The sequence below is a fragment of the Platalea leucorodia genome (genome assembly GCF_965183815.1).
Source record: "Platalea leucorodia genome assembly, chromosome: 1".
Lineage (NCBI taxonomy): Eukaryota > Metazoa > Chordata > Aves > Pelecaniformes > Threskiornithidae > Platalea > Platalea leucorodia.
Genome location: NC_138823.1, coordinates 50,528,528 through 50,642,974, shown reverse-complemented (window position 1 = coordinate 50,642,974; position 114,447 = coordinate 50,528,528). Strand labels below are relative to the sequence as shown.

Below are 114,447 nucleotides of genomic sequence, written 5' to 3'. Positions count from 1 at the left end.
CAGCGAGGCCGCGCCGGCTTCGGGCCGGTCCGTGACGGGGGTTGGCAGGCGTGGGCCCGGCGCTAACTGCCGGTGGTGGTGCCGCTGCCGCTGTGGCAGTTTTGCCGTTTGCGGTGCCGCTCCTTCGGCAGCACTGCCCCTGCTGCCGACGCTGACAGGTGGGGGGAAAAACAAACCACGAAGAAAAAGTTGGATGGGAGCAGCTGTGCGACCCCAGCTCGTTGGCGTGGGGCGGCTTTCCCTGCCGACGTCGGCGGCCGCAGCTTCCTTGTCGTGAGAACGAAACGGAGCAAGGAGAAGCAGTTACCGCTGCAATTTTAAATAGATTATAGACGCTGAAAGTGCTAAAATCAGCCTGGATTTTTTCCAGTGTGGCCACTGGAGGGAATCTCGGTTTCGCCACAGATCCTCATGTACAAGTTTGCAAAGTCTAAGATAGTTCTTTACAAGGGTGAGAGTTTCAAAGGGTAATGGTACAGTAAACCCCCAATTAAAGCATTTTAAATCTGCTTTTTCCGGGGGAACATCCCGTGCTCAGCCTATGTGCTTTTCTGCTTTTCAGTGCTGCACTGCAGGCTGTGAGTACTGCCTCCTTCCCAAGCTGTGGCCTTTTCCGAACTCATTTCTGCTCTTGCGGTGGACAGAGGCATGTGCTGCTGTGGCTGACGGGACGCTACTCGGTGAGATGACACCACACCACAAAACGTGACTCTCGTTCCTTACTTAGTGCATATGACTTGCTCTGTTTCTCAGCTGTTGCTGGCTGAAGTCCCTGGCTCTTCCCTCAAGCCCTAACCCTTTTGGTTACAGCACACATTTGTCAGTGGCATCCGTGGCCACCCCGTGGCTGTACAGCTGCTTCCCAACTGGCACAGTCTCTCCTCAGACTGTTTCTAGGCTGGCTTCTTTCCCCAGCCCCGTGGAGATTGCTCTTCCTGGCTCTGCTGTCCTAGGATTGACTGTGACTGCCCATCACTCCCTGCTTTTTTTCCCTTGACAACTAGTCCCCAGGCTGCTGGCTCCAAGCTGTTCTTGCATTCCTACAGCATCCCTTTCTCCAAGGGCCTGCCACCTGGGCCTGATGCTCTCTGTTACCAGAATGGCACTGCTTCTGCCCTGTCTCTTCAGATTATACAGGACCCTGAGTTGACGTGATGCTAATCTGGCTTGTTCTCCTCTCCAGAAAATGCCTCCAGCCCAGTCCTTGCATTGTAGGTCATGCTAAAAAGGAGGAGTAATGCCAGCATATCCATTAGGCTGTTAGTGTTTCTAACCATTTCAAACATCACCATGGTTATCTGGGTCCATTTTTTGTACTAGTAGGGGTTTTTTTTTGTCTCCCACACACTTTATCATCATCATCACTATCATACTTGTAGGAAACTGAAAGCAAAAAAAGGAAGGGTTGAAGAAACCTATTTTTTCTAAAGCTGATACACTTCATGGTGATTCATGGTTATTATTGTATGTTCTTGGAGTGAACTCATAGGATAACTGTTGTAATAGCTCTCTGCTCAAATTGATACTATTTCTAGTTATTACAAACGACAACAAAGAATCCTAGGAATGAAGAATGCAAGACAGCCATGGCCAAATCAGCATGTAATCGGAAGGTACCATCTCCTAGCCAGCTGCAAATAGAATCACAAGGACTTCTTTAGCAGAAGTACATACTTGGCTCTGGAGAACTGGTGAAGTGTCTGAAAGTGTCCCAAGGCTGCAGGCATCTTCAGCAAGTGGAGGGCAAACATGTTCTCATGAAATACTCTGAACACTGGGAATTCTGCAAAATGTTTTTCTCTCCCACAAGTATAACTTAACCTTGCTCTCATCCTCCAGTTACCCAACCACTGTTTACAAAATATTTTGCATTGGGGTGTCTTGGTGATCACAGCGTTTGAGACATTGTGGGTTAGATGTCAGCCACATAAATACGGCTTTTAAGATCAGAATGTTCCATCATATTCTCCCACATTTTCAGATTGGTTTTGAGTAGAGGAGAAAAACAGGCTTGTGGGATGCCACAGGTGAGGAGCCTTAAAATGAAAGGAGTAATTGCCCACTGTATTTCCCAAAAGTGGTCCAAATTAAATATGTGACACTTTTTAGTACATTCCTATTTCCATGTGAAATATGGGAGAAAAATGTTTGGAATTCAGCTGTTTTTAGAGGAAGATACACATATAAGATCATTCATTCCTAATAACTAAAACCATCTCTTTTGCCTAATTTTGTCTGATGATTAAATCCATTTATTCCCCTTTTGATGATTTTTCATTCATATGTTTCAAATTTTAGACTTCCATATGCATAAATAGCAACAGATCTAAAGAAACAATGAAAAACAGAGTCCGCAGCTCCATTTTTTTACCATGGAAAGGGAAATTCACACTCAAAATCAACATTTAAATAATGGCACAGATGCATACAAGCAGGGAAATAGAAAGCTACAATGGAAATGTGCCACATGTCTCAGAACACATAACCACAACAGGGCGTCTCTTTTATGACTTTCTTAATGCACTGCAATATGCCTAGATATCAAAGGACATATGGTATATTTTCTCTTTAATTGCACATTTCTTTGCTCTTGTGAGTTACTCACAACCTTAACATTATTTAATTGTAATTTAGATGCATAAATCTAGATCATCACCAAGAGTTTCGAATGCAAATATGTTTCAGTCAGTTCTTCTTCCACCTCTGTTCCAGCTTTTGCCAGTGTAGTGTCTTTTTTGTTGATGTGCATTTCAGTATGTCATATTTTTTGGAGAGAAAAGAATGCAGATAGAGAAGAATGGGCCCTTTTCTGAAAGGTTTTTTCTCCATGTTTCCAACTCATATTTCTCAGCAACTAGTAGGTAAATATATAGCGCCTGAGACTGGGGTCTGGAAAGCATTAACATTTAGTTCCTAGAGAAAGCTATCTGTTTGAAATGAAGTGCTAACAGTAGAGCGATTTTAGTCTTCTCAGGATTGTGTCAAAATTCCTCACTGCACAGGAATTCATTTAGTTTTGGAGAAACCAGTAATATCTGCAGTGATCCAATCTTCCGGGAATTCTGAGAAAAATCTCAGAATCTGAAAAAAATCTCAGCGATCTTCAGTTTCCGTCTGCATTTTCTGCCATTTTTATTATCTTAGTTTCCATAAATTCTCTGGAATAAGAGAGATAAGTAAGAGAAGGAACCTGCAGACATTCCCATTCGCAAGCAGGAAAATAGAGAATGCTGATTGATCATCAATTTCAAATTTACATTTAAAATTAAAATTTCAAACTTGGCATTTACGAAGCTATATATACAAGAAAGAGGAGAGCAAAGAATTTTATGGTAGCACCATCTGCTTAAACCTGCTTGACTAAAGGTCTCGGTATCGAAATTGAGAACAATTCCTGAGAGTTAGACTGTTAGACTGTCTGTTTCTCAGACAAAGCCTTTAACATGTTGGTGACAGTGCCTCATTTTGTGCATTCACTTCAAATTGACAAAAAAAACCCACTTTACTTTCTTTACTACAGCAAGTATGATAGCTCAGGATCTGCTGCTAATAGGATGACAGGGTGAATTTGAGCCTCTTTTTCAGGGTAGACTAATTTTTCATCTTGCAATTTAAAAAAAAGAAAGGGGTGTTTATGCATGTGTTTTGTAACATCAGCAATACAATCAGGTAACAGTTAGAGCAGATCCCAAGGAAGGAGTGTCTTTTGGTAGATGAAAAAGGAGGATAACAAAAGGATTAAATGCTGCTTTTGGTTTAGTATTTCCTCACCAACTGAACTTGGTATGATCTCGTAACGTTGGTGGGATTTCCTACATGCCACGTCTCCATGTTAATTCATGTTGTTGCAAAATGGAGCTTGCACCTGAAGGTCTGCCTATGTAAATGGCTTGAGTCTTGAAAATGGTTCAGATTCTGTTTATTTAAAAAACAGTAATTTGTTATCGAAATAACAATATCAGACTGTTGGTAGGGTAAGTGGTGCTTTTTGCTTCCTAGAAGAGATCACACTAATAGGATAAATTCGTCTTAAATTTATTCTGTCAGCTTCTTGTCTGTTTTTTTTCATTTTTGCCATTTATATTCTGCACTGGCTATTGTAGAGAATATTACTAAGTAGCAGCACCTGAAATTCAAGCCTGTATGTTCTGATATAAAGTGAAATACCCAAACAGCACTGCACGCTACAAGGGTATTGGTGGCTCTGCCATGTTCCAGGGGAGCAATAACAAACCCAGAAAAAAATCATTGGGATGCTAAATTTTTATTCTAGTATCTGTCATTTTAGTCTGCAAATATAAATATTTAGACTAAAGAAACTCACAGCAGGTTCAGCAGTTTGCACTAATGGGAGTAAGTGCAACAGCTGCGGTGAGAAAATCTTTCTGTGTCCTGATTTTATTCTTCAAAAGGGAATCTCCAGCTACTAGGAACATATGCTATAAATAAAGAATAGCAGAACATCTAATCTAAGCCTCCTTCGAGATGAAAATTCTTCAAGAATTCTTAGAGGTTAATATTTTATTTTAGGACACAAAAGCAAAGCACTGTAGTTCACTAACTTCCTCATTTTTTGAATGTCAAAAGCAAAGCAGAAAAGATAAACATGAGGAGGCACTGCCAAGCAGTGCTGAAGAAAAGGTAGCCATGATCTTGGTGATATGAATATTCATATCTGTTAAAGGCAAGACATTTGCAATGGAGAGGTATACTATTCTTCCAGAGATGCTTCTGGGGACTCTCACTTCTGCGTCATCTGCATCATCCTCAGCTTCTGCCTTCTGAAGGCTCATGATCATGAAGGACAGAGGAGATGACTGAACGGCTACAGGACAGTACTTCTACCTTATTGTCACAACCCTAATCAACAACTTGCTGAGGGAATATAGAAAGATAATTATACCAAGTGTAATTTTCTTTCAGCAAGCCTGATCCTGTGACCTAAAGAAGACCTCCCTCAGTGTTCTAGCAGTGCTGCTCCCAATGCTGCGCAGGACGCTGTTGGCCTTTGCTGCAAGGGCACATCGCTGGCTCATGTTCAACCTGGTGTCCACCAGGATCCCCAGGGCCTTTGCTGCCAAGCTGCTTTCCAGCTGGTCAGCCCCCAGCATGTACTGGTGCCTGGGGTTGTTGCTCCCCAGGTACAGGACTTTGCACTTCCTCTTGTTGGACTTCATGAGGTTCCTATCTGCCCATTTCTTTAACCTGTTGTGGTCCCTCTGAATGGCAGCACAACCATCTGGTATACCAACAACTCCTCCCAGTCTTGTAACATCTGCAAACTTGCTGAGGGTGTACTGTCTCCTGTCATCCAGGTCATTAATGAAGAAGTTAAACAGTACTGGCCCCAGTATAGACCCAGTATTGACCCCTGAGATCTATCACTACTGACTGGCCCCCAGCTGGACTCCATGCCACTGACCACAACCCTATGAGCTTAGCAGTTCAGCTAGTTTTCAGTATGCCTCACTGTACACTTAATCTGTACTTCAGTTTGCCTATGAGAATGTGATGGGAAATAACTGTCTAAAACCTTGCTAAGGTTGAGATAAAAAAAATCTGCTGCTCTCCCCTGTCTGCATGCTCAGACAGCGTCTCTGTATTACTCCAGGCCACCTGTCCCTGCTTCCACCTCTGGTATGCTTCCTTTTTATGTTTGGGTTTTGTCAGGAGCTCCTTGTTCATCCCTGCAGGCCTCCTTGCTCCATTTCCTGCAGGTCAGGGTGGACCATTTTTGAGTTTGGAGCAGCTGATTGTTGAAAACTGCCCATCTCTCTTGCATCCCTCTTCTCTCCAGGGCCACATCCTGTGGGACTCTTTCAAGCAGGTCCCTGAATGGGCCAAATTCTGGTCTGAAATCTAGGGCCGTGATCCTGCTTTTTGCTTTGTTCCTTCCTCTTGGGATCCTGAACTCCATCTTCTCATGGTCACTGCAGCCAAGGCTGCCCCAGACCTTCACACCCCCAACCAGTCCTTCCATGTTTGTAAGTGTGAGGTCCAGCAGAGCACCCCTCCTTGTTGGCTCCTCAGTCACCTTTGTTAGGGATTTGTCAATCAGTGCACTCCCCAAACCTTTTGCATTGCTTGTGCCCTGCTCTGCTGCCCCTCCAGCAGGTATCAGGATGGTTACAGTCCCTCATGAGGATCACAACCTGCAAACAGTTTCTTCCAACTGTCTGAAGAAGGCCTCTTCCACTTCTTCTGGATCAGGGAGTCTGTTGCAGACACCCAGAACAATTTTGCCCATGTTGTTGTTGGCTCCTCATCCATCCCAAGGCAGAGCTTCATGCTCCATTCCTGCTGCTGTCTCACATAAATGACATTCAGTTTTGTTCTCTTCTGCCTGCTTTCTTTGTTGATATACTCTATATATTGCTTTTTAAATTATAGAAGAACAATAAATAGCCATTTAACATTGTGTTCTTTAACTTTCTGTACATAGTGTATCTCAAAGTCACTGTATATTTTATCAGAAGGTCTTCTTAAAATCTTAAAAGATTCATTCTGTTGATGAATAAAAATAATAAATTATACAATGAAATACAAAGCAGGGAATACAGTTATATTTGACCAAAAAGAGATTATAGAGATAGTCTTGTCACTGTTAATAACCAGTGGTGCCATTTCTCTTACACAGCACCTCAGTGACAACAAAGCACAGCAAAAGAAACAGTATGCTCACATTACTGTAAATATGCTTTGTGAGTATTACTATGCTTGAAACCAAGCTGGGAAAATATCCTCTAACTACAGTCTTGTTGTATTGAATGTACATTTATTGTTTTCCACTTTTAATATCTGTGGGATTCTTGCTTCTTGCTTGCTTTCTTCCACTTTTCAAGTATTTACAAGGATAAAATTATGATGACTGGACATCCAGTTGCAGAATGAGGCTCTATAACATTTCGTATATAGCTGATGCATACATTTTACTCTTAGCTTGGAATGACAGACACAGCATATTCATATTTTGTAATGTTTCAAAAGGAACCAAAATAAGCTTCTGGTGAACACATATCACATCATTGTTTGTACCATGGTATTCATCCTTCCAGACGTGGCCTCATTTCTTTGTCCCCATTTCTGTATTTGGTAAGTGTGCAGTAATTTAGTCATCGGGACTGCCCAAAAGGCCCATGATTCACTGAAGGCCAAAACTCCTTTCCTGTGAAAGTTTACTCGTTTATACCTTTCTGTCCTGAGTAGTGCCATCATCAGTGGAAATACAGTAACTGAGTACGTACATATATTCAAGAGCCAAGAAAACCACTACAAAAAGTAACTATGACATTTTGAAATGCTTTCTTTATCTAGTCCAAATTTCTAGCATAGACTGTACAGGTACAATGAATGGTTGCTTGGAATGGTACTGTCTCTAACTTGCATTACTGTAAACATGTATATATAAAATACATATATGTATGATATGTATCTGTGCATGTGTGTTTCTTTTCAAGCAGGAGCAAAAGGGAGGAGAAGGAAGATGCTTCATGTGAGTGCAGTCTGTGAGAACAGGGTCGCAGGGTCCAGGAGGTCTGCTGTACAAAACAGGAGATTGCATCCACGGGGAGAAGTTGGTATTTGCAAGGTAGGAACTATAGGCCTTGGTCTTCCCTTGTTTTGGAATGAGAGCAACAAGGGATGTGTACTAGAAATAGGTAAACAGCCTGTGAACTACCCTACAAAGAGGAATTGACTATAATTTTCTCTAAGCAACATATGAAACCAGAAAAAAATAGTAACTAACTGTTGATTTCTAGTATTTATTTTGCTTTAAGGGCATAGCAATGCTTTTTACCACTCCACATCTTTTCTTTTATTCAGCATGACATTTTAAAGCATGACTCTAGTCTACAAAGATACACTAGAAAAGTATCACAGTGTTATTCCATAATTGCTATATATTCTTTTGCAAGTAAAATAGCAATGCATCTTACTACTAAATCCATCTGAAAATCAAGTTGAGTTTGCTTTGGAAATCAGTAAGAAAAATTTTAAATTGAAAGACTAATTAGAAGCCTTGCTGATGGGAACGTGGGCCATTATAATACCTATGCCTCTCTTGTATTGATTCTATAGAAATAAAAAAGGAGTCTTTTGTTCAATAACATAATCTACACTTTATTATTAAATACTATTGGTCTTCGATAATGATAAAATGTGATTTCGCATAACTTTCTAAATATGTTCATATATTAGTGTGTATATATTTTTGCAGGAATAAGGTACTGTTGCTCAAATAAATTCATTATGCGGTTTTCTAAATGCTACATTCTTTCCTACTCATTCCAAGTGGGCCTTTGATTCTGCCATATGTGATGCATCATTTTACCCTGCTGATTTAGCTATCAGGAATAATTCAGTTTGGAATAATACGGTTTTGTAGGATTCAGGGGTTATGTGTTTATTGAAAGTATTAAGTATAGATTTTATTTTTCACTGATGTTTGTCTTTCCCAGGCTTCCTCATAGTGTTTGGTCAGCATCAACTTGAAAAGTTGATTAGACACTGGCATAGACAAGAAATCACAACCCATGAATCAAGAATAGAGGTAATTTTGCTTTCTGGGGATAGGAAACAAAAAACTCAAATTCATCAGGAATTATGACGAGGAGAGCCAAGTGGAAGAGATAGTGGTCAAATCTGGTGAAGAGAAGCAGATGAAACCTGCTATGTTTATTGATGTTTATTGGTTCAGATCTAATTTTTTAAGCAAAATAATAAATTGTAGGGCTAGAACAGAGGACAAAACTCGTAATGGATTGAAAATGTAACCAACTCAGAAAGAAACAAAGTTCTTATCTGCTCTTGAGATGTTGACCCTAACATCCTTTCCATTAGTCTTTCTTGGAAGTTTTTTAAGCAGCTGTCTTCATCTTTCTTTCTACCTGTGGATATGAAAGGAGCTTCTCGTAAATGTCTGTGGTACGTCATTGTCTACCTTCAAAACTCTTCGCCACCAAAATACCTATGAAACCAGTGACAGCATTTAAGTTGCCATCTGGCATTGTCTTATAGCTAAGTAAACCTCACAGCTAGCTGTTATCAAAAGCCATGTTTTTCCTTCGGCCCCCTCTACACTCATGGCCAAGCGCTCCCACTCTGTCTCTTGTGCCATCACTTTTACTCATCTGATCTTGTAATGAGATGTTTAAGGAAGCTAAATTAGTAGAAAAACAATTGCTTTTCTATAAAAGCAGTTTTCTGCCTGTTGAGTTTCACAGATTGGGAGCTGATGAGTTTCGATGTCAAAGCGAGGGAAGACAATTACTGGGGCACAAGAGTGGAGCAGCATTACACTTCTTTGTCAGCAGTTAGCTTTTAGATCAACTTAGCCATGACTGCACCTATAAACAGCGAGTATACTGAGAATACTGCTTATCACATTAATCTGTGTTGTCTTGCTATCTCCCGGGGCTCTTGTGTCTGTAACCACCTTACTTCCTTTGTTTTCTACTTTGGTTGTAAGCCTTTTGTTCAGGGGCTGCCTCTCTGTACTGTATTTGTAAACCACAGCTTTTGCAACTTTGAAACTTTTTGCTGTGATGTTTACCGCACTTTATCATTTTCCCTTCCTAACAGATGTCAAACATTATTATTTATTGTTCAGGGAGGATGACACAACCTCCACACAGCTGTTTGCCGATGTCCTTGTGAAAAGACTTAGTATTATAACATCTCCTCTGCATGACATAAATAAAGTTAATATTGGAAATAAGAACAATTTCTTTATTCTCATCTAACAGGTTGGAATTTGAGGGCTAGATACAGCTCTGTTGGATACACAGAAAAAAAAATCTGTCACTAAGCTTCAAGAGGAAAGAACTGTGAGGAAAATGTGTGCACTTGATGATCATGTCTGTTTGGCTTTTGTGTGGGTATTGTTCCCAGTGTTACTGCTCCACAATTCATTCCGTTGCAGGTATGGAGTATGCAAAAGTCCTTTAAAGACTGGATTTATGAGAAACATTGTGAAGGCGGACATGATGGTTTGGGAGATTGGTACTAAGATATGAAGGCTTGGGTTCCTACATAACTGATTTGAATATAGCTGGAGGATGAGGCCAGTCGGAATTATTTTGATTTTTAAAACTTACTGGTCCCTCTTTTTTTTTTTTAAATCATCTTACACGGGTCTGTTTGCATCTTATCATCAGGGACAAGCCGCTTGGATAGCAGAAGCTGCTCTGTGCTGGTTGCAGTGGCAATAGGCAGACTGAAAGGGACAAGAAAGGCAAACCTAGAGATCAAATTCAGCAAAACAAACCAGGATGATATTGGAAATATTCCTGGAGAGCTGGAAGACAACTTTGGGCTTGAATCTGTGCTGCCATCCTCCTCCTCTGCCCTAGAAACTACCTCTTGACATGCCCATCTCATTTATGAGACCCCTGTTCATATATGAACCAACAGTTATGAACATTTGCCTCTGCAAGGAATATATTCCTTCAGATGAGGATTGAATGAAGGCAAAACTGCATGGAAACTCAGCTAATTGGTTAGCAAATCTGCCTAGAGCATACGTCTCGTCTCAATGTAGAGTTCCATGTGACCACTAAACCAACTGGTCGTGGCTAGTTGCGACTACAAGTCAAAGGTCTGACTACGGGCTGTGCTCTTCCATTGTCACTTCTGTGCTGGCTTTGCTGCCCGGCTGAGGCATGGTGAGCCAGGCTGGAAGCCCGCCTGGCAGAGAGATAAGCCAGGAAGAAGAAGTTTCTTGCAGTGTCTGACCAAGGTCAGGTGAGAGCCAGCAGAAGCTCAGGGGAAAGGGGAGCAATTCACAGAGGAGAGCCACAGTAGCACTGACTTAGATCAGTCTAAAGTCTCATCCGAGTGTGTGCTCCTGGGTGGTGCCACTTCTTCCTTCTGTCTCTGCTGTACCCTAGGCACTTTCAACTCCTCCCTGGTGCCTTCTCTGATGCTTCTTTGACCCCTTGTGAGTTGACTCAACTCGCTAACCTCGCAGAAGGACACTTGTCATTTGCTTGTTGAATTGATTCAACGTGCAACTGTATGAACCCCGTAACTGTGAGGGAAGCAGGGAATGAAGGAAGTTGGTGGAGGAGATGGAACTGTCCTTTTCTGGTGAGCAAACCATTATTAACACCCACTGAGGGTACAATTTGATGTTACACCTAACCTACTGTGCATGCAAGCTGCTACTGAAGAAAATAGTCCTACACACACTGATCTGATGCAAAGTGAATTCTTTTTTTTGGTGAGTTGCCACGAAGTTGTGTGATTGATAAATCCAGTTCAGGGGAAGCTGCAGGAATGTCTATGTGGAAGTGGTTGGGGAGAACAGAATTGCTGCTTTTTGTGGCAATCTCCTTTTAGGTCATGCTATCAGGATGTGAAACTGTCCTCTTTGCATGCTTTCAGAAGGGATGAAAACAAAACTCAGCTTGTCAAAAAAAATTTAGTTTTGAGTTGGCCCAACACTCTGATCTGACTTAACAGCTGCAGAACAGCTCATCCTAACACAGGGAGAGAATAAGAAGATGCAGTTAGGGACAAGAGATGGGAGAATCTCCTCTTTTGAGAGCAGTGTGCTCTTATATTGGCTGATGCTGAACATGGAGCTGCTCCCCAAGAAGGGGATTCCAAATGACAGAAGAAATTTTCAGCTTTTTGTAGTAAATGGGTCATCAAAATTATCCAACTTTAAAAAGTTTAAAAATTATCTTTTACTTTTGGAAGCTGAGCGTTTTCACTGGCCTCACAAGCAGGTGAATTTGTGGGAGAATGGGAGGATGAAGAACTATGCCAGTGATGTGGTTAATAATTGACTAGGAAATTGGGAAATCGGGAACCTACTCAACTGGCTTTGCTGTCAGGGAAGTTGTAATGTGAAACGTGCCTTGGATTTTCTACAGTAGCTTGTAATGAAGAAGAGTAAGGACGTACCTCAGCAACCCTCTCTTCTAACATGCTATTACGGTGCTGTAACCCCAGTTTCCTGGTACTGTGGGGTGGAGGGAGTTGTACAATACCAAAACCATGATGTGTGGTACAGTAGGGAGCAGGGTACTTTTCATAGGTGTTTTTGGAGGGGCTAAATCCATATTTAATTCTGTAAGTTAACTTTCTGTAAAATTAAAACCTGTTATGGCCTGAAATTTACTTAAAATTGCCATTTCTCACTTAGAATAAAGTTACTGCTGTGTGCTGTTTTGAATTTGCTTCTATCTTCACCTACATTGCTTTTTCAGCAGTTTCTGACTTAAAAAAAAAGTTGCAATGGTTTGCTCCTTCTTGAATAATAATTTGTTGCTAGTTAATGAAAGAGTCTTTGTGATGACTTTATCATTATGATTATGCAGACCTGGCTGCTGGTGCCAGAACAGTGATTAACAGCACCATAAACTGACTCTTGAGGGTCCAGTCACAGTAGAATATACCACACACTGCTTTGCAACTGCAGCAGTTAAGCAGTTTGACATTTTTAGGTTTCCACCTAAGAGCATCAGATGATCCTGACTATTGAAAACAAACCAATTGTTTCTATTATGATCTGTAAAAAAAGGAAGTCAGGTTAAGTTTCCTTTGCCAGGACTTCTTAAAAAAAAAAAAGTGAATATCACTTGAGAAAAAGAACTGGTTTTCACAAGAAAATAATCACCATTATAAGCTTTTTTACTTTAAGGAGCACCAGCAAACATAACTCATATGTATAGATCTGTGAAGAACTTTATTGTATAATTTGGAAATAATAATGCAGAGAGACCAAACAATATTACTGTATAAAAGAGTTGAGATAAAAATATAAACTTAAAAAGAAAACAACAAAATCCCTTACAGAAGAGAGCAATGTGAAAGGCCAAATTGAATGTAAAACTCACAGATACAGATTCTTATTCTCAAATACTAAAGGCTAGCAGAACACCTGTGAGCAGGCTGATTGATTGCAACCATCTGAGATGTTCCGTCAAATCTGTTCACAACTGTGCCTGAGATCATGTTAAAGGATAATCTGATTAAGCCTTAATTCCTGTAGTCTGTGTGGTTTTAACAGGGAGTAGTTTCTCTACAGTGAAGCCTGTTTTGCCTCAGTTACTTGTGTATGGCTTGAATGGAGTTGTGCAACTAGAACACTGACCACAAACTAACTTCTGTAGATAAGAAATAAGCTGTCGATGTATTTGAAATGAAGAGTTTTATGGTGAATACCTGTATCCAGCCTTTTCAGTCTTGTGCTTTGCTTGTGTATTGGGCCAGTAAGTTTCTTAATTTTCTGGGATGCCAAACCTGGTGAGCGTAGTGCTGCGCACAAAGCAATGGCTGTAGACCTTTTGGTATGTCTGCCTTGGCTGTGGACTTCGATAGCAGTGGGAGTCCTGAAGTGCACCAGACAGACCCATCTGGTACCTGCCAGTCTTGGGAGGTAAGAGTCAACTTAATATAGGTATATTGTCTGTATGTATGTAAGTACTTACATGTAAGTACTGTGTATATGGACTGTATAAAGAGTCAGTTTTGGGTATGAAAAGTTTTTGCATAGTCAGTGCATGTTGCTGACGTTGGATGTTGAATTCTGAACCAAACATCAACAGGATCAGAAGGAAGGTTCAAGCTGACTAAGTCACTGAAGCATACTTGGTTTTGGAAATAAAGTTATAATAAGCTATAGCAAAAATACATACATAGATGTAAAAGCTTTACGAAGGCTTGATACTTGCTGCAAGAAATAATAGCAAAAATTCATTTTTTTCATACAGGAAAAAAAATCCATCTGAAATGTGTCTTGTGTTTCTTTGTGATTCTTTTGTTCACTTGTTGCTTTTTATAGAAACTTTTCTGTATAGATACTGAAAACTGGCATATCAGGGGTATTTGAAAGAACACAAACAGCAACTAGACCATTATTGGAGGTTTTGTTTTGAGTCATACTTTGCTGTTGATCAAGGGGATTTGTACTTGACTCAAGAAGGACTGGGACAAATAGGGTGAACCCTTCTGTGTATGGTCTCTTCACACTAGAAGCTCTTCCTATCAGTGTTGCAGCTGTGCCACTGGAAGCCGTAGCAAGAGAGCAATATCTGGATGATTATATTTAGGCTTCCATTCCAATTGCAGGGAAACTGTTGAATATGTTTGTTGGTCATGGAGGCAATGACCAAGAGTACTATTATTATTATTATTAAATGAAGACAGGTAGAGGCAGGGTTGAGGAAGTCCGCTGGCTAAAGTAACAGCCACACTTGATTGCAGCTGGTGTAGTCCATGCTTTGTACTCAATCAGACATTCACCACTTTAAAATACTGGTGTAATTTCATTGCTGAGTTTATGCCTAGTGGTTGCTGAAAGCCCTTACAGTGCGTGAGCTCATGGGAGAGAGCTCACTCTTCGTTAGTGAACAAAACTGCCAAAGCCCACTTCTTGTCCCCAAGACCATGTTCATACCAGACTCTCCTTGCATCCGAAATGGACTAGCTGTGTCCTGGCTGCCTGCTCCCGATGTGTGCCAGAGACCATTGTAGCAACAGAGATAATCAAGGTCCAGTGTCCGGACCCATGCGCTGACAACTTTTCTGTTCTGGCATGGGTGTAGCTACGGTAGCTGAAAGCTGCTGCAGTGGATTGGTCTCCCCAGTGCAGACAGGAGCGGTGTCCACCTTTTACTGCTCAGAAGGCTTTAGAGTAATTCTGTTTGAAAATAAGTATCTTCCAAACTTAGCAGGAGAAGAGGAGGGAGAAATATAGTACGCCAGCGTGTTGTAATAGCTTCCGTCCTTTGGTTATGTGTAAATTGGAACAATTTTTCTGTAGAATGGATTAAAACTCCCCCAAATGTGTAAGCATATGTGCCTCGGTGAAGGCAAAATCAAAGATCACATTTGCTTTGAGGTAAAGGACTGAGGCATAAGGATCCTTTTAAGTCTTACACTACTTTTATGTATGTTCTGCATATTTTATGAATTTCTCTCTGTCTTTGGCCACCAATGAAATAAAAGGTCCAAAGAGAAAGTTGAATAGTGAATTTCACTTCTGTATTGACCTGTCTTTGTTTCCAAGTGGGTAGTTTTATTATATAAGTATTTCTCATTACTGTCTTGATACTGTAAATGCTAGTTTTATCAATTTGGTATTTTTGCCATTTTCCCTACACCTCTTAATGCTATTGATGGCTTTAACATAGCTGCTAGAACTGGCAAGTAAGTAAACGCTTTGCATGGTCTCTATTTAAGAAACTTTGTGGGGAAAATTGCCTTTTAGATAATTTAATATGTCAGGTAATAGCCATTCTTGCTGTTAGGATTATCTCCCTCCCAGCTCCCTTTTGCTCTGAGATTTGGGTTCTTAACTTACAGGTTATTGACAAAAGGTAAGGAGAAGCCCTAATTCCTTCTTTCTTCCTTTCTTAATTATTGCATGTTTGTTTGGTTTTATTTTTCCCAAGGTGAGCATAGAGTCGCAGGCTTGCCTACCAATGCAAGTGGTAGTGTTTTTGCTTTGCAGTCTTCTATTGTCCTATACCATGATGTGCCCATCACACCGCCGCCTTCGTTCCCTGTCCTGCTGGGACCTGCCAGTAGTTGCTTCTTATTCCCTAGGTTTTGCCTCAAGGGTGTAGTTAATTGGATTATGGCTCATGTTCTCTGCATGATTCCCAAGAGCCAGAAAGCAGGGAAGTCCTAGCCACCATCTGCTTTTCCCCTGTCCTGTGGATTTCTTTCATCTCTAATGAACCCGGACCAAAACACAGACCACTGTGCTCATGAGCTATCATAATACTTCAAAGGCCTTTTTGAGATAGCTGGGAAAAGAGTCCTGGGACGTGTGGATAGACATTGGGTAGATCAAGCAACGAGCCTGTGAAAAGCTGAGGATTTACAGAATCTGACAACTGGTTTATTAATGACGGTACTGTAAACATGAAAAGAAAAACAACTTTCTGAATGTACTTTTTTTGCTGTAAACAGTGCAAGACACCATTCTTGCCATTCTCATTTTAATTTGAGAAAGTGCTGATGGAGCCTTGTCTGCAGGATTGGCAGAGGTGTGTTGGCAGTTGGGCCACCAGGGATACGGTTAGTTGACAAAGTCATGGCATGGGTGGAGATGGTCATAATCAGCTCCTCGGTAAACCGAGATGAATCTTCTGCCCACCTTCTACTTTCCTTTTAAATGAACAAATGTTAGTGATTTTTTTATTATTATTATTATTACATTAGAATAATTTTTTATTGTTATTAAACTTCAGAGAGGGGAAGATAATCCTTGAATCACTACAAATATTTATTCACTAGATATTGCAAGAAAAGACAACAGCCACAGCACTGGAAGCCAGTCCTGCACACCAGGCCGTGTGGACACTCCTCGGTTCATCAGGAAGCTCTGACAGCAATTTAGATGCCAGTGAAACTGAAAAAAGTTTTGGATTCCATTCGAGAGAAAACCTGTAAATACCTTTTTTCCTATCTGATGTAAAGAAATAAGTACCAAGCTTTGGCAGTTCTTCCAAACAGAACTTCTTGGTTTTTAACTGAAAAACAGCCCCACAAAACAACACGGCATTTGTGAAACGCTGAATATAGATCTACATTGGTTAGTGAGGTATTCTACATCCTGGCTTATTCAGAATGCTTCTCCCGTGGACAGAATTTAAGTTGAGTTTCTTCAGCTGTTGCTCACAGGGCTGTGTTAAAGGGTTTTGAAATTTCTGTCCTTCCCCTAGCTCTACATCAGAAGAGGTTTTAGCAAACACAGACTTGCTAGTGTAGTTTACATAAAGAAAAAGACATGCGTGGCATGAAATGTTGAGAACTGCTGTTCTCGTATATTTATGTTCCCAGATACCCAAAGACCAAGTATTGAAACATTAGCAGAGGCTAAGGTGCAAGGGGAAATCATTGACCTGGCAGACAGGCAAGTTGTGAACTGCGTATTGCATAGTGATAGTGAGGGAGTCCCAGGATGAAATGTACACAGGCCTTTGAGATTGATTACAGCAGGTAAATTAATTTACATTGTGGTGAGATTCATAACTTCCTTTCTGTTCTCCACAGGCCAATGCAATTGGTGGCAATGCTAAAACTGTGTAAGAGTTTTTGGAAGAGGATTACCCAGAGGAAACTACAGGAGCTCGAAAGGACACCATCGAATTAGCAATCAGCTTTGCTAAGAAGTAATCCAGTACAAAGCACGTGATAAATGCTTGAAGAAAAGCTTGGGCTTCTTTCCTTCAAGAAAATGTGAAATGCTTGGTAAATATACTTGTTTTAATGATTTCATTGCATGCTACACTGTGAAATCTGGTGGAAAAAACATTGAGCTTGCTGTAATAATAAGAAACAAGCCACCACAGGTATGTGTTAATGACTTTATAGGAAACAAGTATATAACTAGTATACAAAATCTTCTCACAAAAATTATTCCAGATGACACCTGTGCATTCAGCTTGATGTATGAAATCTCCCCTAACATCTGGTGGTACAATGTTAGGTGACTTTTGTAGTGTCTCTGTAGATTGATAGTGCTGGGAGCTATAGTGATTGCTGCTAATTTATAATAGTGTAAAACACTGTTGGGAACATTTCATGCAGGAAGCAGTGTAGGAAGGTGTATGGCAACATGCTACTTGTGTGGGTTGTATAAGACATTATCATTGTCTTTGAAAATGATGAAAATGATAGCAATGTTTTATCCTGTAGTGGTCCTTATCACAGTATTTCTGACATGCCATGGTCCCTTCATAGCTTAACAGCTTCTGTTTCTGTCACAAGTGGAAAATACAGGCTTTAGAGTATATACAAGAATTTACATTAAAAATATTATCAGAATAGAGTATTTTCATTTTTTGGAACAGTTACTTTAATACTTACTACATACTACAAAGTATTGCCAGCAGGTCAAGGGAGGTGATCCTTCTCCTCTACTCAGCACTGGTGAGGCCACAGCTGGGAGTGCTGTGTCCAGTTCTGGGCTGCCCAGTATGAGAGAGGCATGGACGTACTGGAGAGAGTCCAGCAAAGGGTCCCAAAGATGCTGAAGGGACTGGAGCATCTCTCCTATGTGGAAAGGCTGAGAGAGCTGGGACTGCTCAGCCTGGAGAAGGGAAGGCTCAGGGGGACCTTGTCAATGTACATAAATACCTGAAGGCAGGGTGCAAAGAGGACAGAGCCAGGCTCTTGTCAGTGGTGCCCAGTGGCAGGACCTGAGGTAACGGGCACAAACTGAAGCACAGGAGGTTCCCTCTGAACATCAGGAAGTTTTTTTGTTTGGGTTTTTTTGTTTGTTTGTTTTTTTGTTTGTTTGTTTTGGGGGTGGTTGGTTTTTTTTTTGTTTGTTTTTTGGGGGGGGGTTTGTTTTTTGGGTTTTTTGGGGGTTTGTTTTGTTTTGTTTTTTCTTTTGGTGGTTTGTTTTGGTGGTTTGTTTTGGTGGTTTGTTTTTTTGTTTTTTACTGTGAGGGTGACTGAGCACTGGCACAGGTTGCCCAGAGAGGTTGTGGAGTCTCCCCCCTTAGAGATATTCACAAGCTGTCTGGATGTGGTCCTGGGCAACTGGTTCTAGGTGGCCCTGCATGGGCAGGAGGGATTGGACCAGAGGAGCTCTAGAGGTCCCTTCCAGCCTCAGCCATACTGTGATTCTGTGACAGTTGGTGGAAAAAACAAAAACATCAAAACTGTATTCGTTGTTCTCGCTCATCATGTTTTGGTGGGGGTTTTTTTGTTTGTTTTTTGTTTTTCCCCTCCAGTAACTCTTGGGTGTGGATGGAGAGAAGGGGTGAACGCAAATTTACCTGGCCTAATTGCAGGTACCTAGGGTTTCCTATTGACTGCCTCTAGGCCTTCAGCTTGAATAACCAATTTTGACAATGTGTCTGTGCTTTGAAATTCAGTGCACACTTCATCTCTCCCAATACAATTGTACAGTAAGAGACTGTGACTTGGATGTTTAGGAAAATAGCACAGAGAAAGTGGGGTAGGGAACAATATGTAAACACATTTTCCCAAATACTTAAAGAAGTTGAGCAATTCATTTGCTTTGCATTAATGCTTTTGACATTAATTAGACTAATTTTTTAGTTTTAACATTTGTTCAAAGTTTAAAATACCTTTCTGCCCCTTCAAATATGAGAACAGTGGGTGGGAGGGAAGAGGAAGAGAAAAAAATCTCCATCTTTTTATTATTTACCAGAAGAAGTAAAAAGATAAATCCAGGTGTTCTTTGCAGGCACTTTTTATTTTTGATCAAGTAAACCAGTTTGTTTGAAACATCCGTGGAACTAAAAGAAGGAAGCAAGATTGCAGTTCCAGGTTCAGAAATCATATATTTCCACGCTTTTATGCTTTGTGTGTGTTAAGGGTGAATCAAATTATGAATTCCCAGTGGAAGGCCAGCAGTTCAGCTAAAAAACATGCACCTGCTTAATCCAAGATGATATGCAAGCACAGGGAGGTGGAAATTAAACACACCACTCCAGCAATAGTTTCCTACAACGTGATACTTATGAGGATAAAGAAGAACAAGGACACAACCTTGTCATTTGAAGGAGAATTCATGATTTGCCCTGATGAAACTGATTTGCGATGTCCTTTTTCCAGTCGGTAGTGGGTTGTTTGTTTTTGGTTTTGTTGGGGTTTTTTTGTGGTTTTTTTTTTTTCCCCAGAGAAAAAATAACTGTGTTGTAGGCTTATTTTCCCAAGAAAGTTGGAATAATCACCAGAGTGTTAATTCTTGAGTGTTCTGTTTTCTTTTAGAAATAAAAATTTCTAATAGCTGGCATAACTACCTATGTTTGTAAAATGCTGATAAACACAATTAAATATAGCGCATATTTTTCTATTTTGGAAAGGACCTAGTGAGTATAGTTCTGACTGACATCTGAGCTTGTTTAATACTAGGGCACAGCATAAAAGAAGAGGAGGACATCCTATATGCTACAACAGAATTCCAGTCTCTGTTTAAGGAGGTAGGTGAACACCAACACCAGTTTTAATCTGTCTGCAGTTAGAGTTCAGACTTTACTGGTGTAGTTTGTGTTACAGCTTTTGCTCAGCCTTATTGTGGCTGGTGTTAAGTGGCGGGAAGGGGATGCAGCTCCTTTTAGCCCCTCCGGTAACTTAATTCACCATCATCTGATTCGTAAGTCTGATTCTGATTGTTTGCATCGCTTTGAAACACTTTACAAATATTTAGCAGCACAGTTTTTGCTATGGAATGTAACTAAATAGATTAGAGCATCACAATTGGAAATCAGTGGTATTAATCATTTTGTCTTACTCAGATTTTTAGTGCAAGAGATATTGAAATGCAAGTTGCAGAAACAGAGAAGGGAAAAGGAATCTGAAAAGAAAAAGAGAAAAAGACCTAAGTCACAGAACAATTATGATAGCTGTTATAATGTTTTTGAAGTTCTAAGAGGCAGTAATTGTCTACAGTGCACAGAGCTGCTGAATGAACTTGTTTCTTGAATGAACTAAGCTGGGTTCTGTAGTTTTCCTGAAACTTGATGGAGCTACAGTTATGCTGTATGCCCAGTATGTTCATTCATCCTGCGCTTTGCAGAGAGGCATATATTCACATATTTTTCTTTTTTTCTTGCGCGTGGATTTGCCACAAAAAGTTACTAACGTGTTTTCCGGAAGCTGATGATTGCCCCCGGTTACTGTTGGTACAAGTTATGTAAAATCTGTCAGAACCCCTATTTTTTTTTTTCTCCTTTTCTACAGTAACTTTTTGCACATGGGATAATTACTGCTTAGTGGCATTACGAGTCCAGTAAATTTCTGATTTGCGTTCTCTTTCATTTACTAAGTGGTGCGACGCTGTACATTATTCATGAAAAATAGATTATCAACGTCACTTTACATAATGCTGTATTATTATAGGCCACAGCAGTTTTGTCACTGAAAATGCATTCTTTTAGTGAATTTTACCAAATAGCAAGGGGTATCCAGTACGACTTCTTAATACAGTTATGTAATTCTTAACATTTTAAGTCTTAGACCAATGGTTTTTTTTACTCTCTGTGTTCCACTGACAATGTATCTGTGCCCAATGGCTAAGCCTTTAACGCTGTGAATCTTTTTTGCTGAGGCATTTTAACTGTACCTATTTCCTCTTACTGTATATTTTCAGCTACCCATTTCTATTGCTCGTGCCCGTTCCTCCCTTCTTTCCCCCTCTGTTCGCTTACTCTCCTGATCTTTCTTCCTCACTGAAAGCCTAGCTTGTGAGCTGTGTCTGCTTCCCTGACCTTCCCACCTCATCAGATCACTTCTGTGGCTTCACGATGTAGCTTTGAGTTCCCCGCACCGGCAGGAGCACATCCAGACAGGCTTTCCTCTACTGGGACTTAGCATGCCTCACCCTATGGCTGAGCTCCATGTTCAGTTAGCTCTCTTGTTATTAGTAGCTCAGTATAGTTGACCAAGCTTTATAGCTTAGAACAATAGAAAGGTATATGCCTAGTTCTTTTGTTGTACCTACCTGTTGTACTTTTAAATGTTTTATAAGGTTTTGAAGCTGCAGTGTATTGTACCTCATGGAACAAAGAGTTTGATTTATTTATAGTGTAATGTTTTGTTTGGCATCTGTCACCTGAATGTCCAAAAATAAAAAAGGAACCTCCATAAAAGATCATCGGTCAAGACAGAAGAAACGGGGCAGACTGTAACACTGACTATAAATTTAGAAAAAAATCTACTCAAATTGCAAACTTAAGGTAGAGGTGTGGTTACTGAGGATATTAAATAGCCAGTTGTGATTTCACTTGATAGTTTTCATTACTAAATAAATTAATATTTGCAACTATATTCCCATTACTTAATCTTTTTGGTCATATCTTTTATTTCTGCATTTCCAACTAGCTCATTCTCACTTCTTTTTTGCATGTGAAATTTTCTATTCCCTGATTTTTTTACTGCTCTTATCTACAGTATCTCATTTCTTTCAGCATCTTTTCCTGAAGAGCGAGTGTTCTTTGTTACTATTTAACAAGTTTCACAGTAAGCTTTTCATTTTTCCTATTAAAATTAACTATTTTAACTAATGAGATTAAATCTTCACACATATTTCTTCCCTTCATGTTGCAGTTACATGCTTAAGTTAATTCCGTAGTGTTGCTAAGTCTCTGTCATTTAAGAAGAGCTTAAGGCAAATATTACAAGTTTCTCATTCCAGCTAATTTGCTGGTTGTATTTAATTGATGATTTATCAATCTGAGAGAAAATCAAACTTCTGTAAAACGGATCACTGACAGATTAAAAACCCTGAAGCATTTTAGATGGATTTTATAGGGTTGTAGGACACTAAAACTTAAGTGTTGGATGTGAAACTGACTTAAGACCTGAGGACTTTAAAAAGGTCTATCTTCGGAAGAGTTAAGGCCTGCTCTCTGGACAGGAATTTTGGAGGGTGGGTAGGTGGTTTGTGTTTTAAATACCTTATTTGAAACCCTTGAGAAAGCTTAGTACAGCAGAGACTGATTCAGTGTGGACTGTGTCTCAGATGTTGGGAAGAGGTTATGCAGACCAAACTACAGGCAGTATATCACCTAATAGCTCCTGGGAAGGAAATCTGAACTGTTGTTTCCAGTAATGCTTTCCTATGCCCGGAAGGTAAAGAAGATACTTCTACACAAATGTCAGAGGAGTCCATCCGTGGGTTATTTGAAGTAGCAAAGCAGGTCAGTTCTCCAAGGCTGGCAATTCATGGAATGAACAGCTAGATATATCTTCAACTGACTCTGAAAAGCAGTTACCATGTTTATCCATATGTCCCGGACAAGGTCTTGGGGAAAAAAGCTGTAGACAAGAATGATGACTTAATTCAAAGTTTTTCAATGCATGGGTTTATTTGGTTATAGCAGTGACCCAAGAAAAAAAAGATTAAAAAAAATCCCAAAACTCCAGGTAGTGACAAAAGTAACTTTCCTTACGTGTGCTGTAACCTGTTCAGTTATGAAAATAGCTTTAAAATTCCAGATTCTTTGTTCCTTGTTATTCTGACTAACTTTTTACAGTTCTTTTACTCTGAGTAATGAAGACTGCATACTGGAGATATCCAGTCCTCTATTATAACACATTTTTCCAGTGTGGAAAAAAGGACCCTTCCTTTTATTTCCTTTGCAGTTTCATAGAATGACAGGTGCATCTGCTTTGTTTGGAGAGGACGCTTATGGCACTTTAACGTAGCCCAGTATATATATTTTTTTTTTTTCAAAATATGCATATTTCTAAATCTTCTGGGCTTTGTTCAGTGGGTTTGTTTCTCTTTATTATTGTGCTATACCTTTTCCTGTGCTGTCTTTTATAAATCACTTCCTTTGCTCCTTTTGCAGCCTCCGTATGTTGTTCTCTCACTATGCTGTATTTTCTACTTCCTTTTTTCACGCTCTGCTGTGGCTCGCAGCTTCAGCACATACACTTCTGTCTTCTTCAGCTGTTTCTTTTTAACTCTTTCAGATATGATTTCACTCCTGAGCATTTTCATGGGGGTCTCGAAGATTCCTGCAGAAGTTGAATGGCCCCAAGAAAATAAAAACTTGGTCTTAAGTAATAAGCCAACTCTGTTCTTCCTGAAGTCCGAGGACAGTGGACAGCATACCTTCCTTTGCGTCCTCCTCCTCCTCCTTCCATCAGTCACTGTTGGTCTTTGCTGGACCTCAGGTTTCCCTGTCTCCTGGTCTCGGAGCATCCTTTGGCATGCGGGAGGTAACTCACTGTACCCTGGTTGTTACTTTGTGCGTGTAAAACAGCTTCATATGAGTAAGTAGAGATGTAATTTGCTCAGACTTGGCAGAGCTCCAAGGGGTACAGAGACTGCCTCCCTTCTGTGTTATCCCATCACCTCCTCTTCCACCGTGTTCATACCCTGCTTTCATACTTGGAAACTGTAGCTGTTGCCCCTGCTGCCTCTTTAGGATTTTGGATTGTTTGTTCTGGAATGACGGGCATGGTGAGAGCTGAGGCAAGGCGAGGGCTGCAGCGATGGTGGGGGGGGGGATGCTGTGTCAGAGAGCAAATGCTGTGCTTGGATCCTAAATAGTTTTGTAGGGTTTTTTTGTGTTGACTATAGGCTTCTGTGGCACTGTGTTTCTTACCTGGTATGGTGCAAATGGAGGTGTGATAGCTGCGTTTTCCGCAATCTGTTAAAGCTACCGGTGTTAACGCTAGAAGTAAAAGCATGGTAGAATGAACTTGCATGTACAAGATGAAGGCACTTATCCAGCTAGTCCATGTGACTTATCTTCATGCCTGTTGTTACCCCCGCTAGTGGAGTTTGGGAGGGTACAGCTGCCTGTGTTGTGACCACACTGGAAATTAAGCTGTGGCCATATGCCTTCTGTTCTCATCTCAAGTGATTTCTGTTCTGTAGCCATTTCAGCTGCTGCTAACAGCATTTTAAAGCAGTAATACTGTGAAATCGAGCAAGGTTGTGAATGGAAATGGTCAAAAAGAGGAGTGTTTCCTTTGCTCCTCCAGTCTGACAAACCTGTAAGCAGCAGTGCATGGAACTATCTATCAGGGCATGGAAAGAGAGTTGTAGCATTTTTTGCATTCTGTTCACATTTTATGTGATTTTCAGTGTATCCTCAAATATTAGAATTTCTTGTCTACGTATCTACGTGAAAAACATAGTGGCAAAAAGGATGTTTAATACAAGAGTAATTAAAATGAAAATTACTTTTTTTCTTTCTTAACATTTTGTTCCACTTTGCTTTTTGTACCACTATAATGAACCATACACCAGGCCTTGGTTTTTGTAATCACTTATGCTGTGCCAAGTTGGGAAAGATGAACAACTCCCCTACAGTTTTACGGGTAAAGAGAAGCATGTGGGTAAGCATGCCTCAAAACCTACTGAAATATAGCCCAAACTTAGCTATGATACACAAAAACCTCAGAACAGAATTACTGAAGGTCATGCTGTCACCCCTATCCAATGAGCAACAACTTTCGGTTATACTGTGAAAATTGTTTTTAAAAGCTATGTCGCATGTATCCCATAACGATTACGCTCGCTTTCCAAGGGGGGCGAGTTGCACACCCTTCCTCAGCCTTTCTTCAAAGCGAGCCCTCGGTGTGAAGGTCAAACGGGACAACTTCGTCCCCTTCATCCGTGCAGGTACGCGCTGCTTTCGCCTTTTCGGCCTGTCAGCAAGTTCAGCTCCGGTCCTGAGCTGGTCGCGACATGGGGAACTTCGCACGCTCGCCGGAGCGCCTTTGTTTTTACCGGCAGCCCCCGGGACCCGGGCAGCCCGCAGGCAGAGCCGGAGGGCTGGCGCTGGCGCGGGCAGGCGGGCCGCAGGACGCCGCGGCGGGAGGAACAGCGCTCGGCCCGCTCGCTTTCAGCTTCGCGGCTGGGCTGTGGCCACCCGCGCCTCACCTACTCAAGCCGACCGCAATGAGGGCTCCGAGGGCAGGCGGGCAGCCGGCGCTTCGCGGCGGCGCCTGGGACGGGAGCGGAGTCCCGCCGCCGAGCCTCTCCGCCCGCCGCCAACTTTCTCCTGAGGGGCGGCCCCGCCGGGGGCGGGGGGGAGCTGGGCCTCGGCGCCTGCGCGGGGGTCCGCATGGCTCTATAAACACGGCGGGCGGGGGCGCGCCGCGGCCGGGCGGGCTCCGAGGGGCGGCGGGGCCGGGCCGGGCTGGGCGCCGCCGCAGTAGGGCGCGCCGGCGGCGTGGGCCCGCCCTCCGCCCGTCCTCCCTCCCCGCCCGCCCGCCCGCCCTTCTCCCGCCCGCCGCCGGCAGGGGAGGCCGGGCCGGCCGGGCCCACGTGCGCGGCGGCCGGGAGCCGGCAGAGCGGGGCCACCATGTGTTTCGGCGGGCGAGCCGGCGGCCGGGGCAGCGCCTGAGCGTCCCCCGCCCGCGATGCTGCGGGGCGCCGCGGGGCTCTACGCGACGCGGCCGCCCCCCCCCGTCCCCTCGCCGCCCCCCGTCCCCTCGCCGCCTCCTCCTCCATGAGCGCCTCGGCGGCGGCCCCAGTCAGGCTGATGCCCGGCGGGCACCCGGAGCAGGCGGCCGCCGCGCCGCCCGCGGGGCTCCTCTGCGCCCCCGCCGCGGGCCCGGCGACCGAGCGGGGCAGCCCCGGCGCCAAGGTGCCCGGCGGCCCGGCGCCCTCCGCCGCCCCGCTGCCGCCGCCGCGCCTGGCGGCCGCCCCCGCGGGGGCCCTGGCGGCGCGGGTGGCCGCCCCCGGGGGCCCGCGGCCGGTGGCGCCGAAGGGGCCGCCCGCGGCCACCCTCCAGTTACCGGCCAACTTCCAGCTGCCCCCAGGTGAGTGGGCGGCCGCGCTGCCCCAGCTTCGGGCCGGGCCCCGTGTCGCGACTTAGCCTGCGTGTCGCGCTGCCCGCTGCCTGGAGCGGGTCGGGGGGACGGGGTGGCGGGCGGGCGTCGCCGGGAGCCCCCGGCCCTGCCCTTGCAGCGAGGAGCGGGGGGAGCGGCAGCCGGCGCTGCGGGAGGGGGTGCGTCGCGGGTGTGCCCGGAGTTTGGGGCGAGTTGCTTTTCTGCCCCAAACCTGTGGGACCTGGGGCGTTTGTCTGTCCGGCAGGGCGCGGGAAACGGGAATGGGTTAAGTCACGTAGCGCTTGGGGTGCTTAGAGCATCTGAGGCGCGCCTGGCGTATCTGGAGGATGGATCTGGAAGTCTCTGGATGAAGGCAACTTTTTACTTTGCCGGATAGCACGAGGAGCAGGAGGGCTAACCAAAAACCCAGCGGCCAAGTTCCCTTCATGTGCGACTTGAAAAAGACGGATTGAGGCTTTCGTGGAACTTGGTTGAAGGAGTAACACGGGGCAGCGTGAACGTGGGTTAGCGGCTGCGAAGTTAACTCCCACGTACGGTGCGAGTCACCCTGCTGCGGCTCCCCCTCCGAGCAAGCTGTTCTGGGGGAGTTGTTTTCGCTGTTACAACCAGGCCGATGTGAACCGTTATCGAAACAAAATATTACCCTGCCGACGGAGCGTAACGTTGAAATTTCATTATGTGTTGCCCTTTGAAACGCTCTTTTTTCTGTAAAGCATACGTGGGAAACGAAGAGTTTGGAGAGGTACCACACTTAGGGATGCGCTTCCTAGAGCGGCAAAGAAAATATTAATGTAGGAAATGCGTAGTGCTAATAAAGATAGCTTAATACTTTGGGTAGCAGCAGGGGGTTGGCCGGGGCTCCTACCTGCACCTTCTCATGAGAGGAAGAAGGTGCTGTTGGTTCTAAACTTCCCGCTCTTCCCCGTCAGGCCGTATGTAAATGCTTTTTAAAAAAGAAAGTGACTTTGATTCCACTGGTCTTGGTCGCGCTATATCGAGACCCCAAGATATGTAATCACGTTATTGCTCTTGTTGCTATAATTATTTCCTGCCAGGACAGTTCCTTTGTTGGAGCATCTGTTGCAATTACTTTCAGGTAGGATGTTGACTAAAAGGATGACTGGTTTTGCATTAATTCCTGTGCTGCTAGTACAGATTTGCATTTTTTTCCTTTTTTCTTTCTTTCTTTCCTCTTTTTTTCCCCCCATGTCTTTATCAAAGACGTGCACCTCTCAAGGAAATATATAATGCTAATGTAATTTAAAAAAATATTGTCTTTAATCACTAAGTTTCACTGTAGATTTCCCAGCACTCACATGATGCTATAATGTTTGGCTAATCAGCAGTCAAGGATGAGTCTAAATCCTTGCCAACTTTCCTCTGAAATGAACCGTGATGGATATATATCAGGGTTTTTTGTAGTGGCCCCTACCTCCAGATCTTCAGGTTTTCTGTCAATATTTTGGCTTTCTGGAATGTATTGGCATTCAGTTAAACATCTTCCTGTGAAGGTGAATGCTCATGCGAGTTGCTTGTAGTTTGGGAACTACGAGTTGGCAAAACTTTTGGTTTTCCTAGTAGCTTGGGTTTGATTACATCGAGGTATATTGCTGAATGCCATCTGATTTGTATCATGGCAGTAGGCAGGTGTAACAAAAGTAGCGTTACCCTTGGGTTGCATCAGCATGTTTTCCTTGCTCCTGGGACAAGAAGCAAAGCAAGCAGACTTTGTATTGGAAGTTCAGAGGGTGCTGGTACTGTGCAGCATTGTACTTTAAAAGAAACTACATGGAGTCTAGTGCTCCAGGAGGAGCATAGAAGCTGTCATATTTCAAATGGATCAATGTTTCAGGGAAACTTGCCTAAATAATTGTCCTAAGGACTATTTAAAAGTGCATTCTGGCTTGAGTAAGTGTTAGTATTCTACTTCTGTCTTTTATGTGGATTCAATTTTTAATGAATAATAAAATCATTCAGAAATTTGAATGTAAGATGGATAGCATTAAATCTACAAGTGTTAGTGTCCTTAAAAAAGGAAGTGGAATAAACCACCAAATTCTTAGGCTTGAAAATTTTGTATTTCAAATAAATTGCAAAATCTAGCCGTGCAGTATAAAATACAGAACCGAGAATGCATTTGGCTTTAAAATCACAGCATTCAACCTGTGGCACCTGCTAGGAAAAATGCATACAGAAAGCATCTTCTCCCTGAGTTTCAGAGGGAGATATTTGACCTGGCTTGTTCTGAGGAAGGCTGGACAGCACTGCCCTTACTGGTTGTCCTGAAGTACTGGTGAACTGCTTGTGACCGGGAGCAGGCATTGCTCCTGTGCTTCTGCAGGGCAGCAGTCTGGGGAAGGAAGGGCACCAAGGGGGCTGCGTTTGCCCCTGTGGTTTGGAGGGCAGCGAAGGTTCATGGAAGTCACAGATTTAGGCCATTCTTTCTCTTCCATCTCTACCTTCCTCTCCCTCTTGCTCAGAATAAAACCAGGAGATGGGAAAGGCAGATGACCAGGTATGACTCCTCACCTCTCTGAGCATGAATTGTCCCTCTGCCAAGTGTCACTTTACCCGGTTACCCAGGAAAGTCACTGAGATTCACAAATTCTCCGGGTCTTGCAGGACCCAGATTTGCTCATGAGTAACAAGAGTTTTTCATCACCTTCCTATGTTTTTCTCTACAAAGTGCCGGTTTTCAGCTGAGTAGCCAGCTGTTAAGACCAGTGCTGGTACTTAAGGCCTTCCTCCTTCACCCTCAGGTTATCTGTCTCCTGTACTAGCAGTCAGGAGGTGCAAGTCCACCCCTGGCTAATGGCTGGCCACCACCAGAGGTTTTAGCACGCAGTAGGACTCTAGCTGGGGACCGTGTCCTTTATACACCTTCAGCTGGACAGATTCTGCCTTGAAAGTTTGGTTGTGGCGTTTTGACCTTACATACCATCAGCTCTTAGACTGAATGGTTGGGCTGTCTTCCTAAATGGAGGGAACTTGTATGATCTACCAAAGGGACCCTTCCTCAATTGCCCTCTTTGTTGACAAGAACATGTCAGCAGCGTTTCAGAAGGCTTTGCATGCAGCAGTCTGCAGGACTGGCAGAGAGCAGACCAGCACGGCGAGTGCAGTACTGCCTCAGTCCTGAGCTCTGCAGGTTGTGTGGTCTGTGCTGATGCTTACAAAACTGCAAATGTCTTATGTCATGGCCCATCTGTTTAACAAGAAATTGTGTCCTTGGTTAACTTGAGCTTAATGTTGGGGGGGAAAAATGGTTGGGCTGTGCTATTAACAGGAGGAAATAGTTAAAGGCTTGGGAAGGGAAAGGAATGACAAGGTTTCCATGGGCCATGACAAATGTCTATAGCTCACCCTAGTGACTTTGGGCCCCACACTGCTTTGGAGAAATGGAGGGTAGAAAAAGAGCATAAAAATACCAAGGAGGATGTTGTTCCTCATTTTTTTTTTTTTTTCTTCTTCACTTTTCCTGAACTTAGTTTTTTGTCACTTCTGTTTCTTTTCTTGTGGCTTTCATTCTGTCTCTGGCCCTGGAATGCTCATTAGAGCCAAGCGTTGAAAAGACAATTAGCAAATGTATCTGCTTCTCTTGTGGAGGGACAAAAAAAGTACAGAACTTGACTGGATGCTAGGGATCCTCTGTTGTTACCTTAGGATCTGCTTACAGCAGGAAGCTCTTCAAAAAGCTCACCTGATGCCCCTGCTGCTGGTTACAGGGCTCTGACAGCAGCTGCCGGCGCTCTTCGCTGTAGCACCAGCTGCCTCTGGTGTGTGTATTTCTGTTTTACGTGTTCCGTTATTGCTAACACCAGTGGGCCTGAACAAGTATGGTGTCAGCAAAGAGAAGTTGCCCCGAGTCTGCCTTAATTTACTGGTGCAAGGCATGGCCGCTGTATAAAGTTTCCTTTGCACCTGACTTGGAGGGGAACGGCAGCAGGTACAGGTTCGTGGTTTCTCTTTGCAGCTCGGTTGTCTTCGCTTGGATGTTTTGGCTTGTCCCTGGCAGGTTTGCCGCTGTCTACGGCTTATCTCGGCTGATGGTGGGTAGCTGTTCAGAAAGCCCAGCCGCTGTTCGTGGCAGGTGGCCAGGGCTGCGTGGCCAGAGGCAGGCAGTCGGCATGCAGGCACTGGTGGGTGGGAGGGAGAGAGCTGATGCGGGTATCCCAGAACTGCTCTGGGGTGGTACGGAGCCTGATTTCATCGTGTTTCTCTTAATTGTATATATAAACTAAGGTAACCTGAAGAGGTAAGGGCTGGTAAATGCCTGGATGCTGCTGCCTTCTGCTTTTGAAGTTGGCCTAATACCTCTAAAGTGCGGTACTCTGTATCTCCCTCTTCATGTTCTAGTTGTTGTTTCTCAGTTGTAAAACTGCATGAGGAATTTGATATTTTCATATTTGCATCTGGTCCTTCACTTTGGAATAGGAGGAAGCACTGATTTTAAAATACTTTTTAGTTTATATTATGTTTGGGTAGGAGGAGGCTATCTAAAGATTTCTTGTTTCAATAGCAAAAAAAAACCCCTAGAAACTCCTTCAAAGTCAGCACTTTCTGGATGTTGATAATGTCATGAAGTCTGAGCATAATACTTGTGCTGTTCGATGACCAGTAGGGGCCAAATAATACATGGTTGCAACCTTTTGTATCCCAATAGTGTCCTCTGTTTAGCACATTTATCAGGATGGATTGTTTGCAAACTTCTCTCTTCACATTAGATGACACCAGTCAAGTTTGTTTTCTGAGGAGTGATCAGCAAAGCTTTGGCAGGCTTGAGGAACTAAGTCAAACTTAAAAAATAGTGAGTAAATGTCTTCCGCTGTAACCAGTAGAAATTTCAGCTGCTCTGTAGAACTTGATTTTGCTTTCAGGACTGAATGTGTCTAGCAAAACAATGCCTTCATATCATTAAATGCACAGTGCTGTGGGAATTAAGATTTAAATCTTGGCAGAAGATGTAAAGCTAACTTCTAGATTTACGGTTTTCACAAAAAACACAGATGCATTCTGAATACTGAAGCACTGAAATACGATGCTCAGTAAAATTAATGTTAAATGCTGTTCAGATTTTACAATCAATTGGAGTGTATTGCAAAGAATTACAGCTACAGATTGGTGAATAGTAAACTTTTTTTAATCCTTAGAAGTGAGAGAACGTAAGCCTGACTTCTGTTGCTTTTGCAGTATTTAAAGGACCCTTCAGCTTGTAGCAGTAAAAATAGCATCATCCACACACAAGTGACAGCTGGAAGAAATACTAATTATATTTCAGTATTCTTTTCCCAAAGATGCTGATAAAGTAGGTAAGCTCGAGTTGTTATTTTGAGTAGTTTGCAATACCAGATTTTTTTTTTTGAGTTATCTTAGAGAACCAAGTATTTGTCATGCCATGTGGTAGAAATCTGTGCTGTGCTTAGTGGGTAGGATTGCATTTTACAGTTCTATATGCAAGTTTTGCTTTAAGTTGCAAAGCTTCTGATACCTATCAGAGATGAATAATTTGTACTGCCCTAACAACTTAGACAAAAATCCAAAGGCAAATACTTTTTTTTGGAATTCTTTTTGCGTGAAGCTACTTCTCTGAAAACTATGATGATTTCAGAAGGAACATGTATATGATTTGCAGAGTGGAAGAGATCACAATAGATATTTCTAAGTGGCTTGCTATTCAAATTGTCAGGATTAAGGTCTGTTCTGCCATCTGGGTCACATTTAGAACAAAGTCCACTAACGGATCTTTTCCACCAGCGTCTTGAGGAAATAGTCTCTGATCACAACTGAAGCAGGGTAAAAATGGCAGCAGATGGAAGATCCTTGTTGCTAATGAGCAAGTCTAGGGTCCGTTAAGGCTGGAGAACTCGTGAAGCTCAGTGATCTTACTGGGGTAATTTGGTGAACTAAGAACAGTCAGATATTATGATGGCACTTGGTTTTCATAGCTCGTGTTTGCAGACTTCTTCTAGCGCACGCTTCCAGTTTGGTGGAGGCAGAGGCTTTGTTAGTACTGGCTGCTCCTAGGAGTTGCTTGGGAAGTTAAAGTTCCTTGTGTGGATATCCAGGCTAGATTAACAAGTGAGTGAAACAGCATGCCCTGATTGGCACAACACCTGAAGACTCACTTGCAGCTTGCCAAGTGGCAGTTGCCATCTAGTTCAAGTGGAGCCCTCGAAGTTGGATCCAGCTGACTGCTTGGTGCTGTATTCCCAGGCAGTCTGCTTGGGACAGCCGATGGTGTGTGTTGAAGGGGGTAAATGTATTCAGAACACCTTTATATATGGCTTGCATACTAGCCACTTGACAAATGTCACACAGTTTTGGTGACAGTTTCCACAATATCCATGTGGACAGAAGTTAATACTTCCATGAAGGTTTTGCTGTCTTCTGCAAGACTTTTTGTTTGCTTCATCCCACTTAGAGCAAGGTGGTAATCAGTGTTAAAATTTAGTGTTAGACCCTTGCTTGCCCTTTTGAAATAAGTGAAAATCCATCCAACAGAGGGATGAATATGTACTTTTAGAGGAAATTAAGTGGAATTCAAGCTTCTACTGGCCCCCATGTGAACACCAAGGAAACAAGTGTCCCATTGTGAAATTAATCTGTATTAACTGAGTTGATTCTCCTCTTATGTAAAGGAGACAGAGATTTAAAGGGGGCTGATCTTGTCCTTTATTAGCACTCTACCAAGACACCAGCTATTATTTTAGCATCTCTTGGTTTAAAATTAAGATTTATAGTTCAACACTCCATAAGTTTCAGATTTCTCTGTAACAGCTTAATAGCTCACAGTGTTCTAGAAATGGTAAGTACAGGGTATTGGCATACCTTCTGGTCCTTATAAAGCTGTGTGCTGTATATATATGGCTGCAATGTGCCAAGCACCTAACTTGCTATTTAAAGAATTTGACTCTAGTGAATACTAGGAGTACACAGCAAACTAGAAGAGGGTGTGGTGTATAATTTCAGTGCTTTTTTCAATGCAGTAGGAGTTGTCTTGAAAGTAAGGAAGTGACACTTGGGCTTCCTGGAGGTACTATTTCACTGCCATTAGCTGGGTCCTCTGCAAATACTTGAAGCTCCTTCATGAAGTAGCTTGGGTCCTGGAGAACTCTTAAGTCAGATCATCTTATCCATAGACAATCCTGGAACTGTCTGATGACTCAGATAGGAAAGCAACCAAGCCTCAAGTAGCAAAGTTGCAAACCACAAAGATGAGATGGGGAAATGCTGATGGGAAATGATCCCAGTTGCTGAAAGATGTGGCCCAAGGACAAGAGCTGGATGTTCTCATGATATCAAATAAGACTCTGCCTTGTGAAACACAGCATTGACTAGGAATCCCGTATGCCTGCCCACAATAAAAACAAAAACTCCGGGGATTCGAGTGTAATAAATACACTTTGAATTCAAATAGAAACAGTAGTGCCACCTTGGAACTATGCCCGGAAGACATCTATGACCTGCCAGTTGTTTACAGCCCCTCCAAGAATTGATGTGATGTCCAGATTTTCTTTAGATGGTTGGTATGGACATCTGTTGTTTGCTATAAATAAAAGGTATACTACCTTGCAACTGGGACAGTTATATTTTTGCACGAGAGTTCTACTGTAACTGTAAAATTGCATGGGTATAAATGTATTCTCAGGCAATGAAGCTCAACTGTGCGTGCAGTCGAGGAGAACTCTTAGCTCTAAAACATGGGCCTGTATTCTGTGAAAAGGCATCAGCGCTGTGGGAGCCCACTTGCTAGTCTGCTAAATAGAGCTATCCATCTGGGCACCAAAATGCATTGATGAGCAGCTAGCCTCCAACAGCTTGGATAAGACTTACTGATTAAGCAATGTGTGAAACTTGGCTGAAGGGTTTTTTTTGTTTTCAGCACTTTGTGTCTAGTTCCTGGAGGGAGGGAAGGAGAGGGGATGTTGTTTAGACTCTTCAGAAAGATGCATGGTGTCGATTTGAAACAATAGGTTATCAGACTCTGCTCCATCCTGCCTAGAAGAGATGTCTTCTTCCCTTTCCTGGCTCCCTACGCTTGAAAAGGCTGTGCCTGTACTGGGCGTCTCAGGTGCTGGTGCCCACTGTTAGCACAGAACCTTGCTAGAGAAAGGTTGGAGTTACTGGAGGCAGCAGCCTTTGCTGGGGCTGTATGCTCCTCGAGCTGTTAGTGTGACAGAGTTGTGGGTGCACGGTGGTTTAAAAAGCTGCTCACAGCAACCCAGGCAATCTGGGAAATAGTAATGCTAGTGAAACAGTGCTATCAACTGGACAGTGATGCCTGTGAGTAAGGCTAGTCCCTGGCTTTGAAAAGGTGAGATGTGGCCAGACATCTGAGGCTGATGCAACCTTAAAAGTTGTAGGCCAGAGTCTACAAGAATCTGCAGTGCTGTGTTTGTGCAGTTGACAAAGATGCAGTCAACTTCTTTAAGGAACTTGCGGGTATAACATTGTATTGTATTTTATTTAGCCTGTGTTCCCTGGTAGCATGAAAGCATGTTGGGATTATGCCCTTTGAACTTTTCTCCTGACCTGGAAATTAACAAATTCCATATCTGTGGGCAAAACAAAAGGTGTCTTTCATTGGAACTCAAAATCAGGCATCTCATTGTGACACTGCAGTATCTACATGCTAGTCACTGGTCCTGAGCTGTTGCTACGAAGACCCATTAGTATAGAAACTTCCCTGGAATGAAGGGAAAGGGTGCAGGGGGTGATTTCTGAGATGTGTAATTATTTGGTTAGTGAAATGACATGTGAATGGAATGACTTGGTTGAGGGCCTGGGTATGTGGTGAGCGATTCTGGTTGCTGCCACAAGAGTGTTGATTATGGGTTGATCATTGCTGAATTCTTGCATCAACTAAAATTGACTTCCAAAGGTTGGAATGATTTGTTGTACAGAGTAAAATACTTTGTGGATGTCGTCTACAAGCTGAACAACTCAACTTGACCCATGCGGTGTAGATGAGCCCTCTACCGTGCTGGGAAATCTAAGAGCAATCAGAGATGTTTTCCCAAGAAAAGCCGCAAACGGGCAATCTTTGTGGCTTCCCAGAAGATCAGTTGTCCAAAGTCAATTGTATTTGATTTAAGAATAGAAGTTAGAGCTCATCATTGGGAGCTTGTGAGGTAACCTCGGGGGGCCACCAGATCTTCATTGTAGCTTCATTCCTAAGACAGTGAGAAGCAGAGCTAGATGTTGCCTCCAGATTAGGCTGTCACCTTTTTTCCTTCATCTTCAGTACAGAAATCTGCTGTAGACATTTATGAAAACTTAAGTACCAAGTGAGGGTCATGGGGAATAGGTAGTTCTCCTGCATGCAGTAGAGTCCATACTTGATCTGAAAACATACAGCCCCAGCATACTAGAAGGGTTATTTAAGTTGTGTAAAAGTTAAGTCACTTCAGTATCAGACTTGCCTATTATGTCTTTCGCAGTGTTCCATTAAGACTTTCTGCCTCTTCAGTAGTCTTTTACAGCCAGTCTACAACGTAATGCACCTTGACATATTCACTGTCTAAACAGTCAATGTCTCTAATAATGTCCGTTCTGGGTCTGTCTTCTTCAGTCCTGTAATGTGTTTTCGTAACTTTTAAGTGACCTGTGGGGCTCAATAAATAGGGTTGAAGAAGAAAAAAATGCATTTTTTTTTTTAAAGGATGCCTTTAGAGAGAAAAACTATTTTCAAAGCTGTTGCATGCATTAGTAGTATTTGGTTCCTCGTTTTCTGAATTTAGAGTCATCCTAAATAGTCAGGCTAAGAAACTTAAAACCAATATTCCTTTCTAGTTACCATTTAGTTTCCTACTAAAACATCCCCTTTAAAGCTTGCTCTTACCTTGTAACTGCCTTAAAAGCTATCCCTTTGTTTTGAGTAGTTCAGTGAAAGAATGAGATTTGTTTAGGAACAGAGAGCACTGAAACATTACTGTTGTTTTAAAACATTTTTGTTGTTAAACTGCTCACTTACTGATTTGGGACCTGAAAGTCTCATTTAGCCCTGTATTTGTAATTGGTATGCAGGCATCCCTTGTTTTGAGATAAGCTAAACTTACCCTTCTTTGAAAGTGGCTTTTGTAACTTGTGTTCTTTTAAATGAATTGGATCTAATGCAGCTGGTTCTTGCTTGCATTTTATTTTAGGAGCAAGAGACTTATTTGCATTTCCTCATATTGCTCCCCAGCCAGCAGTTCCGAAGAGCTGTTGTGTTGACCACTTGTGTTGGAAACTGTGTAATCAAAGTGGTCGCTTAACTTGACAACTTCAGCTTCACGTGTAACAGTATATGGTGTCTCTCTGCCAGTGCACACCTGGTTCATCTGATGGAGCCGATTCATCTCAGGAAGTTCCTTCCGGATGTTCCGCTTAAGAAATGGCCTTGGGATTGTCTTATGTGGTAGAAATTTAGTGGTGGAAGTTGCTATTATGGTGGGATGCTTTTAGCACACGTTGGTGTTCAGTGTGGCTGGATGAAACCCTGAGCTTCAGTTGGCAGCACAGCTTTACATTAACAACAGTGCGGTTTCCTTAACACTATTCCTTGAAATACAGTGAAGCCCGTGCAGGTGGCCTGACGTACAGTGGCATAAACAGATCTCTGCCGTGATCCCACAGCATCTTGTTCATGTCTCTGGTGAGTTTTTGGTACTGTCTCTGTAGTTGAAGATGTATCGGAAGCTGCTCCTGCTGCTAACCTGTGTTTCTTCATTCCTGGGTTGGATGCTAAACACAGCTACAGCTTAGAAACTTTGAAGTGCATTATAACCAAGTTTGGAAAAAGCTGAATTTCCTTGGCTGGTGGTGCTGGGACAGCAAAAATTTACAGCAGAGGTATCTCAGGTTTAAGCAGCAAATGGAAATTTAATAGGCGGCCTCTGATTTTCCGTGGCATGCACTACTGGTGTGCCTAGGTAGAGGCTGTTCTGGGTGGTGGCTGCCTGAGCTTTGCAGGAACCATGCCGAGCACTCACTCTTTCTGGAGCCCCTGTTCCGGGAGAAGGCAGGTCACTGGAGAGAAAGGGTGTAGGTCTCAATGAGACCTCTTCAAGGTAAGAAGCTATAGTGTGGCTCCTTCTGTGTAGCTTTGGAGGGAGCCGAGCTGGGTTTCAGTTGTCGGTTCCTTCCCCTCCAGCCTTCCTGCAGGTTTGCAGCTGAAGGAAGGTGTGCAGGGAACAAAGGGCTGAAATAGCTGATTTTATTTTAATTGCCTTCTCTAGCAGCCAAGAAAAATAAATAACTTTCCAAAGGATATTTTTGGTAGGACAGGCAGAATATCTAGAGCCAGAAGTCTCAATTCATTGCCCAAAGGGCTGTTTGTTAATCTGCGAGAGACACCGGAGTCCTCCAGTGAAGCGTATAAGAACTAATCCCTGCTGCTAACTGGTCACTTAAGTTTTCTGTTTGTGATCTGAAAACAGGAACAGCTTTGTAGCCCCAAAGGGATTGTGCCTTACTCTTACTACCAAAATGCACAAGTGGTGAGAAAGTCTTTCCTGTTCTCTGAAACAGCTTCAGTAAAACTATCAAACTGTGTATCCTGTAAACGGTGCTTTCTTGGAAGTGCTGCCCAAAAGAGGGCACCTTTGGCGTTAACGAAGATGCCTGATTGCTGATCAGGAACTACAATTGGTGCTGATATTTTGGTCAGAGATTGCAGATATCTTTTCTGTTTCTAAACACTGAGCTGAGCGATGTTAGAAGAAAGTTCACTGTTTCAGCTGTTCATAGGTTTCCCCCCCCATTTCCCTGTGGAGTTGCAATGACTGCAAGACCTGATCTGTTTTCATGTTTAGTTTGGCAAAAATTGCCTTCTAGTGAATGTGAAAATAGCTCTTGATAAGAAATATTATCTTCCCCCCCCCCCCCCCCCCCCAAGTGAAGAATGTGGATTCTTGCACTTATCTTCTCTTCATTTCTGATAGTAGCATCTTGGTAGCTGCAGAAGTCTGTTTACGTGACCTTTCCATTGAGAACCTCAAGGTTAGCATCACCTGCTGTTCCCTCATTTCACGCTTGTGCAGCTGTACATGGTGTATGAGACTTCAGGCATTGGTTTTGAGTGCCATGGAACCTTTTCTTCTGGCAGAAGACACCTCCTGTGTCTCCTCTTGGAGCCTGCACTGTTGACTTCAGTGTTGAGTCGTCACTTTTGTTTCAAGGCAGAAAGGGAGTATCAAAAGATTGGGGGTATTTTTAAGTTGTGAAAAAGTATAAGTAAAGTGCGGCAACCAGAAGTGAAAAATAAATGCCCTTCTCAACAGCTTTCCAACTGTTTCAGACAATCCACGTGTCAGTTTACTGTCACTTTGTGACGTTAGGTTCTAACTGCCCAGAACTGTGTGTTTCATGCTTGAAGTGATGTCTTGTGGCTCTTCACTGTGTGGATCTGAAGCTATGACAGTTGTTTCAAATTTGCCTTCAGCTTTATTTGTGCTAGAATCAGGCATTTATAAGCCTACAAAAGCAGTAGTTAGCAGTTTACCATAACATTGGTTTTGTTGGGTTTGGAGTTCTAATTTTGCTAGCTGTTGTGATAACCTACTGCCATGAAAAGGCTACCACCATATTAAAAATTCTACCAAAAGGAACAAATATAGGGAAATTAATGTTTGTTCCAAGTGGAACAGGTTCTTACCATAACTTGTATGGAAGGAAACAGGCATCATCTTAGTCATATGTTCCAATCAAGGCTATGACCACTGGAGTGGCCTTAGGTAACTTCTTCTGTGGATGCTTTCACCAAGAATAAGCATAAAGTTATCATACAGTGTTCTGATGAAGTAGGGATGTCTTTATATTGACTAATCCTGTTACTAGGAGGAAAGTTGATTCATGTTTCAGGGTACAGTGCTGTTGGGGATCATTGCAGTCATGGTCAAATGTAAAGGGGCTACTGGGACTTGTTAATATTTATCGTGGTTGTTTTTTGTTTACTTTTTTTTTTTTAGATGTTCATGAATTTGCATATGAACTCTCTCCATTCAAGTGACTGGAAGATGGGATACTCTTGAGGCAGGGTCTCCATCTCTGGCAAATGCTAACTGAAACTTCAGAACAGTAGTGCAAAAAACCGCCAACCCTATAATCGAGTTGGCTGGTAACAATGCTGTTTCTGGTATGCAGTATGATTCAGGGAAGTTGAACTTGTGCTTCTGATAATTTGGCTTAAAAAACAAATGTAATGAGTAGTGACAAAATATCCAAATACATGAAAACAAAACACTTAATACATTCCAAATCTCTAAAGGAATTAAATGATATATTTATATATGCCTTCTCAAAGAGTAGAGCTAGCAATGACATTTTTAAGCAAGCTTAGAAAAATAAAGCCTAAAACCTCCAGTAGCAACACTTCAGCCAATCCTGAGTGTAGATAGACATAGAGCAGAAAGAGATGTTATTGCTATCAAAATGTGTGGTATCGTCAGCTTTCTCTCTTCCCCTAGAATCTGCATAAACATGTGATGTGAACAAGGAAAAAAGTGCCCTTTCTTGACTGATGATAAATTGTATGCCATGAATCACTGTCTAAATACGATGGCATGAAAAAAAAAGAGAGAAATCTGATATGTTTTCTATGATTCCGGGTATTAATTGATTAAATTAAAAGATCCATCTGTATCTAAATATAATTATAGTCAAGACTTCAGTGGAGGAGGAGAAAGCTGAGTTGTCAGATAGAGTAACAGTATTTTTCTGGATATGAAACTGTCTTGTGCATCTGCCCCATCTAGTAAGGGCTGCTTGAGAAAGGAGGGAATCACTCTAGATGCTGCTGTTGCAGTCTCACTTTCTGTGTGCTATGTAAATAGCAATATGTTGACATTACACAATTTTATACTAAGTTTTGTGTTGTCTTGCAAAATCCTCTTATGCTTTTAGATGTGGAGGATGAAAAGCATGTGGTTATAGCTTGATCTTTTTTTTTTTTTTTTTTTTTTTAAAAAAAAAACAAAACCCAACTCATGGAGCACAAGCTGTTCCTGTTGTATTCATTTAAACTCAAACAGAAGCAGTATTTTAGGCTGTATTGTACAGAATATTTTGACAGCTTCCAGACTACGGAGGTAATAAAAAGACTATTCCATTGGTGCAGGCTTGTTTTACACTAGGAAGGGTCATAAGTGTGCATAGAAGATCTGGGATTCTTCAGATATTGGATAAGTTGCAAGAAAGTTTAATGCAGTCCTCCAAAAATGTTTAGGTGCTCTTATTTTACCTATCTGGCATTCTCCTGTGCCTTCCTGCTGGCATTTTGTATTTGTGACCCTGATGAACGTCTGGATTTTCCAGAGCCGAGCCCTTAGGGGGCCAGGGAGGAGGCGGCAGCCGGAGGCATTGGTAGCTGAATGGTTTCCAAATGCAGGGAAGATGGGACTGTGATGTGGCATCTGACTGATTCTCCTTAGGGTGATTTTCATTTGAAAGCTTTAGTAAAAATACTCATTGTTTGTTAACGGTTTAATTGTTTGTCGTTACACCTGATGGGGTAGGAGAAAGGTGGTAGGAGTTGAATCGCTGGTGGGGTGACTTTGCTGTAGGTTTGAAAGGAAAACAAAAAAGCAAGGAAACAGGGCAGAAGAGTCTCTTTCTCCCCCCCCCCCCCCTTTTTTTTTTTTTAATTTTCCCTTTCCCATTGGAATCTCTCTATTGGCTGTATGCTGCTTTGATTAAAACCATGCCTTTTAATGCTTTTGGACAGACCCTTGACAGAGGGACAACTCCAAATGTCTGGGTGGCCTTGGCTTTCATTGGAAACCACTGCCCTCTGACCAAGGGGGATGGTCTTCACACAGGCGGTGAACTGGTATTAAACAGGCTTCAGTTCCCATTGCAGGTTTTCTCTAAACTGTATCTTCACCTGTAAGTATGTGCCTAAATGTTCAGAAGTGAAAATGTATAGAGGCAGCCAAGTGTGATAGTGGTGATGAATTTTGCAGGTTGAAGAACTGCTTAAAGAAGTCACCGTTAAAGTAATCCCAGAGTGTGTGTGTGTGGTGTGTCTGTCTTTTTAATGTCCAGAATATCTTTTTGACTCAAATGATGAACGGCTTTGCAATTTGCATCTTGTATACACATAGTGTTTTGATGTGGCTGTCTAATTAAGTTTTTCTCTTGACTTTAGGAATTGTTTTCTGTCATAAAATGCAGAGTAAAGCTGGTGTATGCTTGACTCTTACATTTCTCGACAGCTGTTCCTTGGAGTAAGAAACTAAATATTACATTATCTTATCAGTGTGGTCTAGTTATTTCTTCCACAGGAGCATAGGAAAGCCATAATATTGCTTAATTTCTAACAGTCTGGATGTTTTTCTCCAACAGGAACTGTTCTTATCAGAAGCAGTAATGGCCAACTCATGCTAGTATCTCAACAAGCAATAGCACGAGCACAGAGTCAGCCGCAGAATAACACAAGCGTGAGGCCATCTCTACCAACCAGCACACCTGCAATCAGAATATGTGCTGTACAGGTAACTTCTCTCATAGCTTTAATTTGACGTAGTTGTATGTTATGTAGTTATAACAGCATTTGCAAATAAGTTATGGAGGGTTACATAAGCATTTGAACACTTTCTGAACAGCATGATGGTGCTTAGTTTTGCACATAAACATCACTTTGTGCTTTGCTTTCTCAGTTTGAAAAAACTGCTAGCCATTACATATGGTGTAGTTCAAATTAAGGAATTCCTCTCTGATGATGATGATGTAAAGGGTTTTAAGAAAAAAAACAAAACCAACCCAAAACCAAACAACCTACCTAAATGGTTACTGCTAACTGCAACCTGGTGATCCTCTGGCGGGATACTTCTCTGAAGCTGAGTGAAGCTGAGGATCTTTTCCATGTCCCTAGGATGTTCCTTCTTCGATGACCTCTGCTGGCTTTTTGCTTCCGTCTCTTGTAATGTAGTCAGCATGCAAGAGGAAGAGCGGGTATAAAAAAAGTAACCGTCCGCATAGGTCTCGCCAACATGCTTATCCTTTAACTGTTTTGTTCTGATTAGGCATTGTGTCTAAAAGTCTCTGAATCTGTTCTTGAGTATTAAACTGGTAGACAAATAGCTTTGTTGAACAGTGTTTAAACTATATGGGCTATGTGAACAATGCCTATATTGTTACTGTAAGAGTGTTAGTACCTGCTGTTGTCTGATACAAACCAACTTCAGCGTCTGTTTTGTCATTGACTTGTCTGACAACTGTTCTCTGCACATGTTTAATTTTTTTTTTTTTTTTAAGAACTCTGGCACCCAGTTACTAAAGAAAGTAGCAGCTACTCCTGTGAAACCATTATCTCAAACAACAAATGCTGTGGCTTCTGCTGTTCAGCCACATGCTGCAATACAGGTAGGTGGCAAGCTTTACAGTGTGGTGGAATAAGAGTAAGTGACAGAGAGAACTGAAGAAAATATGGATGCATTCTTGTTATTTCTAACTCTAATGTGGTTTTCACTGAGCTGGTAACTTTTGTCCTCATGATGATTCTTTTCTGAATGTCTTTTTTTAAATGCATAATTTAATTATGCTTCTGCCAGTGTGTGTCAGCTCATCTTCTCTCACTACAGTAGATAGCGCATGAACAATGGGTAAAATAAATAGTTCAGAGAGCCATTTCCAGTGCTTTTGTACTCTGTGACACAGCTCTTTCAAGCTCTAGCTGATGCTTTTCTGGGAGATGGAGACTTCCTAATGCTCTCTCCTGTTTGGGTTCCTTGATTCCTTAGGGGGAAAAAAGTATACCTGGGCTGTTGTTGAGGGGAGAATGAGCTGTCTGCACTAGTCAAGCTGTTTTTCAGGCCTACGTTTTTTTTTCCCTCATTAAAAGCTGAAGGAAGGTCATAGCTGAAAGCCTGTCTTCTCTAATTGAATTTCATAGACAGTCTCCACAGATAGGACTGTAAATAGACAGTGGTGGGAAATGCCTCGTTATTTTTAGGTAGTGGTTTTTGTCTTATTTCCTAGGTCTTATTTCTCTTTTTCCAGAGAAAAATGTTGTAAGACTCTTCTGAAGAGGCTCTTGCTACCTGTAGAGTATGAGATGTCTCCTAGATACAGTTCTTCCTCTGTTCTTGGGGACCAGAGTTCTGGATAAGCATGTGTGTTGAAAAGAAAACTGCTTCTTTCTACGGCTAAAATACGCTGTTCTCCTCATAACCTGGAGAAGAAACTGGGAAGAAGTGTGGCTTATACATTCCTTTTCTCTTGTGAACAAGAGGTTGAAGGAGACTGGGCTGTAGTGGTTGACCAAGCACTCAGTAAATGAGCAGGATCAGTCATTCAAAAAAACACGCTGGGTGTATGTTCTTGACCTTGAAGGTGTTTGAAGGATTGGGGGATGTGTTCACTAACAGCGGTAACTAACAGTCTTACATATTCGTCCTCCTGCTGTTCTGCATCAGTAACTGAAAACTACTCACAGCTCTGTCTGTGATCTTTTTTTCTTTTCCTTCTCACTACAGATGGATAATGTTGGGGCTGAAGGGGAAAACCCAGAGGCCTCTCTTAATACGTTTTCTATTTTGCTTAAAATGGAAACAGCATACGCTTTGTGTCTAAGAAGAGTAACGGGTATTCCTTACCCACTTGTGTTTTGGAATACTAGCTTGCAAACCATGTGCTTGTGATCTCTGCATAGAGGTCTTTAGTAGATGACTATTGCTTTTATATCTTACGCTACCCTCGCACTGGGGAGAAGAGATGAAGGTAAAGTTTTTTTCCATCTGATGGATGAAGCTGCCTGCATCCTCACATTCTCATATGGATAAACACTGAGGTTCATCATGCTATTAACTTTTCCTTTTTAAACTTAATTAATAGTGCCGTTCTGTTTGGAGTGGCTTCCTTGGAGCCCCTCTGTTTTGCAGACGATTGCAAAGCCCTCTGTACAAGCTCTTTGTACAATGAAGAGTATATAGGTGCGATGTGGATACGTCCTGCCATCACAGGGCCACTTCACTCCTCACCCTCGGGCAGACAAGAGAAGGGTGCTGACAAGGGAGTCCAGGCATAAGGTTGCAGGAACCGTCTGGGGAAAGAAAGAAAGAAAGAGTCCTTGGGTCTGATTTCCTTGGCAGCGGCTCACTCATCAGTCCTAAAAGAACTTGCTGATGTTAGTCTTGACAGTTTTTTGAGGTCACAGGAGAGGAGTGTTGGTGTGGAAGTATGATGTCATCACAAAAAGTGGGAGACAGTGGAGAGGAAATAATCCTTGGCTTGGTTGTGTATCTCCTATCCTGTGCTAAGTACAACTTTGAACACTACTATCTGCAAAACTCTCTTTCGTTACTGACTCCAGGATTATTCTCCTAATCTACAAAAATATTTCCATTTTTTGACGTTCCTGAATGTTTAAGCTCTGAGGTTAGACAAAATACCTGCACGTTTTTATTTTTCACTTTCTTCCCAGGTGGGGTAACGAAGCTGCAAAGTATCTAATTAGCATCATGCTGGGGTACTTTCATTTAGATGCAGAGCACTTCTTCTCTTGAAATGACTTCAAAATATGCAGGATTAATGCCATTTTTTGTGGTGACTGTTTCTCTGTTGCTCAAAGTGAGAATGAGAATTGTCAGTAGTGAAAAAGGTTGAGGGCAGATGACAGAAGTTAATTCCCATATATTCATCTTCCTGGGAAAAGAGTCCAGCAGACTTCCTGTTGTTTGCTCCCTCAGCTGATAAAATGCCGTTCTGGTCTTGATGTGTAAACACGCTGGAATTTGCAAGAGATCAGCTCCCGTGAACCTCATGTTTTCAGCTTTTAAAAGCCCAGGGCATTGCAGCTTGACAGATCTGTACTCTGTCCCCTTCCATCTTCCTCCCGTCCATCTGTTTGTGGGATTCTCGTGCCCAGTTTGCCTCCCTGTGGTCTTAGAGCTGTTGAGCCTCATCCTTGGAAGAGGCAGTGGTGGTGGCAAAGATCCTGCAGAGAGCTATTAAAGTGTTACCAACAGTGGGAGCCTAAGCTGGAAAGCTTGCTGGTAGCTGCCTGCTTCTTTCATGTCAAGCTGGCAGCAGCTTGGGAAGGGGGGGACCCACCCAGGAAAAAAAAATAATTTATAAATAAACAACAAAAGTGCGAGTGTTTTGCTTTAGCTTTAAATGTTTGCTCACTAATTTTCCCTATCCTGAAAGACTTAAAAGCCCTTTGATATTCTACATGATGTCTGTCCAACTCTGATCAGTTTTTGTTTTATCCATGGTAGGGTAAGTTGGACTCTTGTGCTACTGTCTTATCATTAATGCAATTAGCAAGTATTAATTTGTGATTGCTGGAATAAACTGTGATGTTTAAGTGTGTTAAGAGTCAGTGAAAGCAGTTGTGTGGCACAGATCTGAACCTAGAATTTGGCCTACAAAACCACACTTTCCTTTTCTCTTGAGTGGTTTGGAGGAGAAATGACACCAACTTCAGGTTTCAAATGCTAACCTGAGACTCTTCTGTAACCTGGAGGTTTGATCAGGCTTTTTAGTTTTCAAGTTGAGAAATTGAAAGTAGTGGTTTTTGTAGAGGCAAAGTCTTTTACTCATGTTGTAGTCTGTTGTATCAGAAGAACTGTGTTGGATTTTTTTTGATTATGGGTTTTTGCGTGTGATGGTTTTTCTCTTTCCCTCTTTCCCTCTTTCCCTCTTTCCCTCTTTCCCTCTTTCCCTCTTTCCCTCTTTCCCTCTTTCCCTCTTTCCCTCTTTCCCTCTTTCCCTCTTTCCCTCTTTCCCTCTTCCCCTCTTCCCCTCTTCCCCTCTTCCCCTCTTCCCCTCTTCCCCTCTTCCCCTCTTCCCCTCTTCCCCTCTTCCCCTCTTCCCCTCTTCCCCTCTTCCCCTCTTCCCCTCTTCCCCTCTTCCCCTCTTCCCCTCTTCCCCTCTTCCCCTCTTCCCCTCTTCCCCTCTTCCCCTCTTCCCCTCTTCCCCTCTTCCCCTCTTCCCCTCTTCCCCTCTTCCCCTCTTCCCCTCTTCCCCTCTTCCCCTCTTCCCCTCTTCCCCTCTTCCCCTCTTCCCCTCCTCTAAAATCCAAAGTAGAAATACTTCATTTTGGTAGGTTTTCTTCTGGAAACTATTATTTAGCCTGGTTGCAAAGGAGAGAGGAAATTCTGTTCTTATTTTTTTCCTAAACCATCATTACTTTCCTGTTGCTGGAGCTTCTGAATCTGTTGGTAAATTCTAATGAGATTCTAAAAAGCGGTCTCAAAATAACTGAATTTTATGAGGATTTGTGTCTGGGCAGAGGAGAGAGGTCCAAACTGCTGCCCACAAGGAAAAGGCAGGAGGAACTTGTTAGGTGCATTTGCTCAGCTGACTGCTTCTGCTAGCACATGCATCCTTCCAAGGTGGACACGCCATCTTTTGCCTACTGCATGTGAGATAGGAGGAGTAAGGGGTATTGCAACTGGGAGAGGAGCTGCAGGGGAAGAAAGGAAGATAAATAATCACTCAAGGTCGTGTTTATCTTCAGCATAGTATCGCCTGGCTTAGCCTTGCCCAAAATTCATTAGCCTTGAACTGTATGGTTTCTTCAAGGCAACTTCACCGTTCTCTCTTCACTTGAAGTTGCTTGCAGTGCTTTAGTCTGGGTGAGCCTTTGTCATTTCTTCCCCCCGCCCTTGATTTAAAAACAGAATTATGGCGGTGGGAGTTCTGTCACTTACTGTTTTAAATAGAGCCTCTCAAAGCAAATGAATCCAAACTGTAAAAACAAAGATAAAAATCGTTTATTCATGTTTTAAATAGTAGTTTGGAGGGAGGGTGCTAGCTTGTATGCTAGCAGAATACAGTATGTGTGTCACGTTAGTCTTCGGTTAAAAAGTGTTAATTTTTCTTTTCAGCCAGCAGCTGCAACAGCTAGTGTTACTACAGTTACTGCTGTAAAGCCTTCGAGTACTGGAACACCTGTAAAACTTCCAGTTACAGGACCACCTGCACAAGCTATCTCCCAAAAGGCAGTCTCTGTGAAAGCAGAGGGCACAACAGTAGCACAGACCAGCGCTTCTACAGTAAGGGGAAAAAAAAAAAGTTTTTAATTAAAAATTAACATTCTCTATATTCATCAGAGGTTGGAGAGCCAATGCAACATCTAACAGTCTTCTCTTTATTTCCACACTAGGAGATGCTAGAGAATGTGAAGAAATGCAAGAATTTTCTTGCTACGCTAATAAAACTGGCATCTAGTGGACCTCAAGCCCCTGAGATGGGGCAGAACGTGAAGAATCTGGTGCAAAATCTATTGGTGAGAATTTTTTTAAACAAAGTGTCCATCATTTGTGTATCGTTTTTGACATTGACTTCATAGTTTTGTTCCTTCTCTCTCTCTCTTTTTTTTTTTTTTTTTTTTTTTTTTTTTTTTTTTTTTTTTAAACAGCTGAAGAGTTGGATTTGTGGCTGAGTACATGTGGCTGAATACATCTGGCCTCTTTAAGTCTTACATTATAACTCTTATTTTAACTAGATCCCATGCTGTATTTTTTCCCCCTCACATTTCTCTTTCATTTTATGCACACAGGTAACTGACAGCAGGAGGAGCTAATAATGGTAATACAGCTTTTGGATCTGAGCTGCTTTTTTTTATGTTGCTGTAGTTTTGAGTCCTCGATGGCAAGAGTATTACTGTGGAGGCTGTAGTGCAGTGCTAAGTCCGTACTACTGCTTTAGTCCAAGACAGAACTGACTGACAGGTTGATAGCGAAGCTCCAGTGGAACAAGCATGACATTATCTGTGTCTTTAAGCAATGGGATGGAGAAAATAACATGGTGGCTGCCAACCCCTCTCTCTCCTTGCAGGTGGCTTCCGTATGCTGCTTCGTGCTGTACCCCAGCACAGCTGGGTTTTCTTGGTAACGATTTCTCCTGCCACTTCTTGTCTTGGCATTTGACCGCTGCTGCTGTTTTGTTGTTCCACTGTAGCAGAAGGCTGTGGGCTGGTGGAGGGGGATGGCTTTGCTGGTGGTACCAAAGGACTTTTCGGTCTAGAAAAGCATGGTGTAGATAGAGGTGTAATTTCAGAGAGCAGATTGTTTGAAGATGTAGCCTTGCAAAAATTTGATTCCTCTGCCTCTGTGTCCCTGCTGGACTATACACCTTGCTTCTGTAGGAAAATACTGGAGTTGTTTCTTCTTGTACTTACAGTACTTTATCTTTTTTTTTTTTAAGAACAGTTGTTACCAGACATTAATAAATCGTTAACTGTGCACTTGTTTGCTTTTTGTAGTTCACATTCAGTATGTGTATATGATTTAAATGTGAAATAAATTAATGTTTCATGTGTATGAGGGAAACAGGTAAACGGTAGCTGTGAAGTAAAATGGTCCTTAAGGCAGCATCTCATGAAGTGGGTGTCAAGTGCCTTGTATGCACTGAGATGTAGTGTACCAAATCACTGCATCCGTATCGGTGCAGTCTTGGTGACCTGTATCTGCAGCTCAGTGAGACCTAACAGGCAGCAGGTCAAATGACCAAGTAGGAGAGCTGCTGTAAGTTCTGTTTGTCTGTGAATATACAGTCCTTAAAACCCCTGCTCTGGTTCTGTAGCTCCTTGGAACAGTTGTTCCTAAGGAGAATATGGGTGAGAGGAGTAATTTCTCTGCAGAGGCAGAGGTTGGTGCCGGGGTCCCTCTTCCTTGTGTGTCTGTACCTTCTTGGAGGAGGTAATGTTCTTGGTGACTCTGGCAGGGTCTCACCTGGCAGGGTGAGAAAGGGCAGCAGTGTCTAGAGCTACCCACCACCTTCACCCTGTCGTGGTGGCACTGAAGTAGTGAGTGAGGGGTCTCAGAAGTCTGCTGCAGCTTCCTAACCCTCCCAAGCCCTTGAGTCAGATGTTTGTGTTGGGGCAGAGCGGAAGGCATTAAGAAAGAAGGCTGTACTCTGCAAGGCCGATGACTGTTACCATAGTGGTATGCAGAAGTGATGTTCCGATGTTCAGTTTCTCCTACTTTTGAAAGACGATGTTAAGTGTTCTGCTTTATTATGCTATGTATGCATTAGACCAGAATTGTCTTACAAAAACTACTGAGCTGTCTTTTGTCTCTGGTCTCTTTAAATTGATCTTTGTGCAGATAAGCTACCTTTACAGAAAAAAGTACTCATGGTGGATTTTAGATGTCTCTGCATGACAATGAGGTACTCAAAAGGATCAGTGCTACTTATAAACTTGTTTCTATCAGTTCACTTCAGTGAAGGGGTGTTTGAACAAGTATCCTTAAGTGTGTTAACTGCCTGCAGTTGAAAAAAGTGATTTAATTTGAAAATACTATATCTAAATTACAACATCATCCTATCCTAAAACCTTTTATTTAAAAATACAGGAGGAAAAAAGCGTTCGAGTACTGAATTTGAACAATTCCATGATAATGTAAATTTCCATGAATTTTTGATACATCTGGGAAAAAAATGTGGTAGATTCATAGTTATAACTTACCATTGTAATTATACTTTCCTCTTAGGAAGCAAAAATTGAACCAGAAGAATTTACAAAAAAGCTGTACGTAGAGCTCAAGTCATCTCCACAACCGTATTTAGTTCCTTTTCTCAAGGTAAGTGTCTGATTGTGGATATATAGTATTTAATGAGGGGAGGGAGGAGGACCAGAAAAGGAAGGAGGCAGAGCATTCAGATAGGTATTTGCTCAGGTCAGTTGAGGAAATGGTGCTTAACCTAGCCCTGCGTGACTGTTGCTCTTGGAAAGACAATTTTTTTGGGGAAGGAGGATTTCAGAGGAGTAATTTACTCTGTGTCCTTAAATTGGAGAGTAATTGCCCTCTAGTTGTTAGTGGATACTAAAGTTTTAGAAGCTGGTGCATCTACAGTAGAGCAGTTACACTAAGATGACCTCTTACTTTCTCATCAAAACTGTAGCTATTTTGAGTTCTAATAGAGAAGACTGACAACAGTGGCTGTGCACAGCTTGTGCAGTATTTAAGCTCAAAGAATCTGCATAAAGCTATTCATCTGTCTACTGGTTTGTGTTTAACTGGAGGCAGAAAAAAACCCCACCCTGTTCTCCAGAAAGGGTCTGACGGGACTGCTGCGGCTTAGGAAAAGTAACCCAGGACAGGTCTACCTCCATTCAAGCAAATAATCACGTAAATTAAAAAATGCTCTCTTAACACTTTTAATCATATGGTAGAATGGTATTAACAAAATAAAAATGAATGTCTTTATTGTACAGCAAGCATAAAATCCCATGCAAAACATGGAAAACTTGGTTACATTTACTTAATTGCAATGTACGCGGTACGCTCAGCTTGATAGAGCTGTACTTTTCCTTGGCATTCATTATAGGCAAGGTGGAGAATCAAGGAAGAACAGTTAAGTGGTAAAGCCGGGACAGAGGTTTTCTGGAGTTTCTCCTCTTCCTTAGTATTTGACAGCACATATAACAATGCATGTGATAATGTTGATGGCTGGTGTTGATCTGTTCAACTGTGGGATGACTATTTTTGTTACAGTGGCAGCCTTTAAATACTTTGCTAGAAAGTTTGCCATGAGTCTAGAAGACTAGAGCCATCTCTGCAGGGCTTGATATAAAATTCTCCTATTGGTCACTTACTTACTCTCTGTTTTAATTCCCTGGAGGCTTCTTAAATGTTTGGCTTTAGAAGTAGCATAGCTGCCTTCTGGAGGGCCCTGGCTGATGAACCCTGCTGGATGTGGGCTGGCTGTGTGTGCGTGGGGCCAGCTCAGGTGCTGTTGTGCTGTGTTCCCAAAACAGTGCAAGTGAGCCTCAGTAGCTCCACACAGATCCAGCCTAAGTCGGGCACAGCTAGACCTCATCAAGGGCTGGTGAGCCCTGACAGCCCTGGGCTTGTTCATGCAGAGGAGCTGAGCTGAGCCAAGGGGTGGCTGTGCAGCACTTGCTGACGCTTCTACCCCTTTGGGTCCCCCAAGGGTTGATTAGCTCGGGCACAGCACTATCCTGATGCACTCGCAGAAGTGCTCGGCCTGAGTTAATAAGCCATCCCACAATGTGGAGAGCTGTGTGATGCGCAGACCTCGAGGCAGTTCTACAGGAGTTAAGTTGGGTTCATCAGTATGGGTCAGACCCGGACCCATCACAGCAGAGCTGTTGCATGTTTCTCCTGCAGCATGCTACCAGGTACTGGTATCATCTATGCTTTTCTGTTTTAGGCAGTATCCATACCCTGTGATCCTTGACAAGGTGCTCTCTCCCTGTTGCATGCTATATTAACAAAGAAATACTGTGACTTAAGAAACCTTGTTTAGACATTGTCATGGTTGAAGTTAGCTGACTTTGTAGCGTTACCCATCCTTTAAAACTTCTTGCACCCTGATTGCTTTTATCCAAATTACCTTAAGGATGAGAATGTGTAGTTGATACACACCAATTAGGTCTGGTCTGTAACTCTGAGCAGCTGTGACAGGACTGCTTGCCAAATGGAAGGTGACTTCAGGAGCACTTCTCTAAGGTGCTACGAGGACTGGTGCTGGCCTTGTTTGTGGGGGAAACGCTTGCAGGTCAAGTCTGGAAAGAAATGTGATACGGCTTGTTGCCAATTCACTTTTAGCTAGTGAAGTGGAATTTTAGGGAGGACTCTCTGGAGTTGTCTCTTATCCTTGAGCTGCAGGTTTTTGATGAAGTTGTTGCACGTGTTTTGTTTTGTCTGTTCCAATAGGTGGAAAAGTACAGTGATTTTTGGCTGTAAAGTCTGCTTGATTTTCAAATCTATGCTGGATGCTTTTGGTAAATAAATTGCATCTGGAGCATGAAGAAAGCTGAGTGGCCTTTTAAAAGAAAAGGAAGTGAACGTTAAAGATAGGTGTGCCACAGAAGGTCTAGATGTCCAAACAATTTGTTCACTCGATATATTAGCATGTGAGACAACATGTCCTTTTGCATGAAGCCCAGAGCAACAGCACTGTGCTGGAGGCTCTTACAGACTTCAAAAACTATTAGAGGCGGGAAAAAAAGGTTTGTGAGAATATACAGGTAGCTGCAGAACTGATTTCCCCTGGTTCTTAGCCATATCAGATTGTAAATAGTCAAGGAGAAAAATCTGTAGAGGGCTTGAAGATTATTCTGTCCATTAACGTTCTTAAACATGGCTGTAGTAAAAATGAGATGTTGCCAGATACCTTTACTAATGTTCTCTTGTTGCAGAGAACTATCTGTCTTAAGTTGTGCTGCTGCAGCTATACAGGCATTATTAAAGTGGTATCCCCCCCTAGTGTAGATACAGCTGTATTGGTGTAGAAGTGCTCATACCTTCAGAGATTGTTTCTGACTTTATGGGATAATTTGTAGTTCTCTGTCAGACAGGCTCTATGGATAAACACAGCTGTTACAGTATAGGAGGGGTTTTTGGCAAAGCAATTTTTTTTGAGGTAGTAAAACAGTTAAAATGGTCTTTTTATAGAACACAAATTTCAAATTGAAAAATCTAAACAAAAGAACAATGTTATGGGTGAGTTTCCCTGTAGATGGTATTTGCTACATGCAGTGAAGCCGTGGTGACTGTTGACCTTTGCTTAGCCTGTGTTGGTGATTCTTGTGGTCTTCACTAAGCAGTATCATTATCAATTTAAGGGTGCCTGAATTCTAGCAAAACTTGTTTGGAATAAGCAATTACCATCTCATGAAAAATTAAATTGGAAGATGAGGAAGAAGATTCAGTTGCTAATGTATCAGTATTGTGGAAGACTCTGCTGATGTTATGTCCAGTGTTTTTTTGTTTTTCTTCTAGAAAAGCATGCTTGCCTTACGGCAGCTAATGCCCAACGCTCAGAGCTTTATCCAGCAGTGTATGCAGCAGCCAGCTCCAACCCAAGAAGCTGTTTCGACTTGTACCTCTGCAGCACCAGCTCCTTCAACAGCGGTGGCAACCTCAGCTGTAGCAACAACTTCTCTTCCAGTTATAAAACCAGTGTCTGCCTCTGTAACAGTCACAGCCTCTCCGGTTATAAAACCAGTCCTTGTCAGTGCGTCGGCAACAGCTCCTCTGCAGACTGTGAAGCCTGTTCCTGCCTCTGCAGTGGTGACAGCATCTCTTCGGCCTGCAGCTTCAGTCCTCACCACAACGATAGCAACATCAGGGCTGACTGCTATGCAAACTGTCAAGCCGGTCTTCACCTCTGCAGTAGCAACGTCGTCTCTCCAGCCTGCAAAGCCAGTGCTGGTCTCTACAGTGGCATCTTCAGCAACAACCCCTCTCCAGCCTCTGAAACCAGTCCTTGGAACCCCAATCAGTATCAAAATCTCACAGCCAAAGTCCATCGTTGCGCAGTCAGTGGGTGCTCAGCAGGTGGTTAAAGTGAAACAGTTGGTAAGATGAATTTCTCTCCTTCTCTGTGACTGGGCTTCTTTGCTTCCACTCTTACCGTTTTGTCAAGAGGATACGAATTTGGATCTTAGTGGGATTTTTTTAACATAGGAAGCTATTCTGTCATGAGTTAATTAGTTACGTTTGTCATAGTTAAGGATATTGAGCCCTTGGTGAAAAGGTGAATCTAAAGCCAAACTGTAAGCTGGGTCTCTTGCAAAACATGCTGACCACTGTTCCACCAGACTGAACATCCAGCTTGAGACATGAGGGAGTATGAGTTCTGACCCCTGCAATGCATGGAACCAGGGTAGGTTGGCATCTGAAAGAAAAGGTAGGAAATGCTTGTGTCAGAAACAGAAATTGCTGATGGGATGCTTATGTTAATTACTGTCAGATGCCCTGTTAGGGCTGTGCCTCAGCTAGCCACTAGAGATTCCAGTCTCTAGCTTGGTAGTTCCTACCCTGGATATTTTGCAGGCACAGGTGGCTTGATGATGTTCAGTGATATGTTAACTGAAATGTACAAACTAGCTCAAGGAGCTTCTCAGAGCAGAGTTCTGACCTCCAAATTTACTAAGACATGTTAATTATGAAGTCATCCAAAAGTGAGCTTTTTCTATCAGGCCTCATTAGCTAAGAAATTCCAGGAGGAATAAATGTCTTATTAAAACAATACCCTCAATAGCAATGTGTTAACATTTTTTTCTTGGCACAGGTTAACTTCTTGCTAATGTTAATGTTAAATACCAACAAACTGGATCACAGGTATACCCAAAAGAGCAACATTGTAAAAATACATGAGGTTTGGTGTATGGGTGTTTGAGACACTGAGTAGTATTCTGACTGGTCTACCTGCGTTCTCAAGTATTTTGAGAGAATAGTCTCCCTTTGGCAGATAAAGAACTTGATTCTTGAATAAGACTTCCTTGTAAAGATTTGCTCTTTAAAAAGAGGGGAAAACATTAGACTTCCTATGAAGCTAGATTTACTTTGCACAGGTATAGTAGAGCATCTAGTGTGTGAATTTCCTCTGTAGTTTGTTTATTGCCTATACATGATGTAACAGTATTCAGGCCCTTAAAATGTTTTGCTTTTTTAATTTTCTTCCTTTCAAAGTGCATAAGGTGGATACAATACAAGAATCCTGCATTCTAAATAGAGAGCTTATGCTACCAGCTTTTCACCTTTTCAGACTTGCTTAAAAAGAACAAAGCGCTCAACTATATGGAGGGGATGTGGTGTCCTTTTTATGAGTGGGTTTGTTTTAAAAACAAACCGTTATCAAGCATATGCACTAACAGTCTTTGATAGTAGTAGCTAAAGCCAAATTGGAAAAGGAATTGGTACCCTTACTGTCTTTGAGGACTAAATTTGAAATTCCAGCCAGAAGAAAATGAGGGCTTCTTAGGTTGTTCAAGGGCTGGAGAGCAGTTTGTTGGCTACATGGCAAGCCATGTAATCCAGGGGAAAGGTGGACCATCTGTACAAATAGATGAGGAAGCTTAACTCTACACTGGGGAGTCAAAACATTTCTTGAATATGATATTGGTGAACTCAAGAAATGACTTCTGCCTCCTCCACTACTGCAGTGTGGCAGACGATTGCAATTGCTTTTCTTCACAGTGCCTTGCAAGCATTGAATTGCATACAAAACATGTTTTTATCCTCATTTGGGTAGATCCCAGGCACAGTGATTGAAATACTTGCTCTTCAAAATACCTATTTAATTTTGGTTTCGGATGTAGTCGAAGGACCGGGTTGACCACTTTGCAGCCATATCAGGAGCTTGGTGTTTGTTCAGGCAACCTACTAGCACAAAGGGCAAGTTAGTAGAAGTGGCTGCATCTTCTAGGGCTTCCCTGGTGCATTTCATTGGAAGGACAGAGGGTCTGTTTCCTCCCACAAGAAAACAAATCTGGACCTGCCCTCCCTAAACAGAAGGGTCCTGCTGCCAGCTGAAAGGAAGCACATGCCAGCTGTGCAAATCTGTCCATACAATGCTGCCAGCAATTTCTTTCCCTTTCCAGCCTTCAGGGTTGTCTGATGCCATACACTCCCTCTGCACGCCCATTTCTAATTTAGGTCTTTTGTGCTTGAGGAATGTAAAGTGAACTTTCATGTGCCAGCTCCAGTGTAACATTGGTGGTGCTCAAGAATGCAGCACTACATTATTTTAATATCAAAATTGTGACTGGAGTTATGCAACATGTAACTGTCTTTTCTGTGGCATGATTATCGAAACTCTGGGTTTGTATGGTGGACACCAAGGTACCTGTTCTTCAGGGATGCTGTTGGGCTTGATCACATGCCTGTGCTGTGAGTTGCCCATTAGAAGGGGTTCCCTCCTGGTGACTTTGTTAACACAGCCTCATTTAAGGGCTTTGCTGTACACAGGAGTTTCGTCTTGGAAAGAAAACTTGTCTTGCTGTAGTATTGCTTTGTCTCTTGTTAAAGCACAATAAATGAAAATTTAAATTACCAGCCGCTGGCTTGCAATGGTGAGAAAGCTGCTGTGAGACTACAACTTCATGTTAAGCATAAAGAGCAAGAGTTTTATGGTGTAGTCCCTGTGATTACCAATGAGACATGCTCCCTGGACATCACTAGTGGTTGAAGCAAGGAGCGAAGTGCTTGTGCTATTCCAGCCACTTGTTCTTAGTGAGTTGTTGTTAGTGTCAAGTCCCCTCAGAGCTGAGCTTTCTTGAGCAGAGAATCTCCTGTTATTTTTCAAGAGCTTTTTGTCCTGGATGTATGCTTTTGCATTCAGCTGGTGAGGCTTCCTTCATGAAGCAATGCTGCTTGTAGTGTGTGATGATACCTTACCATCTCTCTGCTGATCTCCGAACTTTGCTTTATGAATGCAAAACAGGTTCAAGTAAGGCTAATCAAAATCTCTCTGAGGCAGCTTTCCCTATGCTGTCAGCTGGATGTTGCATTGCATTTTTTTACTTAAAAGAGTGGTGGTGCTTTTTATTCTGATGTCTCTGTCAAAGTACTTAACAGGGCACAAAGGAACAGTCCCTTTTCTTTATTACTTCTTCCTGCTAACCTGAAGAAAAGAGGCAATAACTCTTTCTTATTGATAATATCTATTTTTTTATACTTTTTTTCTGGCATTAGATCCTTGTTGAAATTTCTAGGATTGTTGCCCTGTTCTGTTTTAAGTCCCAAGGACTTCCAGCTTTGTTAGTCTAGCAGCTAGAATAGCAAACACAAAATCAGCTTTACTGCCTTTCTGTTTCTTGTTGATCTAGTCTCCTCGGTTACTTGACTTACTGCCCAATCTCCAGTGATTTAACACTGCCTATCTTTGTTCTTTTTGTCTGCCGCACCTTCACCTTGAATGCTTATGTTTCCTCCTGTGCTGTTTCAGTGTTTTGCATGCTGAAGATGAAGCATCATTCTTGCTGGTGGTGGGGAGGATGTCTAGGCGCGTGTCAGTGTGGGTGCTGGCGGAGCCTGTGAGTAGTTTGTCCAAGCTGGTCAGTGGCTCAGTAATTATCTGCACACTGTCCTGGTTTTGGCTGGGATAGAGTTAATTTTCTTCCTAGTAGCTGGTGTAGTGCTGTGTTTTGGATTTACTATAAGAATAATGTTGATAACACACTGATGTTTTAGTTGTTGCTAAGCAGTGCTCACACTAGTCAAGGACTTTTCAGCTTCTCATGCCCTGCCAGCGAGAAGCCAGGAGGGGGCACAGCCAGGACAGCTGACCCAGACTGGCCAAAGGGCTATTCCATACTGTATGACGTCATGCTCAGTATATAAACTGGGGAGAGTTGGCCAGGGGGCAGCAATCGCTGTTCAGGAACTGGCTGGGCATTGGTCGGTGGGTGGTGAGCAGTTGCATTGTTCATCACTTATTTTGTATATTCTTTTATTGTTAGTTTTACTTTTTTTTTTTTTTTTTTTTCCCCCCTGATTCTCTCCCCCATCCCCCTGGGGTGGGGGGGGCCTGAGCAAACAGCTGTGTGATGTTCAGCTTCCTGCCAGGTTAAACCACAACAGTCCTTTTGGTGCCCAACGTGGGGCACAAAGGGTTGAGATAACAGCAGATCTGACCAGAGCATGTTAAGGCAAATTTTTTATAAGCATTTATTATATTGGTTTAATAGTCACTGGTTGTAATGTTGATTTATTTGCTCTCAAAGTTGTCGTGCTTGCTCTGAAAGTTGTGTTATATAAGACCTTACTTGCAGTATGTGTTCCCTGTTGTGCTGTTTACCCTTGCTGGGGGCTGGATCAAGGTTATCATTTTGCTGCACTGTGTAACGTAAGCTTATGATATGATAAAACTATTGGTCGTGAGACTAATCTGGTATTTGTACTCGGCATTTCCGTCATCTCCATACCTTGAGAGCCACTTCTCGGAAACTATTAATGATTACACTCTTTACCTTTTCTCCTCAGAGAACAAATCTATGGGGAAGACAGGGAGGACACTTCCCCTCGCCCCTTCACCTTCCCTTTTTCCTTCAGACTACTTACAACAGCTCTTGAGAATTTTGAATATCCTTGGGTTGTTCAAACCAGCATATTCCTATTGCTATGTCTCCTGAATGTGGTTGAGGTCTTGTTTAGGGTTAAACAACTGTTTAGGAATACCATCCAGAGATCTGCCTCCGTGATGGGCACTGTGGCTATTCAGACCCCGGTGACAGGCACTGCGGTTACTCCAACCCCCACGACAGGCACTGCAGCTGAACCAGAGAACCAACGTGTGCTGGTATCAGTTGCCCCTATATGCAAGAAGAAATACACAAGAAAATCAGCTCATTTAGTAAGGGATGAAGATGAACCAGGCCATAACAAGAACAAGAGGGAGCAGAGGGAGAACCCATAAATGAGGTGGTAACCACCCGATCCCTATCCCTGAGTGAGCCATGAGATACGCAAAAAGATTTCAGCCATCGTCCAGGCGAGCACATTGTCAGCTGGCTGCTCCAGTGCTGGGATAACAGGGCCAGTAGCCTGGAATTAGAGGGTAAGGAAGCCAAACAGCTGGGATCCCTTTCGAGGGAAGGGGGTGATGACAAAGTGATTGGAACGGTTTTTCAGTTTTTCCACAGCCAAGATGCAGGCCCGTAGGGAGGAAGAGACTTCCTTCTTGTTGCCGCAGTTGGCCAGCCAATTCATCCACTGTTTGTCCTCCTCCGTCTGTCCATGTCATTGCTGACAACGAGTTTGCGTGCGAAAATGGTGCACTCCAGACAAACTTCCACCACATGGCTTGTGAGCACCTGACTTCATCTGTACTCCACTGTACTGCTTTGTAGTCAGGCATTGGAACCGCTGCCCAGGGAAGTGGTTGAGTCTCCATCCCTGGAGGTATTTAAAAGAAGGGTAGATGTGGTGCTCAAGGACATGGTTTAGTGGTGGACTTGGCAGTGACAGGTCAACGGTTGGACTCAATGATCTTAAGGGTCTTTTCCAACCTTAACGATTCTATGATTCTATGAGGAAGTGCTGCATGTGGGAGCCTTGACTCTGTCCACAGTCTGTCCCTGTACTCCCATGGTTCTGTCTTCTTATGGATCTTAAGTCTCTTCTCAAGAACTGTCTGTTCATTGTCTGGTTTTCAGACACCACCTTCAGCTGAGTTATTCTATGTTACTTCTGCTATGCCAAACCATGATGCTATTAATATGGGGATGGGTGGGGTGTATCTTGACTATTTGGTACACAAAGTACCTCTTTTTGTGAATGTGTGATGCTTATGCTGATGATGTTTACTGATAAATCTGAAGTTAGATGACAGAAGGAGACAGACTAATTTCTGAAGTATAATAAATGTCAACTCTTTATTTAATTAAACTTGTGCAGTGTTGCTGTACAAGCACTCTTGAGACTTTCTGAAGTTAGAATAAAAGATGTAGAGGGAAAAAAGTGGTTTCTTGACCCTGAAAATTCCTTTGTATTACCTTTCTGCTGCTAAAAAAACAGGATTCCATCTGAAGATGTTGATAATTTTGTGCTTTGGTAAAAGCACATCTTTGTAGTACTTGTAATCAAGAACTTTTCCAAAGGATGTATCAAAAGCTGCAGCCCATATTCTGCTAGCTAGGAGGCTTAGAAATGAGGCTTTTAGGGATGCTGCAATTGCATTACTTTCTTGCATTTTAATAGACGCCCATGAAGAGGAAGAATTAGTATTTATGGGCTGCGTCCATAGGTCTGTGTTGTGATGACATCCTGCTGTCTGGTTTTGTTTCTCTCAAGAGCCTCTTTAAACAAAATTATCAACCCCCTTCCTTTTTACCCTTCAGCAGTGTATTGATGGTTTTGTGTAGAGGCTCTACTCGCTATAGGTGTTGCTAGTTGGTACTTCATGTTCCCGCTAACTGATGTGTTCAGTGTATTTTTGCTTAACACTTTGGAACGCAGCGTCTCAATCTACAATTGATGTTGCAGCTCCAAAAATGCATTAGTAACTTTGTAGTGTGTACTCTTAATTCTTGTCAGGAAAAGGATTTCATGTGAAACTTCTAACTGTTTGTTTTGGTGTTCTTTCTTTTTAACTAGGTGTTTGTGATACCTACCCTTTTGAACTTATTGGCAGGCAGACTCAATACTCAATTGTTAGTCTGTTAAGCAAGACTTACAGAGAGGAAAGCCTCTTAGTGTAATGGATTGTGTAATACTCAGTGAAACTTGTCTTCTCTCTATTGATAACCATATTAGAGGTGAAGTGTCTGTTAGAGCTCAGTACATGAGCTGCTGGAGCTTAAAGCTCACCACCAGTCGTTAAGATTTTGTGTCATGAAGTTTAAAAAAAAAAAAAAAAAAGGTGAGGTTTTTCTGAGCATGCTGTTTGCTTTAAACTGAAAGCTAGACATGCATGCGTGCCCAGCGGCACTTCTGGCTGAATGAACATGTTGATACTATTTGCTTCTCTGTAGGTTTAGCTCTTCTCACTCTTGATATTGGATATTCCACTTCCAGGTAGTCCAGCAACCTTCAGGAACCATTGTAAAGCAAGTATCCACACTCCCGCAACCCTCAACACTGACCCTGCAGACATCTGCCGAGAAAAGGATGCCGCTGAATACACTTGTTCAAACTAACCAGTTTCCTGCAGGTAAAGTGGAACCTCTTTAATGGAGAAGGGAGAAGACTGCTGAGATATAGAAATAAGTGCTGGATGTTGGTAGATTGTAGGAATGTAAGAAGGTAGTTGCCTATCAGGAGCAGCCAGCTCTGTGCGATGAGTTGAACATCTTTACTGTCTGTTTGGAGTTCTGATGAGAAACTCAGTGCCATGTCTGCTTCTGGCACCTGTTAAAAGCATGTCAATCAAACATTTGTACTTGTTAAAATACTGTGAGTAAGCTCCTTGCAGTGAACTTCCTTTAAGCCGTGATGCTTTTGAGGGTCATTTCGTGAGACTTAGCTTTTCCCTTCAAGAGGTCCAGGTTGATGCATAATGTGAGTTTGTCTCAGCAAGTCAATTTTCACTAAAACCTTCCACTGGTCAGCACAGAGGAGGATGTTTGCTGAGAGCGTGTAGGATTTTGGGCCATATAGAACATGTAGAATGTAAGACTCTAGAGTGTCTGGTTTTCAAATGGACCTAATTAGTTGTTGTTGAGTCTGCAGTAGCCTTTGCTAGAAGTATGAACTGATTAAACAGTTTTCTTAGCATTTTGCTTTCTACTATGGCATGTTCTTTGTTTTGTTTTAGGTTCCATTCTGAAACAAATTACCCTGCCAGGAAATAAAATTCTGTCGCTTCAAGCATCTCCTGTTCAGAAAGCTAAAATAAAAGAGAATGGAGCAACATCCTTCAGGTAAAAATAAACAATATCAGAAGTTCACTATAGGAAGGAACAAAAGGAACAGACAGCAAGTATAGAGGTGGGAAGAGAGCCCAAATAAAAGGAACTTTCTTTAGAAACTTGTTTATGATAGGTGTTTTTCACGTTATAATACTAATTGGCAAGGGGGAACCTAAAAATTTTGACGTCGTAGCAGATATTAATTATTCTTCATGTAAGAAAAACTGTCCTGATGAGGTTGGATTTTCATCATGCTATCACAAGAATGTAATTATGTAAACAGTGTGCATCAATATGTATCAGTTTTTCACTTGTAGGGAAGGCATCTTGATCTCTATCCTATGAGTACTATTACCTGTATCTAAAGCAAAGTTACCTTGTATTAAAAGCCCTCCCTAGGATTAAAGCAGATACAACCTCATTTTTTCACAGACAGCCAGATAGCATTGGACTGTTATTTGGACTGGCTGGTAACCTGTAAAGCTCTGTGCTGTATTTTGAAATCTTTTATTAGCTCCTCTTCCAAGTTTGTTCCTGTATGTAGAAGTAAAAATCTTTGACTACACCTCTAATTGTGGCTTCTGGCATATTCTCTAGGGCTTTAGATTACAAAAGTGCTTAAAGCTTTTAGTTCTGGTAACTGATTAACTTTTCAAAAGCAGGAATTGTTTTTGTAGCTCTGAAATGTAATGTTGGAACAGAGGTACAGACTGTCATAAGCATTATTGGTCTTATGACTTTAAGGCAAGCTTGAAGTTGCTCTTCCAGGGATAAAAGCAGACATGACACCTTTGTCTTGTTGACCAGTTGACTTCTCATCTCTTGAAAGCTACAGCTTTGTGTGCACTGATATGGACAGAGCTGTTGTTGTTTCCAGTAACATACAGTATACAGTGAACACTTAAAACACTGGTAGCCAGAAGTTGAAATGAAAAGCTAATGTTAAAGCAGTAGCTCTGTTCAGCTGCCTCAAGCTCTTATGAAATATATGTCAGAATATAATTTGGGATGTAATTTTGGGTAGTGATGTTTGAAAAAAAAAAAATCACTTCATAAATATCATAATTAAAAACCAAACTCCTGCAAAAAAAATAGAAACAATTTTTTTTCTGTGGTCTTCCAATTGGAATGTATCAACTGATTTACATGGAAAAGTTTGAATTCTTGAAATTCCTTCCCTGAATTGATGAATTCTTAGTGTAGAAAAAACTCTGCTTTTACAGTGTGATCTAAGATCGGTTTCTGTTCTTGCTTTTGCATTATGATTTTCAAAGTAGCTTAAGTCCATGAGAATTCAGATTTGAAATCTCTAACTCACCTTAAATTTTACTATTAAGTCTCTTGTCTCTGAAGAATTTATGCCTTTGAATACACCCCTGGTGGTTCTTCTATTCACTGCTATAACCAAGCTTTCTGACTTTAAAAACTACGTATGTAGTTTTTTTCTTCATGTATCTGAACGTGTATCTTCATGTATCTGAACGTGGGCAGCATGTACCTGAACTTTTGGCTTCTCTCTGTAGAGTATCTGTGTTCTCCGAGCAGGTCTAGCACCACAGTGTTAATCTGGGCTGGACAACCCAGTAAGCTGTGAAGTGGTTTCCTCTCTTCTGTCCTGACTTTCAGTACTCCCAGCACAGCTATTCTTTGTGACCTGTGATCCATCAACTGCCGATCATCTGCGAGGCAGAGAGAAAGAAGCACCATGGCCCCCTTTCAGGCTTTGTGATGAGATTCGTTGTGGGCAGAGAGCATGTCTAGTAACTGATGTGATTGTACATGTGACACTTCAGACTGTGGTCTCTCATTGCAGTATGTCATCAAGCCTGACTCCCTCTGCCATTGTGTGACTAGGTTAGGTTAGGATTCAAGAGTGTAATACTCGCTAAGTTGTACTTAATAAGCCGCAATTTTACCTTGTCTGCTCTTTAATGGGCTGTTTCAGGTTGCTGAAGATGAGCAGTAGAAAAAATGGCGATTCCCCCCCCCCCCTTAAAAAAAAACCTTCTCGAAATTATTTCAGCTAAGCACAGGCATCACTGGCTCTTGATTGCCCCATGACATGTCTTGTAAAGGGCAGTCTGTTTTAAAAGCATCAAGAGTTTTATAAACTGCTCTACAAACTTCTGTAAAGTATATGCTACAGCACCCTGGAAAAAGTAAGACGCATATTTGCATCTTCAAATATTTATTTTGCATCGGTTCTATTTAATAGAGTTGTTCTCCAAAGCACATAGAGCTCTGACTTGTGCATTTTGTCTGGAAGGTACCAGCAATCTCAACTAGCAGACAAACAGGAGTGAGACAGCAGAGTGGAGAACATCTGGGCAGCTGCTCCTCCTGTCCCGAGGTGGCGGGGAGCACTGGTGGTTCTTGCTTCGCTGGAATTGCTCTGTCCTGCATAGTTGTCCATGATGGTGCACGGAGGTCTGGGTTAAGCGTGCCTTTCTAGTTTTCCCTTTGACTGTTGTATAAAACAGAGGAAATAAAGATGAATTCAGAAGACATGTGCGTTGGTCAAACACCAGAGGGTGCCACAGACTCACTTTTCAGCCAGTACAGGCAAATTCATAGACGTGAGGTGCATCTGCGTTCCTTGGGCTTCTTTTCCAGTGGAATATTCAGCATAAATGTGAAACCTGACTTCATGCAGGGTAATGCTCAGAACTCTGTGTTCTGTTTTCCCCCTTGTTCTGATAAGCTTAAATCACTGGAGACTTATAACAGCTGGGAGAGTTTTTATTGTTGATTTCTGGGTGTGACAAGATCAAATGCAAAAAGCATTAAAGGAAGTGGTATAGAAGAGGGGCTTTATGGAGGGATTGCTGAAAGTCCGTATCCAACAGAAATGTATACTCTGGAATATTTTAAATTTATCACTTTAATCGAATGATTTTTATAGCTTACTCAAAAAACATGATACCTTACTTAAAATAATTGAGGTTTGTTCGAACAGCAAGGAAAAAAGAATAGTAAAAAGTACAAACTGAACGTGGCTTCTGAAACTTACATTAATCTTTAGTGAGCACTACTTCTAAGGAAATGTAATGATAGTTTCTTTGGATTAAGTAAAATAAGTGCAGTAGTGTTTTCACAGGTGCAAATTAATCTTTCATCAAGGCTAGTGACTCGGGGACTTAATGCAAACTTACATCCTACAGTGAAGAAGTTAGAATTGGTCCTTAAAAACAGTACAGGTAGAGATGTCTACTTGCATATAAGCTCTTGTATGTGTGTACTCACAAGAGAGACTGTGTGCATGGAAATATTAGAGAAAATAGTAATCTGATAAAGGCTGGTTTTAGAGACCTGAAACTTGTGTATGTAGAAAGGCAGATAGATGTATAGTATAGAAGTTTACCACCTCCTCTCTTGAGTATTTGGACTATGCGGCCAGATTAAAAGTTAAAATTATTTATCAAAACTGCGTGCTATACAGTTGCAACTGAGGTGCAAGCATCCTTACTTGGATTCCATAAACAGCTCCATCGGGATAATGTCAGGATCCACCATCTGCAGCTCTGATAGCTTGTGATGTATGTTCTTGGTGCTAGTTGTGCTGATTTTGTAATCTCCTTTATTGGCAGATTCGTGGCACTCACTGCACTTTGGTGGGATTCTTGTCTCTGCCAACAGCAAAGAATTCTCTGTAGTGGTCATTAAGAAGAGTAAACTGGAGTGTACTTGTGAAGATCAATTAGCACTCAATTAGCATGCAGTGAAGGTTCATTTACATGCTTCTTGAAAGATCAGGGTCTCTGTTAGGCTGATAGAGCATGAGTATACACTTGGAACTGCTCAGTTGCTGGTTGTGAAGGGGTAGGAGGAGGGAAGCTGTTCTGGCAGCTGTGACTTCAGCTTTGAATCATAACTGTGGTCACTTAACCCTTCTGACTATCCTAGGGTTTAATGCTTTTCTTAGCACGATGGATTTGGGGCACAGTCCTAGTCAGGAAGCTATGTCTAGTTAGACTTAATGAATGAAGCTGGTTTGAGAAGCTGCTGGGTCTCCTTTTCCCTGAATAAATCACGTAGAAACTCCTAGCCTTGAGGGCACACAAATGAACGGCAGGAGGAGTAGGGGAAGGCTGGACTCCTTTCCTAGCTAGGCTTCTCTCTCAAAGTTCGTGGGAGAAGACTTGCACCATAGAAACCTATTGAAGCCCAAAGGAGAAAATGCATCTGTAGTTTAAGAAAAAAATCCCAACACTTTCTTGTGTCTTTTGAGTATTGCTCAGGCCCAACCCAAGTTCTAATAACTTCAGCTTCTACCTGTCACCAGTCAGAAGACAGCCTCCAAGAGATCCCGTTTCACCTAAGAATGGCAAGTTTCTGACTAACCCCTTGTTCAAGAGTTACGTAGACCACACTGTATTTTCTGAAGATGAACTTTATCAAACCTTGCCAGCGAATACTTTTCAGGATGGGTGTGTGTGTGGTTTTGGATTTTGTTTTCTTTTGTTTTCCAAATCAAAAGACCTTCAGATTGAGTGCTTCCACCTGTCTGTATGAATAATGCTGACTTCTGTTCTGATTCTAAACCCTTGAAGCCACCATTAAGGCCTTTGTTACTTTGTGAAGCAAAAAAGGCTTTCTTTTGATGATCTAAACTTAATTGAAAATAATTTGGGTATTTTCATTGCTAAAGTCTTACAAAAACTTTTCCCATATAAAGTTCATTTAGTATTTTAACTAAAATGATCTTTTAAAAAAAAAAAAAAAGCTGAGGCACACAGACTATTTGCTTGACATGGGCTTTGCCGTGATTATAGCTAGTCTTAGTCATGTTAGCCCGAAGTATGCCAGACTTGAGGTTTTATTTTGAACATGTAGACCAAAGCTGCTACAGCAGAATCCAGCTAACAGAGGGATGTTAAGAACTAGAGTTCTGCCGCTGTTTTTCAGAAGCATAGCATCCTCCCCGCTACGTACATAAGTACTTACTGTATGGTAGGACTGATTCAAAGGGCAAGGTCTGGTTGGTTCTGTATACTACAGACAAGGGGCGTTTGTATCTTATTTTTTAAGGGAATTCACTAAAAAAAAAGTAAAGATCTCGTTTGTGCTAATATGCTTGTGCTGTAAGCTTCAGTTTGTAGGATAGGCATCTCAGTTAGAAAATGGGCTTGTTTATAAGTTCGATGAGTCAGTATTCAGCTTTGTTCAACACTTGGTTCTACCTGGTGAATTAGAGTTTTAGAACAAATTTCAGGCTGTAAGAGTGATGGTGCAGGGTGGGGGGCTCATGTGGACTTTTAATGCAGGTTTACCTCTGTCCTTCCTTTCTGAGCTTGCTCAAAATTTTAGTTACATGAAAAGGATTTGCATGCCTAACAATGGAGGCATTAGTCAAGCTAATGTTTGAGAGGCACTTCACTGAAGTGTGAAAGCTTTTAGGAGCCATCTGTGCCTGTCCATACCCACACTAAACATCTATCGTATAGGGGTAGCCTCCAAGACACGTGAATGTGGCTGTTTGTTGATGGTTGAGAGGCTTTTTCTTTGTATCTATTCTGAATGAAGCATAAAATGTTGGTTTTCTCTCTAGTAGAGATGAAGATGACATAAATGATGTGACTTCTATGGCTGGGGTCAATCTTAACGAGGAGAATGCATGCATTTTGGCAACAAACTCTGAGCTCATTGGTACGGTGATCCGCTCTTGTGCAGATGAACCTTTTCTCTCCTCGGAAGCACTTCAGAAGAAGATCTTGAACATAGGTGAGAACAAAGCATATGTAACAGATATGTATTGCCTGTTTCACCAGCCAGCCTCCAATCTTTGAAGAAGGTGCTGGAACTTTTAAGATCTGCCATCTCAATTCATATGTTTCTACCAAACTGTACAGAGTTTTTACTTCCCTGTCTATGAAAGAACTGTTCTCTAAGTTTTTTACATGGAAATAGTCTGAAGCGCAACCAGAAAAAAGAAATTGGTGCCACTTTTACATGTGAGAACTGGGCAACTTTATTACTCTTTAAGTTAATGGAACACATAACAACCAGATAGATGCTAGTGTCAAATCAAACAATTAAGTGTGCTTTTCTATTTCTGCAGCTCCTAACTTGGTGCATTACACTGACTTTCCTAACAGCTTTTGCATTCCTCAGCCTGTTTCAGGTAAATGTAATCTATTGACCAACATTACAGATCCTGCCCATGTGATTAGGAAGAAGTTTCAAACTGCCAATATGCACAGGGCAGACCTTTGTTTATGACTCCCTCTATGGAAAAATCTTTCATTAATTTTATGCAAAAGACATGTCAAAGCTGTTGGTATCAGTCAATAATACTGTGGAATATATGTTGAATGGCTGAGACTGAACTGTTCTAGTGCACGTATCATCTCAGCTGTTAGTTTCTGAGCAAAATAATAACTGTTGCTTAGCAGTGTTGTATTATGTCAGAGCAGGGAGCATGCATTTGATACAGCACCACACTGATCAGTACCACTGCTGTCTACAGCAAACTGGATGAATGTTGCTCAACTCCTTCCTCCTGCTCTCTGCTGGTAGCTTGCCATACTGGAACAGTGAGTTTTACAGCTGAGTATTCAGGAAAGCCTGCAGTTCCGTACATGCAGTCATAATTCTGTCACAGTGGTTTAACTACATGATCGCAAAGTCTTTCTACACGCAACTTGTTCTTAGTCCAAACTAAGCAGCTAGCCTGTGACGAGTACGTAACCTGCGAATGCTATCTGCTACCTCAGTACATCCTGCGCTAGTTAGCCATATGTGCCCTCTGAGCTGCATGGGGCATAGTTGTGTGAAGTAAGTGCTGTGCTACTAGTGGTTAAAGGAAAAGACACATTGAAACTGGTGCCTAGAACCTTTTCTCAAAATTCAGTAGGGGGTTAACCAGTCATCCATGGGAAGTAGATATAAGGAAAAATAAAGAGCTCTGCAAAAACATAAAGTACTTCTAGAATAATTGTCTCGTTTGGGGTGTGAAGACAATTGATTGAAAGATGGAAAATAGAAGCCTGGCTGTTTCACATTACTACTACAACTACTACTACTACTAGTCGTAGTACTTCATGCCGTAAATGAAAAGTGTTTTGATTGCAAGGAAAGGAATACAGTCAGGGAGTACAGCAATTCAGAAAAGGAATGCTTTTGCTCTTGAACCGAGCCCTCTTTGGTTTAGGAAGTGTGTGTGTGTGTGCAGGGAGGTCTTGAGGTTTGGGGGGGATTTTGTTTTCTCTTGTAAGTTGACGTTTCAGTATTCTGATAGTGTAGTGGGAAACTGCTGTGGAAGTGTTGAAAGGTGCTTGAGCAAAATGAGCTTTGTACTCAGCTAAGGTACAGGCCAATGCTTACTGGCCAAGATCAAACAGTGGGAACACTTTGATTGTATCTGGGAAAACATTGTAGATTCTCCCTGTCTTGCAAGATTGTTATTCATTTTCAGTTAGAATAGCAAAGGCAAATATAGATGATTAGGTTTTTTACAGTGTACTGTTTATCCATTCTTAACACTCCACTTGGCAATAAATACTGAAATGGGTTTTGAAGGTGTGCTGTATATTGCATCATAAAGTATTACAGCTGCTGTAAATGCAGTGAGGGGCAAGGAAAAGCACTTCTGATGGGTACAGCATATGAAGCGTGTGAAACTGCTGCCTGCTGTGCCTACCAGGGAGAAGTCGCTGCTGTCCAGGTGTCTTGACGGAGTTGCATTGAGTGATCGATGGTGTCAACCACGGGAAGGCTCCTCCGTCAGCAGCCTGCAGCCGCAGGAGGGTTGCAGAGGTGATGCCCAGCTCTGGGCACGGGGCTGGGACAGCTTTGCCCGGAGCTGTCGCCGACCTTGGTTACAGCTGCTGAATCGCAGAGAGGCGGTGGCAGCCTGAGAAAAAAGGTTGAAGGTGATGGCACGGTGACCCTGGCTGGACTTGATCTGTGTTGTCCGAGGTGCCGCCGTGGGATGGTTGGGTCTGTCTGCCCCGTGCCGGTCTGTCGAGGCAGGTGAGAGGGTCCCCTGTGCCTGGAGTGCGCTGCAAAAACCATCCCTGCTCATCGAATAAATGTCATGAGTTGTTAACAAGCATGGTGTCAAGCAGGGCAAAATGTAATTCTCTATTTTTTTTAATTACTGGAATTAACAGAATATGGCACTAATTTCTACAGCTACCGCTTCTCCCTCTCCCTGAACATGAAGCTCGATTTGTGTTCTTATTAACTTTGTCCTATAAATGACCTTGCAAGGAGAGTGGTTCTGGAGGCTAAGTGAAACAATGTCTATATTTTCTGAAGCTCCAGGCTAAGTTTTATTAATGTAATGTCTAAGATCTTTGAAGTTGTGACTTTACCAGGAAAATCATAATCTCCAAACCTTTATTCATAATGGGTATGACTTCCAGGGGGAACAGAATACCTGCTGTGCTAATTATTTCAATTATCAGCTACTACTAAAACACGTAATGGATTTTCTATGCTTCCACAGGTAAAAGGCATGACATTATGGAACTTAACTCTGATGTTGTGAACTTGATCTCCCACGCTACACAGGAGAGATTACGAGGGCTCCTAGAAAAACTAACTGTAATTGCTCAGCACAGAGTATCAACCCACAAGGTAAAGGAAATCATTAAGCAAGTTTTGCACCAAAGTTTTCCTGCTTTGCAGCCTTGAAGGTAAACCTCTTCCAAGTATAGGCATATCATATGCAATATGTGCATTTTCAGTATATCTACCAAAGGCTGGTTTTGTTTTAACTGTTTATAGCCTCTAACTATTCCTTACGTTTTCCATTCAACTTGTTGGATAGGTGCTCTTAAAACCCAGCATAAGAGTAAATGCATGCATTTCTCCTCTTCCATAGAAGTGCTGGCTGTTATACAAAATCTGTCTTGCATGGTAAATATAAAGCCATTTTTGAATGCTCTTGGTGGTCGGGTTGATTTAGGGGCTTGTGTTTGCTTTATGCATTTACTGTTGGTGGAGCTGCAGTATTGGCTCAGTAAAAAGCCTTGGGAAACTGAATTGAGTATTTTATTTTTAGAAAGTGCTCCATGTGAAGGCAGAGACCCCTTTGATCTTAAAGTTTCTGGAATGTTTTTTCTGCCAGTGCTATTTAAGATTCCCTCCCCTCCCTCTTGTATTAGCACCATTCAATATAAAATATATTGGGTTCCAGGGATCCAGTATCCCTTAAGATGCTTGTATGGTACAAATGGGAAGCAATAACTTAACTAGTGGCCAAAACAGCTCTTTAAGGCTTTTTCTTGTCATTCAATAATAAGATATTAGTCTGTTTTAGAAAAAAATTGGAAGTTAGAAGCAGATGTATCTGTCAACTCTTAAGTTCTTTTTGTTTGGTGTTGTTTTTTTTTTTTTTAAACAGGAACTTTAGGCTTAATGAAATTTAACAAGAGCAACTAACTGATGGGATAGGAGTTATTTTTGTACTGAACATTTTTTTATAGGCTTTTAAGCGCTGGAGAAGCAATAGTAAAGAGCAGGAACTATTTGGAAACTTCCAAGTATTTATAGTGATGTCTGGAGCAGTTGGAGTATGCTGTTCCTTGCCAGAAGAAGATGCAGTAGGAAAAAAATCAATACAGAAAAAGTATAGAGTTTTTTATGAGAAGTCTTTAGAAATCTGCACATGTTCAGTGTTGTCCCTCCAAAGGGGGAGATCCAATAGAGTTCATGAGCAAAAGTGAGGTGGAAGATTAAGTCCTGAGTAACTAGTAGGACTTAGTGTCTTGCAGACACCAGGGACACAAGGGATTGTTTTTGGACAGTGGGCTTGATAGGGCTGATTTCTTTCTCATTAAACTAAAGCAATAGAAAAACTGATAGGTTTTTGTCTGATTGAATTGCCAGAAGCAATGATAAGATTGTAAGACTGCAATAAGCTTGCTTTCTTTTCCTGTTTTCTCAAAAACAAAGCAAACAAACAAAAAGTAATGGGCATAATAATCCTAGAGGCACAGGTACCCTCTTTTGTTAGGAAGATGGTACTACACTACAGATGAGTGTCCTACAGGATTGTGTTTGTGAGTAATATTGTGAGAGATGTTGACAGGCTTTTAGAAATCTAAGTTCAAGAACAGAACACTACAGGGTTTTGGAGCCCTGTTATGTATTTATATATGTATTTACACAACCCTGTATTCCATATTCCCTAGTGGTTGCCCCTGTCCTCTTTTTCCTTCTAGGCTATCGATAGGTACCAGTGTGCAATGTGGGCTCCGTGTATTTCAAAGAATTATCCAGAGCCTTTCCAAGAGGATTGGGTAGTTGCCCTGTAAGGCTTTGTATTGGCCTATCTTCACTACAAAAAGACAGACAGTAGTAGGGATAGGTGTGGTGAAAGGTAACTATTGTTAGGGTAGAAGTTGGTGTAAATAGCTAATAATTCATGGGATCATTCTCAGGAAACTCTTCTTCCCAGTTTGCTCAGCTTATGCCTAGCAGCTTACATCTGATGGCTAGTCCTGCAGAGAGAGAGTTGGCAGGGTAGAAGCTTCATACCATGCCACCACGTAGACTTGCCAACTTTTGCCCTTTTTTGCTAAATTTAAGGGGGAAAAAAAGGTATATAATTGGAAGTTACTAACTTAATTAGGATAAAACTATCATGGTGGTCTCTTTATCTGAAGTAGGAATAGCCTTCCGCTCTCTGTGCTGCGACTCTTGTTGCAGTGCCTTTATAGAGCCTTGGTAAGACCATAAAGGCAATTAGCTAGCTGGTTTGGTTCCTCGGCTGCTTCCCTCCTGTAATCTGGAGAACTGCTGAGATATAAGAGTATGCATGTGACATAATATGATACCCAAGACCAGAATTAATAATGGCAACTAAACAGTACAGTGATTAAAAAACGTTTTTGATGTGGGTGGATGCAGCACAGCAGGAGATGACTGCTGTGCCCCTGTGTTTGGAGCCCATGAGGACATGGCTTCAAGCGGCATGGTACGGTGCTGTGCTGTAAACATTGCTCCAGGAAAACATTTTCCTCATATGCAGTAGCAATAAAACACTGCAACCCCAAACTGCACTGTCTGTAGGGCAGTATGGTGTGGCAGCTGCATTGGTTTAAGGGGCAAGCTCTAAATGTAGCGAAGGAGTAAGCGCTCCTAGATGTGAAAACAGCCAGCCTCCTCTTACCCACTGTGTGCCGCCATCAAACTGCAGAGCGCAGAAATAACTTATCAGAAGCTTTTCTGTTATTAACTTGGTTTAGGGGTTGACTATATAAAAGCCAAAGCTTAATAGGTTCTCACATAGTAGCTGAGCCTCTGCAACTGCCTGCATTCCTGCTCTGTCCTCAACAAGGCTTGAACACGACATGATTTAAACTGTTCAGATTTCGTGGGAGAACTGGTCTTAGTAGCATTCTTCCAACTTCTTTCCTGGTGGACTGAAGTGGAGCACAGCTTCCCTGTATGTGGGTTTTTCCTTTGTGCCCCTGGACATGCAGTACATTCCGGGTGCTAAACCACAAGTGCCGTAGTCAGGTTTCAGATTCATTTACAGGTACGTGACAACCTAGGAAGGAAGTTGCAAATCACAGACAAGGTGTATAGCTGTTCTTGAATTTGTTGCCAGCTGTCTTCTCACTGAAGACATACCTGGGAATGCTTTGCTTCAATGCTGCATGTTTCAAGTATGTGTAAAACCTAACGTAAAAATTTTGGTAGGAACTGGCTGTGCTTTAGAGCACATACGTGGAGAAGTCTTTGAGTATGTACATTTCTCTTGACGAAAAAAAAGTGGGGGGGAATGAATTTCATAACAAGATTGTATAGATGCACTAATGTGCTATTGTTGTGTGAAAGCAGTAGCTTCTTTCAGGATAGCGAAGTGAACTCTGGGTGAAATTTAGCTCAGTTAAAATAAAAATGACTTTTTAACTGTCAGATGTACAAGTTCAGCTTTGGCACATACAAATCTAACCACACTGTATTGTGGTTATGTGCTTTATTTATCACTAAGTTAAATTCTGTTCTCGATTACATTTATAACTTTAGTTTTGTTGGGATTGCACTGTTGTAGCTGGGGACAGTTTGGCCTTATGTGAGGAAGTTAAACTGTTATATGGACAAAAACTGAATCCAACTTGCTTTGTCGTAACAGTAATGGCTGCAAGTTATGAACAGGTATACAATATAATGTTTTCTGTCTAAGCAATTCAGTGTTAAATGATCACAGAGAACAATTTTATTGAGTGGGGCAAAATATAACTGCAGGTGTTCGTCTTCTAAAAAGACCTGAAATAAGGTATCTTAAAACAGTTGTTGAAGAGCTGAAATGCTGTTATGAATGCACCCATTTCTTGTCCCATATAAGCTCATGGTAGTGCATTGGGGTGCTTCTGGTTGAGATGCTTGCATTCCGAATTGGCATAGGGTCTTGGGTTTGGCCTTAAAAATGTAAGCATCTAACTCTGACTTTGGGCATTCCAAAGTGAAACACTTCTAATCTTTGGAAAAAGTAATCTTCTGATAATATGGCTTTCTTCTTTGTCCCTTTAAAAGGATTGTGGCATGGTGGTGTATTACTATAAACTGCTGCTTCAAAACAAACTGTACTAATGAACTGAGACTGACTCAAAGTGTTTTGTGGGGAGCAGTAACAGAAGAGGGGGAAAAGTTTGTTGGACTTTTTTGCAGAGCCACAGACTCTGCTTGGGAATGAAAGTTTCCTTGGTTGCAACGCATGGTGTGGTGTGAGCCACAGTTGGTGATACGTGACAATGTGGTGGCTCATTGAAAAGGACCAAATTTAATACCAGAAAAGGGATTGATTTCATGCTCTGGCTGGGTTATGAGAATTCGGACTGGGAGACAACGGTGCCCCACAAGAAGACTTTTACTTTCCTCCCAGCTTTTAAAAGTGTATGACTGGGTATGGGAAGAAGAGTGAGTATAGTGTGTTTGAAAACTAAAAATTTAGCAACTGAAATCACCGATAGTCCATATACTTAAAATATACCCTTGCCTAAAATATAGCTGTAAAACACACCGTGCTTATTCCAGAACAGTTGTGTGTCAAGGTTGCTTCATTAAAGTGTGAGATTGGGGTAGGGTAGAAAGAAGGGTTGCTAAAAGTGTATAATGTGTATATAATCCCTGGTAAAAGCCTAAGGATAAATTTCTCAGGAAAAGGGAAGTTCACAAAGTAACAGAGAAGGAAGATGACTCTAGGATGTGCATTAAGGAGTGGTACAAACAGGTGGCACAGATGTGTCTCGTCTAGAGTGGGCTCCCTGCCTTGTTTTGCCTAATGCCCTCTAGCCAACGCGTGGTTTAAATAGCCTGTCTTTGGAAGAGCAGAATAGTAAAAACAAGCTTTTCATTGCCAGCTGACCATGTTTTAGATCTTTCCTTTCTCTGTCTTTTTTCCTATCTAAAGTAAAACTAAACTCAGACTTTCCAATGAGAGCAAAAATAGTATGAAAAATAAACTACCGCTTGTTATTTTTTAGACCAAAATGACCGTAGTCTTGTTTCAATACATGCGTGTCCAGCTACTGTTGGAGCTATTCATTAGTATTCACTGGCCCAGCTTTGCATAGGGGGCTGGACCAGATGACTTCCACAGGTCACCTTTCAACATAAACTATTCTATGACTTGAGAGCATCCACTGAGGCAAAAGTACCTATTCCTAAAGCTATAATAAACCATATATAATTTATGTCACTTTCCCTACCCCAAAGATTCATTATAAGTAGTTCTAAACCACCCTTCCACTCCATAAAGCCTCTTTTTGGAAATACCAGCTGAGGCTTATTTCAAATTCTGGATTAAATATCTGAAACTAGAACACCAAACACTAGCAACTTAAAATGTCAAATTTTATTTTTTCTTCACCCTTTCTGTTTAAAGGGGAAAGGATATGATGTTCTGCTGTTTTACAATTCTTTCTTTTTTTTTTTTTTTCCAGTCCAGAAAGACAGTCTTGTATGTATGCTTACTGGAAATGAGGTTGCTGTTTAAAACAGAATTTTAGACTTAAAGACGTTGTTGTTGTTATAGTCAATATAGACTAGATGTTGTTAATGTCACTTGTTCAGTAACCTCTTACTAGTCATAGATGCCAGGAAACATGCTTCAGTGGAGAGGAGATGTGTAAATGAGTACCTACCACCTGAAGTCTTTCTAAAACAGCCTACACTTTTCAGCTTTGAAAAAAGAGTGTTCTTCTTTTGAAGTTGTTCCCATTGGGCTTATTAGCTCTAGTGGTGTATATAAAAGTGTGGTTGTCTATAACAAACTTCTCTTTCCAGGGGAGTGATAGGTACATCGTATCTAGTGACACCAGAGCACAGCTGAGATTTCTTGAAAAGCTTGATCACCTAGAAAAGCAGAGAAAGGATGAAGAGGAACGTGAAATGTTGCTTCGAGCAGCCAAGGTAAGAACTTCATTTTTTTTTGCTTTCCAAGGAAGTAGTGGTGTCCTTTAGTCTGGTGAACATCTTCAGGTTTCTCTTATTTCTGCTTTAAATGTAGTAACCATTAACCCTGTAACTGGAAATCCATACTGTTTAGGATAGCTTAGGCTATACAGAAAAGGATTTTAGCTTTTTACATTCTTCAAAAAAATCACAGGAGTTCTTTTAAACATGTGGTGGGGTGAACTCTTCTTTTGAGATTATTCCTACTGGTCAAAATAAAATAAAAGTAGTACTCACATAGCCATAAAAGTCCTTCCTGGCTCTATTTCTGGCTCTGAAATTGGTATGTCTTTCTCCATGTGTGTATGGCACTGTTTGAAAATATGGGTTCACTATGCTTGTTCAAGCTGGAGCCTGGTGAGATCCACCGCCCTGCCAGATGTGTGTTTTCTGTAGTCAGATCAGAGGGCTGGCCTTGGAGCTGGTAGCCTAGCATCTGCAAACCCCTGATGGAGCCACTGCTAGCACAGAATAAGTACCCTTCTTACCCCTTCCGTCTCCTCAAGAACAGGAGCAAAACAAAACAAAACAAAACAAAAAAAGAAAAATCAGTAGATGTTGCTCCATCAGATGTGACTTGATCATCTTCTGTTTGTTGTCTTTTTTTGTTTTGTTTCAAGCTTAATTCTGGAGCCCCTTGGGTGGAAGCCTCATCTAGACTTGAAAGAATTGTGCTGTACTTGCACGAGTACGACTCCCTTTCGTTCCTATACTTCCTGTCCTTTTTAAGTGTCTGCTGCTGACATGAACAACATCATGCCTAGACTGGACCTGACTGACAGTGTTAGCATCATTTTCAGCTTAATCTTGCTTCAGGCTAGAGCAGAGGCAGCCGGCCCAGATGAGGAGGGGGGTGCGCGTATGTGCGTGGAGGGGGAGGGAAGGCAGTCTGGATTGAGGCATTCACCCCTGGAGCTAAATCTTTCAATCACCAGAGAAAATTGTCGTTTATTAAATATTTAACGGATAGGATGGTGTTTGGATGCCAGTAATTTCTATTCAATCTTTTTCCTCTTCCTTTGGTAGAGCCGTTCCAATAAAGAAGATCCAGAGCAACTGCGGTTAAAGCAGAAAGCGAAAGAGGTAGGACTTTCCAGTTACCATGCTTGCCTTTGTGTGTTGAGAGAAGGTTGGCAGCCCTGTCCTGGCAATTAGGTCAGGGTTTATTTTGCTGCTGCATACCATTTGTAGAGGCCTTGGGGAAGGACAGGAACTGCCACAGGCAAGGGCAGTGCTTCAAATGAGGTCAATGAATTATGAGCTCTCTTTTTTAACATTTCATTTTTGTAGTTTCAGTCCTGTCTAGAAATGGTCCTTTGTAAACTGCAGCAGTACACTTGGTAGGAATATAATGCGGGATTAGAAAAAAAAAAAAAAAAGAAACTTTGAGATTTAGCATCTGGGACTGTACAATAGGCTACATTTTTCCAGGGTAATTGTTCGTTTTGTAAATCTGATACTGCTTATAATTCTTTGGCTGGGAGGCGGTACTGGGATTTAGTTTTAAATGGAAAACGCCTCTGGCTTTTAATTTTCTGGGCCCAGCAGTTTTCTGTTCTGGAATGGAGCCCTTGTTTCACACAGTTCATGTTTAGCTGCAGGGGTTTTAGTTTATAGCTTAGACTGGTTAAGCTTTTACTCCCAGAGGCCTCTGCATAGCAACTGTAGAAATCAACAAATAAGTTCATTTATGTCTGCAACCTCCTCTCAGTAGCTGACTTTTTACATTTCCCAATATCCATTTCCTGACTTTTCTAGCCTGAGAGAAAAAAGCTCCACTAATTGGAGCTTATTTTAATTGAGCCTTAATATTGGATCTCACTGGAGTTGCCCCCAGAGCTACTGGGAACAGAATGAAATGAAAGTACCTAAGGTTGAAGATGTGTGTGCGTGTGTATGTGTGTGTGAAATTTTTCACTTGACCTACAGATTCTTTTCCCTGCTGAATAAATCATCAAGCCTGTTCACATTTCTGATTAAGGATCTGACAGCAGACGATAATAAAGACAATTGAGGTGTGAGACGTGTGATACAGAGCTGAAGAAATTGGTTTCTATAGTTACTTGACTGATTTCATGCAATTTTTAAGGATCTTTGTGCTAAATGAGAGTGATTTTCTGAGCAACCTTTTTCCTTAACTGTGCCTCTTGAACTATGAAATTTGTTGTTGCTTAACATTGCTGCACTTGGCTTCTAGGTGCCAGCAGCAGCAGCAGGTTATTTATGAATGCTTTAAAGGCCCTTATTGTTTGGATTAATGTAGGAGCCCAGGCAAAACAAATGGAAATCCAGTAAAATAGTATTAGAATCAATGCTCTGTATTTGCACCATAGTAGAAGAAATTTGTAAAATAAGAGGAGAGAGAAGGAACTTGCTTTACTATCTATCTTTTAATTCTTTCTTTCTGCTTATAACTCTTTCTTCATGCTCACAGTCTGTGAGTACAAAGTTGCCCTAAAGCCCTTCCCAGTTTGCCTCTAGTGCCACCAGGATCAACAATCAGTGGGTGATGCTAATTTGTCTTGTTTTGTAGGTGGCTTTACCTCTGCATCATCTGGTCGTTTCTAGAGGTTCTTTCTTTTAATAAAACACTGCAAAGTGATTCATTTATGCAGCTTCTTTTCTCTTTTCCTCTGAACAATGATGTGTAGGATGTTGAAACATATTCCGTGATTTGGATATTTAGAACAGAAATAAGTTAGGTGTGTGGTTTAGGTCTTTTTTTAGATTGGTTGGTATTGTTAATGAGATCTCTTTTAAAAAGTGGCATATAGGTGTACAAAAAAGGAGCCAACAGAGTGGAGAAGGCATCTTAAGTTTAGTGCTTCGTATTCTACTAAGTGCTTGAGTTCACCTCCTTCAGTGCATCTTATCTTGTGCCAGACTAACACAGCCTTCATTGCACTTGTCCTGCATATTTCTCCATGCTGTGCTGCTCCCAGAGTGACAGTCTCCAATTGCTTCACCAAAAAAAGGAGAGGCAGATGTACCTCTTGGGACAACGCAGATCTCCTATGTTGGTATTGTCTTGCCCTCTGTCCTGATGCTTTGTTCTCTGGAGAATGAGGCAGCCAGAATTTCTCCAGGCTTCACGTGCCGCACGGGAAAACCACCTTCTGTGCCAAGGGTGCTTTCTTATCTGTGAGACCATCTCAGGCTTGAGTGGAAATGAGCCCAAATGCAGCTGGTCAGTTTTGGCACTTTATTGGCCGTTTGGAGATAAATGGTCAGTACACATTTGCATTAAAAAATGCAAACATGAGTAGAGCTGGAATAAGAGCAAAATAAAAATCAACAAATATCCCAAGGCTGAAACTTGTAACGCAGAAGCACAGCCTATACTGGGATGGAAGCCTGAAAAGGCTCACCAATGTCTGTCTGTCTGTCTGTCCTGTCGTGTTGTGAGTGTAGCCTGCTGCTAAGAAACCACACTTGGGAATTCTGATACCTCTGTCAGCTGGAATCAGATCCTTTCCAGGCCACTCTGGCTGAATATCCACTGGAAAGCCTGATCTGATCTGCTTTAAGTTCTTTAAGAATGAATATGGGCCTTCCTTCCTCAAAGCTGTCTTTTATGTGTTGATGGTGACCCCTGGGAGAAGGGAGAGGGTGTGGGGTAATGGCACTGGAGCATGTTCTAAAGCAGCGGTTCCCAAAATGCAGAATGTACATCCTAACAATGAATACTTATAAATCCAGGATGTGCTGTCATCCAGCAGCTGGAGGCAACATCTTAACATTGCTAGAAGTACATCCAGAGACTCGGCAGTGGATTCTTTTATCCAAAAGACTATACATAATTGCTGTGACCTTTTCATCCTTTTTTGCATGACCTATTGCCTCAAACTTCCCCTATGCTAGGTCATTTACTTTCCTATATTCTTAGTCTATGTAGCTTGCTATGAATTAAGTCTTTATTTACTTCCCCCTTTCACCTGTTTCAGCAGATTTTAATACCTACAGAAAGTGCGCATTCCTTCTGAGACAGCTGCAAGGCTTGCCCCAAGCTGCTCCTTTGTGCACTCAAGAATTTTGTCCTTCCTCACCTCATGGGCCAGGCTCTTTGTGCAAAGGCATTCCCGAAGCCTGGGTAAATTACCCCTGCTTTTCATTCAGCCTTATCTGCCACTTCAAGCTGAAAGGATACAGTCCTCGCATTGTACCTGATGCTTGCACTTTTAAACTGTAACTTTTTTTTAGGTGCTTTCTGCTATTTCCTGTTCTACTTTCAACTATACTTCCAGTTACAGAGAAAATGTTCAGTTCATGCAATTCTCGTAGCTGTATTTATGGTTTATCTCCAGCTTCATCCCTTTACTGAAATGAGTTTACTTAAATTGAGTAGGTGTAGGATACCGTCGAATGTGCAAGTGTGCCATATGAACAGTGCATCCCAGAAGACCTGTAAAAATGTCAGTATTAAACAGCGTGTACTGTAGATTTAAATATAAACCCTGATCTTTTGTACTTCTGTCTCTCATCTTCACAAGGGAGTGTGCTTGTAGTATGGCTTCAGGAAGCTTAAGGCTGAGGCTGGGCAAACCTTTCAGATTGTATGTGTGCAAGATTGCTGCTTGCGGTTGTGCAGGTGAACAAGTATGGTACTGATAGCACCTTTGCTTATTCCGTAGCGGCTACCTTCATCTCTGCTCTTACCTTGTGGCACCTTGCAGCATCTATCGGTGGATAAAGGTGAGCAGCTGCATCTTGAACTAGGGAAAGGAGCGTGTGGAGCAAGCACCTGATGGATGGCAGACTTGCCTGCCCCATTCCTTGCTCTTCCAGCAGCTCTGTTCACTTATGACTGCACAGGTTTTCCCGGTCTCGTGTTCTGCCTACTTGACGCACTTGTGCATTTTACTGTTATGATTTTGACACAGGTGTCACAAGATGCAGCAGATGAGATGCTGAGAATATTCAATACCTTTAGTATCAACTGATGGGGAGGAAAATGGCAAACCCTAGGTTTTTTTTGTAGAGACAAAACAAACCCCATCAAAAACATCAAAAAAAAAAAGTCTGCATGATTCCAGTGAGTTCCTGGGTGCTATATAGTAATGACTGAAATTTAGGTGTTCTGTAGTGTATTCTTTCAAAAAATCATCTTTTTTTTTTTTTCCATTTCATGTGTCCATCCTAACTCTTTCCGTTATTTCCTCTCACGTTCTCAGATAACAAGTAATAGTAACCTGATTCTTTGTCTGCTGCTCTCTCTACCGACTCCAGCCCACATTTTTCAAGCTGTTTGTTTCCTTTTTTTCCCCACATCTCTTGTGCTGCTTCTGTATTTAGTCTTCTGGACCTAATGGTTCAAATTCTTTAAGGCCACTCTTGTGGCAGGGGAAAAGGAAACTCCCTAGTTAACCATAACCTCTCAAAAAAAAGCAAACAAGATGCTGCGAGCAAAATAAGATCTCATCACGATCAATTGGCTTTTTATGAGCCTTTAGTGACATCCTGAGAGCTTCTGCTTAATTATCTGATTTATATTATCTTTATTGTTCTGTAGTGTTTCTTACCTGCTTCTGCATGTTTTGAACGGGGGGGGGGTGGGGTGGGGGAAGTCATGATTACTGAACAGACATAAATTTTGTTACCTGCAGTTTAGCCCTACAAATAGCAAAGGGCTATCATCAGAGATTTGATGTGTTATAAGTCTTGCAGAAAGTCGGGGATGGAAATCCTGTGAAGTGTTAGATGATTGAGCAAACTGAAAAGTGAACCAAATCCCTGTTTATGTGGCATTCATCTTGGTGTTTTGAAGGAGCGTAAGAAAAGAGCAGCCGAGATGCTGTGTCAGGTACCCTAAAACCAGCTGGCTGGAAGATGATAGCAACTCTCTTTATCTAGTGAAAAACAAAAGCCCCCCCCAAACTCCGTTAAGCTTGTTCTTAGATTTTCAAATAGCCTTTTCTAAGTTTCTCTGAGAGATTGTAATGGACATGAAACCAGCTGAAAGTATGGCCTTGGATTAGAAACTTGCTAATAGAGGAAATTTTAGGACTAAAAGTGCAACAAAAAGATGATAATGGAGAGCCAGAGAGTCCTGTGCCAGGAATGAGTGTTGGGTGGACTGCACGATGAGATGGAGAAACCTGCAGGTGGAACATAAGTCTTAAACGTTCTCTAGCTTTGAGACCTCAAGAGTGAGTGAATGAATATGCAGCGTTACAGCAGCTGAAAATCATTCAAAATATCATGCGTTTGGAAGAACTGTGGTTTTAAAGTAATGTCTTGCAAGGGCTGGACACTGTCCCATTGTGATAATGCAGGTCTGCTGATGGTCATGGAGCAGTCTTCTCACGTGTGATAGCATCTGAAACAAAAACTGCAGAATATATTGCTTTGGCGTGGTGTGCGGTAACCTTTTCTTGGCCTTGCAGCAAAAGTAGCCTGGGCTGTGTCTGAAAACACACATAAAGAGAGCTTGGTGCTGGATGCTAGACAGGGGATAGCATGCTCCAGGTGTTCTAGAATACAGAGACATGCATCACAATTGTTAAACAAACAAAAAAAAAACCCTTGTAAAAGGAAATACACACTCTACACTTGGGAAGTTCTTAACAAGGATGAGCAAAATTAGGAGTCAAGAAGTCACTGCATCCTGGACTTTTTTCTTAAATTCTGTGGGGACCTAGTTATTTATATATTAGGGAATGTCGAATATCAGCTGAAGGAATTATTTTTTTTCCTATGGGTAGATTACTTCATGGCTATCCTGGAAAAAATTTCTGTTGTTCTCCAAACCATCTTATTGCACCCTTTATTTCTAGACAGCCAAGGCACCTGGTCTTGGGGGACATAGCCACAGCAGGGGCCGTTCTTCCACTGAAGCATGTGTGTGGAATATTAACCTGAAAGAAACCTACAGTATTACATACAGCCCTGTTATAAGTTAGAACTGCATATCAAACCAGTGCATGCTGTTCTGCCTTTCTGCTGTTAAATCTAAATTACAACAGAGGGAAAAGTCAGTGGAAACTAATTGTATGGCTAATTAAAACAGTTTGAAAGGAAGCAATTGCAAGAAGAGAAATTGCATTATAGACAAGAGGAGAGGATGATAAATGTTTAAATATGCAGCCTTCAAATGTCACTTTTTCCTCAGAGAATGTCCCCCATATGAGAAGTCTGCTATTCAGCTGCATTCAACCTGTAGGGCAGAAAATTTTGTATAGGAAAGGTAGAAGCTGAAGGCAGTAATGCTCACTGTGCTTTATGACAACCAGTGCGAGAGGCTTGGGATTGAAAACAGATTTTTAAGGTTTATTTTTCATTTTCGTCACAAGTTCCTTAAAATGCTTAAAGAGAATGCGGAAAAAATTGGAGTTCTTTTTTTCCAAAGACAATGAAGGGAGAAGCAACTGGGAGCAGTAGAAAACTTTAAAAGCGCTAAATGGAGGACACAATGAAACGCAGTGAAACTTTGAGAGAGATGGTCAGAAAAAAGAATGGATAGAAAGAAGAGAGAGAAGTCAGTTTAGTGGGATAAGTGGCCCCACTTAAAAGGTACCTCAATATTTAGTTCTTTAAAAATATGCAGTAAAGGGCAATAGTAAAGACCTATGTAGGTGTTCTGGTTCCTTTTTCACTGATGCAAGCTAGAAAAAAGTAAATGTTGATATTTGGTCACAGTTGCCTTGACTTACTTTGAATTTTAATATTCATTAATTTATTGTTTAATTTCTTTATTGTGGAAGTTGAAAGAATCAGGGGCTTCTGCCTTTTTTGTATGCTTATATTCCTTGCTTTTTTCCCCCCTCAAGTCTTACACAAATTCTTGTTCATCTACTTTTAGTGCTTTTATTACTCCTGATGTACTTATTGCTGGATAACACACATAACCCTTAGGCATACATTAACTTGTCTTCAGCCTTCCCTGGTTTCCTTTCCTGCCAGTTCTTCTGTTACTTTAAATATTTATTTAATCTGTCCCATACTGTGTCAGCCTACAATGTCATATGTGGAAACATCCGCACTTTTTTCTTGATATTAAACTCAGTATCTTGTACATATGCTTTTTAGTCTTTCCCTTATATTAATTATAACCAAGTCCAGAATTGTGGTGTTCAGCTTCCCCATCTGTCTTACCAGCATTTCTTCTGAGCTCATTTACATCCACACAGCTGTATTTATTTGTTATTGCATTGCTGAGACTATTTTTGGTGGTTTGTTTGTTTTTTTTTTTTTTTTCCCTAAACTTAAGTTCCTAGCACTTAAATCTGAGAAGTGGAGAAAAGAAATCTCTCTTCATTTATTTCCTAGTACTTTACATATTGAAGCTCCTGCAGAAGTAGGCAGTGGTATGAGTTTCTTGAGATGCATGTCATCTGCGAGCATCGTGCTGGACAAGTGCCACCTGTTTGGCTTTTCTTTAACTGCAGCCCTGTTACTGCTCTGTGAGCCCTGGCTAATACAGATGCTTAATTTCTTGTCTCTACCTTTAGGGAAATCTTCCCTGGTAAAATTATTCTTGAGGATAATGAAAACATGAGGGTTTTCATTACTCCTTTTCGAAGGTGAACTTTTATTCAGCTAGGTAGCTCTTGTTTCCCCCCTTTGATAATACAGCCACCTGCTGCTGTACACATCATGAATTAGCTGGTGTGAATTAGTTGACTTTATTTGTAGTAGAGTATACTCTTTCCTTTCTTCAGTTGTGTTTAAGGGATTCTTCCTTGCAATGTTTAGGGAAAATCTTGCAAGATTTGCGCAACTTGAATTATCAGAGCTCTGATAACGCTAACAACCACATATCATGTACTTTGTAACTGAGAGGGTTTAAAACTTGCAGTATTGCTTTAAAAAAAAGTCTTGGCGTCTCATAGCTGAAGTACTTCTTGTCTTCTTATGCAACTTGAAATTTAATTTTTAATATTAAAATGTCACAAAAATGTCATTGGTGTAGTAATAAAAATAGATTTTGCATATTTTCTGAAATGTGGAGTATGAGACATGAGTGAGATAGAATTTCTGTGAGCAGGAAAAGAAATATTTTTCTCAGTAGAGGATTGAGTGAAGAACAGAGAGGTCAATTTTAAAACCTTTCATTTTGTGTGATTACAGCCATGCTGCAAATGCCATTTCACTATAAGGGAGGACTTTAAAACATACCTTATTTCTTGATTTGTGCTGCAGGTCAGATTAACTAAAATGGTTATTGTGTCACCCTAGAGATTCCTGCTTGCTGCAAGACCAGACTTTAAACCCTATTTTTATTATTAAAAAGGCCAGCAGCAACAAAGACTATTTTACAAGTTCTGAGACGTTTTCATAGCAATTTGATCTTTATACACAGGTTTTTAGAACTCTCTGTACTGCAATTCTTAGTGATGTAAAAATCAGAAAAGGGGGAGAAGGAGCATGAACATTGATTTGCCTCTTGCCTGGAGACTGTCCCCTCTCAGTGCCCTTCTTGAGGAATGAATTTTGAACAGAACATGTGTTGGACTCCCGTGTCATGGAACAGCAACATCTTTCAGCAGATGAAGTAGGTCAGGTTGAGGGGAAACCTCCTAGTTTGTGGGTGCGATGTATGGTGCAGGTTCCCTCTGCTCCTCTTGAATTGCCATTACACACCTCTATCTTGAAGGGAAAAAAATCATCTGCTTTCGAGATGCAAACCTGGGTATGACAGTTCCTATTTGTATTCTATTTTAGTCAGAGACACCGGTATTAGTAAAACTGGGCCCTAGAAGGGGAACAATACTAGATGCAGCTTCTTTATGTTATATTTTAATAAAGTGTATATACTACTTTTGCTGTCTTTCGCTTGCTGCAGTGATCTTTCCGCCGTAACTTGCGTGCTACAAAACTGTCTGTTAAAGAAAGATTTGACTCAACGTAGTTACCTCTTGTTCTTTCCTAATCTTGCTTAGGAAAATCCAGCGCTAGTTAGCCAGCCAGTATCCTCAGGTATCCCTTGATGTTATCTGCCTGTCTTCTCCTTATCCTGTGCTTTTAACTGTTCGCACAATGTTTGGACATTTAATCTCACAATTTTTAATGGAACAAAACTTGATGAAGAGATGATTTTGCTGGCTTCAGCAGGGTAATTTGGATGCCTGCCCATATCGCTTAATGGGGATCTGTTGAGTCCATTATGGAGATTGAGTGTTTAAATTCATTTGTCTTAATTATGTTCTCAGAAAAATCCCCGAGATGTCTAGAATGCAACAAGACTATGAATTCTTTTTTTCTTCTGCTCCAAAACCCTGGTGAGATTCTGCCTGATCCTTTGACTGGTTACAAGGTGGAATATGTACAGGGGAGAGTACATGATGGTAATGATATGCATTCCTGGCATTGTCTTGGGAACTGCGTGGTCAAAGATGCATCAGTTCTGCTTCTACAAAGGGCATCTTTTTCATACTGTCCACCAAGTGTCATCCTGTGGTGGGGTTTCTGCCAGCACTGCCCTCCAGCAGCAGTGCTCGCTCCTGCAGGGCGTCTGTGTCGACGGCATGCTTTGTCAGCTTGAATCGCATGGGGTAAATGGTGATGGTACCCAGTCCTCAGCCAGAGCAGCATTCTGGTACTCCACCCAGAGGCACTCAACCCGCCCAGTCCCTTCCACGCTGTGCTGATGCCAACCCAAAGCCCCCTCAGTATTTAATTCATAGCTCTGCCTCTTGTGCTCGGTCTTTGCCATGGCTGCCCATCAACATCAGCTGTAAAAAGGAGAGGGGGTCTTATTTCAATGCTGCTTCAAGCCAGTGACCAAATGTTCAGCAGCCACCTGTTTTTGACATGTCTGACTGCAGTGAAGCTGGTTTGTAAGTGTTTTGTAGGGTTGAGGGAGAGGGGGGGATATGTTTTCTAATGAATCCCAGGATGGGAAGCACAAGGTTAGTCTAATAAAGGCTTTTTTTTTTTTTGTTTTAAGTTTAATGGTTTTAAAAGTCCTTTTCATTTTAAGTGTAATGATTCTTAAAATAAAGCAAATCACCTTTCCCCTTCTGATTTTCTTTGCCACTGGAGCCTTTTGGGATTTAATCTGCCCCCAGAGGGATGCCATGTGCATGGCATGTTGTAATGCCTCTATCTCATGGCAAGAAGACTGTGGTGTACACACGGCTGCCACGACGGCTGAACTACATTGCTAGCAGGGAGGTGTACTTCTGTGGGGGTGCTCCGTAGCTGCCTGTAAGTGAGGGTGGCTCCAGGCGTTGGGAGGCCTGGGCAGCTGGGGCTGGAAGTCAGCACGTGCCTCTGCCAAAGAATCTCAGCGTTTTATTGCTCCCACTTAATCCAGGGAGTAATGAAGATGTCACATAGTTTCTAAGCCTCAGTGTTCCACAGAGTTTGTGAAGTTTCGAGTTACTTTTTTGGATTTAGTCTCATTTCCCCCCATTCCTGATTGGTTGCAATGTGTTCCTGAATATTAATATACATATTTAAGACTGAGATTAAAGGGAAGTTTATCTTAAACATCTTATGCAAGTAGGCCAGCTGGAGGTCATGGTAGACAATTGCAGAACTCTAATTTTCAAGTTTAAGGGACATAAAACCTTACAGTCTCTAAAATATTCTTCGAAGCAATACTATATACTTTGAAAAAGACAAACAAGTAAAACCACATTCAGAACCGAAGTAGTTCTGATAAATACAGTTATAAATGTTTACACTGCACACAAAAGCAACTGTGTGTGGTAAGTGAGCGATGGTATCTAGTGTTGAAGAAGTACTACTACATTTCTGTAAGGAAAAGCCTACGTAGTGTGATCAAAGCTGACTTGCAAATGGTGGTGTTTTCATAACTGAAACATTTGTCTCATCTAAAAAAAAAAAAAAACAAAACCAAAAACAAACAAAAAAAAACCCCAAACCCCCAACCAACTACTTTCAACATATATATGTCAAAGTCTTGCATTCCTTGATTTCTGTTGAAAAATCTGGAGCATGTGTATAGTTTGAGTCTGACAGGACAGGATGTCCTTTTAGGAATCTTGCACTGAAATACTGTTTTTCATTAAATAGCCTAGCTGGCTGCAATACTTGATCTGAAGCTGCTAGCATCACTAAAGTAAGAACAAGTCTACTGATCTGAAGTAAAATAACAGACTTGCCAAAAAAAAACCAAACCAAAAAACCAAACCCTAAAAACCAACCCAAACAAAAAACGAAACTCCCAACAACAAAAAAAAAGCTGCCCCCCTGCCCCCAAACCCCATGGTATTTGTGGTGGGGTTTTTTTTGTTGTTTGTTTGTTTGTTTTGTTTTTTTTTTGTCATTGTGGATTCTTACTTAAGTAGTAGCAAGTGGGGGAGTAATGCTGTGTAGGTGCTACAAGCTCAGTTCTTAACCAGCTGAATTTCTCTTCTCCAAGTGGGATCTGAAAGCTGGAAAAGCAAGCAAAACCACAATGTATTGCAAGCTTAGTGAGCAAAATATCTGGACTGACTGAATGAGGAATTCCAATTATTTTTTTTTTAATGATTTGTGGGGTTGAGGGAAGGGAGGAGAGTTGGATGCTTTGGTACCATGATATGGCTGTACTTTCGTTAAAGACATGGACATGCATGAGCGTAGAGAATTCCCATCCAAACAGATTTTGTAAGTCCTGGGATTGCGGAGAGCACAGGCTAAGGAGCTGTTCTAGTTGCATGTGGGATCATTTAAGGATTAATACCAAACCTAGAGCTTCGTGTTTAAGGACAAACTCAACTTGAGTAAATAGAAAAGCTTCCTTCTCTATAGAGAGAGCGAGCACTCCCCTCCACCCATGCTCCAAGTTGGACAGCTGGTGAATCTGAAAGCAGTGTAGTTGCATGAGCAAGGCGGCCAGTCGAGGCTAGTAAGCCTATTAGCAGGCTTGACTGGGTTGAGCTCCAGAGTAGCTGGCATCTATGGTTATCGAGTACAGTAAAGTAGTATGTACCTCAAAATGCAGAGATAATTTCTTTTTTTTTTTTTTTTTTTTTTTAATCCTCTGGACTATGGGTTTCTCTCCCATCCCAAGTTTACCTAACCCAGGTAGAGGTTGTTTCTAAGGATTTCTTTGTGTTGAACAGTTTTTGGAGGTGAGTGGAAATAAATATATGCAGTGTATCTCTAACTTGCTTCAGATATGCCTGAAGATTCGAATATGTACTGGGAAAAGAAAGAACATCAGTGAACTGACAGCATCCTGTTCAGTTGGATAATAAGATGTTTCAGAATGGCAATATTGAGTGCTGCGTTTAGGTCATACAGCGTGAAGAAATTAAGTGTCTTGCTTTGCAGTCATGAATTGAGATTTTGAATTAAGAATATGCCCAATTTGCAGAATTCAGCAACTTCAACTTTTAATACTAATGCGGCTTCATAAACCAGTTCTGATCAATATTTTCTCTTAATCAGAAATGGCAAAGCTTATGAGCCGAGGAACCAGCAGCAAGGCTCCTGTGAAGGCTGCGGTGATACCACAATGTGGTCTCCATAAAAATTGTTACTTACACAGTGCTATCTATAGGGCCGTTAGCGTTTCGAGGCTCTAAGTGTGACTGAGTATTGGAATCTGTCAAAAGTGTCCAGAAAGACAGGAAAAGATGCTGTGAAATAGATTGTTTCAGTAGGTACTGCAGAGCTGTCTGAAGCTGCCATAAAGAGAACGAGACCTTTAAGATACTGTATATCATAATTAATGTAGGTGTTTTCTTTTTAAATTAGATGCAACAATTGGAGTTAGCACAAATGCAACAAAGAGAAGCCAACCTCACAGCTTTGGCAGCCATTGGACCAAGGAAGAAAAGACCGTTGGATTCATCAAGTGTTGGATCTGGGCTGGAGGTACGGAGATGATTTGCATGTTGTTGTATCTTCATACTGAATTATTTTTATCCTTCTCTGTAGGAAGAAGTGAGAATTCTCTTACAGTACATAACCAGCCATTTCATGTAAGAAAACTAGTTCACATGTTAGATACTTGAAAGGATTGTTTCTCGTAAATTTGATGGGGACATTTAGTCCTGTGTTATAGGAAGAACTGTGGATAAGAGCCCTGTGTGTAAAGGATTGAATGAAATGATGGCTCAGAGAAACTTCCATCTGCAGTGGAGGGTAACGAAGCTGTGGTGATCTTCCACAGCAGCTAGTTGTCATGGCCCCTCAGTTGAACTCCTGATGGCTGTTTTGGATGGCTTTTGAAATGGCTCGTACTTTGACATTTGGCTGCGGACTTTTTTCCATGCGCGATGCATAAGGACTCTTTTCAAATATACTGTGAGTTCGCCTTGGCTAGATTTCCCAAATAAGCAATAAATAAATAAATAAAGCTAGACCATTCAGTTCCTGCAACGAGCCAGATCACCTTTTCTGTCTGATGGTGTGTTTTAAAAGTGCCTCGAAGGTGCTTTTAACAAATCTTGGTCTGAACAAATCTCTTAATGTGCTGGAGATTAACTGTTTCTGGGACCTGGGAAGCTTATGGGGCTGCAGAAGTTCTTTCCAAGGAGACTGACAGCCTACTTCTGTTAGAGATCATCTTGGCCGGAGATGGGAGAAATGTGTTGCAGGCTGTAATTCAAGCGTTGTTGCCCATTTTGCCCCACTTTCTCATGAAGCCTCAACGCCACTCAAGTGAACGGCTGGTTGGCTTGTGACCCAAGCACAGGGAACAAAAGCCTGGAAAGTAACTCTTGTGTGGAGGAAGTGGTGGTAAAGTTGTCCTTACTGATAAACCTTCAGTCTTCTTCATTCTTGTGGCCTAGGAAGCTTAAATAAATACTAGGATTGAAAATACTCTGGCATTTTTGCATACTGGCATCTGGAAGGACCTTGTATAAAGCTCAGTTATTTGCAATGTAACTGAGACAGTGATGGCATCTGTCCTGTGGGCTTTCCCTCAGCCTGGACTGTGACAAGAGACTGCTCTAAGGAGGTGAGGTAGACTTGTTTCTTGGATTTTTTTTTTTTCCCCTGGTGTGGAGACACAATTGAATGCTCCCTGTTTACTGCAAGTGAAGTGGAGGAATCTGTATCTAAACAAACTGCAGAAAGCAGCGTTCCCAGCTTTTGAGCAGCTATTCTTCACTTCTTTGAAGTTTTTTAATGCACTTTCACATGAAGCTGAAGGTATAGTTATTTTTTTTATAATACCACTGGAAAAACTTGAAAAAATGAGTCTAGCACAAGAACAGTTTTCCCCATCCTTTTCTCCTCTTCCCCCAAGCTTCTATCAAGTAACTATTCCTGTTCTTCGTAGTGGTTTTCTGTAATTATTGCCAGATTTGTTTCTGAATATTTAACAAGTCTGCCTGTTAGGTACTTTTCAGTTATTTCTCATCGTCTGTGATGTGTCTGCTTTATTAAAAGCTTCATGAGATTGTGCCAAAGTGAGACAGATAACAGTGTTGCTATTGAAAGGTGGTGATCCATTATTTACATTGCCAGTTTAAAAGGACATGGACATAACGTGCCTAAAACTGACCATAAACCTTGATAGTTTTTCATTGTCACAAATTTACCTGCTGTATTTTAAGATGCTTCTCATATAGGTTGCCTTACTAGACTGAGTTGTAAGGGCAGTAGGTGAAAGTAATTCTGCCAGTGAAACTACATTTGTTTCTTGCATGGAATCTTTCATTCCAGTGCCTAGTATTTAGGCTTCGTGCTACCAGAAAGCAATTCTCTGCGGACCTTTTTCCTTTTTTGTGAAATTATGCAGGGTAGCAGTCTTGAGAAGGATGTTTAGACTCAGACGTTTCAGTGTCCCAATATATCTAAGCAGGATTTATAAAAGGGTTAAGACTTCTCATATAGAATAAAGAATGGTTTTGACAAACATTCTGTAGTTCAAGAAGCAGAACATTTGTAATATATTCATGATAACGTGGCAAAACATCCTGAGCAGTAAACAACATTCCATTCTTCAGAGATGAAAGGAGGTCTTTGAAACTGAAAGCAAGTACAATATGGCCTTAGGCTGATACACATTTGGGCATCTTTAAAATCATCTTTTTGGGCAACCTGTCTGAGAATAATTTAAACAGGCAGGATGTACTTTCTCATTTCAAATTGCAAATACAGACAGCTTTACTCTCAAATAATCTTAAATGTCAGAACTTCCTGACTATGCAGTGGCAAGGAGTAAATCTGTGCATAATACTCCTGCGACCATTTTTTTTTTTTTTTTTTAAAGCCTAATATCTTGGTAGACAGGTATGATGGAAGAAGTTATTCCTGAATATGAATGATCCTTCAACAGTATTGAATGAAATCACTGATGCTAACTGCATTAAGTTTTTTAACTAAGACTTCAGCTTTCCTTGAATAATGTTCTTTGTATAATGTTTATGTCTCTTATGTCCGTGTTAGAGCAAAGTTAATTCTGTTCAGCTTCTTTTTATCATTGCCTACTGCAATAATTAAAGGAAAGGAATTGTTTCAAGCCATTATTGATGTAAACTGAAGCCCTGAGGTATTTGGGGAGACAGGGAAGAAATAATCAGTTACAGTATGTATTAAAAAAGTGAAACTCTGTAAGCAAATTTGTTACATATTTGTCTTTCTTTATTCAGTACCAAAATGTAATGGGTACTGGAAGAGCTCAGCAGTCTGGGTTGGTATGGATCTACTACCTTCTGTTGCAGTAACAGTAAGTGTGAAGGGCTAAAAACAGCATTTTGTTAGCATCCCGTGTTTCCTTTCTCCACATATGAGCATCTGTGTTTAATTGGGATGGTTATTCAACCCTAGGTATCTGTTTCTCCATGCTCTGCCACCTGGCTTTGCACCTCTTCCAGAAAGTCTTTTTCCTGGGATAGTCGAATGCCTGATTCCTCCCATCTTCTGCTCTGAAATTCTGCTTTCTTTACTTGGTCTTTTAAGGAGACCTATTATGGATTATTTTAATCTGGGAACTAGAACATGTGGTGACATGAGCATGTGCTTTACAGCTAGAAGCCTGGTTACCAACAGCTACATCATCTCATAGTGTGGCAGATATCAAATAAAGAAAGAGGGGTGTCTTATCTTGGACCTAAAAGCAATATAAAAAGAGTAAACTATATCTTACTGTGATTATTGCTTAGGTATCGCTGAACTTGAAATAGCAGTAGGGGCAAATCCATGATGATCATGGAATTAAACAATAAGGCTAATGCTCTAGGCCTAATTAAAAAAAAAAAAAAAAGAAAAAAGAAAAAAAAGACATCAGTATAATGGGAATTCTTTTCCCCTTCTCATTGGAAACACTCGTTTGGGTAGTTTTGCATGTTCTCTTCACTGCAACTTAACATTTGAATAGTATTGTTCAGAAAGAGTAATTTGAGAAAGCCCTGGTAAGAAAATCTCTCTATTGTGAGAATGTGTTAATTGGTGCTGCTTGTATTCTAGAGGTGGTAATATCTTCATCTCTCTCACTCTGGTCCCTCTGGACACTTTTGGATACAATGAGGGGGAGAGGATTTGATTCATATGTGGTTTTGGGTTTGTGTATTTGTTACCCACCTTTTCTCCTCCCTCAGTTTGGGGGCATGTGGTGAACAGTAATGAATTAAAGGGTGGGAAGAATTGAAAAATACCTCATCTTGTGAAGGGAAAACACTTCTAAAACAAATCAGAAAAAAAGTAAACTTGAAGCCACAGACTTATTTTCCCGATTCTGTGTTCTGTTCCATATTTTTTATTGGTTGGTAACATGCCCCATAGTATTTTCAATGCTGAGAAATAGTCAAGGATTATTTTGGATTAAGTTTTACTGCTTTTCTGATGGCAAAGCTATTTTGGAAGCAACTTTGTCTCATTCTCACTTGAACCGGAGTCTTAGAAGTTTGAAAACTCTTGCAGATATTTAAAGCTTTTTTCTGTGAGGAAACAGGCTGCAGTTCTAAGTCCTTAATCTTTCGTTCCCTCTATCCAAAGGTGTCCTGGGTCCAAGGTTGTCTTTGGCCTTGAACTGAGAGCAGTATATTTGTGTAGTGTCACGCAGCAGGAAGGAGAAAAAGTACGTATGTCTTTGAAAGTTGAGTTAGGAGATTGGCTGTTACTCTTACGATCAACTTCTGAAGACTGTTTGGACCATTCTTCTACTTTATACAGGAAAACTTAGTTGGATGCCTGCACTTCTGTGTAATTTTTTTTGGGACACTGCTTGCTTCTCATCCTTTTTCTGGCTCAATGATAACACATTACCTACTTGGAAGTGATGCAGTCTGTCTTGCCCCGACGTGCTGTTGGTGGTGTGTCCTTCACTTGCCTCCTTCCAGGTTGGTCACATTGACTGACTCAGGGGTGAATCTTGTGTCTTTTCATTCTTTTTGCCTGATCCAATGGCAAAGGAGATTTCCTCCTTCCAGGTACTGTTTGTGGCTGTTCTGTCCACCGCCAAGACTGGCTGCTCTGTTGGTAAGTGTGGGTCTTGCCTTGCCACCTGTAGTGTAGCTCTGCTGTGGAAACTTAGGCTACTGCAGCTAGTTGCTACAGAAGTAAATGATGCTGCTGAATGTCAGTGCAGAGATATTCAAGTACTTTCTTTCTGTCAAACTCTTAGCTCTGGCCAACATGCGTAAAATAATGTGATGCTTCCAGGGTGATGCACATCTTCTAACACAGCAGTCCACAAATAAGCTTGTATTCTCCTTCTGGGAAGAAGTTTGGCAAGAAGAAATGGGAGAAATATCTTGTTTACCACACTGGTCATTGTTCCATTTTTAGTATTGATTGTGAGTGGAGAAAACAAGTTGATTGTGTTCTCTTTTAGGGCAAGGTCTCTGCCACATCTGATCATTGTTAGTGGAACTTAAGCTTACCCTTCTTGCTTTACAGCTTAGAATGCTGGTATGCATGTTGATCAAACATATTCGGTATGTGGTGCATGTTTAAGCTTTGGAAATGCTTTTTAGGCTGACCTGGGAAGAACAAAGCTTTTAAGCAACAAGTCCTTTTCTGCAGAATGAAAGAAAATCCCAACTCTTCCAAATGTTTGGAGGAGAGAGGTGTTTTGGTTTTTCCACTGTGTGGCAATCAAATCACTCCCATTTTTTTGCTGTTTGCAGGATGGATGTGTGGTAGTTAAGAGGTATCTGGCTTTAACACTCTTATAAGCTGTAGCTGCAGAAGTTACTGCCACCTTTCCGGCCACAAGCTCTTCTGATGAGAGGACACGCTAGCACAATTCATCAACTTCAGTATCAGTGTTAAGGATGTGACTGTGTCTAAATTGTGAATTAAATGCAGAAGCTGGCTCTGTAGCGAATGGATGATAGGTTTGCTGCTCTCTGTATATCCATGAGGTGCAGAGAGGCTGCTGGGTGGTGCTTGGCATTGGTACATGATAGTCTGCTAAAGTATTTTCTTAAAAGCTGCAGAAAATGAATTTAAAAGCAATCACTTTAAATTGGACCTATACTACTTGCATGTAAGTAGGTGTTCAGAGCCAGACTACAAAATCTATTTCTACACTTGAGGGGTTTCCCTCTCTCTGTGTCTCTCTCTGTCTCTACCACCCCTTCCCCCAGCCCATTTTGAGATTTAGGTCTGAAGTGATACAGGAGGGTTTTTCTTTTTTCTCCTTTGCATATGCTTAACATATGTAGACTCTTGATTTCAGTTTCTGGTTCTTATTCAGGATGTTGGGACAATTGAAGAGTCTACAGCGTGGTCATACCTTTGGGGAAGAGGGGAACTAAAAGTGTTACTGCGATTATAAAATATGGTTTCAGCATCTTACTTATCTGCTGCAAGACCTAAGCACAGCCCTGTCAGCTAGAGAGTTTCAATTTCAGCGCTGAATTTCCTGGCTGCTGTCAGTCCAGGCCATATACTTGATGTGAATTTTTTCCCATGTAAATAGTCAAAAATATTCTCGACTGTCACTCACACACTTCAGAAATACAGTTCATTGGTCCACATTGTGCCTTCTCTGTGCTAGAGATGAACTTAATTCTTCTTATGTGTGAAAGATATCTGCAATTTAAATGACTAATTGCATTGTAGCTTTAGGCTGAACATATTGGTAATGCGCAAATGTTGATGACATGTGAAGGGTCAAGAGATTTATAATTTAGTTGACAATACATTGCTTAAAATGATGTGGCAAAGAGCCAGAAAATTTCAGCTTAATAATTGTCTATTAACTAACATGACATATTTGTATAGTATTCATTACCTCCAGGTACAGATTAAGCATCTGATGTAGCCATACGAAGTGACATGCGTACATGAATCTTGGGCATAATAGTGAATAAACTGACATTACATTCACAGTAATTTGTTTCAATATGTAAAACATGTTGTTGCCTACATTTGAAAGGACTTGTAGGAATGTTGCAATGAAATCTGAGGAAAAATACATAGTTGACTAGCGTTCTCTATAGATCTGACGGCTTTGTGAGGCTTCTTTGTAGACTACGGATAACATCAGAAATATACATATTTGTTTTCAGCTGCATGAGAAGCAGCCTGGAAACAGAGATGTAAGCCTTTCAGACGTTGGCTTGATCTACCCTAATGGTCTTTTAAGTTTTAAAAAAAACAAAACAAAACAAACAAACAAAAAAACCACCCACCATCCAATACCACCAACTTTATTTTTTTAAAAAAATCATATTTATATAAATATTGAGTAATGTAGTATTTTAGTATTGTGAATGTGCGAGTACTTCTAGCAGACTGAGGCTTGTTAGAATAGGCAGCATCAATAGGCTGGCTTCTCACCAAAGTAATAGCAACTTCTTTCACTTTGTTTTCTTTGGCCTAAATTATGCTCTTATTTGCACAAGCAAAACTGTCACAATTCTGACAGAGTCTTTTCCTTCCTTGCTGCTGGGGGAGACCCAGGAAAGTGTCTGAGCACTCCACAGTGCATTAATGGCTTTTTAACCCTTTTTTCTTCCTGTGAGACAGGAACATGTTCCATGTTTTACGGCTGGGAAAATAATGTGCAGGGTATACTAGATATCGCAGACCTCAGTGTGACCACAGGTGAGAGAGCTGGGGGTTGAATCTGGATGCTTTTGCTCCGATTCGCTAGATGCTTTTGCCACCTTCCGACAATGTCTCTCCAGCATGCAGCTGTAATTATTCAGTGTTGGAGATGTCATTGAAAACTATCTCGTGACTTCGCTGCCTTCTGTTGGTGGTATTTTTATAATGTGCAGCAGAGCTGCAGTGTCAGTTTGCTCTCTTGGGATCTTGGCACTGAGACTGAGATGTGTTTATGCCACACCAAAAATTGAAATGAGAACTCTTGGCTTGACTTTTTAACATCTGACTGAACGCTTTGCTCCCTTAAAGTGCCCCGCTCTTAAGAGTTTAAAGTTTTGAATGTGATTGGTGTGAAGCCATTGAATTTGAGAAGGGAGGGTGTACTCCGCCAGGAACAGCTCACTGAGCCTGACCTGGACTTGGCGGGAAGGAAGGTGTCTGCTGACGCCTCTGAGCTTTGTATCGGGGCCTGTAGACTAGCTCTGAGCAACTTTGTTATCCTTGTCAGGACTGGTTGTCCAGACTTGTAGATCACACGCTCCAGGTACCTTGGATACTAGGAATAAGGTGGTGATGGCAGCCCAGGTAAAGGAAGACCCTTGTGGTGAGCTGTGGCTCTGTATCAACTTCACTAGCCTTTTCAGAGAGAGATGGTATTTAATTCTCAGTCCAGCCACTGGAGAGAGCTCTAGAGATCTTAAAACAGGTTTCGGGAGCAGCCTCGCAACAAAACTAGCGGCGCAACAGGCGTGGGACTACAGCAGGAGCTCTACAATGTCTTCTGCTGCCAAGATCAGTGAGAGTAACTGATCTCTGTCAGGTGTATATAAAAGGCTCTGAGGATCAAGAAAGGGCGGCAGCATGTTGCTTTGGCAAAGCTGCTGATTTGACTTGACTCTGAGGGTAGGCCAAAAGCAGGACTGCAGCTGTAGTGGCCTCCTGGGCTGGTTTTAAGCCAGCTGGTGGTCTCGGTACTGTGAAGGGTGGTTTCCAGTGGTGCAGAGCCATGTTGCTGCCGTACCTTACTTGGTTTACGAACAGGGTCTGTCAGCTGTTGATACTCAGGTTGACTGGTAGTATTTATGCTGGTAGTTACCCCTCCCGGGCTGCATGTCTCTGTGGTGTTTTTCTCTGGGAAGGAGAGCAGGGTGCTGGGGGTTCTGTGAAAGGCAGGAACTTCAGGATACGGCTGACATCTTCCAGCCTCCCCTGTGGAGAAGAGGAGTGTTCCCAATTAAAAAAAAAAAAAAAAAAGAGAGAGAGAGAAAATGAAAGAAGAAAAAAAGAAGTTGCTAGTTAAGGCACTAATAAATAGATGTTGCAGAAGGGGAGGGGGGCGGCGCAGGCTGATTGCAGTACCCTTTGCTAGAATTCGTTCTACAGGGACGCATTTTATATTCACTTATCTTTGTACCTGCGTGTGGCCTGGTTGAAAAGCAGCACTTTTCACTTCCCCTCAGGAGAGGCTCACAAAGCTGTCTTAGGGTAGGCTGAAGACTTTTTGCAGTGAAGAAGTCCCCGAAATAGCAAGATGCAAGTGGTTGCTGCCCATCTGGGAGGAACATTACAGAGATGTCTGGGAGCAAGGAGTGGGCTGTTGTTCTAACCAGGGTATTAAGGTCGCAAAAGCAGCATGGGGGAGCTTCTGTGCAGGAAGGGGTGTATGAGATGTAAGGGAGAGGACTGCTGACTGTTGCCTAGGGCCAGACAAGACCCACCTGCTGCCCAAGAGGAACTTGCTCAAGAGGAGGCTCTGAGAACTGGGCAGCAGAGGACCCTCCCTTAAAGTGTCCCTTGTGTCAACTGGAGAGCTCAAGAGTTGGGCGCTTCTTAAATAAGGTCTTGGACATTAACAGAGGCATCTGTGATGGTTCATTTTGATGCGCAGATGGCATCTTCAAGTGTTTTCACTTTCGGTTCTCTAAATGTTTTATTACAAAAAGACAGGCAGTACATCACCCTCCACTGCTTGGTCCAAAGTCCAAAACAAAATCATGAAAGACCAGTGTTTCAATGCAGCTGTAGTGGACAGTAGCTAAAAGCAGTTAGTGCTCATACCCATATAAACTTAGTTCAGAGTGAGTTCCCCAACGCAGTCCCAGTCTGGCCTGGAATGACCTAGGCTGTCTGTTGGCTTCTTTAATTTTAACCTATCATGTAGTTTGAGAGAAGGACATTTTCTTTTAACTTGGATGTGGTAGCAGCTATTGGTTTAGATACGTTCAGTAACTAGTCAAAGAGCCCCTGGTCCCTGAAATGCTGTACTCGGTAGCTCTGGTAAGCCGGTGTGACGCTGTGTGAAACTTGAAAGTTTTGAACTGGCTGTCTTAGCAAACAGGAGCCCAGGATAAGCTTTGGCTTTGGATGTGATGTTGCAGCGTAACATCGCTTTACGTCTCTGCACTGGGCATGATGGGTAAGAATTTAAGAATAAACAAATCCAGAACTGTCTCAAAGGCAGGCAGCTTGGCGCTTCTGCCCTACTGTAGCATCTTGCAGCTCCAACAGCTTCCAAAGCAGGCTCGGGGATTTGTGCTGTTTGCCTCCTTTTTGTAAGGGAGTGAACAGGATTGAGGTGGCTTTGTTTCGTGTCTTTTTAATGGTAAGACTTCTAGTCTAATGACTATTTAGAGAGAAAATACTTTCACCTCCATAAAGTTCTTTGAATTATAAAGGACATTGCTGCTGGGTTACTGAAAACCCTTGGGGTTTGTTTCATTTATAACATTGCCTCAGGCCTTCTGCTGCATCCTGTTGGATTGACCTCCTTTTCAACCCGTGCTGCCAGCTGCATTGCAGAGCTATCTTTTCCCTGGATCCTTCAGGGTTCTCATATGACAAACTTGAACTGTGACCCTTTTGTGTCTTACCAGGACAGCAGTGCCCTCTCTGTGCGATGTGGCCAGCAGTCTTCCCCACGCACGCATTTGTTCCAAGCCATTTAACAAACTGAAAGTTTCAAATGATGGCATTTCATAGTGTTTAATAGTATCGACTGTAAAGCAAATGAAATGGTGCTGAATACCCTGCATGCCGCTAGTAAGAAATACAGCTTCCATTTCTGCAATATGCCCTGGGTTTTCTGTGGCTAGTGTGTGATCTCTGGTAAATCTCTCTTTTTTTTTTTTTTTTTTTTTTTTAATAAATTTCAATGCTTCCCCCAGAACAACAGTAGCATTCACTGCTATAGATAGTCCAGCACTGGTATTTGTTTCTAATATATAGGGTTTTTAACCAGATTTCCCTAAGCAAAGTGGGCAAAGTCATTTTCCTGAAGTCTTGCAGAGAGTGTTAGGGTAAGAATTGATATAGTTAACACGGCATCCAAGCAACACCATCTCCAAGCGGTGTTGATGCTGGCAGGCATTGCCTTGCTGAAGTTACAGAGACTGAGCACTCGTATTTGTACAAATTGCATTCATTACCAAGAACCCTCCAGTAGTGATAAGAGACTGGCTATGTAGCATAGATTGGCTCCAAGATAAGTAGCCAGTCTATTGTGGAGCTCATGGTAATCTTCCTCCTCCCCGCCCCTAATAATAAATCTTGGGGCATTTTGGAATGCGTGGAGGTTGCTCATTCCAGTAGCCTGAATGTATAACTACTAAACATCATCATCTCCTACCAATTGTGCTTTCATAACCAAGCGAGGCAGCCGACGGAGATGAATAGGCTCGGGTGCAGTGTTCTGAACACGTGGATGCTTCAACTCTGTGTGTTTCTTGCTCCCTTAAAGGACAATTCACAGGGGTGATGGCCGGGGTAAGAGTTTCTCCTGGCCGTGTTTCAAGGCGAGAGCCTGCTCACAGTGATGGTTTTCTTCTAGAGACATGTGAACATCTGGAGCTTGGGCGTTCGCAAGTGGGAGTAGGAGCCTTGCACAACCTGGGGCTCTGCATAAGAGCCGTGATAGTACCTTCTTCATAGTTAGCTTGTCTTTCTCAGTGCAAGTGTCTGTGTAGTATGACTTCAGTGAAACAGCAGTTATTTATTTTACCATAGAATAGAATCATAGAATGTATCATATACCATAATAATATCGTTTTTAAAAAGATAGAATTTATTTACTAAAGGTTTTTTCATTGCTTTGACTGAAATAAACCATTAACTGGCAAGTGCTTCCTTTGTTTTTCAAAGTATCTAATGTGCAAGGACTTCTGGATTGCTGGTTTCAACATGTAAAGCTGAACATCAGCAGGCTAGTTTTATGCAAGCAGGCAGTATATTCCAACCAGTTTGGGTAAAAACTTGTATTTACATGGGATTCTAATGTGGGTTTTTTGGTTTTTGTTTTTTCTCTCTCCCTCCCCCATTTAGGATTTGAAAGGCAATGGAATCACTCCTGGATCATCAGGTTTTAGCCTTACAAAACAGCTGCTCTGTCCAAGAATAACCCGCGTCTGTCTCAGGGACTTGATATTCTGCATGGAACAAGAGAGGGAGATGAAGCATTCTCTAACCTTGTACCGTGCTCTTCTGAAGTGATTTGAATTTTACATTTCGACGCTGTCTACTGCCAAAGAAAACACTGAAGCATTGTTGCACTGTCTTGAAATTCCAATTTCTGGAAAATGATCCGTTGTAAGGATAACTCTTGTTTACAGCTAAACATTTTTATTAAATACCTAACTTAGCACCTGTAGGGTTTTTAGTAATATTTGGCTTAAACCAGTCTGTAAACCAGTGAAAACACTGAGCTGCACACACAAGCACCTGACTACCTGCTTGCATTTAACTGTCTTGCGGGCTCTGAGGGCTTGATACGTGTCCCTAGTTTACGTATGTCGCTTGCTTCGGTACTCCAGAGTCTGCAACATCTATTCTACGTGTAGTGCCTTCTTCTAATCCAACCTCCTTTAGGGAAACAAGTAAAACTTTAAAGGCACTGCATAGCATAGCAACTGTATTTAATCATGAACCAGCAGTCAGTCAACATGCTAATGTATTGCCTCTCTGACTCAGCATCTCCTTACATTTTCTGAGTTTAGAATTACTACTGGATGCTTGTTTGTGGAGAGCAAAGTAGCAGGCAAAAGCAATGAGGGATGCTTTCTCACCCCCACCTTCCCTCAACTGCCTTCCCCCTTTGAGAAAGTGACTGAGGGAAGGTGAACAAATTGGTCATTCTTGTGATTGAAGTACATCAGACAGTGTAGTTAGGGCATACGTCAATGTTTGGGGAAAATCTGGAGTTACTAAACTTGAATACAAGGAGTAAAAGAGCCTAAAAAGGAAGGGTAAACAGAAGAAACAGTTTATCTTTCTGTAGATATAAAAAATAGCATTGAACTTGAGCATAGATGTAGAAAGAAATGAACAAAAGCAACCTGTGCTGACTGCAAAAAAGGGAAAACTTGAGATGCATTGAACTTTGCAGCTGGAGACTTTCTTAAGGAGAAGAGAAGTGTTTGGAAGGCACAGGATTCACTGCTTTATTTAGAATATTGATTTAATACCTTAATAACCTTAATACCTTATAACAGGGAAACTTCCCAAATAGAAAGTATTGAGACAGTTGCCTGGTTTCCATTCAGTGAGGAGGGCGGCTCCGGATTATTAAGACTGCTAGAATATATTCAAAGATTTTCTGCTTGCTGGTAAAGACTGCCTTGTGGTGGCAGGAGAAACCTCCGCTCACCCTTCTCCCCAGCCCCCAAACATTTTGCCTCCCATGACACAGCGCTGTATAGCATGGCTGTTTCCCAGGACCGGTGGGAAAGGCACTGACTGTATTGAATGGCTTCCTGCTGAAACTTTTTTCTTTTAGGGAACGAGCTTCCTATGGTTATTTGGCATGCTACTTCAAAACTTGAAGTGATGATTCAAACGCCCTCCACCGTCAGAACCGCTGCAGATAGTTACCAAATTCAATAAGTTTTGAATCGGTTATGTTTTTTGTGTTGGAACAGTAGCAAACAACTCTAGTAAATGAATGCTGTAAATTATTTATATATGTATATATAGCATATATATATATATATATATAAGAAAAGCAGTACTTTGACTAAGCTATAGTTTGCAAGATATTGATGGCATCAGGCAAAATTGTTTTGTATAATTAAATGCTTAGCTTTACTTTTTATGTAAAGTGCAGCATTTTCCATATTTGTGTACTGTATCTTATTGATCAGATGTTTAAAATTATTTTAAATACTGCATTAAAGCAATTATTTTATTAAAAATAATATATTGGTAACTTGGTTTCCTTACATGAGAAACTCAGCGTCTGAAGCTGTCATCACCATGACTAATGGCGTGGCTCTGAGAGAGAGCCCCGGCTATCTCCCCATCACAGTAATTGGCAGGGTTGCCCCACATGACGTATTAAAGATAAACATCTATATTTTAAGGTTTTTAAACAGAACTAGGTGACAGAGCAAAGAATTACTTGAAGGGGGGGTGGGCAGGGAGAAAAAGCAACCTCTCATTTGCCTGACTTCCCCCAGTCAGTCAGCACAGAGGCTGGTTTTTGTTGGTTTGTTTTTTGTTTTTTTGTTTTTTTGGGTTTTTTTAACAGCTGAGCAGAGGTGAGCACTTTGCACATGTTCGGGGAAGTAAAAACACAGGAACCATCTCAGACTTCAGCAATGTGCAGTGGAAGCATTGTCCTAAATTATTTTTAAAGCAGCTCACAATTAATTAAGTGCAGGTTGGAGAACAAAGATGAGCATCTGCATATTGGCCTGCCTCTTTCTGTTCTTTAAACCCATGTGAATACTTAAAATGAAAGATGTTGGAGAAAATAACTTACTTTATATATAATCTATTTATCAATTATGACAGATGATTCAAGCGTTTTTATGGCCTGCCTACGATGCAGATTGCATGCTTTCGTTGCTGCCACAGCAAGTTGTCTCTTTCACCAGTAGTTCCTCCCTGTGTGCCACCTCTTCCCCCCGCCTGCCCCAACACACCCCAAACCCCAAAATTTTATTCTGTAAGGACTAGGAGACATTTTCAGAAAGGTTTTTCAGCAGGTCTTTAGGCCTAATTTCTGACAGGGACAGACAGGGCCTTGGTGCAAAGGCTAAAAATACTCGTGTCCCTCCACCTGCCTCTCATTCGAGCTCACTTTGTTTCTGAGAAGAACAAGTGTCCTCTAAAGTGGCACTTAGGAGACACTTGAGCTTAGCTCAGCCACACCAGGAGTTAAAGGAGAGATGGCCATGGGTTCACTTCCCACCTCTTCCCTGCCTCATTACCCTTTAGGGGAAGGCAGACTGCTCTTTATGCAAACACTAGAAGCCCAGGCATAAGGCAGTTAGGGTAGACACTGCCATTGGGCTCCCTTGCCTCTCAGTTCTCGGCATGCTCGTGTTCAAGCTTGGGGACCTAGCAGCCGGGCTGTCAATGCCACTGATGCTGCAAGGGCTTTAAAGCTTACTCCAGGCACTTCTTGCTGTCTAGATGGCCTGCTAGCCTAGTGGCTATTTCTGATGCCCCAAGCTGCCCAGGGAACTATGCCTGCAACTCGAGTATTCTGCCTTTAAAGAAAATAGTATATACACTTGGGGAGGGAGCTGTTGTTCCTGGCTCTTGACTACTATCTTAAAAGCATAGTATGCCGAGTTTTGTATGTTACGTGGTGGCAAAAGGGGTCCTGTACTCTTTCTCCTCTAGCTTCTGCTTTTTCCCTTTATTGCTATTTTCAAGTTCTACCACTGAATCCAGCCTTTTGCACTGTCTTTGACTCCAGCTTTTCCCTTCTCCCCCTGGGAAAGACTAGCCGGAGTGCACTAACACACCCTGCAGCTTTGTTTGAGGTTTAATGAGGAAGGTAGCGGGGGCCCGTGAGATGTTGCTAGATGATTCCTCAAAGCCATTGCACTCTCTTGGACACTTTGACACGAGTAGCTGAAGGCTACTGTTTGCATCAAGTTGTTCTAGGCCCGCTCTCTTGTAGGCACCTGTGTCCTGCCATGTGAGTGCACCGCTTGGCAAAAAATGCCATCAGCTGTTCTCCAGGTTCATCTCTTTGCTCTGTTCTTTGCTTTCCTCTTCATTTGTAATCACTGGGGTGAAGAAGGAAAGGCTAAGGCAAACGAGGATGTCCTTGAAGGGGCAGACAGTCCAAGTGATTGGACTTGATGAAATGGGCTGCTTCCCAGCAGCTTTTCAAATGAGGGCTGCTGGGTTTCCAAGGCCAAGTGCTGCATACATTTCCCTCTGCATGTAGCACTCATGATGTCTACACATTCTCCGAGAGCTGGATCCAGCCATTTTTATCCAAAATCCCATGACTGGAGCCTGCAGCTCTGGAGATAATCACAACCTGCATTAAATGCTTTACTCCTTTGATGAGTGCAAAATTGAGTACCAGGACCGAAGAACGTAGCACACCGGACTGCTGTGTTTTGCCACTTTTGGCACTGGCCTTGCTGCTGCCTGTCAGTGACTTGTCCTACCCGCATCTAGTAGGACAGCTACTGTCTGCAGGCCACAATGCCAGTGTTTCACTTGGCGCAGGGCTTGTGTAAGCTAGGCGAGCACCACTTTTGGCTTTGTAACACTTTGAAGGAATAGGCAAGACACCTGGTCTTTTCCTTCCAGATACATCAGTCCTTGTTCCTACCATCTCTTCTTTCCTCTTCTACTATAGACATGAGCTGGTCACACCTTGTCTCCTCTCCATAGCTATTCTGGCGTGTTAGCTGCTAGCTTTGCTACCCAGTCTCTTCTCAGGATCTCCTGCTTCACAGTTCACAGGTTGCCTCCAGGCAGCCTGCTTTGGAAAGGGCTTTTGCTGTGAAGGAGGGAGGAAAAGGAGGATCTCCATCCTTGACTTGAAAGTTGAATGGCTATTGTGGAGTGGAAGGAGGTGGTGGTGCAGGTCAGCTCACGTCAGTCCTGAGGCTGCTACTTTCTGTGGCGGGAGCAGATTCTCTCAGGAAGTTTGTGTTTCATGGTGGCCAAGACTTCTGCCATTAAGTCCTACTTAGGTCAAGGGTTTTCTACAAGGTCCTTGCAGCAGTAGGTACTTCCCACCTTCCAAGGGATGTTTCCCTGGCAGGACTCTTTCTTCGGAGCCATCTAAGGCTCCTGCCAGCAACCCCATCAGAGCCGGTCGTCCATTCTCTTCCCTGCTCCCCATCTCGCAGTCCCACAGCTCTTCCAGGTATCATCTCCTCTTCAGCCTCTTTCTGTTTCAGAAGTAAGAAAGGGTATAGCTATGTCTTGCTTGATTCAGCTGGACATTGGGTGGTATCAGGGCCTGCACTGAGGCCCCAGGGGGTGACCAGTATGTGTTTCTCCAGAGCTCTGCCCATCAGTAGTGTCACTGAAAGACTGCTTCCCCTGGGGCTGTGCCTGGTGGGAGGGAGCAAAGGTGCGGGGGTCTTCTGCGTGGGTACTGCTAAGGCAAAAAAGGCATCTTCGTCTCAGCAGCTTGGCCTGCCTGCTCCTCAGGCTTTCGTTAAAGAAAGAACTGCAGTTATCGGTAAGCAGTTACTCTCTCTACCAGATCACAGGGAATATTATTTTAAAATCTATTTGGAATGAAAAATTATCTGACAGATCATCTGTATCTCTTTTTGAGAGCTAATTCATAATTTTGTGTAGTTCCCCAAGCTTCTTGAGATATTTGCACTTCCACTTTGAAGTGTTTAGCATGACGGGTTTTATTATTTACAGTTATTTGAAGGTGTTTCTTATTTCTGTCCTTAGAAGCTGGAAGGGAGGAGGGGGAGTATTTTTTTCAAGTAATTATATGTGAATATACATGTACTCTGTGTGTCTTAAGTACGGCTAAGTAACTGTTTAAAAGAAATACCCTACTTCTTGTAAGGACTGAGTTATAACAGCTCCCAGGTGTGAAACTCCAGCAACAAGGAGAGAGGGAGGAAGAAGAAAAATTCTTGAAGAAGTTGCAAGTTTTAATATCTTAAAATCCTTTGATACCTTTGCAAAATTGGGCAGAGAATAAAGACTCCCTTGAAGAGCTGATCAGCGGGACTTCTCAAGAAGGGAGGGCAGGAAAAGGAGAAGGCACTTGGAGGATCGAAGACAGAGCTCACTCTCTCCAGGAGCTTTGGTGATATTTTATGTGCATTCCAGCAGAGGCTTTCATTTACAGAAATGACAGAAAAGGGTCTTTCTAGAAAAAAAAATCCATCAAAGTAGGTAAGTATGTGTATGCAGGCTATGTATTTAATGAAGCAGACTTATTGAGTAATTTCTGTTTGGGAAGAAATCCTTACATCGTTGCCTCCTGTTCAATGCAGTTTTCATTCTTAACTTCATGTTTCCTAAAATTTGGAGAAACCCTCTGTCATCTTCTCCTCTCTATCTCTGAAGGAGTGGTAGGAAGAATTATCGCCAGCTGCGGCCCAGTGCTGCGGTCCGGCCACGGAGCTGAAGCACTGCGGGATGTGGGACGGGGGGACGTGTGCTGTCCATGCGAGTCTGTGGCCTGACTGATGCTGGGAGAGGCTGGGATGAGCAGAAGCTGCATGGATACAGCATGGGCTATTCAACATCTCAGAGCCGAAGCAGTTTTCCCCTACTGATGTGAATAAACCACGGATGGAGGCTTACAGCTCATGTGAGCATCTGCCCTGCATCGAGCTGACATGGTAATGAGGGTTGCGCTACCTCTCATCAAGGCCAGGGCTGTAATTTTCTGCACTCTGCCTTTCGCCAGCCGATTCATTAGCCCTTTGCAGCACGGCTGACGGGCGGTGCGAACTCAAACAGGCCTCATCTCAAAGAGCTCTCAGAGTCTTTGCCTCTAATTTGAAAGCTTTAGCCTTCTTTATTACAGGGGCAAAAAATTGAAAGTGACCCAAACTTCAGGTACAGAGGGCAAATATTAAAAGTAAGGTTGGTTTCTGCCTTTGAAATTCCTCGCTTCTTAGAGACTGTTGGTGAGTGATGCCCCAGAGCTGGGGAGGATGGCTTCAGAAAGAGATCCCCTCGAGTGGGTAATCAGCCCTTCACAGCAGTCTGCTGGGGATGCTGAAACAGAAATCAGCGTTTCGAGTTTTTTTTCCCATGCCGTAAAGAAGAACCTGTGGGAAGGTTCTGCCTGTGTCCTTACACAAAACCAGGATATCCAGTAATTAGTGAGAGATACCTCCAGGGCAAGCTCAAATTTTGCAACACTTCCCAAGGCAGGGAAAATGCCCTGGGCTAGGGCAGTCTTGGGAAGAGAGTGAGTCAGGAGGCTTTTTTTTTTTTTTTTGCCTTTTTTTCTCTATAGTCTTGATCAAATCAAAACTTAAAACTTTGCAGGGACCCAACTCTTCCAGACCTCTCTATAGCTGGGTGAGGCTCCTCCACCTCCTGAGGTAGATGGCTGCCTTTTCAGGCTTTTTCTCTATAACAGGCTAAACTTTTTGCAGTGCTGAGCCGCAGCTGAGTTTCTGACAATGGCTTGGAGCTGGGAAGCTGAGCTGACCCCAGGGCCAGTATCCCCCAAGGCAGAAAGCTGGGGAGGCGCAGCCCAGCCCTTGCAGGGCGGCAGGGGCAAGCTGCTGCCTCTTTTGCTGTTTTTTTTTCCCCCAGAAACACAGGTTTCTGCTCAAGAAGGGATTTAAAACCCTGTATAGCTGTCACCTGCCTTGGGCGGTGCTTTAGCACGTAGAAGTTGAAGGAGTGCAGGGTTCGGGCAGGGTGGGTGGCACAGGGGCAACGGGTGGCGGGGGCTGGTGGCGACTCAGCCGCAGCTCCCGCATGGGGACCCGGTCCCGGGAGGGGCGGTGGGGCTGCGCTGGCGGAGGCGCCCCTGGGAAAGCCATCTGCTTGGCGGAGGGCCTGGAGGAGCCAGCACCGCCCCAGCGCCCCGGGGCTGCCAGGCATGCCCAGCCCGGCCCAGCCTGCCGGGAGCCCGGGGAGCTGCCGTGGGACTGCCCTGCCCCTCGGCTGTGCAGGGCTGGGGTCTGGTGGCTCTCGGCCAGAGGATGAGCTCGCAGGTGGGTGGGTGAGAGGCCTGGCTGTGGGAGCTTTGAGCCCTCGTTGGGCTGACCAGTCCCCCTGGGCGCTCCTTGATCCGTCACAGCACCATATGCTCAGCCCCCTCTGATGCACCCCACGTGGAGGAGGTCTCCTTGACATGAGAAGACTCCATGAATCTCCATCATGGGCAGTAAGCCATACATAAGGGGCTCGAGCTCCTGACATTGGGATGCAGCACAAATACTCCCCGGCTCTTTGAACAAAGATCCCCAGACACGCCTGGCTCAGATGCGGGTGCAGCAGTCCAGCTCGGCTTTTCCACTCTTGCCTTTCATCCCCTCCACCTAGTTTCTGTGGTCTTAGGTCTCCTTCCCACCTCCTCGCTCCCCCCACAGCTGCCTTAGTATTGCATTTTGCCCCCATGCTCATGCTTTGCAGCACAAACACACTGTAGCACTGCCTGCCTTCCCTTGCTGGGCTCCCTGGCTGCTGCCCTTTCTCCATGTTTTAAGCCTTGGGAATGATTTGTAAACACGGAGTGAACCATCTGCTTCATCCAGTCACCCTGGCTTTAACTTCTGTGCTCAGGTGAAACCCAAGTGAAACACTCACAGCCAAGCAACGTCCAGAGCGGGTGCTCCCACCCTCATCTTGCATAGCTTGTTGGGCACTTCTGCTCTTCCCAAAAGCTTGCCTTCCTCTTCAGCTTCCATGGCTGCTCCAGTTCTCCTCCCGACCCCTCAAATGATTTGTTTCCCTTGGATGACTACCGTCCCTTCTCAGCCGTCTTCAGGCTTGCTGCTTTAATTGCCTTCCACAGGAGACATCTCCTGCACAAACAGCTCCTCAGCTGCCCCTTGTCTGGGCTAATGGCTCACAGGTCTTGATCACAAACCTGTTGTCCTCTGCACAGGCAGAAGTTGTGAGCACCTGAGATGTTAAATCAAATTCAAGAGGGCTAAAATAGGGCTGTTACTTTCTCTTCCTATGATCTTTGTGAATGACTAGGCAATGTCACTCCTGTTGCACCTGCCTTCTCAAGAGCTGCTAAATCTTGGACATAACTTTTGGAGAGCCTTGAGGAGTGCTGGCTGCAAAGGTCTCCACCGTCATCTCCGGCCTCCCGCAGTGTTGGGGATGCAGGTTTCCTTTTCCCCAGGGGAGGACAGCTGGGGTGAAGCGGTGTTCCTTTCCTAGACCCCTGTGTGCACCTACAGCAGAAAGGAGGCAGGCTGTCCCAGGCAGCTGCAGTGCTTTTAGGCTATTAAGCTGTTCCCTTTCGGATGTCTCCTTCAAGCTGTGCTTTGCTCCAATGCCAATAAAAACTTGCTGTTGTTAGGCTTCTGCGGCATCACAGCAAATGCTGTGAAAAGGAAGCGCTCGCTTCTCAGCAGCTAAAGCCCTGCTTCGGGGATTTCCCTCCATCTAGTTTTGGTAGTTCCCCTTCCCGATGTGCCATCCACTGAGGATCTCCTTGGCACGTCGCTTGAGGCAGTGGAGTCCCAGGGTGGCAGGGGCTATTTATACCTCCCTAATATTTACCACGACGAAGCCCTTTCCTGGAATTAGCTGTAAGTCCCAAGCCCACCAACAAGGCCACGTCTCGTAGCACCTCCTGCGCCTGGCCCTGCGTGCTCAGAGCCCGCTGCTGCCTGATTTGAGCCTGGCACCCTGCAAAGCCTCTCCCTCACAGCAGGGCTCCCTTTTGCTCCCTGACTGCTGCTCTGTCTTCAAGTGGGCAGGGATCCCTCGCAGGGAATGGAAAACAGTCTCCACTCCCATGGGCGTGGGGTTTTGCCTTCTGTTGTGCCAGCAGCAGGCTGTCTATGGGAGTACAAATGGCGCTCAGCACAGGCTTCGGATAATTAATACTGTTTGTTTGAACTAAGGTAGCACTTATGTCCCTGATTGATATCTGCGATGATAAAGATGCAGTCTGGACAAAAAAAATATTTCGGCCACAACTGGATGAAAAAAATATTTGAGAGGAAAAACCAGGATTTTTTGCTACCAGACTGAATATGGGTCCAAAAATCTCACACTTAATCTGCCAAAACAAAACCATCCTCTTTTTGTGACCCTAGGAGGGGCCCTTAGGTGCTCTCCTAGGGGCTTACGTGCCCATGTGCACCGCAGACCTCCCTCCCCAGAGCAGCTGATGGGGGCAGGAGCTCAGCTTTGCCACAGAAACACATGGGGACAGACAGGTCACGTCCACCACGGTGGTCCAGGGCTTCCCTGCCACCCCCAGTGTGGCTGGTGGGGGGGACGACAGCATTTTCCCAGTGCTCCCTGAGGAGAGGAACCCTTGCCCAGTCTATCCCATCCCAAGGCAAAGCAAGAGTGGGGAGGAGTCGCTCCAACCCACCGTGGTTATTTTAAACTATAAAATTGTGGGGGATTTTTTTGTTGTTGTTGTTTAGTGAGCAGCTCACTGCGAATTTAATAGATGAGTTTTGCTATTGGTAACAACTCCCCTAACCCCCAAGCAGTTTATTTCATGTATACAAGAGTAAAAAAGGGAAAAGTAAGAACACCTCTGGGGAAAATAAGGGGTTGGGAAATGACTGTAAGTGCAAGCACAGGATTGCCAAACCCACACGTTCAAAAAGCATGAATCAGATCTCCAGGAATCACAAGACTGGTGGTCTGAATTTCAAATATGAAATCTGGGCAGTTTCTGAAGGGTATTTCCCTCCATGTTTTCAATGCTCTAGGGGAAGCTGCATGCCCTCTGTTTGGGAGGGAGCGCTGATGGGCTGGAGTTGAGGCTTACACACGCTTATAGGAACCTATCCCCCCTATGCTGGAGCCCGAGACGGTTGTTCCACCCTCCCAGTCCCCTAGGCTTGCCTCGTTGCTCTACTCTCCCCTGCCATGGGGCATCGCTGCTGCTCCCTTGCATCTCTGCTGAACTGCCTGGAGGGACAGCCAAGCCCCAGCACCCATCTTGCCATGGTGGGGAACATCCACCGCTTTCACCAGGGTTGGTCTTCTCCCCATGGATAGGTGGTGAGGAAGCGGCGTCTGTATTTTTGTCCCACAGTCTTTAAGGAGAGAGAGCCACCACTTCGAATAGTTCAAAGATGTATGTAGCCTGGGCCATGAACCCAGAGCAGCACTGCCTGAGGAAGGGAGAGCTGCCTGCGATGCCTGTTTTGGAGAGACATGAATTGCTTTCCACACTATGCAAGAGTTTGCTATAAGACAGAGCTGAAGATACTTTATCTGAGCGTACAAATTAATACCTCCTCCCTCAAAGCCACCCAAACCCCGAGAAAACCTAAGAAGGAGAGCACTGCGGCAAACTTCCCCAGTGCTAGACTAAGTTGCCCAATTTGTTGGCACCCGAGCCCCTAGGCAGCGAGCAGCCTTCACCCACACCTCCAAATATGGATGTGCTGGCAGGAGAGGGAAGCTTCTTCTGTCTCCTGCCTCACTTGAGGGCCTCTAGATCTATACCTGATCTAAACTGCTGTTGCCCAACTCAGCCTTGCAGAGTCAGCTTTGCTGCAAGTCCTTTCTTGTCTATCCCTCTGGAGTCCCTCAGCCACTGCCAGCTCCGCCATGTTGGTCCTTGCAAGCTCTTTGGTCGTGCTACAGCTGCTCAGCTACAGCTGTCCACACCAGAGGACCAGCAGGGTGGCCTCTGTGGGAGAGGACTCCCAAGGATGATTACCTACACAACACCACAAGATGGTCTTCCCAAGCCCACGCATGTTAGCGTTACCTCCCTGTGCTGGACCAACATCTCTTCTGCTTCCGCAGAAGCCGCTCTCATCCTTGTGTATTGCCCCTTGTCATTCTTACGTCCCAGCTCACAGTTACAGGAGTGAACCCATCAGGACTCATTGGTGTGAAATCTGGGGAAATCCCAGGCTGCATGGCTCCTCCCGAGTTCCCATCAGGTAGGCAAATTACCTGTCACCGCGAGAAGATTCAGGCGTTAGAGGGAATTGCATGCAAATGGGAAGAGCAACCAAAGAGCCCCAGTTCTCCCAGACCTGCTGAGGCTGAAGTCTGCAGTTGGCAGTGCACGTGCTTCGGTGAAGGGTGGAGCTGCAGCCGTGCGATGGGTAAAAGGCTGTCATCTTCAAAGCTGAGCATTGTATTTTGCTCCAAAGCACTTGTACCACTCACCTGTGGAAGAGGAATTCAGGTGACTTCCAACCCGGTGGGTAGGGACAGCAACCAGCGGGCAGTGAAACCACTCACATCTAACAGGAGCGGTAGCTCTTGCAACGGTAGCTCACGAGCAGAAGCTGGTCAGCTTCCAGGGCAGGAATGACTCACAGCCCGTTTACGGTTACCTGCGAGCCGTCACACCCGGCTCCAGGCTCCCCAGGGCCTGGTGCAGCAAGGTCTGCTTCCTGAGTTCGGTGGAAGGGAAAAGGTGCCTTGCTCCCTATTGATGAGCATGAATTAATCCACTCTTGCCCTAGGTTGGAGGTAATACCAATAGCACCACCCACTCCCTCCTGCTACATAACAAGCAAGTATGGGAGTCTCCTGGCCTGAAGGACCAGGCATATTAGCCTGACCGTAAGTGAAGTGTCTACATCAAAGAAGAGGTGAGAATAACATGTATGCGCACAGCCAGCGGCAGCGGCACCTCATAAACGTGCCTGCTTGCCTTGTTAGAGGCTCTTTATCTGGTAGATGGTCTCATTTGCCAATATAAATACACTCTTGCTAGTCAGAGACAAACATGGCACGTGTAGCACAGGAGAAACTGAAAGAGCAAAGTGAGCCCAGCACATGTGGAGATCACAGGAAAAGAGCACCGTCATACCCCAGCATGGTTCTTGCTTTGATTCCTCTTCTCCCAGTCTCTCTTCATCCACAGCTACCTGAGAGGGAGAGAGAAAACCAGAAGTCCTTCTCAGTGCTCACTGGGGTCACACACGGTACATCACCCTGCAGTGTTGGTTGGAGCAAAATGATGAGACTTTTGACTGCTCCAAGGCTGACTCTCTGCAGTGTGGTGTCTCCAGAGGAGGAAAGTTAGGTCTCTCTTCAGTCTCAATCCACAGCTGGCCCCCACAACCCTCTCTTGCTTGCAACAACAGAGCAGCTCATGTGGGCCATGCCTCCTAGGAGATCTGCCAACACAACGTGTGGGCCTCCTGGTCTCACAGCAGTGGCTCCAGGGATAGAGGACATGGAGCTCCATGGCATAGCCATCTCTGGCTGCTCCCTGCCAGCAAGAGCTGTGCTACAGCTGTGTCTCCATCTGAATGCTGCTCTAGGTCAACACAGTGAGCACCCTCCAGATCTATATGGGTTTCCTACTCTTCCTCAGGACCAGGAGTGGACAGTGCAGGGTGCAAGGCTTGCTTAGCCTCCAAAGCCTTTTGTTCACATTGTAAGCCTGGTGAGTGAATCCTACTTGCTCAGTTTCCTGATATGACTTTCCATGCCCAGATGCTGCCTGCAGCCCGGCTGGCAAGCCGTTCCCCGCAGCCCCCTTGCACACTTCTCTCAACTGCCTCTCCCCGGGAGTCACACGCAGTGCTTATTTTGGGACTCAGAACATCAGCCCACGGGCGGCAAGTGAGCACTTTTACTCATCCCAGGCTTCCGATCAAGTTCTTCAATGTGTGCAGGCTCTGGAAGAGCTCTCAGGCTGTTTCTATGAAGCAATGCCTGTCTGGTTTTAGCTACGTGTGCCATCGGCCTGCTGAACTCTCCTTCTTCTTTGAAGGAGAGGGATTTCCCACCCTTCACTGTGAACTTTCAGTGTTCGCAAGGGTACTTTGGTCTGGGCAAGATGGCCTCGGAGGGGATGGCTCTGTTCTTGGTTTCTGAATACCGCTGACTCTTCGAAAGACTGGGTTTGCTGCTGGGTCTTTGCCCTCGGAGCAGCAGCCCTTACCCAGCTAAATTCAGCTGGGGGAATTCCACCTGTAAGACGTGCAAGTAAGGGCAAAGACATCCTCTGCCTTGTCCCT

The 114,447-nt window shown here is 42.6% G+C and overlaps 1 protein-coding gene across 1 annotated transcript; it reads left to right on the top strand.

Moving 5' to 3' along the window:
- Positions 1-25,910: 25,910 nt before the first annotated feature.
- TAF4B (TATA-box binding protein associated factor 4b) lies at positions 25,911-101,089 on the top strand (the record flags this gene model as incomplete). The annotated part of the gene is made up of 15 exons (XM_082321789.1): positions 25,911-26,223; positions 41,578-41,726; positions 42,490-42,597; positions 47,067-47,234; positions 47,345-47,467; positions 49,677-49,766; positions 52,935-53,513; positions 60,456-60,591; positions 61,195-61,300; positions 66,837-67,009; positions 69,738-69,868; positions 75,530-75,655; positions 76,724-76,780; positions 89,348-89,467; positions 100,922-101,089. 15 exons carry the CDS (start codon positions 25,911-25,913, stop codon positions 101,087-101,089), a joined length of 2,547 nt encoding a protein of 848 aa, XP_082177915.1.
- Between the last annotated feature and the right edge of the window lie 13,358 nt (positions 101,090-114,447).